Genomic DNA, 144,179 nt, shown 5'->3' on the forward strand with positions numbered 1-144,179 from the left:
GTTCCAGAAAAGCACCTTCTTTAACTCCAGTACTTTTTGTGACCATTTAGTTCACCTTTGTTCTCTTCCTCTATTTCATGAAGATGACGTGAGTAATGATTATTATATTAGCTCTGGTACCATGAATGCTACAGCAGACTTACAGCATAATTCTCTTCCTCCTTAGGGAATTGATATTTTTATTCACAGCACAAGAAAACCTAGTCTGTGGCCAGAATATTTTTTTCCCTATTTCTGTTTCTTTATTTGGTGTTTTAATGCAATAAATTGATTAGATAGACTAGCCAGTAGTTTCATAATCCTGTTCTGAGCCTACCAGAATTAATTACTGTTCACATAATACTATTCAGGAAGTATGTTTTAAAAAGCAGAGTACTCATTATGATATAATTTTCAAGGATGCCATCCACATGGTATAATTGCCAGCAGTTATGGGCATGGGTACTTGCATATTCCAAACGGGAAGCACAGATTGCAGGTGAGATGTCCAGAAATGCCACTTGGTGCAATGTGTGGCCCTGTGTGATGTTCTTCTCCCTCATCAGATCCAATTTCACCTGCCCTGGCTGCAAATATCAGCGTTATGTCAGTGTTAAACAGCTACAGAAAGGGTCTGGGTCCAGTGAAATGGGTAACAGCATTAACTGGCTTCACAACACCATGTGTCAGGTGTGCTCAGTGTCTGGTCCCAACATAGTCTGGTCTTCAACACAGTCCATTGCAAAAGACTTGAGACAGTTTTGATCCAATAATCCAAAGTTAATAAAAAAGGCACATGAAAGTGTATCTATCTGGAGACCACTTTAGCAGCCTGTGCAGTTTGGTAAACATTTCTCAGCATCCACAACAGAAGTAATTTGATAGTTGCACTTATAGACTGCAAAACTGGGCTTTATGTCCATCTTGTCCAGCTTATTTTTGATACTGCACTTTTACCTGGTTTGTCCCTCCACAAAAGAAGAGAAAAACCTCAGATTTTGTTAGTGCACAAACACAAGCAGCTTTCATCAAGAACTTACTAGCACACCCAAAACGTCTCTAGGAAGGCTTAATTTACTGCCAAGGTCAGTTGTGAAGGGCTTTCTCTCACGCTAATCTGTCTAAGCCCTAAAAGTCAGTCAGTAATGACTCAAGTCCTTTCTATTATGACAGCCTCACTGAGCTGCTCAAGTTTATCAGTGAATCCAAGGGGCATCTGAGGTACTTAAACACTACAAAATTCTGGACATAGCATCCATGGCATTCCTATGGATGATTCCTTACTGTCCTGGCTGCAGAGACTGGGCAGATCTTAGTGCTATGTGGGCAAAGCCGAGTGGAAAGGAGAAGGCTTTGGGGTGACCTAATTATGGCCTTCCAGTACCTGAAGGGAGCCCACAGGAAAGATGGAGAGAGACTATTTACAAGGGCCTGAAGGACAGGACAAGGGGGAATAGATTCAAACTGACAGAGAGTAGGTTTAGATTAGAGAGTGAGAAGAAATTCTTTACTGTGAGGATGATGAGGCCCTGGCACAGGTTGCCCAGAGAAGCTGTGGCTGCCCCATCCCTGGAAGTGTTCAAGGCCAGGCTGGATGGGACTCTGAGCAACCTGGTCTAGTGGAAGGTGTCCCTGCCCAATGCCAGTGGGGTTGGAACAAGGTGTTATTTAAGGTCCCTTCCAACTATTCCATGATTCAATGGGGATTCTATGACATCAAGGTGACATTTAGAGAAGGATATTCTTTATCAAAATATGAAGTCCTGAAGTAAACCAACATTTATATTCCTTTGCCACTTTTGTTTTACACCTTGCATCTGCAGTGATACACATGAATACTTCACACCTGCAGAGCTCTATAGCTCGGAATGACTGAAACACATTAACAGCATTGCAAGGGCTAAGGCATACAAATCATTGTTAAAGGAGAAGTGGTTGCCACAGCACTGGGATAGAGCTAAATGTGATCTTCAGAGGCTATTAAGTTAATGCTGTATCATATCGAACAAAGTAAAGTTAGCCACTGATGATTCATGTCCTTTCCACCACAGCTTAATAAATGGATACAGAAGTTATATTGATTTTCATGGATGAGCAAGTAGATCTGAAATCTGAAAACTTGATGAAATATAAATTATGGAATGTGGACCACGTGTGATGATCTCATAACTGAGTGAGAAGTCTATCACTTGAAGAAAGTATGCTAAACTGCAAAGGGTTATTTTGACACATTATCACAATATGTTTGTTTTTCCTTTCTTTTTGTTTCTTTTAATAGAGTTTGTCAGACTTCTCTTTGTGCCCATTAGGATTCTCTGAAGCCTTGACTCTAGCTGCACTCTAATGTGGAATACCTAGTTTGTCATAAAGTGGAAAGTATTAATGGGAAAGTAGCAATGTGAAAAGGGCAGGTTCAATCAGTAGCACAGACTGAAGAAATATGAATAAAAACTAAGTTTTGTTGCTTTTTAAATGAGAACTTGACAATCAGCTTCTGGATTAATTGTAATTAGAATCATGAGGTAAAAATTCATTTTACCAGAGATTTTCTACATATTGGTTTCCTCTGGATTTACTTTGTTTAGGATTTCAATCATTGTGGTTCCACAGATTAATGCTTCCTACAAAGATTTATTCCTTTAAAATCTATTTTCTTTTTCATAATGCAGAAGAGAAACCTCTTGAACTTGTAACTCAAATAGATTTTAACCAAAATTAAGAATTTTTCTAAAGTAACTTTTGCCGGCTTGTACTGGAACTGTGAAAATATTTGGTTTAGTAAAGGCTGAAGATGGAAGCAGGCCCTCTTGGTTATTTTTCTGTGCTCTACGCAGATCAAAAGCATTAAACAGAGGAATACTGAATCATCAGAAATGTTACTGTACAGGTTATTCAGAGCTCAAGAAGGTGCAGAAGGGAGTTTTGAGTCCTTGTGTTTCCTGACCTCTGCAAATTAGTTTGAAAAGTCAATGAAGAGCTTTTCGAGCCTTTTAAAATAGAGGCTGTTCTCCTAAAGCTCATTGCTCATGCTTCACTGTTTTAGTTCTTTTCCCTTCATACCTTGGAGGATGGCAGTGTAGGGACTCTCTAGGAAGCAGTAGTGGGGCAACAATTTTTGCCCAGTTTTTATCAGCAATGCTTTTTAACTATTAGTATTATTTTTTAAATAAAATTTTGTCCATGACCTTCTTCACATTAACTACAAAGGAATCCACCCCTCTCCAGAAGGACATATCATGTGGCTCAAAACCATGCCAGATGTAGCTCCATGAGGTCATGGCAGCCTGGGAACGTATGTTAGATGTTTGGGAATAGTTCTGTGACATCATGTGCATCAAGATCAATAAAGCTCCTAAAAAGATAGTGAGTTTGTATTATTTGTGGAAAGAGGATTCCAAAGTCTTGGGTCATTCAAGTCAGCAGCAAGCACCTGCTGCATGGACCTCAAGGCAAGAAGGGCAAGGTCTGTGACACACATGAGATGAGAAGAGGATGCTTTGAGATTTTTCAGTTTTTGTTTATAACATCTGGATTAGAAAAACTAGATTTAAGGTGTTCAGATACTCAAAACTTCCAAATTGCAGCTCCGATAACAGACAGCAGAACCTCTCATTCCTAGCCTTGTGTTTCAAGACGGTAAACAATTTTCATGTGAGTGGAAAACTAAGGAAGAACATTTAAGCAGAGACAAGAAAACCAAAATTTAAAGTAAAAAATCATTTCCACTGAGATATTCCAATAGCAAAGCTGTTGCAAGTTCTCAAAGATACCTTGTAGTTATTTTAATTTCCTTAACATGCTTAGGATAATGTTAGAAATAAAGTGCCTTCCAGCATATGTAATTTATCTCATGCCTTTTTCTGATGTTTTTAACAACCAGACAAGAACAATTACTTCCTGAGTTAATTCAACACCAGTAAATACCTGTAGCCAACTAAGACCACTAATTCTATCACAGTCCCCATGCATCTACTTGGCTGCAATTCCATAGTCCATCTTACTAAAAACACTCAGGTTTTGCATTTTAGGCAGCTGGAACAGCCACAAACACTAAGATGTTTTGCATTTAATGATTTAATTGATTTTGCTCCCTGGTCTCTCTCTACAGAGAGGAATTGCGTGCAACAAACATTGGTGGAGTAGAAGTTGAGGCAATAAAGAGGAATAAAAGGGAGGCAAAGCAGCATCCAAAGGAAAAGATTCATGTAGTGAGAGATCATGATGTACTGGAGTTATCTCCATGAGTGGGCAATTTACTTCTAACTTGAAGAATAACAAATATTTAAACATGAAAGCAAGAAAAATTGAGGATAAAACTGGATGGTTCTGTTGGGAGCTGGATCAATCAGTTTGAGTGCAAGACAGGAGACTGGCCTCATGCAAAAATCTAGGAAGAAGGGAAAGGAGATCTACAAAGGAAGAAGAGAAAAATAGCCTGATATTCATATTTTTTTGGAAAATAATTATAAGGAGGAATAAAAAGTAGTAGTTGTACATTTACAGGTGCAAAGACACTTTCCTACCACTCTCCTGACCCCAGCAGGCACACTCAATCTTTTAATTACTTGTTAGCTTCATTTCCCCACCAAAAATCCCAACTCAATGCAACCAAACAACCCAAACACTTTAAAAAGGCAGAAGTACCTACCCCATATCATTTGGCTAAAGTTAAGCTAGGAAGATATGGCAATCTAACATTCCTGATTGTATCAGATATGCCTCTAGAACTCTTCAAATTCCAGCAAAAAGATGGACAGATGCACCAAATGACATGATCAATGTTCTTTTCAGTTTTATGCCTGAAGTAGCTTGTACAGAACATAGTAATTAGTAGGTTTTTGCATTACTTTGTGACAGATAAACTCATGCTTACAGCACTTGATTATTTTATAGATATCGTCACTCTACTTCAGTTGTGAGGAATATTATACTCTAATATATACACACATGTAGAATATGCACTAACATATAACTTACTATATAACTACATATATATGTCTATATAATATATATTCTCTGATACTTGACACATTTTCATCTCCCTTAAACTAAATATTTAAAAAAATAGTTTCCAAGCTTTTTCTGCTGTTGGAGTAACCCTAATCAATCAGCAAGTTAAAAAGAACGGATATTTTGTCCGAAATATGAGCTTTCAAAGATGAATGAAAAGGTTTTCTGTTGCTACTTATAGGTATAGTTTAAATTCTCATGAGCAGTTCTACTACTTTGATGCTTCCAAAGCTATGCTAATAGACACCAAAAGCTGACTCTATAGTAACTTTTAGCCTTTATTCTTCTATTTTACTGTTATTACATATTTATTTTTATTTTGCTGATCTATGAAAAGTAACTAGCTTTTATTGTTAGTTAAGTGGTATATTTACCTCACCAAAGTCCTTGTTAGCAAGATTTTGATAAAACAGAAAATCCAAACACATTCAGAGACGCTGAACTTCGCTTGGGAAGATGATCCAAAAAGGTTAAATGTAATCCTTAATTTTCTCACCTGTGGAACTGTCCATATGGTAGAAGCTTTGTTGGCAACACTAAATCTGCAGTTTCACTGCATCCACTCCCTAATATCTGAGTTGTTCTACAGATCATTTGCAAAACTGAAGGCAAGGGTTTACATCACATACAGAAGAATGGCCTGGTGACTCCAAAAGAAATAACAAGCATTGAAATCAGTTTTCTGCAGCAAATTTCCTCCAAGAGGACACGAGGAAATTTCCATCCTGTCTCATAGATACTACCTGTCATTTGATGTTCAACTCTGGACAGCTGAAGGCATTCCAAGTTTGGAATCTCATAAAGCCATGGGTCAGTTTGTGCAATATAATGTTTGACAAGAATCATTTTAATGAGCAGATATCCTTAAGGTATGCTACTTATTTAAAGTCAGAAGATGTATTGCACAAGCTTATTACATAGAGCTTTTGTTGTACCAAGTGCAGACAGCACTCTTGAAGTTCCAATGTTTGTTCTTACTTAGGTTTACTTAAGACAAAGTCCCTCAGATGTTTGTTTTTGAAGTAGTATCCTGGGTAGTGTATCCTCTTGCAAGAAAAATAACCTTTGTCAAATGTTCTAAAGGAACGTAATCTTCTCTTCTTCTATGAAGCTATATATTCTTTTCCAGGCTTTTACTAATCCAACTTTTCATACAGGAATTTTTATATCTTTAATTTCTAGATTTCTTTTTGTGATACAGACTCCATCAATTCTCCTTCCTTGAACAAAATATTCCATCTTTGAAAGAATTGAAGAAATTGAATTTCATCTTTGAAGAAATTGAAATTTTACGTGGATTAACTTCCCCCCTCCTCAAGTGCACTTCAAGAAGTTGAAGGGATAAGGGGATGGAAAGGAGGAAAACTGAACAATTTAAGAGCAGTAGCATGTTCAGATGGTGTCAGTTGCCAAAGCTCAGTTTTGGACAGAAGCATGAAAGCTAATTCTTCAGAGTTCCTGGCATCCCTAACATTGATCAAACCTCATTGGGAATGCGAGAACAGTAGTTATAACTGGCACTCCTGCTTCTGCAAGGTAGGGAAGATCACAAATAGCTTAGCTCATGAAATGAGATACCAGTATGTGTCTAGCAGAAAATTAATTCTCTTTCCCAGTGAATCAGTCACCTTATTGCTGCAGAGCTGAATTAGCAACAATTGACATCTGCAACTGAATTAAGCCCAGCTCTCCAGGAATTAGAATCCTGAAACAGAGAGGAGTTGCAGCCACTCTGTTACCACTATCTGAAATACTCAGTTATGAGGCCATGGTAGTTCTCCCTATTGAGGGCAGCTCTATGATGGAGCAATCCCCTGAGGTGTACGTAGTGTTGCACCTGGAAACCCCACCATTAGTTCAAGACAACAAATCCACGGAGGTTACTGGTTTAGTGTTCCATGTTAGATTAGAACGGCAATATGACATTTGGGACAGTTTCTTCCAGAGCTTCAGCATCACAGCTCATTTTCTTCCAGTCAGAGAACTAGATCATGTTAATAATGAGTCACACTGTCTAGTCTTTCAAATGAAATGCTAAAAGGCCAGTAAACAAGGCAATGTAGGGTATGAATGAAAGACAATGGTCTTGCTATGCTGAGCATTTTCCATAATTTGAATTTTAAAGTTTACATGTGCTTGATCTAACAAGTCTACACTTGTAGGTTTTGCCTAATTTGCATCTAGGTAGCAGCTGGACTCTAGTTTTTCTCCACACCATCCTCTTCCTCATTCTCAAGTTATATTCATATAGGCTACCCATCTTCATTACAAAAACCTTTCACTTTTAAACTCTTCCAATACACAAAATATCCCAAATGTACACAAGTCTGAGACACAGACTGCTCAGACAGAAAGGCTAAGATCCAGCTGCCTTGGGACCCAGTCATCAGCAGCTGAACCAGAAAGAGTAGGGCAGCAATCTGCTCATCACCTCCTATGCTTCCAGCAAGGGGAAGCTTTGGGGAGCCTGTGGTTTGCAGGACTTGTGGTTTGAACAAAGCCAGAGCTGTGAAGGACTGTTTTGTTCAAGAAATGTGCTTGTGTGTGGGAATGAAGAAGACAAAGGTAGCAAAGGCAGCAGCACCTCACCATTACTCTTCAGCACTGAAGCATAAGAATTAGGATGATTCCTTCTTGTAGAGAGGAATTAAAGTGCTAAGCCACTGGGTGTGAAGTTCATAGTTATCCTTCAGTGTTCTGAGGCTTTAGCCTGCTCTTACACTACAGACATCTGGGTCTCTGATCTTGGCCTCTTTCCCATCTAATTTGGGTTGAAGAAGTTACACACCAGAGCATCATCCGGATTGTCCTCTCCCAGGCCTAAATGGCGCTCCTTAGTGGAAATCTGGACTTAAGTGACAGAAGTTGATCAGATCTGGTGTCTGCACATGATGATGTCCTGGGATGGGAGGCAATATTAAAATTTCAAGCTATGAGCCTTTGCAAGGCCAGCAAGGAAATCTCTCCCCAGAGATCCAGGGATTTCTTCTGTTTCAGTCCCAGACAGATAGGCCTTGCCAGCCTGGAAGTTCACACAAGGTTGGGAAGCACTGACTGCATAGTGCTAGTGTAAGCTGACTTTCTTGTGTCAGGCCTCTTGCATGGAATTTTGGTGTGTCTCTTCAAGAAAGATAATGATTTTTTTCCAGGAACCATATTTCTCCTTGAGGATTTTTAAGTGATATTGTTATGGCTGACAAGAGTGGATCAAAAGGGAAGCAGGAAAAACTTGAGTCATCAACTGTTGACATCCACATAGAACAGCCTCTGGAGCCACACAAGATAATCTTGCTCCTGTGGATTTCTGGTGTCTCTTTCGCTTTGCTCTTGTGTTTCTGCCTCTGTTGGTCCTGACTCCTTTAACTCACAGTCCACGCAACTCAGGCAGCAGAGGTGTCAGAAGTCACCTCTGCACACCTGTTCATTGCACTGTGACTGTATCCAGCTTGACATTGAGCATAGTTTGCTCTGCTTTGACACAACACACAAGATACTCTCTTTCACTCCCTCTGCATCACAGGCAAGCCCATCAGGCAGGCTGGCTAAGAGGTGTGAGCTGACCTGTCCTGGCTGGGAGGAGCAGATCAAGCAGCTCCTTCTGTGAAGAAGACTTTGGGTAATGTTGCTGGCATCAACATTGCCCCTTCTCCTGCTTGGAAGAGAGAGGAGCACATGCACCCAAGCTCATAACACAAAGCTTGGTGAGAGTTCTTGCAGACAAATTGCAAAATTTGATCTGAATACATTAAAAAACATGACAAGATTGTGAAACAAAGGTGTTTTGGTTTTTTTATTTTCTCTGCTACTCGAATGCTGATTTTAGCTTAGGTTGTTAAAGAGTTGAGACATTGACAAAAGCAAAGACAAAGTGACAAGCAGGACTCCTTGTTCTACTTAAGAAATCCTGAGATTTTTCTAGAGAAGAGAAAGAAGACATCCCTTCCACTCCACAGCTGCCCAAGTGCTCTCACTTCTTCACCTGATGGTAGATCCCATGTCTCAGCATCAGGACTTAAGAGAACCTTGCTGCTTAGGAGATCAGGACTAAACAACAGTGCAGAGTTGCTTTCACAGCATTATGGGCTTTGCAGGACATGGTTCAGACTCATCAGGAGGAGCAAGAATGAGCTGCAGTTGTATCAGCATCAGCAGAATTCTGGAGACCGACTGCTGAAGGAAGAGGGTTGAGACAGGGCAACATTGCAGGATGCTTGCAGAAACACACACAGAATTATCAAATTAAGATAACAGGGGGAAGAGTAGAAGAACAGAATAAGCATTGGTAGAGCCAAGGAAAAGAGAAGCTTTGCAATTAAGTGCTTAAGAGGAAATATCACTACAACCCCCCCAAAATACATGACACTCCTTTTGTCTCTACAGCCTCGTTGAACCCTTTCTATTGGTAGGTATGAATGCCTCCAGGGGAAAGAAGAAACAGCAAAACACAACCCACAGCTCAGTGCCACATAGAAAGGAAAGATCCTGAGACTGTCAGGTAGTCTCTACTGCTGAGCAGATCTGATTCATCTTTATTGGCCACCACTTCTCCTTTAAATCACATTTTCTTTTCAAATGCCTGAAAGCAGTTGAGAAAGAAAGAATGGAGTGTGTAGGCCTGGTAGTCATGCTGTAAGAAACAAAAAGTTTTGAGGAGAAAATGAGCTCAAAATCAGATTAAACAATCACAAGGGTCACAGCAAGAGGGAAATATGCATCTTTCATGCAGGATACAGTGGCAAGACTTATGTCAATACTGTTAGTAGCTGTAATACAGAGAGACCCCAACAGCCAAACAAGGTCCCGTCATCATCTCTGGTATGCAGGCAAAACAGGATAACACCATGAAAGAGGAATACTAATCTTAATACTTCTACTCTCACAGATTTGCTGTGTGGTATTTGACAAACACCAATAACCAGGACTGAAGTTCTCCTTCAAATCAAGTAAAGGCAAACCAAGTAAAGATAAACATGTGCTTGTTCTCTTTCAAAGATAGAATTTAACCTCCTCGAGTAGAGACCACCTGGACTTTGAAGCTGGGCATACGTCTACAGAGAATATTGCTACACACTTGTTGCTTCCACCGAGAAGACAAAGAAAGGGCTAGAAATTTGGCTCAGCTGTGAATTCCAGTGAACCAGTAGTTTTACCCAGAAAGATACATTTTTGATCAACAGTTGTTTTAATTTACCACCTTGCCTTGAATATGTTTTCATAATAAAGTTTTAAAGTTGTCAAAATGCTCTTTGAATCTTGGCAGTTCAAAACTCAGCTTACTATCTCGGCTTGGGACAGAACTGCTGCTCACTTAGAGGTAGTAGTTGGCATCTGGTTTGAGAATCAGGCTTAATTAACATGCAGAGTTTGATTACTGATGAGTCTGATCCAAGCCCAAGAAATGTTAATAAGTTCGGTCTCTAGCCATGAAGATTTTGCTGAGGAACTAGATTTAATGGGACTTTAAGGGGGGGTGGGGAAAGCACATTATTTTAGCAGATGCAAGATATTACCGTTTAGAATGCTAAAAAATAAATTGTGAACTTAAAATTTTCACTTAAATTGTGAACTTAAAATGTGCTGATATGTAAAAAAAGTCCTGTGGCCTTTAAGAAATCCTGTTTTATCTGAACCGTTTTGTTATTTATTTTTTTTTAAAGCTACTTCTGCTATATGTTACATCTAAATGGATTATAATAGAAGGAAATTCAATTACTTTGGTCCTCCTTGGCAGAACTTGGTGAAGCTGTCAGTCCTGCTGCATTGCTCATACAGCCACAGTGGCATTTTGTGCTGTGCAATGCAGCACTCTGTAGAAACACCCACGGTAGTGCTGAATTAGCTGGCTTGGGAGCTGGACAGGCTGAGGTGGGAAGACTGCCATGGGAACTGGGGGGGCACTGGCCCCAGCTATGCCAAACCTCTAATTCACAGGTAGTTTGGGAATTTCTGAGCCACACCATATTGTGCAGGCTGGACATAAATATTTAAGACACTTGAATAGCAAATAATGGTTCACTTCCTTTCTTCTCTCCTGTTTCTCTTTTTTTCTTTTGATCTGCATTAAATTTCTGGGTGGATGGTACCTAGGTTAATGCTAAAAGGGGTGAAGGAAGCTCAAAATTTCTGCCATCCTCTTCCCTCCTCTAGTACATCTTATATTTTCTCAAATGTTTTTAACATTGGTACTGAATTCTTTTCCATAACTACAGAATAAAAAAACCATTAAAATATAATGCTGTTATAGCCCCAAGAAAGTTGGCAGGAGAAGCTAAGTAGCTTAAACCATTTTTGTAAGCCAATGAGATATCAAATTGATGCAGTTCTAGCAAAATTATATAATAAATTACCCATGTGCTAGCCACTGCTTTCTCTACCAACTTTCAGTTGTGTACCAGGGCAGCTCCAAAGGCTAAGCTCATGGGCAAATGACAGAAGAATTTTACATATGAGTGAGAAAACTAAAAAGAAAATATTCATTTCTGAGAAATGAACGCAGAAAACAGCTGTAACTCAGATTTTAAACAGCATTTCATGAAAGCAAAGTATAGAGCACTACCACTTCAGGGAATCACAAAGTAGAGAAGCTCTTAAGTTGCTGCAAAGAGCAACTATTCCAACTTAATTTACGTTTTTTCTGTTCTAGGTTGATTTGAAAACTGATGAGTGATACTGAATAGTAGTCATCTTTTAAAATTGCCCAAAACTGGTCTTTCAAGAGTTCATAAAGCAATGAGAAGCAACACATCAGCGTTTAATGATCATGTTTATTAAAAAAATTTTTACTTACCTTATGGAACAGCACTGCTCAAGTTTACCTATTTTCTTCTTTGATTTTTTAAAATAATTTCACTTAGACGAAAAGTTACCTTAGAAAAGTACCTAGCGCTGATTTGAAGATAGCAACATTTTGAAATCTTTGTGTTTGGCTAAACTGTTCTCTTTCCAATTTCTTATTCTCCAGATGAGGAAATAAAACTTTGCTACACGGCAAATTAATGATGCCAGAGGAAACACCATCCTCCTTCAAAGAGTCATCTCATGGACATACAAGTTGCTAAGGTTTAGCCAAAATATTTATAAACTTTGAATGCACTGGATGCTATTCATATTCTGAGTACCACAACCTTGAAATACGTATTGTTAGGCTTTAGAGTTTGAATGCAATTACTGTATTTGCTAAAATTCTAGGTTGCCCAGTCACTTCACAATGCTGTTACTCTGTATACAACTTTGGCTAATAAACCAGCACAAAGCATGTCAGAAAGGTGAGGCATAATTGACTAAAGACAGAATTTGTTATGTTTCCCATTCATCCTGCTAATTTCATTGGAAAAGAGGTGGTGTGGATGCCTGGAGACTTTCTTTAGCTGTGCAAATATACAACTACTGCATTTCAAAATGGCTTTAGGCAAGCTAAGAAAGTTTTCAAAGGTATAAGAAAAACATAGAAGACCTTTTCAGTATCTGTGGGTGGTATTCAACATAAGATTCCCACCAATTTGAAGAGGTTTGTCCCTTACTACCCATACATCATTTCTGAGACAGTAGGAGACTATACACTCTGGAAAACTAGTAACATCTTTCTAACTTTTCCCACCTCCTTTGGCTGGACATCACTTGAGATCCAAGATTATTTGAAGAAATTAGAACTCCCTCGTATTAGCAACACAGGAGTAGGTTAAAAACATATGGATTACCAAAAATGTTTTAAAATTCTCATTGTATTCATCCTAGGTCTGGATCATGCTCTTCTCTTTCTGCATACCGTCAGCAGAAGTTGAATCTCAGATGCCATGGAGATTCAAGGTAACTTCTCCATTTCAGAATGTATTGTTCAGGAGGATCACAGCTCAACTTACCTATAGATGAGAGAAAAATTAGTTATTGCCTGGAAGCATAAATCCACTTGGAAAAAATCTGTATCAGTCAAACAAACAAATAACTCTGCTATTAAATCAAAAAAGTTGGTAGCAAAACACAGCAGTGCTTCAAATAATTTTCCAATGCTACTTAGGAACCTCAAGGGTTTTGGGTTTTTTATTTTAGTAAAAAACTGATCCCAGGTAGTTTTAAGGCAGCTAGGAATCCATCAAGTGTTTTAAAATCCATAATAATCTGAGACGTATTGACTTCTAAACCTGGCTATAAACATCCAAAGGGAAAATAACTTAACAATATGCCATGTATGATCTTTGAGTTCTGAGAAAGATGAAATGAACTGGCAAACCCTCTAGTAATTTGCATACAAGATGTCCCTTAAGCACATCTGCGGTGATCTATCCCATTTAAAAGCGAAGTACACAAGTAACCACTTCTTAATCTTACACAATCTATAAACTATATTTGTAGATAAAACTTCAGCATGGCTCTGAAGAACAAACAAGTTTTGAAAGTGGTCCTTTAAACCTAAAACCTAAGGCGTCATTCGAAGAGATCCAGAGAATTACCAGTGCATTTTCAGAGTGACAGCAATGTGGATTTAACTACAGTATCTTCGGGGGCAGTGAGAAAAGGGGACTTTCCAGTATATATACTTATAGTCTAGTGTGTATATATGTGCTTTCCAGGTGTATACCTGTATATATGTATAGGTATATATGTGTATATATATATATATATAGCGCCACATTTTCAAGCTGGCAACAGGACATTTCTATTCTTAGGGAAAACACAGACCAAGGAAGGTCTACAAAGCCCTTAACAGATAGGAAACCCTGACAGACCTGGGTTTGGATCACACTCACAAGCCACCGGGACTATCCCCAAATGACCCGGCAGCGGGGCTGGGAGGGACCCGCCGCCCTGCAGCCTCCACCCAGGAGCGAGAAGAGACCTCACACCGGGTACCCGTGCCTGTACCTCTCTGGAGAAGGGGCTGCGACAGGAAAGGCTGGGGCTGGGACAGGGGCTGGAGTAGGCGCTGGGATGGGGAAGGGGATGGGGAAGAGGCTGGGGCTGGGGGCGGTGCGGGGGCGGTCCCTCGGCGGGGGAAGCAGATAAAGGCAGGGCGGCGGGCAGTGGGGAGGTGGTGGAGGGCAGCGGTGGTGCTGCGTGTGTGGCTCTTGCTCGCCGGCCGGCATCGTCCCGCCCTGAGCGCTTTTCGGAGCCAGCCGGCAGCGGGGCAGCGCCATGGGGGCCGGAGGCGGGCTGGGGCTGGCGGCTGTGCTGGCGGCCGCGGTGCTGTGCAGTCCTGGGGTGCTCGCCGGGCGCGTCCTCAGCGGTGAGTGCGCGGTGCGGGGCGGTGCGGGAGCGCAGCGCTCCGGGAGGGCCGACCCGGGACCGACCCCGCTCCCCGAAGCAGCCGCGCTTTGGCGGCCGGCGCTGGGAGCGCCTCCCGGGCGCACCTGCCCCGCTGCGGGGCGAGCACGGGGGGTGCTGCGGGGCCGGCGGCGGCTCCAGCCGTGGGGCTGCGGGCTCCTGCAGCAGCCTGAACTCCTGTCCTGCCCCGTCTTGTTAGAGCTCGTTCATTGCCGGCGCGCTCCGGCTCCGTTCGAATTGTTTAAAAAGGTCGAGCGTCTTCCCGAGGAACGTCTGGGTGCGCTGGGTTTTGTTGGCAGCTGTACGGGGATATTTCTTCTTTGTCTGCGATATTGTTAGGAGGAGATGGCAAACTTTTAAGAGCGTGTAGCATAAATAGTTTTGTTGTGTGTGGGTGCATCCACAACTCTCTAAACCGAAAGGAAGACAGTACTTCAGAAATCTGTATCTAACATTAGAGCTTAGGTTTAATTTAAGAGCTGTAGACTCGCACTGTGTATTTGCAGTATACAGGTGTGTATGCTCAGAAGCTGCTAAATTTAATGAAAAGGTCCCTTTTAAGCTTAGTTTGGTTCAGACCCTCCAAACGAAAGGTGACAGGCTCTCAGAGGTGTGTTGCATGTGCCTATACATCCATGCATTTTCCTGAAAACAAAGGTTTACGCACTCGACTCTGCTTGTTAACAAGTTATGTGTGGGTAAGAACGTGTTTCTTTACAAACTGTTTCCAGAGCAATGCACATTACTTGTATTCTATTGTTTCAGAGGCTGTAACAGTAGCATGTCAACAAAACTTTTTTGTAGGTTTTTTTTTGTTGTTGTTGTTGCAACCATTTGATTGCTGAATTCAGATAACTTTCTTGGTTGCTGAGGGAGGGCAGTCACTGGGACCATTTTGATCATGCTTAATTTGAAGCATGTTCTAATGCTACAGCTAAGATGGGCTGGTGGGCTTTTGGTGAAACAGTATCTTCAGGAAACAATAGCTAAGTAGCAGTACTTCCAGCACTTTGAAAAAGCTTGCTTGCCTCAACAGTAACCTAAGATATTTCATCTACCTCTGTCATACTGTGAATTATGCTAGCTATATGATGCATCAAAGCTCTAAGTATTACAATTTATATGACCGCTATGTAACACTGTTATTTTTAAGGAGTAGAGAAGAATAATCATCTACGAGATGGGTTTGGCATTAGCAGTCTCGGTGCAGGAGTCCATGTGTGGCTGAGGAAACCCAGTCCATTAATCTTCCAGCTGCAGCTTCTGTGTTTGAGATGCAGCAAACTGAGGTCCAGCTTTTAAAGCCGTGTGATATGTGTATACTGCCTTGTCAAACCCTTCCTAGATGCACATAAGGCTTTGGGGGCTTTGAAAGGACACAGACTCCCCATATTTCCCTGAAGCATTTCAAGGTATATAATGAGCCTCATGTCATTGTATTATGCTGTTAATACTTGGCTGGGAGAATACAGGAGAGGGTTTGAAGCCACTTACAGAAAGAACCATTTATATACCATTAGTTAATTTGTTGAAGTTGTATTCATTAAATAAAGATTTCCTAGACAATAACAAGGGAAGATATTGTTTATTTATGCTTATTCCCGGTATTTGTATGTACTGGAAGAACATTTTTTTTCCCCCTTTCTTGCTCTCGAGGACCACACTGCTGTTCTGGCACATGCACGTGGGTAGGTGTAGTACTAATAGTAGTTGACATTATTTCAGGCAAGAAATAGTACCATTGAATAATTGGGCAGTGTGTGCTGTCACCTGACTCCCATCTAGCTTACCTCTCTCTTATATAAGAACCAGCAGTTTGGACTTAAGCAACCTTATGTTTGAAATCATAAATCTATATCTTAAACAGACCTATTCCTGAAAAAAAAATATTTTTTTTTTCTTCAGTCATGATTAATAATCTGGCATAGTAGGAAATTTCACTGCTCTCATTCCAAATAAATAGATAGTTCTTATCACTCACATAAGCTGTTTATGAAACTGCTTGAGTGCTGGCTGGACCTTGTGGAAAGACTTCCATTGACTGCAGTAAGTTTGCAGTAGACCTAGCAATAATTGGAAATTTGCTACCATTTTGACCACAAAAGTGTCAAGTGGACAGAGAAGGAAGGGCCTGCCTTTTTGAAATGCCATTTTCTTAATTAAAGGGTTTCTGTTACTTTTTCCAAGTATGTTAATTTTCCTAGGATATAATTAAAACTATTGTTGGCATCAATTTTCATTTAAGTGTTATTTTTTTGTCATCTTTAATTTGGGAAGTTTTGAACAGTGATGTAAAATGCTTTGTAATTTTTTGTATAGCTAAACAGATGTTTTGTGAGCAGTGCTCACAGCCTCCATATCAGACTATCTAGTGTTGCCAGAGAATTGATTCTTATAGGAAAAAAACCAAAGCAGGCTCAGGAGAAAGTGCTGAGTCTGCCTTGCTCTCCCATGACATCATAAAGAACATGAAGTGATGATAATGCAGTTTGCAAAGATGCAATTACTTTAAGTATCTATTGGGCAGGAGACATGCAAGCTAATCTTATTACTAATCATTTAACAGCCTATGTATTAATCATAGATATTATAGCTTAATGACTGCTGTTTGTCTAGTTGTATTTCTATGGCTTTTTAAGTTTTGCTCTTCGCTACTCCTGTGCATCAATAGCAGATTAAATAGTGATGTAGTATTTTGAAGCAGTATGTATCTATTTTGGTGCAGAAGTACTTGGATATATAAAACACTAAATGAGGAAAAACACTTGGTGGGTCAGGAAACTACCAGAGTTTCCCCTGAGGTATAGACTTCATTGCTTCAGTTGCCTTTAAGGAAGTGGATATGTTCATTCACATGGCTTATGATCAGATTTGAGTTCTACAGAAAGTACTGCAAAGTAAGAGAATTAAAGCAGTGTCTTCATGGGCACCAGATAGGGTTTGTTATCTCTAGTCCATCTCAAAAGGTGCATAATTTAATTTAATTGGCTTGGCCTGCTTATTACACCTGAATTTTGTCTGTCAAACTGTGTTTTCTCTAATTGAAGCCTTCTACTGTAAAGTTGTGGGGCTTTCTTTTTTCCACCTGAACTGTAAATTTCAAGATACATTTGTAGTTCAGAATTTGAAAAGGTATAACCTGAAAAAAGCACTGCCCATCTCACCTACAGGATACGTGTGCAACAGGTGTGTGTTGAACACATTTTGTTGGAAATATCCAGCATTTAGCTCCATACTAGACCAGCTTTTCTTGGATAGGCATGTCCAGATAGTACAAGATCCTTTTGCTCAGTTGTAGCTTTCAGTAATCACTAAAGCTGAGACTTGGAGAACTGCAGGAGAAGCTGGGCATTTAATTCCCATGGACTCCTTTATTTGTTCCTCTCCTTATCCAGCTGTACTGAGCACTGTCTTCTTGGGGGAAAATCAATGATCTAGGCTCCTAAAGTGAAATGAGGTGATGACTTTTGGATATAATACATGTTTCTACTAAACACACCTTGCCCCTTACCAAAAAATTCCACAATACCCTGTGGAATGAGAACCCAGTTTTGATGAGACCTGTGGTGGTGAAGGAGTCCTTCTGTAGCAGGGTAGAAATACCCAAGTATTTAAATCAGTTTCAGGAGTCAGATTTCTGTATTAGAGGAGATCCCCCTTTGTCAACCCTGTAAAGCTTACCTTTCCTGTGGGGGAGAGCTGTACAGATTGGCCAGGCTGCAGCTCTGTTCAGGGATAAGGAAACAGACATGGAAAATCCTAGGGCTGTGTCTCAGGCCAGCATGCTGCTTTCCCAGGAATACAACTTTTCGCTGACAGCATTTTGTTCAAAAATGGAGAAGGGCATTGCAAATCTCAAACTCGTGATTGTCAAGTCCCAGTATTCCACTTGGCTGAAGAGCCCAAGAGGAAACACCTACCATGGATAGAGCTATGGTAAAAACCATGTGGAATGGTATGGACAGTCTGCTTGCTTTCACATGGCTTTTCTTGTTCCCAGAGAGAGAAAGCTCATCTCTTCCCTGCTTAAGCTCATGTTCTGTACCTTGATTTTAACTCTGTCTAGTTCAGGTCTGATCCTGTGTACATCAAACTTCTCAGTTATACGATGTTTGCAGGGGGACATGCTTTGGTTCATAAAGGGTTCTATACAGCATTATTTTTCTGAAACTAATTCCCATAATGGCTTTCTCTTCGCAAATCTCTGGTGGATCAGAAAAGACTGTAGATGCTAATGTAAAATAGGTAAAATGAAACAATCCTTTGACAGTAATTGCTACACTCTAATCCCATACTCTTACCTGTCACTCACTGTTTGGAAGTTGAGTCTCTTGCTGAAGCAGTCCCTACTCCCACCACTGACGAACAGTGGGACCTTCAGTTCCAAGCAGTCTTAAGAAATAATGAGTCTTAATGAAACAGTTGGCATGGCTCTAACTAAATCTGAATGTAGCTGTGTTATACAGCTAATGATTCTAGGCTCACTTTGTAAGAAGTGAAGGAAAAAGTTGGTATTTGTAGAGTGGAATTAATTGCATTTAAATTTAGGTTTTGAAAACGCTTCAGATCTGCACTAACAATGCTTATTTCATTCAGTTGTCTACACAGCAAGGTCAGTGAGCCAGTTTAGATATGGACAGGTTTATTGGGAAGAACTGAAGTTTGGTGAGATGAATCCCGCACTGTATCTCAAGTACTGCATACATGTACTGTGAATTAACCAGTGATGCTCTACCTCTAAATTTTCTTAGTGTAAATTATCCTTCATAATATTCCAACATATTTATCCTCCCCTCAAGCTTCCACTCTATTTTTGCCTTAAGAGAAATGTTGACAATTTTAAGATTCCTTGTGGATTGGCTTTTCACACGTTCTTAGGAAAAGTTGAATGAGAAAGGATTTGCCTGTTGGTTTCTCTTTTAATTGTGGAACTGCTGCAAAAAGAAGGCACTCCTGTACTGAAATGCATAAAGGGTGTTACACCCTAGGAAGCTCTTAAAGTCCTTAAACCAAGGAAGTTAATATAATTTGTGTCCATATATTACCTAAATCTATTGCAAATACAGACACTTTGGCAACAAATCCATGGAAATACACCTACTTGGAAAAAAGACATTCAAATTTCACTGAAAAATACTGAGAATGGATGATGCTTGCTATGAAAAATAATTGATAAAGAGTATGTTTTCTCCCTTCTCCTTTTTTCCTTCATTTAATTGACATAAGGTGCATCTGTTGATTTGGGAGATTCAGATTGAATATCAGGAAAAGGTTCCTCACCCAGAGCATGGTTGGGCACTGGAACAGGCTCTCCAGGGAGGTGGTAAGAGCACCAAGGCTGTCAGAGCTAAAGAAGCGTTTGGCCAACAGTCTCAGGCACATGGTGGTGTTCTTGAGGATGGTCCTGTTCAGGGCCAGGAGTTGGACTTGATGACCCTTGGGGGTCTCTTCCAACTGAGTGATACTCTGTGATTCTGTGGCTGGGGATTTATGAACTATTCCCTTCTAGAGGCAAAAAAAAGAAAGAAACCATCAGCAGAAACTGTCAGAAGTGCCTAAATTTATGCCTAGGAGAAAACCTGTTGAGGGAACCTACTGATGGGTATAAAACTGGGTATTTGTGAAAATGTCTGCTGGTTTGGGGTAGAAGAATAAAAGTATTCCCCACTCCCCTAGGCTGGCACACATACTTAAGGCATTCAGACTACAATTTTTGTCTATTATATCTATTCCACAGCAAGTTAACAACAACTTCTTAGTGCCATAGTATGTCTGTCTTTAAAGCCACTGTGAATTCTGTTCTGGGCTTCATAGCTACACAGAAAACTATTCATGAATGGACTTAATTTGAACCATAGAATTGTTTGGGTTTTTTTGTTTGTGTGTTTGTGGGGGTTTTTTTGTTTGTTTTGGGGTTTAAAAGTTCTGGGTAAAATAATCCACGTCCTAGAGCAGACTTGTAGATGTGTAGGTCTGTCCAGTGCATTGTATTTCCCCTTATTTTGAGTAGGTTCAAGCAGATGCCATTGATGCTTGGATGTTATCATTTGCCTGTTTGTGTCCAAGTTTTTCCTTAAAAAAGGGAAGGCAACTGGAACTTTAGGATGTTGTTATAGCAGCTATGTTGGCACTTTTTTTTGTGAATCCCCAGGACAGTGCAGCTGTGACCTGGCCCCTTAGAGAAGTAAGTGGCTGACTGCCATGGCCAGCCCTGTGATATACACCTGTAAAGTTCACATGATCAGAAGAAAGGAAAATAGTTATTACAGGAAAAGCTAAACGGATCTCATGCTTTAAATTTATGAGTGTTAGATAGCTGAAGCCAGAGCTAATGCCAAAATGAAGGTATGTTTCACTTAGAAGAAAGAAAACTGTCAGGGCTTTAATGATTTGACCTGGGGGAAAAAAAGTAGTACTTTTTGGGAAATACTTTATAGATTTTTTTTTTTGGTCACTGAATTATGACCTGAATCAGTGACTAAAACTTTTTCATAAATAATAATTTTGTATTTTCCAGTTGAAGACACTTAGCCCGTATTGATTTACATAATTGTAATTGTATGTTTGCCTGAAATGGTAATTATGGAGGGTGAAGTGTTGAATAGCTTCTAATGAGATTTAGATATCAAGCTGCTTCTTTACAGCTCTGTTATCAATGGCCTGAGCTCCCTCCTTTGTGTGCCAGGGTTGAGAAGCTAACCATAAGAAATACACGTGTGTTGTTTTCTTCGGGAAATGAGTGAATAAGCCTATCACTGCCATGTGAAGATGGCATCTTTCATGCAGGCTGGTATTCCAGTTCCCAGGACATCAAGAACAAGCCTGATGCACCACATCAGGGATTTTGAAAATCCAGACAAACTTAATCTGCTCTGGAAAAGACAAATTCTCCCAGCAATTTATTCAACACAATGAAGAACATTTTGCAGGACAAGGAATCCTCTTGCATCTTCCCAAGACCTAGAACAATGCAGGTTCTGAGCACACAGAGGCTTTGACAAACCTTCCCAAAAATAACCTGCTTAGATCAATACTTGTCATAAGTGGCCATATGTGCATTCTCAACTACCCATTTTAGTGACCAGCCATCTTGCTGCATTGTGCAGGGGAGCTCTCAGATCCAATTTTAATTGCATTTGTATTCACCTGGATGGCAAAATCCAGGTGTTAGGGATAAGTAATATTTAATATGTAAATCAGCACTGCCAGGTGTTCCTTTGCACTGTCTGCTTTTTGACTGCTTGATTTTTAAAAAGGTAGCTTTTTATGGGTCTATTGAGGACAATTGTCATTCAAAAATAAATCCACTCCCTGTCCCCAAAAGTGCTTAGAAACACAGTAGCTGAACTAGTAAAGTCTAACATAGAGGTGAAAACCTATTTTCAGCAATAAATTAATTGAAAATCACTTTCCATGGCAAAAGAGAAGATAAAGAAGACAGGGACTGGACAGGAACAAATGAGTCTTGTGTAGCTTCATATTCTGCATAACTGTACTAAATCTCTCTATGAATGGTGTAATACAGTAACTTTATTTCACTTAAACTTCATCATCCCTGTTTTTTTTCTCTTTGCAAAAGTTGCATTAATCCTAGAGACAGCTGTTTGCCTGCATCATCTTTGCTAATTCACAAGGTATGGGATGATTAGTAGCTAAAGTTACATTATGTGGCCTGTGCTTGAGAGAGAATAGAAAAAAATTCCTATTTATCATTTTAGGGTTGCTATCTATGTGTGCATCTATAACTTTTACTTGCCCAAGAATTTAGCAAGAAAGAGACTCCATTACAAGAAGTATTTTGAGGATGGCTGATAGATGAGTTTTGCACGAGAGGTTGGGGGCAGCCTCCATTAAGGCACCTTAGACACTGTCTGCATGCTCGTGACTCTGATACGACGCACACAAACTGCCTGCTGTGAACACCTACCTGAAGCACAGCTACTGGATAGGCAAATGTGGCCCTCAGGCTTTTTTATATAAGCCATTAAAAGTGACTTGGAACCTTTGAAAGCTTTTAACCCGGGGAAATCACTTATGAAAAATGGTATGATGACAATTTAGGCATAATCCCCAATCCAGAGCAAATCAGTAAGAAATGTCTCTTCTCTTGGAAGGCTTGGTTATTAGGAGGATTGGAAGAAAAAGTACCTGCTAAGAGAGAGCTATGAAGATATCAGTACAGATACAGGCTAGCATGTGACCTGTACAGCAGTTTTTATATGAATGTCAAATTTGTAAGCACATGGAATTCCCTAAGCTGCTCAGGACTGTGAGCTGAGAAACATCAGTGGTTTGAACACTGACTCAGCTAGAGAATGTGTCTTCAGTGTTACAAACTTTGGGAGAGAAGATGGCAACTTGCTTTTATCATAATTGAAGACAGAATGTAATTATGAAATGTTATCACAGGTTGTTTTTTAAAGTAATATGAATCATTAAAAAATTATATTTGATGGATGGACGCAAATATGGTGCAGTAGAACATCAACAGCAGTAATGTAATACAGCAAAACATGACCAGCATCTGAACCCAGTCAAAATATGACTGGATGATACAAAGACCATCTGACAAGATGCATCAGCTTTGAACTAAAATGTGATTAGGAAAATTTAATACCACTTAGTCTTACTGGCACATTCTGAAGTGCATCACTGGGACTTGGTGTGAAGTGTCCTGTGACGTGGGGACAGGTGAAAACAAACTGTGCCCAGTGTCCTGCATGCTGGTTAGCCATCCCTGAGGTCACTGCTCATGCAAGTTCAAGGCCAAGACCAGTCTTCATAACACAGGCAGAGAATATTTTGGTTAATTATTGTAGCTTTCTGTTTTGCTGTTTCATTATCACTTTTACTTATGTCCTTGTGTTTTATTTGTCACTTTCTTTTCAGAGGTCTCCATCAGGCTCACATGGCTCTCGTTAATGTTAAATATTTCACATTGCTTTTTACCAAGTGTTCTTCTGTGTTTTCTGCTGAATCCATTATCTTGGGAAGAAAAAAAAAGTCAAAATGCAAAAACAGAATGGACTTTAGTACATCAGTCTTTGTGCATTCATTTTTGTCTCTCTTCATTTACACTGTGCACATGCAGTGTCTGACCTAATCTAGGTGGATGCTAATGGTGTCAAACCCGGGATTGCAGGTTAGTTTGTAAGGTTCAAGAGGAAGCGGAATGGGATTTATCAGCAGGAAGCTTATCTTCTACCTGACATCTTCAAAGACTCCAGCTAAGAGGGGTGTGTCACTCAAAATGACCTTCGTGCCCCTCATGGCCTGTGAGGGTTTAGTTTAGTGCGAAGCCTGATGCTCTTAGGGAGACAGGAGTCCTTGACCTGGGTATTTTATCAGCAATTTTGCTTCTAAATGACACTTTGTTGTAACTTCTGTCATGACGGAAATCAAGGAACCTATTATTTGTTTAATGAAGCATGATTATTAAAACATAATGGAGATATAACTGATTGAAATAACAGCTGGAAATTTGCTTGTTTCTTTTTTTCTTGAATGAGATTATTTTCCCCCGTACGATTATCTGCAGAAATATTTTAATGAGTAGTTTAGTTTAAAAATATCTTTGTTCTGAGGCCCATATCTAAACATTCTACTATGGAGCTGCTGTGCGACACCCAAAGATGGAAATGGTAGCTAGCACTTTCTAGAGCAAGTACTGTTCACTTGCTTTTGTCAGCTAATGGGATGATGAGACAAAAAGATTATTCACGTTGCAGAGTATCTTAGCGTGATTCATTCCAATAGGCTTGCTTACGAATCTAGTTTCTAGTCAATTGTGACAGAAAAATTGGAACTCAATTTATATACTGAAATAGCAAAATGTTGCTTTAGAACTAACTGTGGAGTCTACTGAAAGATGTTAGAATAAGGTAAAATAGTACATAGTTAATATTTCCATACTTATCTTGTCTCCTGTACAATGTGGTCCATTCTGTCATTTTTCAGTGGTAAGTAATTTCTGCTTTGTAGTTCAGAAATTAGTAGTGAGAGAAAAAATGAAGCTTTAAAACCTGACATCTCAGCGTGTTCCGAGAAGAGCACTAAAATGTCAACTGATTTGCCAGCTATTAAGGCACAGCTGCAGATTTCCATTAACACATTTATCTGCTGTAGTGGAGCTGGTTCAAAGTCCGCTTCAAAAGAAGAAAGAAAAGTTTCAGAGTAGGTCACAGCCGAAACACAGGGATTAAATTAACTAGAACAAGAGAAATTCACAGCTTCTTCCAGACAGCTTACTGCTCTGGCTCACATACTTCATTCACACTGTTTGGGTCTATGGATCTTAAAGCCAATTATTTCTTGGTTTCTTGTGGTTTTCTCTGTTGGTTTCTGGAGGTATATTCTTGCAGAAATGATCAGCCTCTAAGGAGAAAATTATTTCTTTTGCCACAGGTGGAGAGACCAACAAATGTGAGAGCAGTAATTTAGGAGCTGGATTTCATGCAAATTTTCATTTGTTCAATTCTTTCACTTTATAAAACTTGCTGTTAGAGTTACTTAACCCTGCCCAAACATCGGCAGTAACAATGGTATCATTAAAAATTATTCAGGTCAGTTTAAGGGAAGAAAGAAAATGTCTTCCACAAAGCCTTTCAAGATTTTAGCTTGCAAACCCTTTCAGATAAAGCCTTGGGTACAGACTGTGCCTTCACATCTGTATTCTGGTTGCTCCAAGAGGGCTCTCTGATTTGAGTGCACAACGGTGGCAAGCTGGGCACATCTTAGGGGCTGCAGTAGCTCTTTCCCACTGTGCATCACAAATGCTTGTCATCCTCCTTGCTGCTCCATACAGTCCCACCTGGTTTCCTTGGTGTGGGTGATGGAGCTGAGCATTGATACAACCTCTGTACTGGTCCAGAATACAGCACAGCTTATGGATACAAGCCTCGGAGCAGATCAGAAACAGCACTTGCCATGACTCGATGGTCTTCAAGGTCTAAAGCCTAAAAGATTCTGTGATCCTACTTGAGTCTCCATGCAGCAGCTGACTGGCAGATGAGCACTCTGAGCAGGCTCAGTCCGGTAGCCAGCAAGGATCCATTGCTCCTGCTAGAAGGTTTGATTCAGATTTTGAGAGAGTCACAGAAAAGCAGAGACTGTGCATGAGAACAGAGTGAGGGGAGCACTTCAGCCACCTGAGAAGCATGCAGGGATGGGGAGTGGATTGTGGGTTATAAAGGCAAAGTCAGCTGGTTTCCTGTGAGAGGGAGGAACAGCATAGGAATTATGATCCATAGAGGTCAGCCTGCTCACCTTGGTTGAATATTCCCTCATGACTGAAATTGTGACCAGGATACTTTGATACCTGAATTTGCTCATAACTTACTATTTGATGTCAAGGAGGAGTATGTGCACAGAATGAAAGAATCATGGAAGAGTTTATTTCAAAGATTGTCTGGAAAAATAAAAAGAACAAGACAAAGGACAAAGCACTCTTCCTAAATTTTCATAGGCATCTTGAATTAGTGCTTTGAATCCAATCTTCAGCTACAGGGGAAGGTGTGGTCACTTTTCCTTGGAAGTGATTAGAGTCCTGCATAATTCATAATTCAAAGCTGCTAGGCTTTGGACGTTTGTGCTGTTATATACACATGTGTACTCTGGCAATAAGCCACTGTCACTTACCCAGCAGTGAGGGTCAAAATGTTGATCAGTTCCTCCTTCCCTGTGCACTCTGTCTTGTCAGTGACACAGAGCTCCTGGGGAAAATCGATTATGTTAAAAAAATTAGAATTTCAGCATTGTAGATGAAGGGAATGTACTGGGGTTTCACGTGCAGCTTTCATTCTTGCATTTCTGCTTCACAGTGTTTAGACTTACCACTTTGTTACTTTGATAAGACTAGTTCTTTTGTTCAAAGAAGTCCTAGGAAGAAGCCCATTATTTCATATGCATCTCTGTCAAAGGGGCCATCCCTTGGTTCTTCAGCACCATTGTCCAGCTAGGACTATGGCTCTTGCTACGTTTGTTGGGTGCAAGGCTCTTAACCTATATGAATAGAGGGAAATACCAGAAGAGAAATTGGGGCATACATTGTGATGTCAGGACAATATCAGAGAAAGCCCAAATTGGCGCTCTCTGCCTGATCTTGGAGCCTGGCTTTTTCCTTGAATATCTGTGACACAAGCTTGTCCTTTTTTTAGACTATCCTTGTTCCTCTGTTATTTTGGTAGATTAATTACTGATAAAAAACTGAATTTTCAGAAGTCTATCTGCCAAGTAAGAATGAGATTACAAAGATGCTTCTCTTCCTGATGGTCCTTTTCCAGATGAACTGTAATAGGGTATTATAAAGTGAAGGTTTCAGAGTTTTTGTTTGGGTTTTGTTTGTTTGGGGTTTTTTTAGAAAAATTACAAGAATTGTACGAAACACTAGAAAGCTAAGCATAGTATATCCCTACTGCCCCTATAATTTAGCATTCTACAACATAAATGATCCCAAAAAATAAGAATTACTTTCAGATTTAGCTAAAAGTCAAGAGCTGATCCTGTTTTTCCATTCCTATATCAATGCATTTTTGATAAAGTCTGTTTATTCTCTGCAAATACTTAAAACTATGCTCTGTGCAAATATAGAGATGTCTTCATCTCAGCCCTTGTGCTGTCTGCTATTGGAAGTATCCTACTTATTAAAGACAAAAATAAAGCACCACTAATGCAAATAGACTGCACTTTATTGTAGCTTTTAAGCTTTTTTGTTTACTTCGATGTTTACTCTTTGTGTATAGAAAAACATTGGGAAAACTTAAATATAGCTGAAGTTATGGGAGGTTGTTGCTGTTTCCCAGTGACAAATTACAATTCTTTTTTTGTAAGATGAAACAGGATAAATCTTGTTCAAAGTTTATCTATGTGAGTCATATATCTGGGTTTGCTTAAAAGTGAGACTAAATACAAGATTTTCAAATACAAATCTGATATGGTACAATAAACTACTGTATTTTGTGTTGGTGTGGTTTTACCTCAGTTGCTGTGAGCAGTTTTGGGTGCCTCAATATAAGAAGGGTATAAAGCTCTTAGAGTGTCCAAAGGAGAGCTATGAAGATGGTGAAAGGCCTTGAGGGGAAGCCATATGAGGAGAGGCTGAGGGCACTTGGTCTATTCAGCCTGGAGGAGACTGAGGGGAGACCTCATTGTGGCCTTCAGCATCCTCACAAGGGGAAGTGGAGAGGCAGACACTGATCACTGTGGTGACGAGTGACAGGGCTCAAGGGAATGGCCTGAAGTTGTGTCAGGGGAGGTTTAGGCTGGATATCAGGAAAAGTGTTTTCATCCAGAGGGAGGTTGGGCACTGGAAGAGGCTCCCCAGGGAAGTGGTCACAGCACCAAGGCTGACAGAGCTCAAGAAGTGTTTGGACAAAGCTCTCATATACATGGTGTGACTCTCGGGTTGTTCTGCACAGGGCCAGGAGTTGGACTCCATGACCTTCAATGAGCCCGTCTGGCTCAGCATGTTGTGTGATTGTCAAATTTTCCAGTAAAATGATGACTTTTGTTGATTTCTATACAATCTTGATAATGCCTGGTAGTTTTTGTTACTTTGGTATCCTTCAGTCATTCTTACTTAACAAAATGAATTTTCCTATTTTTTTCCTCCAGTGATAAATTTCGATACTGGAAAAACTTGATTTTGGTTTTTTTTAAAGAGACTATTTGATTTAGAAGCCTTCTAGTGTCCCTAAATAAACATACTGGACTTCAGTTGCAGCTGACAAGTGGGTGTGTTAATCCCTCATCTTGAATAAACTCTAGAGAGTCTTAATAGTTGAAAACCATAATTATTTTTCCTTTTTAGGAAAAAGATGTATCTTTCTCAGACAAAGAACTGGAAGAAGCAGGCTCTCTCCTTCCATAGGTTGCACTTAGGCACATTGTAGTGAAGAGTGGCTATGAGTTCCTCTCCTACACGCCCTCTCAAGATTAACTCAGAGGATCAAAAAATTTCCAGCTGCTTCTTGCCACTAAAAATGGGAATTTGAAATTTTTTTAAAATTGAATAACTCTAGTTACAAAATAAAAATGAAATTGTTCCATTAGTATGAAATAGTTAAGAAAATACCCTCCAAACAGATCCTGGCTTTAACAGAGAGGCCTGATGGTACAGTCATTAAAGTAGAGAATATTCTTCTAGAACCTATTGGGAATATTCAGTGTTTTGGAGAGTTTCACAGGCCATGGGAAGATGGCACAGATTCCTATGAACTGTGTTCTATTTGTAAGTTAAATTAGGGCAAAGGATCTCAGTGGTGCCAGTGTTATCACCATGAATGCTCTCAGACAAAAATCTCCAGTCCTCCATCAGCATGTGCATGATGTTCTGTGTTCTTTTCTTGCAGGTTTGATGTTCATTACTGTACTCTGAACAGTCCCATGATTTTATTTTCCAGGCCAGAAGGTGTGCTATGGTGCCTTCAAGCGTTCGTGTTACAAATTAGCCTATTTCCAGGACTTGTCTAGACGTGTGGGCTTCCAGGAGGCCCGCCAGGCTTGTGAAATCGATGGTGGGGCTTTACTGAGCTTGGAAAATGAAGCTGAGCAGCAGCTAATAGAAAACATGCTGCAAAACCTCACTAAATCGGGCTCTGGGATTTCTGATGGTGATTTCTGGATTGGGCTGTGGAGAAGTGGCGACGGACTGGCCACGTCGAGTGCTTGCCCCGACCTCTATCAGTGGGCTGATGGAAGTAGTTCACCATTCAGGTAAGTGTGTGAAACTGCTTATTGAGAAGGTTTCATGGAAAGAAATGGAGCCTGAAATGCTAAGTCTTGCTTGAAGGCATGACTTCTCCCTCTTGACTTCTCCAGATAAAGGATAGCTGGCAATTGGGATTTTGAATTTGAAGCTGTGACAGGATGGCATTTTGTGGCTTCAGCCTACAAATTTCTTTGCTCCCACCCACAGAATTTGCCCCTGCATGACATCTGGAGGTTGTTCTGCCACACACAGAGTCTTTAGGGTGTGGTCTGAAAGCAGACAGGTAAATTCTGCAAGGCTCTGGCCACCTCAAAACAGGGAGTCAGCCACCAAATAAATTATTGTGAGATGCTTAGTGTAAATTCTGTTTCTACCCTTTTTGAAAAGCCTTTAGCTTCCTGATGAAGTCAAAGGCCAGAGTAGCAGCAACGCACAGAACTCAGGACAAGGGGACAGATAAGAGTCTAATAGGGAAGAAAGCAGAGCAGTAGGGTGTTATTTCTGCTGAGGTGCTTTGATCAGAATTTGTTTAAGATTCAGAGATGTGGAGCTTGGGCCTTTAACTCCTTTCACAGAAGGGTTGTGGGAAATGCAGGATGTGTTTGAAGAGGATGGGACTGTTGGAGTTGATATTTCTTCATTGATGCAAACTCTTTTCTTTGGCAAACTCTTCTTTGGCATCCTGATGAACCTTATCCTCAAAAACTAGAAATTGGTACACAGATGAGCCTTCCTGTGGAAGTGAAGCCTGTGTGGTGATGTATCATCAGCCAACTGCAAACCCTGGTCTGGGAGGGCCATACCTTTATCAGTGGAATGATGATAGGTGCAACATGAAGCACAATTTTATCTGCAAATACGCCCCAGGTAGGTGAAACTACAGTTATATTTCACAGGTGGGACATTGTCTTAGGAAAACAATTGCCTCTTGGTTTGTGAGGGAATCTCCAAGTGTCTTTTGGCCTGTGGTTCTGGTTCCTTTGGTGTGTGCCTGGGCTGACATTAACAGGGGATGTAATATGTCAGTAACAACAATAACAAATAAATTGTAATACATTTAAATAAACCATTTTATATCTAATAAGAATATTTTCAAAGTTAGCTTCACTATAATGCATTCCCAAGTTTGTTTTGATTTAATTAATTCCCTAGCTATTTTTTCTTCATAAAATGTTTTAAATGGACATTTTCTACTTTCCAGGTAGGATGACCAAGACATCTCTTGGTCTTCCTGTAAAAAATTTTGCACTGTACTTGTAGTTGCAGCCAGTTATACCAAATTATGTGTGGTGGTTATTTCAAAAAGTCATGGCTTGAAGAATGAAGTCCAGAACAGCAGGAAAAAAAATCTGCATTTATGCATGTAGACTTAGAGATATGAAAAGCAGATGCCTGCTAGTTGAGATGGTGACAGAAAAAACAGATCTTAGGCAATTTGGCTGTACTTCTAGACATGACATAAGTTCTGTATATGTCAATAGAGGAAAAGTGAACTATAAACTAGATCATGGTGCAAAACCAGAAAGGACATGAAAAGTAAACGTTCCAGTTTGAGCCTGCAGCATTTTCTATTCTTGGTGGTACTTACAGTAAATGAAAACGTGTTTTCAGCAGGATCATGCAAATGTTTTCAAATAATTTTTGCTGTGTCTTTTGAAAAACTAAGCTGAAAGTCAGAATACATATGAAATTATGGATTAATTTAATTTATTAATTAATAAAAACTCAGGAAGTAGGCCCATGGGAATATTATCATGTTTGACAAGACCAAATGCTGGTGCTGCAGCTGGGTCAGGGCAGCCCCTGTTACCAGTCCAGGCTGAGGATGAACAGATCCAGAGCAGCCCTGGGAGAAGGACTTGGGGGTGCTGGTGGGTGAGAGGCTGGACATGCCCCTGCCGTGTGCTCTGGGAGCCCAGAAACCCCCCGTGTGCTGGGCTGCATCCAAAGCCCCGTGGGCAGCAGGGCAGGGAGGGGATTCTGCCCCTCTGCCCCACTCTGCTGAGACCCCACCTGCAGTGCTGCATCCAGCTCTGGGGTCCCAGCACAGGAAGGACAGGGACCTGCTGGAGCCAGGCCAGAGGAGGCACCAAGGTGATCAGAGGGCTGGAGCAGCTCTGCCATGAGGAAAGGGTGGGAGAATTGGGATTGTTCAGCCTGGAAAAGAGAAGGCTCTGGGGTGACCTAACTGTGGCCTTCCAGTACCTGAAGGGAGCCCACAGGAAAGATGGAGAGAGACAATTTACAAGGGCCTGGAGAGACAGGACAAGGGGGAATGGCTTCAAACTGACAGAGAGTAGGCTTAGGTTAGATATTAGGACAAAATTATTTCCTGTAAGGGTGGTGAGGCCCTGGCACAGGCTTCCCAGAGAAGCTGTGGCTGCCCCATCCCTGGCAATGTTCAAAGCAAGGTAGGATGGGACTCTGAGCAACCAGTGGAAGGTGTCCCTGCCCATGGCAGGGGGTTGGAAAGAAGATACTATTTAAGGTCCCTTCCAACCTAAACCATTCTATGATTCTATGAAGTCCTACTCTTAGCAGCTATTTGACCTATACAATTCTGCAGTTTCCTCTCTGCTTTCTCTATGCTGATGATCAAACAATAATCACACTCTTTGCAGAGATCTGGCTATCGTAGAGATCCAGGATATTTCATTCCTCTGGTTTTGGTGGATACATAACTTTTTCACTTTCTGGTCTCTTAATGAGGATATTAATGACAATTAATATTACAAGCAAGTATTAAATATTTGGAACATATTTTACTGCCACCCTCTAAATCTGTTCCTGCTTTTAAAATTGTTAGTGGCTATCACTACTTTATGATGATCAATAATCATCATAGGCCCTTTAAGGAAATATATGCATATGCAATTTTATCACTTTTAGAACTCTTTGAATTATTTTGAAATAATGCAACAAAATAAAAATATTTTATATTATTAAAACCCCAACATTTTGATGTCAGAAATTGTATGCTTTATTTAAAAAGTTTGGTTTCAGGTATGTTTCACAGCTTTAAAAGCAAACAAATTTAAATTAGATAATTTTTCTGTAATAGTGAACTACTTACCATTCTTGTTGAGATGTGATAAGGAATTGTTTTTTCTATTGCTTTTACCAAAAGCAATAATGAAAATGAAATTAAATGAAAAAATGCTGGGTATTTTAGATTGGCAGAAAACGAAGTGAAAACAGTAACAATGAAAATACATTATATTTCTTTCCGTAGGTAGAAATGGGTTATTAGCTTATAATGAGGCATATAAGGCAAACAATGTATAGGTAGATTACTGTTAGTATTGACATTGTTATGCAGTATATGTAAATACAGTACTACTGAATTGTAGCTATTTACTCTCAAACTGTTGGAATTGTGCTCTTTAGCAAAACAGACTATTCTCCAGAAATGTATTTTTCTATCACATGGAGGAAAGGAGTAGATGCATAAATGTATATAAATAGGTATATGACATTTCTTTCACTGCCTGAAGAAAGTACCACAATGTTTGTAAGAAAATTACATTTGTTATCTCAAACCAAGGGAGACCTAAAAATGACCTTTCCCCCCCCCCCGAAATCACTGTACTGGCTTCAATGTCAGCTCTTAGCAATACAAAATACATCCATTTCACCAGGAGTATTAAAGTGCTACATGCATATTGAATTTCAGTTTGTTTTCTGAATATGTTGTTTTCACAACTCTCCTGTCTGTATTCAATATATGGAGTGTGATACCAGCCACAGGCCAAAACAGGTTGTAGGTGACTGTGATGAAGTTGCATCTAATTGTATCAGCAGCAACTCCAGGGCAGTGCTCATTAGGCAGCCTTGCTCAAGCAGCAACTACATTTCTGGTAGACACTTTTATTTTTCCAAGCCCTCTTTATAGTGCCTCCCTTGACAGAATTTGCTGTTGCAATGTTCAGTCTGGCTTTGGATCATATTGATCATTCAGCAATCTTAAATTTAATTATAGGTTGGTAATTGCAACCACATTTAGTTCCTGTCCAGCTCGTGTAGGTTTGATTATGCCATCAAATTAAAAACTCATCTCCTCTTCTGCTGTCAAGAGACAGCAACTCAGTTCTTTGGGGTGTCTTGGCATCTTTCTTTATATATGGCCAAATGTAGCTATTTTTTACCAGAGTAGGTGAAATAATTGCCTTTTTCTGCTAGGCTTTATCACTGTTTTGATTTCTCCCAGCAGTTTGGATTTATCAAGACACTAAGAATTGTAGTCTCATAGCACTATTAAGTTAGTATAACCTTAAGATAGAGACAAATTCTTACATTGTTTTAGAATTGTCTGCACAAATGAAGCTCTGAATATGTTAGGAGTTTTATTCAGCATAAGAAGTTTGGGTGTTCAGTGGTTAAGCCATTAACCATTAGCCATTAAATCAGAGGCCACCAAGAATTGGAGCTAGAGTAAACTATTGCCCTCTTCTAAGGAGCAAAAAGTATGAACTAGAGGTGATTTGACACTAGTGTTTGCAAATAGTCTTTGGAAAGAAGATGAAATGATGAAGAATTAAGCAATTATTGTTTGGGGGAATGTATCTGTGTCTGTGATACTGCATGAAAAATAATGGAAACATCTGTTTTTTTGCACACATTTTTCATTCTTCAACAATCAATTTCAAATATTGATTTAACAGATAATGTCTTAGAAAAAGAATTGGGAGACAGAGCGGAGCCAGAGTACGGTAAGAAATTTTGACACGTTAAATTCAGTTGCATTGGTGAAGACATAATTGTAAGGATAGCTTACAAGAGCCTCCAAAATTACTCAAGTTTAACAGGGACAATTAAGTACTGGAACACAGGAAAAATTAATCCTTCAGACAGCAAAAGCTGCAAGTATATGGCTGTTGTTCAGAATGGCACTGCTTGTAATTCTTGTTCTGGATATTATTCCAATTTTGTAATAAAATCCTGTTTACATGTATATTTAATAAATCATTAAAATGTTCATTTTTGCAATATAAATTAAAATGTAATGAATATTAATTTATTTAACAACATAATGGCCCTTTTTTTTTTACTCTTTTCCTAAATTGTCTGATCTCCTTTTCAGATATTTTTCCAACAGTGCCAGCAGGAAATCCTTATGACACAAGCAAACCAGAAGATCAGTATCATATTATTGCTACTGAAACAGGTAATGTGTTCATATGAATTTAGTGTTCTGCTAAAAATATTAATAGTGGAATTAAATTAATATTTCAGTTTCCATTTTTGTCAATAGGAAGAAACAGTCTGTTTCCCTGGGAAGTGCCTTGAAAATACATATATTTGAATAACATTTCAAGTTACATAACATTCTTAGTTGCTGTGGAAACAAATTATCTCATTGTCTCACCAAACAGTGTCCAAGCTCCCCCAAGTATCCTGTGCTTTAAGGAAAACCACATGCTAAGAGGAGTTCAGTGCCTTGCTGATATTCCCAGCAGAGATGACACTTGATATTTGGGAAGTGGGTACCTACTGCCCAGGTTCTGCAATGCCCCTGGCTGCTTCATTCATCAATTTATCTTGTGGATGGAGTCCCAAGGCTCATGAAGAGTTGTAGCATGGCTTTAGTTCAAGGAACTGAACATGTCTAAGGAGCAACTCTGGATTTTACAGGATTGCACCATGGGATTAGGGAAAGTGAGTGCTCTGTTCCCCTACTGGTTGTCTGGATTTGAGCCAGCTTCCTAACTGGTGTTTCCATTATTTGTAACCCCAGAGGAATTGATATATTGATGAACAGTGGTTTGAAATCAGTAATGCCATTTAATACAAACTATGCAAATACTCTCTCTCTAAAACTCGGACACAACCTGAATATTCACATTTATTTTTACTAGTGAAAAATATTTTCAAAATAGGGCAATGGGTAAGAAATTCTCCACAATTTGTACATTAAATGTGTGCTAGTATGAAACACAGGCATACAGTTCCTGCGAAACAGTACCCTTCTGGAAGCTGCCGGCCCCATCCTCTATTGTAGACAGATAATAGAGTCTCAGCTTATACCATTTCCCACCCCTTTTGTCCAGGGACCTGCAGAGGAGCACCTTTAGCTCTCCTCATTAATCAAGGAGAGGTTAGATGTGTCTTTTAAGGGAAAAGGGAAGACGAGAGCCGGGCTCATTCCTCCTGTGGCCCCGCATGGGCAGGGAATCCAACATACAAAGACAACCGAGTTTACAGTTAAAATGGACTGTAAAAATAGGCTGTGAACTGAACTGTGTTAAAATACTTGAATTTTGAATTATGAAATTGTAAAATATCAGATTAAGATATGTTTTGCACATAACTCAAGTGCTGTTTTATTCTTGATACTGCTGAGTTCTCTTTGGAGCTCTTCCTATAGAAGGAATATATGTGTTCTTTTGTGTAAGTTAATGTATTTCTATTATTTTACTCCAGATTTTTACTCACATGGTTAAAAGCATTTCAACATGGGAGACATTAATGAAAACTTTTGTCTTGTAGGTATAATTCCGAATCTAATTTATGTTGTAATACCCACTATACCACTACTGCTGTTGATACTGGTGGCTTTTGGGACTTGCTGTTTCCAGATGCTTCATAAAAGGTAAAATACACTCATCCATAGTGGCTTTATAATGCAGAATTCATATTTCCATTGGCATGCTATTCCTACTGAAAGACTGCTTACATCTATCCCCAGATATGCAAATAAGCATCTTTTCATCTATTATAATCCAAGTAGTTTACAGCTGTTACACCTGAACATTCACCTTCAGGCTTTTCCACAATATGCTGAAATAATTTCAGGTCTCAAAGTATGTTGCTGTTGGGACTCCACCTGTTTCTAAAGAAAGTCTCTTTGCAGATCACTTGATAGGCAGGGCTGTTGTCAGCACTTTTACTTCACCTCTTTCATTGTGATTACCACCCATAAAGTATCTGGGCTGTGGCAAATAATAGCAGGGTCCCTCACAGATACAGGGTGAACTCAAGGACTCACTTTCTAACCTAAAGTGCAGTTTGTTCCAGGATAAATCTAAGGGCCAGCAGCTGCTTAATGTTGCTGCTTAATGCTGTTCCACTGCACGTACCATACAAACAACAGATGGACCACTAAGCAGAGAAACAGAAAAGCAAAAACATTCCTTGAGCCACACACCATTGACACATCCTTTGTACGTCGTGTAGGTGCTAAAGAGGATGCATAAAGTAAATAGGTGTGTGTCCATAGCTGTGGTATCAAGCAGACGTATTGTTATGCAAAGAGAAAACACTTCAGTCTTTGAAATACAATGTACTTTGCTTCATGCTTTAAAATTCTTTGGACTTTGCATTTTTCTCAAAATATGATATAGATACGTCAAGATATGACAGCATAAAAGTTTTTTTTTTCTGAACTAGTCTTCCTGAAACTTTCAAATATCATTTTCATCCTTTAATTCAGGAAGTGGTTTCAAGTTACTGTAATTCAGAAGAGTTTAAACTGGAATATGATTTGTAGATAAATGCTATTTTGGTAAAATATCAAGAGTAATAAACAGATTCATAAGCTGTTGTCCCTCCTGAAGAGCAGGAATACTTAAAAGGAATATGATATCTCTGTTTTAAGAAATTAGAAAACAAATTCCTCCTTGTTTTTAGCCTTTATTTTTTTTCTTATGGTTTTTACTTAATATTTCCTGCCAATAGCTACCGTACTTTATTTCAGGTGAGAAAACACTTCACATATGAAGACTCTTTCTGTCCGTATGAGTGAGTGTACAGTGATATTTGCAGTACTCCTTGGTACCATGTCTCATGGAAACAAGTAGCCATAAAAAAAAAATATGATGACGTCTGCATAATAAACTAGATTGTGTTTTTATTTTATGCATTTTCTATAAAGAAAAGGAAAATGTGCATTTTCCAACCTGTCTTTGACAGGCAAATACAGGCCTGTGAAAGGCTATGTACAAACCTCAGCAGTGGGGCTGCAGAAGGTTGGAAGCTCAAAGCAAAAAAAGAGTAATAAAATAATAATATGTATAATAATAGCAATCATATAGTGATTGAATTCTGGAACCTTTATTACAATGGCCATGGATTTCTTGGTAAGTATGGTACATGTTTGTACCTTTTCTGGCAGGTCTTTCTCATCTGAGAAAAGCTTCAGCCCTTGAATACCCCTGGGAAAACAATGAGAGATTCACCGCCCACTGAAATAAATAGAAACAGTAGTGTTGACTTCAGTGGGCTTTGATCAGGCCTTTGATGCTATAGCAGTTCATCCAGAAGTAATTCATCTGAACTTCCTAGACTTCAAAATTGCATAACACAGATACTGGAAATTCACCTTGGAAGATTGCCCTTTTTTTCTGTTAGCTGATTAGCTTGATAGATGAAATCATACAAAAATTAAGGACAAAATGGTTTTGATGCAAAACAGGGTTCTCTTTTTTATTGTTTGTTTGGTTTGGGTTTTTTTGTTCCCAGAATGTCCATTTTGAGTTGCAACAAAACTTTTAATTAAAGAACTTAAGCCATTTCTAAAAATCATTTAGCTAAAAAAACTATCACCAAAAATGAAGTATTTTGTTTATCTGTTGAAACAAAACTTTGTTTTTTAAAAAATATTTTCCTATCTATTTTCAATCTCCACTTATGACTGCCTTGCAAATCATTTTATTTCATCACAAATATGCAGTTCTTGGAAAAAAAGCAAGTCAAAAAAGAGACAATCACTTGAACTGATCATCTGGATAATGTAGAGCTTTAGGAAAGGGATTCTGTCCTGGTGGGGAAGGAGGGATCCCCAACTTTCCACATGACCCTGACTTCTCATTCTTTTTTAGGCTTCCACAGCATGGTGACCTTTCCTCTGAAAGCCACAACCCATGGCCAACCAGGACATGCCTAGCTTGAAAGGTCATGACTAATTTTGCCTGGCATTGGGCTCTTGAAGGGTAGTAATAAGGCAAAGCAACACCTCGTCCCTGTAGCTAGCCGAAATGATCAGCTCATTCATGCTTAGATGCTCTCCCTTTCATTTCTTCCAGGGAAGCAAGGAGAAACTGCTTCAAAGACCCATCTCCATTATCATCTGAATGCCTTGCAGAAAGTTTAAATTCCAACCTGGTATATTTCTCAGTTTCTATGATTGCATTTGATGGTCAAAACACCAATATGCTCAAGCTATTTATTGCATCTTACCTTTGTCACTAAAATCTGTTTCCTGAACCAGCTGTGAAAATCAGCGTAGGTTTGCTGAAGATAAGCTCATTTGATACAGCTCAAGTTCTGATCCAAGTTATTTAGAAATTGTTCCTGCTGTGTGGCAAGGACTCTCCATTCAAAGCCTTTCATCATTAATTTATGAAATATGCCTGCTTTTTCTGGATTAATCCAGAAGGAAGTAGTGACCTCGTTTCTTTAAGAAGGAAGCGCTGGAACTACTTTATTCATAGCAATTGCTTTGTTTATAGCATTGTGGCCTGATCTAAAGTCCACTGAAGCCAAAGGGAGTCTTTTCAATTACTCCAATGGGCTCAGGTGCATAATGCATTACTTTGTAGGACTTCAGAGGTAAGTCTGCAGGGATTGAAAACTACTGTAGCATTCAGCACCCTCGAAGTACATTTTAAATCAACTCAGACTTGCTTGCATTTACACACCAGGAAAGGAGTAAAACTGAATGTATAGGACTGTTGAGAGTCTTAGGTTTCCACCTCACAGAGTTATGTAGGGCTACTTCTCCTCCTCTGGTTTTTACTTAACTGGGAAAAAAACCCATCAGTGTGAAATATTCTACCCAGAGACTGAAGCATTTTCATTGAAATGCAGCTGCAATGGCTCCTGAAGTGACTCCTGTTTCAGTAGACTGCAGTGCACTGTCATCTGCCAGCCTAAGTGAGGGAAGATAGTGTGTTGTGGCAGTTGTAGCCATGTGGAAAGACTGCCATAAACTTTTAGGGTGCCTCAGGGCTCCCTGAAAAAATTAGAGTGAACACTTTGGCAGTATTGCAGAGCAAGTATTTTTGGAACCAGTTTTATCTTTTTTTTTAATTGAAAAAACACCAAACACAAAACCTACTATTGACAGTTTTGACTGAAAACTAGCCCCAAGGAAGCTTTCTACCAGTCATTCATTGCTAGGTGTCTGATTCATGTGCCATCGCTTCATTAGATGTCAGGTCAAGCCCTGAAGGGAAGAGGCTTGCTGGCGCATGGGGGGGTGCGCAGTGACCTCGTTGGTGTACGCAGGGTGGGCAGGGCTGTGGTACCCCCTGGGGTGGGTGGGCTGTGCCTTGGGCGTGGATTTAGCGGGGTGTGTGTGCTCTGGTTCCCCCCACACAAGGGAAGTACTCAGCTCCCACCAGCCCTGGTCAGACTGAGTCCACACCCTTCTCTGAAAAGACCATGCTGTACAAGAGGTGTGGTTGGATGGGAACTGGAAAACAATAAAATAAAATCCATACAGGCCAATTCCGTACAGTTCCTGGGAGTAGCACTGCTAAGCTGGGTGGTCTGGTATCTTTGGTAACAGTGCCACTGTGGATGGGGAACCCACACTATGAAAGCACCAGTGGCCTTGAGATCTGGGGATGAAATGCTCAGGTCTGATCACAAAGCTGAATCAGGACTGGAAAGGCACACATGCACTGAAAATAGTTTATATTTTTATTTTTCAGTAAAGGAAGAACAAAAACCAGTCCAAACCAGTCCACACTATGGATTTCAAAGACGCCTAGAAAGGACAGTAGCATGGAGGTATAATGGTTTACTGACTGAAAACAAAGCAAAAATAACATTTTGCAGTGAGGCTGTATTATAATGTCGTCAAAGAACATTAGCTTGGAATGGCTTGAAAAATGCAAAGGATCTACAAGAATGAACTGTAAGCTCCCCCTTGAGGCAAATGTTCAGATCATTTTTATATAATGTTTGTTTATTAATTCAGTAACAAAATATGCCTTGCTAAATAAAGGGTATGTGTTTATTTTGCTAAGAGATGTAAGTTAGCTAGTTGTGAACAATGAAATGAACAGAGCATTTGAAGTTTTTATGGGGAAATATCCACAATGTATGTAGTTTTAAGACTGTAGTTAAACAAACCTCCTCTGTTTCTTTCAGTCTCTCATGCATTGTATCTTAGTCAATGTACAGTAAATGGAACTGACAATTTTACAGTGTAACAATTATTTATCTTTGCATAAAAGTTTGATACAAAATATTTGTTTAGTATTTATTTGCACACTTAACACAGTTTTTGAACCTCGGGAACAAATATTATTTTATTAAATATTAACATGGCTGCTGACAGAAACAACCGCCATGTTGTGACATCAACTTGATGTGGAAAATTTCAAGGCTTCTTCAAAGTCCTTTGCTGTCATAGAATGAATTAATTTTGCCGGGGAATGACTATAGCTTTTTTGTCATATTGGCCTAAGGTCAACATAAATAACTTGGAAAGTGATACCTCATTAACAGTGTATCCTTTAAAGGCAGCTATTAGTTGTTACTTAAGTAAAATACTTTTTGATGGGAAAAAAAAAAACCAGAGTGGGCAAGAGTTTAAGATTAAAATTACTGTTTCAGTCAGTCTATGTGAAAAGGCATTAAAGGTTATTTAAATATAGCTGATAGTTTGTTAGGAATAATGTAGTATTGGAACAAAGAGAAGACAAAGGTTTTTTTCTTGGAAGTGGCACTAATAGATTGATTCCAGTATTACTCAGACTATTACCTAGAAAAGCATTAATTATATTAATTGATGGATAGATTTAGAGGTAACTGTGGTGCATTTAAAGGTGTCTTTTAGAGTTATGATTAACATCATTAATGTCCATTCTCTTTGATTCCTTAAGAGCTTTCTGTGCCTTAAGAATGGTTGTGCTAGTCATTAGGAGCAGCCTGGGGTGATGGCAGTAGCACTCTGGTTGATTTGTTGGTGACAATCTGGTGTCAGAGCAAAAACTTAAGGGATTTTATTGCCGTTGCAGCAAGAGTTCAAGAGCCTGAGTTCAACCTTGCTGTCTTTAACAGAGATTCAGAACTACCACTGAGTGGATGTTGGGGAGAGACTGACCGGAGCAGAACTGATGGGTTGCCTGCACTGTGCTGGCTGATGTTCACCACATCACTTCGGACACAAACGTGCCTCAATTTTTCTGAGTACAGAAAAAATATTTGAAAGTTCAATACCATTAATACTAATTGTGCAATTAGTTGCTGAAGCACTTCTGGAAGCATCTTAAAGCTGCTGTTAAGCTGTGGTTTTGCTTCCTTTTCGAAGAAACCTCCTCCTGTAGTTCAGGTTAAATATTGTTTGCTATTCCTACTTAAAATATTCTATGGTTCTTCCAGTCAGTGGCAACTTCTTTCTTTGTTCAATTCCCTACTTCAGTTTCCTTTGCATTGAGAAAATACTATGATCCTACACGATCACCAAGACAAGAATTGTTTAGTACTGACATAAATATTGCTCAATTCAGCTGAGGGGAAGAAATACCTCTTTCTTGGGAAGAGTTGTAGTAAAAAGAACTTAGTTAATTTTTATGGTCTTGAAGGATTTGCTCCCTTTAACTTAAAGATTAACTATTTCTTCATACTGTATACTTCCAAAGGACATGTAAAGTCACTATCAATATCATGGTTAATGGCAGCAGAAGTGATTTTGAAGCAGCAATTAGGAGAATGCAAATACCTTCAGCAGTTTTTTTTTACAGAGTGAAAGTGATGGCTGGGCAAGCATCAGCACAGACCTGTCTCAAACTCTGTGTGAAGGCAGGAGGGGAAGTGGCATCCAGTGCTTCTGTTGTAGTGCACTCAGATTTTATGTAGAAATAAGAAATATTGGTTATTGGGACAAAATATTTCCATATGTATCACCATATCCATCTCTTTCCAAGCATCTTGGAACTGACTCAGTTGCAAATAATCTGTTTTGCTCAAGTGTTTTAAGATAGTATTGACTGGTTTCTCCACAGGTTAATTTGCAGGCAACTGAAGCCAATGGATGTTGACCAAAGGCTAGAATGTGATTGCCTAAGGTTATGTTAGTTTTACCTAGATAATAATTAGTTGGAATAAAATGGCTTCTTAAATTAAGATAGTTTATATGATAGACCTTTTTATGCCGGGGTTTATAATAGAGCTTTTTTCAGTCTGATGAGGTGATTTATCAATGTGTATCTCAAAATACATTTATGCTTTGCATTTTGGGAAGCAAGAAAATGCAGACAAATAAAAATAACGTACTGTATTCCTGGGAAGCACATTTTCTAGTGATGGATCTGCTTTCAGCTGGTTTTTGTATTTCATTAACAGACTGAAACACAATGTACAATAGTGATGTATGGTAAATAATGCAAAAATCAGGTAATATTTTACTTTACATTTTAATTGAATTGCTTCATCCAAATCAATTTATACTCATAGCAAAATGCTCTACTTTTCAGAGTAATAGGAGAAACAGTGGTCCACTATGAAAGATAGAATTTGCAAATTTAATATTTTAATGCTAAAAAACTGTGTGTTTCATATGAGAGACTGTTTCTAAAACACCTTCTTACCTTCTCTCTGTCATAACTATGTATATCTGTGTTCTTTGTGATCACAGATGTCTTGAAAAAGCTACAGATTTTGGTCTGGACCTAGTTGTCTAATGCTTACGAAGACATGAAAACAGTTTGGGGTTTGTTTTTTATCAGTGATGGCCAACCTGTGTTTGCAAGCATTTCATACCTGTGTTTAGGGTTGCAAGAACCAAATCCAGGAGCTTCATACAGCAATCATACACCTGTATGTATATGTGTAGATACACTCACACAATAAGTAAGAATGCATTTTGTATTTTTGGTACTGTGGAATGATATATAGATTACATTCCTACACTAGTCTGAAAAGAGCAATAAAGAAGTGCATCATATTATACTAAAGACACCACAGAATTTAAGGCATTTGAACAAGTAGGTAATTATATTTTAATTAGAAACTTATTTATAAAAGACCTCGAGAAGATAAACCCTTTATTTTGGTTTTCATATTCTTTCCCCTTTAGAATGCTGTAATGGGATACCCTGCTAGTTTTTATACAAAGCACAAAATCTGTATTAAAAATCCCCAGTAAGCCTGTAATATAGGAACACTATAATTCACGAGGAAGAGCTGGTACTCATTATTGTCAAATGTTTTTAAAAACATAACTTTTTATGAGAGGAAGTTGCGGTATTGTGCGTCTGTGGTTGGGTGTGGACAGGCACATCTCTATAATTGTTTGAATAACTGCCAAATGCTTGCCTAGAAAGAAAACGGAAAAGCTCTATTCAATCCTTTTTTAACTCTATTAATTCCAAACACATTACACCAGAGAGAACTTTTGGCTGACATTCAGTTCATTCATTAGAAAGCAGTGTGATCCATGGTCAGCCTTTTTGCACAATCCATAAACCTCATTCCAGAGCTTTTTGTAATAGGCGAGGCAGAGGAACTCTCGTGAGCCCAGTTTAACATACATCTTCAGTCTGATATGCAGAGAGATTGCTGGAAAGAGTTGACTATGCATTAATATGAAATTGCACATTGAAAATCACAATTTAAAAACATAAACCAGATAATATTTCACCTGATATTAATAATTTTCATTCTTTTCCACTAAAGCATTTACAGTTTGCAAACCCTTTTTACTGCCCATGCTTTGTAAAGTCTTCCATTGTGCAGTTAATGCACTGATGTTCAAAGAATCTGTTTTCCTAAGATCTTATATAAAACAAAAAGTAAAATGACAAAACTATTTATTAGCAAAACCACAGCATCTCTTTTGAAATATCGTGCTCAGTTGGAAATGGGTGTTATTAATGAACAGAAGTTACCAATGTTTTCCTTACCAAGATTAACATTTTTATTCGGTTTCTCTCTGGACTAAAATGGCAGCCTAGTTTACATCATTATGCAATATCTTACTTTCAACATCTCAACATCAACATTTCATTTGAATTCCATTTCTATATTTGAAAAATATCAAGCTAATAGATGATTTTTTTGATCCAGTCCACAAACATGGTGACTCGAACATACACTCCTGGTCGTTGGGGAAGTGCACACCCTTCGCCAAATGATACTACACCAACCAAAAACCACTTGTCCCCATCTTCGAATGTCAGAGGGCCACCTGAATCCCCCTGCAATAAGAAATTCAAAAGTTAAAAGTAAATAGTGTCAACTCTGAAGCAGAGCTTGTTTATGATGTTTGTTTATTTTGTTCCTTATCATGGATGCTGTACTCCTGTATGTCCTAGGCACCAAGAAGTGAACGCAATAGAAATATTTCCATGTGAAAAAAAAATCTTGAAATGATCCATTTTTTTTTCTTTACTTTTTAAATGATGTGACCTTAGGCTCTCATCAGTTTTGCAATACAGGGCTGAGCTTCAAGTGATTTTTTTAAAAATCTTATTCCTTCTATGTTCAGCCCTTCATATTTCACAAAGCCTGGGTAAATGTGGAAGATTTTTTTCAGTTGAATGTATTCAGCCAAAACACAGTTCTATTTTCAGTCACCCCAGAGCTTCTGCAGTTTCAAATTTAGAGAACAAAATAATGAGATTGCCAGAAGAGAAGGTGTCCTTTCCTCTCACCTCCTTTTCAATAGTTTAGCAGATGTAGCATTGCAATAGAGACTGAATTTGATTTAGCTTGAGTGGGGATGAGTCAGCCATGGGTATCTTATTTTGACGAGAAAGAGAACAACAACTATTTTGCTTTGTCTGTCGAGTTAGTTGAACCAGTATTAATTGTGTCTTCTCCAGGCCCTGTGAATGGATCTTTACTAGAGAATTCTGCAAGGACTCAGCCATTAAAATACTTCTGCCCATAACTCTAGGGCAGCCCAGAGCGTTAAAGGCTGTGACAGCAGCCTAAAGGGGGATGTGCTATCAGGACTCACTTGCTCATCTTTGCTCATGGCTGACTGGTCATTGATCACAGTGCTGGTCACTTGTACTCTGAATCAGCCTGTGGTGCTACACTGTTTGTTTGGGGTTTTTTTTCAGTATAAGGTTCAGAAGGAAAAAGGGTAAGAGGAAAGCCATCAGGGGAAAGGACATTAGGCTTGAACACAGTCCTTGTTCTGGACTAAACTAGGCAAAATCAAGGCACCTGGTGAAGGCTTAGGTTGGGAGGACAAGGCAATAGGAATTATGTGAGGCTGCTCCTCATCAAGCTTGAGGAAAGCCAGCCAGTCTCCATGCCACAGACTCCATATTGCTGGAAGAAAAATCATGTGGCAGCCAACTCTGAGTACATCCTCAAAGAGAAGCAGTGTGTTATAAGGAGAGCTGGAATGGATAAAAACTAAACCCACAAGAAGGTATATCAGTGCAGAAAGGCAGCCTCTCTGAAATACTGTGGTGTCTGCTTAGGAAAGACCTCCAGAGTCTACAGGGGAAAAGCAGCTTTGCTCTCTCTCCCTTAATGAAGCATTTCTGAGACTTCAGTCTATTTGGTATTTATTTCTCTGTTCTCTGCATTTCCTCAAGCATGTGCTTCTCTCCTTCATGGAATTACTCAGCAGGAATTATTCAAAGCTTAGTGCAGAAAATTTCCAGTCGTTATATTTATCTCCCTCCAAGGTTGTTTATGCCAAGTTGACACACACACACACAAAAGTTAAACTTGTATCTTGATAAATTATTAAATGGGCAAAATATTGTGTGTAGAAATGACATTCATGGACAGGGATTGTTCTGATTTTCCTAAGTGGAGGATCAGGGAGCATTTTATTCAGTAACTAGATGTGGTTTATGCCAGCAGTGGAAATGATTCTACTTACCTGGCAGGAATCTACTCCTCCCATGTCATATCCTGCACAGAGCATATTCTCAGTAATATTATATTTTGGCAACCATTGTTGGCATTTTTCATTGGAAATGAGAGGGACTTCTGCTTCTTGCAATATATTTGAAGGGGGACCTGATGAAAATACAAAGTACATTTACCTGCGGCATTAAATACCTACATCCCACTGGGAACACTGATAGTTTTGTTCCTGTTCCAGCATGCTCAGCATGCTCCTGAGCTGTAGGAATCCCTGCCTTACTGCTGTACTATTCAGGCTTATGCCCCTGTAACACAGTCACTGGGAAACAGGGCTCATTAACTGAATCCTGTCTTTCATTTGTGTAATGGGACTGGATTTTGTCATAATTAAATCAAGATTACTAAAATCAATGAATATGATCTCACTGTGGGGAGATCTAAGGGATGATTAAAGGCTTAAGAACGTGAGTTGTCCTGTGTTTCCTCACGATTCATTGTGTAACTTTGGTTATTTGAAGTTTTTATAAAAATTTCTTTTATTAATTCCTACCCAAAATTTTAAATGCAATTTAATGTAGAAGTCAATGTATTCCACTGTGGAAGTGAAATGGCATGTTTATTATTTCAGAGAGACTCCAAATCTGGAGCATATGGCATACAAACAGAACATACATTTCACACTGCAGTCAGTTTTCTTGACTTCTAGGGAAAATCATTTGCACATTGTCAGAAAGACTAATCATCTTCTTCCCCCACCCAATATCTGGAACCAAGATGTACATATTTCATGTTGAGAAAAGTAGTCATTATAACTTCTAAGTGGATGTAATAAGCTTTATTCATAGCCTAATGAGCTTAGATATGCATGTTTTCTTCTAATAAATATGTTTTAACTATAATTTTGCTTCAGAGAAGGAATAGTAGAATGGAATAATTCCTACATTTTCATATGGAAGAATAGCTTTCTGAACTATTTGACCTTAGCAACTCCTGTGGAATAGGAACAAGCTTTGCTTCACAGCTCCATGCCTGTCAGAGTTTTCCAAGCAGATGACCCACCTTCGTTCCTAATATCTCCCCAGCCAGCAATGGAGCAGTTAACTCCTGGCAAAAACTGTTGATTTCTTTCTGGTAGGCAGATAGGTTGTATGTAATCTGTGAATGAGAAAAAAGCAATCAATTTCAACCTCTTCCCTGTATTCAGATTTTTATGAAGTCAGAACAGAAAAAGTTCATTAATTCAAACCCACTTTTTGGCCAAGATATCCAGGAAGTACTGAGTGGACTCCCCACCACCCCCATATGCTTAGCACGGTTTTGCATAATAGAATAAATGGGTTTTTTTGGAAAATAAAAACTCACCTGTGTATTGCACTTTGTGTTGAAGGTGCAGCAGAGCAATATCACTGTCTTTTGTTTGCTTCATGTAATGAGGATTCATAATTATTCTGTCGATGTTTCGCACCACTGTTGAAGGCTGTGCCAGATCTGATTGAACGTACAAGCCAAGAACCGCTTGCCAGCGGGATGGCTTTAATTGTCTCCTATAAGTTTCAAGGAGTATTCACAATTAGGAGTAATTAATGAGAGTTTTGAAAAACGTGTATTAGATAAAATGCTGATATTTAGCCTCGCAGTAATCCATAGCATTTGCATGTTTTGTCAAATAAACAGAACAGAGTAGATGTGCATAGAATTCCATGAGACCATCACCATCTTAAACATCTACGCTGCAGATATAAGTTGCTGATTTCTTTATGGTGAACTTGTAATGCATTATTTATAATGAATTAATCAGACGGTGGTGCAGAGGAGAAAACACATTAACTAAATTACCACGGCTTTTAAAGCACTATGAAGAATACTGCTGACTGCCCAGCAGGCAATTAATATTGGTCCCAGTTAGAAAATGGTAATGGAATGTCTAAAGAATAATAGGACTGAGATGTTGTTGGAAATGCTGCAGCTCATAGAAAACTGGTCTCTTAGTTGTTCAATCTAAATCAAAAAAGATATGCTAAGAAAAAATATGGAATAATCTGCATCTTTTTTTTCCTGCTCTACACATGCTGATTTGAGGCTGTATTTGTCTGAGAAGTTAAATATTCGTTATTTTTTAATCAATCACTTTATGGTTCAACAAGTACATTCTCAGCCTGGTTGTTGGACTGAACTGGTTTCTGCTTCTCTTTTGGTTTGACATCAAGATGTTCTTTTGTTCTAAACTAGGAGTGTTTAATGTTCAGAAGGTATGAAGCGGCAAGCTTCAATTTAGGAAAATTCTAGCAAAGGCAAGATGACAAAATTAGATTTAGGTGAAAATAGAAAGGCAATTCAAGTGAAAAGGAAGTATCAAGACAATTGTGGATTTATTGTGTGGAAATTAAGAGGGCTTGATCCTTTTCATTTCAGTGACTTTGTGTGGAATGTAGCTCCTGTCATGCCATGAGGCAGCATTAATATTTTGGCACAGTCTCCACTGCCTTACTATTTAGCTATTTGTAATGAAAGCTCTACTGTAATTTTGAATATTAATTTTCTTTTTGCCATTCCAGTTTCTGTATGTCTTTTACAACACTTCGTTTTATTGTAGCTATTATGAAAGCAAATCCTAGAAAATATTAAATATGCATCACTTCTTTGAATGGTAAAAATAGCACCATCAAGAGGATATCCAATATTGCCTAATCAATGCACATAAATCAAGATTCATTCCAATGATGCACAGTAAATCTTGATCAATCCATGATAATATACAGCAGGAATTCTGGGTTTACTTTATGGGATATGATGTCACCCTTTATACCACTGGTGGGGATTCACCTAATTTATGGAGGCTCACAATAATTATGGATTAAGTACCAATGCTCAGTATTAAAATTTAAAATGCAATTCCTTATTGTTCAGGAAAGGCTGCTTAGTTTCCATGATTCTCTGCATTAAAGTAAGGACTGAGGATTTACCAGAAAGTAAAGCCCACAAGTGATTCAAAATGTGGTAATTAAACCGTTAGTTGTTAATTTTTCATATCAGTGTCACAATTTGTTCATAATCTGATGCCTCCTTAGTGAGCTTGCACATAAAAGAACATTACCCATATACACAGTGTGCTGCTGTCACCAGCCACTCATCACTGACAAGGGAAGCTCCACAAACAGGTTGGAAATTAAAATGGAGTGAAACTATCCAAGGCCAAGCCTCTCTTCTGGCATCACTTCCACCTACAATTCTTGTTTGATTATTCTGAGTTACCAGGTGTTTTCCACAAGCTAAGATTAAAGCAAAATAAAATTAAATAAAATAAAAAATAAAGGGGATGTAACATATTTCATTAGACTAGTCAATTTCTTGGAAAAAATAGGCTTCCTAGAATCTGCACTGCTATTCAAAAATACTGTGGAATGTTTTCTTTCCTCAGACCTTCTGGAATTTTTATACATTTATTTTATATATGTTTTTGCTACAGGTCCATCTCTGGTGTACACTTAACACTGACATCAAGTGAAGACTAAATTTTCCTGTGTTTATATCATCATGAGTATAGTGTTTATAGTCCATTCCCTAACCTTTCTATTCAAGCTATAGACATTAGGCTTTATGGTCTGAACAATTTGATGGCTCTGTGAAATATTCCTGTATTCTGTGTACTTACATTGAATGTTACATTGCAGATGAACCACCAGGTTGTCCAAACACTGTTCTCTAGAATGAAAGTGCAATTAAATCATAAGTATCTGCACACCAAATAACTCTGACTGTCAAATAGATACACATACACACAGAGAGAGAAATTTATATAATCATATATATAAAAGTACATTCCTTTAGCAATATCAACCTGTGAAGTATAATAACTAATGCTACCTGTTTAAATTATATTTTAAATATGCAACATTATATGCTATACAACATTAAATGTACATATTCCTCTTCAATGAGCACTTAATTGGTTTATATTATGGAAATAAAAGTAGACTCGTGTTTTAGGGAAATCAGTCATCTGTCCGTGACAGATTTGCAATGAAGTTATAGCTGCCTACGGTATTTTTTCCTACCTTTTGAGATGTTTTCAATGCCTTACCACTAGAGATCAGTGTGGCCAAAGAATTTAAGAGGTTAGTTTTATATCGCTGAATAATGTTGCTGTAAAATACATAGCTGCACATGCTAGGTTAGAAATTATTTAGCAGAGATATAAAGCCAGAGTCTGAGGAGCACAAGATCACAGATGAAAGCTGCTCAAGCATTTCTGATACTCAGAGGTTTCAATATTATGTTCATAGCCTGTAATGAATCTGAAACACTTGGGACAGTGTATGTGCTAGCAATTCAAATCTGATACAAACAGAACCACGAATTAGAGGAAAAAAGGAAACCAAACTCTTCTAACAGTTTGTTTCCAGTGGGCATTTCCACATTCTATTTTTAAATGGAAAAGGTGAAGGATACTTTAAACATGATGGGGAATGATGCACTTCACTGTGTTTGCTCTAAAATTTGGTCTCTGCTGTGAGATGTGACCCAGTAATTTCCCAATGGCATAGTGCTAAAAGAAGTACAGTGGGAACTGTAACTACCCACCACCTCCCCAATTAAACCTTCACTATAGGGAGGTGCAAATGAGATATTCCTCCAGCCCTGAATAGTCCCACATTGCCATTTTCCACTTCAAGGTAGGTACCTATTTTTAAAGGTGTAATTTAAAAAGTGGAAACCAATTTCTGTGACTTGTATTCAGATCTGTATTGACTTCAGAAGGGTGTCCCTTCATAACCAGACAAACATCAAGGACAACCAGAAATGCATAAATCCCCAGGAAACCAATGTCATCTTCTGCATAAACTTTGTAGCAACTAAATACCTTTCCCACAATGCCTTCATAGGGTTTCAAAGGGTGGTCAGTGGTGCTGCATATTAGGTCTTTTATCTTTTTATCTGGTCCTATGCTTTCCCATAGGTAGATGCATAAACTACCCAAACTAACCACAAAAATGTCAGATTTGTCCCTATAATTTTTCTTTTTCAGTGTAAAGGGAGTTGCTGGTCCCTACTGGTTACTTTTGTAGAAATTACTTCATTGGCCTCTGCTTTTTCTTTTTTGTGAAGCTAGCTCCCAGTAGGAAAAGCACTTCCTTGCCTGCACTTCAGCCCAACAGTTTTCAGCTGCCTCTTGGTCAGCACAGGAGAGGCCAAAAGGCACCAGAGGCTTGTGCTGAACACCCTCCTCTTGTGCCTCTCTGAGTGTCAGCTGTCAAGCAGCACGCCAGGCAGCAATCTGGAGTACTTAGGATATCTGTGAGCATGATCTTCACTTAGAACTGGCAAAAACAATTGTCCCTGTGGAATCTGCTCACATGTATCTAAAAGGCAGGATTTGGGGCTGTCACAAAACTATCCTGCCAAAAATCACATTACCTAAGGGCACCAGAGAATTCTTTTGCTGTCTCTGTCACTGCAGCTTTCAAACCCTATTATATGTGTCCTCCTTTGTTTCAATGGTGGATGCACTTGAATAAAAACCAAAGACAATGTGAGAAGTACATTTTATAATTAGATTACGGGTTAATGAATTCAGTTGCTTAAATTATCAAATCTGTGTGATCTTTCTATAATTTGTTATATGTACAAAATCCATGTGTGAATCTGTAATCGTTCCACCCTGCAAAATTATTCCTGTCAGCTGTCCAGATGAAACATGGGAGAAGACACCTATTTCTGCAACAGAAATAGAACTAAGATAAATGAATTTATTCCATTTTCTCCTGCTTTAATCACTTTTAGTGTTAAATAGGTATTAACAGAAGACATCTTTAAATCATTACTGCTCTTCAAGATGTCTTGTGGCAATGCTGGTTTAGACGTTCACTCAAGAAAAAAAGCAAAATAGCCTCCAATGATATTCCATTAGTTTAAGATACTTTCACCACCAGTGACAATGATAAATATTTGGGGTTAACAGAGTATAATTAGAACATAAAATGTAACACTTTTTTTTTTCTGTAGACAAAATAATAGACCATAGAAAATTAAGAAGTCTCTCCTGATTTATTGCTATGTGGTATGTTTATAAAGGGAAAGAACCTGGGCTCTTGCTGTCCTCAACATGGTTCCAGCATTTTAGCAATTAGACAGTAATTTTCTGGCTCAGTGTTTCTGGTAGAAATCCAGAAAAATTTGTACAGTAAACCCTCTTATAAGCAGAAAAAAGTAATTTAAGTCATTAAAATTCTTCAAATTGATGATGGCAAGCCTTTCTCCTTGGGAGTTGTACTGTAAATTCCACAATTTCCTGAGGACTTAATCCTGGGCTAACATCACGTTTTCATTTAATTTACAAGAAACCACCAGTTCCTAGCACCCTTCAGAATCACTTCAGCTGTTATTTGGGCTGAGAAAGGTTAGAATAGAATCAAATGTATTCTGAGGGTCATGTAATCAAATAATTCACTTGTAAACGTGGAGACAAATCCAGAAGCCATTTTTTGAGTGGGCTCGTTTGTTTAAATATTGATACCTGTCTGTGGATGGCTTATTTTAGCATTCCTCACAGTATCCAAAGTCTGTATCAATAAAGCCAGAGGATTATAGAGTGTGACTCATTGTATTTTAAGAGATGCCTTGATGGATCACATTTTGGAGTGCTTATTTTTCTCTGCTGATTACAGAGAGAACCTACTGTGACAACTACTCTGTAACTGTGGGTGAATGTCACTCCATCTTAATTCTTCTATATTATTATGTATAGGTAGTCTTAATTCTACTGTATTATGTAGTCATATGTTTCTAGATAAGAAATATTTTGTTAAAAGAGCATATAATTTCCACAGTAAACAGATGAAGACTTCAATTAATTTGAGCTATATATTAATGCATAAATAATCACCACCATACTTAAAGCCATCATTTGTATGAGGAAGAAACCTCACTCTACCCACCTTTTTGTGAAAATTAGGCTGTGGTTACCTCCTTTGGCAATAGTGACAAATGGGCCATCTCCAGTGATTAATACAGCTGATGACATATTTGCATCCCTGGGACAAAAAGACACATGCATATTTTTAGGTATTTACCCTGTTCCACCAGTGGAGCAATAGTTGGGAAGTTGTTATACTGGTAGAGTAAACATCAGGTTGTTTGTTTTTTTTTTTCCCCCTGAAATAATGACCCTTTAGCAGGAGATTTTTGAGGCTTGAAACTCATTTGGATTAAAATGTGACTTACTTACTTCCAGTCTTGCATCTTATTCTAAGTTCTCTAATGCTACAATAATATTGAAAGAGACATTAATTAATTCTTTTGACAGGAGTAAATATTAATTTTGGCTTTTCTGTGCCACAATGAAGGGTTTGCAATACCAGTTGTTAAATGTATGGAGCTAAAACTTAGTACACCAAACAGCCGTAACAGCTGAACCTTGGGGTATCACAGTCTTGCTTTTTTTGAGGGGTGCAGTTAAATTTATACCATACTGTCTAGAAAGGACATGAAATTACATTTTGTATCATGAAGAATGTAAGTAAAAAAAAAAAAAAAGTTAAGTTTCACCTCACAGATCTGTTGAAATCAAGATTGTTGTGGAATAAGTCAATAGTGTCATGTTTGCTAGTGAGCGGGAGTGGGATGTAGTCATAGAGTCACAGAATCACAGAACAGTTTGGGTTGGATGGGACCTTTAAAGGTCATCCAGTTAATTTTTTTTTTTTTTTTGGTAGCTTTTTGAACTAAGAATTCTGTGTACTGTTGGTGAGATAAATAGTTTTGACATTTAGAACCCATATCCAGATTTTCTTTATAGCCCATTCTGCATCATACACTTTGTGATACTTCATATGACCAGTTTGGAACACATATCCATGAAACATACTTGCTTTCCCTTGAGGAAACATGGGGAAAAAAGATTCTTGTGGTCAGACTGCATAATTTTTTGGGGGGTGACAGCCTCCCATCTGGCCCTTTAGCCTTACACATCTCAGGAGCAAGAAGAGAATCATTTATGCAGGTGTAATACACAGGGAGCACCTGTACCATTCCTTCTGTTCAAATGCAGTAAATCTCACTCTCCTGGGAAGGCTGAAGTCTGGAATCTGCCTGCAAATCAGCTGAGTCTGGAGTAAAGAGGTGTTCAACAACCCAGCTCTGCCACCAGGAGAGTTGTATGATCCACCTGCTGGGAAAGTCACTACTGCTGCATTTCTCAGCCTGGAAGTGCCTTTTAGGCACTCTGAGAGCAGTAAAGTGCCAAGCTGGGTAGGCAGAGTCAAATTCTATGATGAAAAACTTTGCTGAGACCAGGAAATTATTCCCAGGAACTCACTTCCTTCTGAAGAAAGTTGCATGTTCATGAAGAAAATAGAATTAAGGGTTTTAGAGTAAAGGCTAAACTCTCAGTCTTGTTGGACTTTTGGGTGTGACAGAATTGCCAGGTCTACCCGTATTCCTGGGTACAGTTCAGCAAAGACCCAGCTGGCTCTGGTCCCAGGGAAACAGGATTGTTTTGGATCTGACCAATGGAATGGTGAAAAGCTCAGTGTGTGATTTTCTTGGTTCCAGGAAATAAGATATTGATAAGACTCAAATTTTAGCAGTGCTGCCAGATGCACACAGATACAAGTGCAAGCTGAGAAAAGGATTATTTTCAGACTTCTCCAGAGCATCAATTTGTTCATCTTGCACCCCAAACTCATTAAAAAGATTTGTAAATTATTTGCCTAAGGTGTATTTTGTAGATGCACAGATAAGCATGTCCCCAGACTGGCCTCCTGTTTGGTGTAAATCACAAACGCAACAGTCACATATCTGAAAAATGGAGGCAAAAGGATTCACATGTGCGATTTATTAGAACCTGTGAGGAACACTGCACTTTCTAGCCCAGCTACATAAATAATCAGGATATGATACAGGACTCCTGTCAGCTCAGTCCTTTTCATAAATTAAACAGCAAGTGAGACTAGCAAATGTATAAGCAATTAACAGCAAAAGTAAATTGTCCTAGATGAGCCTTAGCCTGTCTCTCTAATAAAGCATGATTCTAGGCTGTAATTCAGTGTAGGAGCATGAGCTATGGCCTGCTCAGGACCTGTTATTGCAAACATCCATTTAGTAACAAATATGGTGACACTTGTTAACAAATCTGCTGCAACAGGGGGGTTCAAGGAAAGCAGAATTGTGTGATGCTCACAGGAGTTACATATATATATATATATGTATATATACACACCTATTTGTATACCAATATATACATACCTATACATACACACACATATGAGAATTTTATCCTGTGCTGCAGGATCAGTAACTGCAGTAGCACCCAGGTTACAAAAATGTGATACAAGTTAGGTTTAAAAATACTTTTTCTTGACCATGGGAATATGTCATGAACTGAGAAATGGAATTAGTAAGAAATAACTAGGAAGCTTAATAGGAACATTTTTAGCAAGTGCATCTGAGTAGTTTATAGAGACAACCTGAAAGGTATTGCCACACAATGTTATGGAGACAAAAGCAGGAGGTAATTTTTAAAAGGTATAGTACCATGGAAGACAAAGTTTGTTGAAGCTTATCAAATATGTCATTTAAATCAATAGACCACAAAATTACTCCTGTCCAGAAGAGAAATGAGGCAGGGCAGGGGGGGAAAGAATCAGAGGAAAAAGGCCTCTGCCACTCTAAAGAGCAAAGTATTTGACCACAAGCACATTTAAACATGCTTTGTATGTTCTTACATGCATGCATACATAAATTACAGTCAGGATTTGTGCATGTAGCTATCTGACATTTATGTAAACTCAGTACCTATCTAAAGCAAAAAAGTAAAAATAAAACAACAAACCAGCACTTATTCATCCAATTAGAAGTATTTTTGAAATAACACTGATATTTTCCTAAGTCATTCTAACTCTTTAATTGCTACAATTAATTTATCAGAAGAGCCCAGAGTCTCCTTCTGAAACCTGTTTGTGAGCAAAGGTGGATGAGACAAAAGTAAAAGGAACGAATGAGGAAAGCATTCATGAAAACAGGATTAAGCTACTTCAGAATCAGTTATACAATAAAAGCAGATGAGGGAGAGAGTAAATATTAAGTTATATTTCTTTCTATGGATTTGTAGGTATCTTTCTTTGGTCAGAGACCAAAATAACGAATTGCAAGCTTAGAATTTAATTTGATTTTTAGTTGTGTGAGTGACATTCTGTAAAAACCTCAGCACTGCAGGAAAGCTAATTACTATTCAGTGGGTGACAGCGGAGTGGCACATGATGTAAGTAAGGCCAGAATGCAGGCCATAAATTTTACCATGGATTGAAAAATGCAAAACCCCTCACTCAACAATCCCCATGTTTCCCCCAAAAATTCTTCTAAGCAGTGACTGAAGCCAAATCTATTTTTCAGTCATATACTTCCCTCCTCCCTCCCTGCTCTAAGTGTTCCTCAAGAGAAATTCCATTTCCTCTCCCAATGGCTCAGATCTAGTGATAGGTATGAAATTTATTGGGAGCCCAGTAGCAGAATATCCAAGGGATTATCTTTACTTGGAATGAACAGCTGCAGTACGAAAGCAGAGCAGCCAAGACTGCTGTCTGCTCCAGCTTTACTCTTGAGCCACTCTTATGAAAGTGAAGATGTAAATGATGACATAAAGTGATAAAAGACTGATGCACTCACATCACTCTCCCAATGTTCTCCAGTATGTATCCTCATGCCCAACCTGCCATGTTCAGAGTCTTCAATCCTGCACTGAATGCCATCAAAACAGGGTTTGCCAAACTTTCAAATTTGTTGGCACACCAAGCACTCCACTTGACAGAGACAGATACATTTGCCACTTTTTTGGAGAATACAACAGCAAAATGAGGGGGGAAATGCCAATATACACTCAACAAATCAGCAAACAAGTTGCAAAGGACAATGAATATTTATTACTCACCCCAACCCCAACAGCTGGCAAACACTGTCTGAAATCTCTCCATTCCAATCATCTGCACATGCCAGATGCCACATCCTCCCAATCCTGGCTTGTACCAGCCCTTCGGTGCTCAGAGAGCCATTGAGTAATCTCACTGGAGAACAAAATGGGCAGAAGCATTTTGGATAGGTGGCAAACCACACCAAGTAAACAGATATGTAATGTAAAGAGATTTATTATTGCAAATGAAGAACACAAAATAAGTTAAAATGCATTATAGAGGCAATAAACCCAGCATCTCCAGAATGTTGTGTTCCCACAGGAAGGAAATGCTATTGTTATCTCCTATATTTCTGCCACACGAGAGTTTCATACCTTGCATTTTGCAAACATCTCAGAAATAGACAATAAACAGTACATTTTCCATCAACTCTAAATAATGCATTTTTTTCTTAGTCAGCATTATATAATTTCCAAAAAGCTCTAGCTCTATGATGCTCAGTAACACTGACTGGAAATAAGGTTAAAATGAGTGTTGACAGAAAAAAAATAGATGCCCAGTTCCAAATGCTATGAGTTTTCACTGTTTTCATTGCAGCTTTAGTTAAAACACTCACACTAATAATAAAAGCTCACTGAAAACCAGTCCTTCTATAAAAACTTTTCCCAAAAGAAGATATTCAGAACAAAAATTCAGAAACTGATTAAGTTATTGGTAAAAAGTCTTATGCTATTGGAAGTTGGATCACAAGGCCAACAGAATCTCACATATACACATATATATAAAATAAGAATTTTATTATGTAATATTAAAAATATATATAATAAGAAGGTCAATAGAGTGTCATATATGTCTTAGCAGCTACAGCTGCATTTCAGGCAGATGACAGGTATTGCCATTGTGAAGTAGAGAAAAGCATGCAATGCACTGACATTTATTGGCTATCAAAATATTTTTGTTTTAAAAAAACTTACTTGTGCAGAAAACCTTTTTCCACCAAAGTTTTTTCACAAAGAGTACCCACAATAGTAAATAAAAAATTTAGATTTTCAGAAATGCCTCGGTGACACCTGGAGTGCATTTATGAAAGTGATATACAGTGATTAATTAATGATAAATCTCAGATTAAATTAAATTAAATTTTTGAGCTTCTTAAACATCTCAGAATTGTATGCACTGCAAGATTTCTCCAAACTACTTTAGACACCTCTCTTCTTGAGAGAACTTGAACTATAACTCCTTTTCCTTTCTCCTCATCAAATATATGTTCACCAAATACATTATTGGTAAGGAATAATAAAGTCATTGAGCATCCAACAACTGCTTAATTCAGATATCATGTATTTTATAATTATGCCATTTCTTTGCAGTCCCTGGAAGTTTCAGAAGCTGGGGAATTTGAAAAGACAGTTTGTCTAGTTCAAATTGCCACTTCTGGTAAGAAATTGGTTTCAGGAAAATGAACAAGGCTTTTGGACACTGGAAAGACTCAATGTGAGAGTCTCTAATTGAATTTTCATTTTGTTTTAAGACATAGATTGATCTAGCCAAAGTTTGGATTAAATGGGTTTTTGGAAACAAATCTCCCAGGCTTTTCATGTGAGGTAATTTGTTATGAAGTAATAGACAATCAGTGGCAAAATAAATCTTTGGGAAAATGTACATCGTGTTAATGTAGGTGATGGTTACTTTGTTCAGGTCTTTAGCAATGACTGGAAAAAAAAATTCAAGTTCCCTTTGCTTAAGAAGAAACTGAAGGGAATTTTATTCTATACATTTTAAAGGAAGAATATGTTTGCAACAAAATAGCCAATGGCACTAATTTGAGGAGTGAATCTGTGTCTTCATCCATCTATTTATCTATCTATCTATCTGCATGTATTTACATATACCATGTATATTTCTATACATGCATGTAAAAAATGTTGAAATCAATGATGACTGTCATCACACACCTAAAAACATATCTGATTCCTAGTAGACATCTTTAAAACAAAGGAATTGTGCTAAGCTCAAAGACCACTTTTAAATCTTCCATTAGTTCTCCAAAGCAGATTGTCAGAAAGAGCAGTTTAACTGCTGTGCTAGGCCAAACATGATTTAAGCATTAGTTTTACATTTAAATTATTGGTTTAGAGAATCTTATTTCCCTGCTATGTGAAATGAATTAATACACTGTACACAATCATTTTGGAAATAACCGCTTTACTGGAGAACTAAGGAATAGCAGTGAGCAATGGATGCTGCTTTTGAAGCTGTGCCATCCATTCACTCTACAGAGTCCAGGTGGGCTGGAGGGTGCCATGTGTTACAGTTTGGCTTCACACTCACAAATCTGTTGGAGAATTTCCACCAAGGACATGTTTATTCTCTACCCTGCACTGCAGAGTTTATTCTACTGTGGAACTCAAATTAATTACAGCGACAATTGGTAGAACTTGGAAATATAAAATGGATACAGCAGAAAAGCATGTGTTGAGTTTCCATTTAATTTTGAGGCCATTATGAGCAACTACAGTTTTCAGCACAGAGGAGCTTCCTACCTTTTCCAGAGTTCTTCATCAGATTCCATATACTATCTCAGAAAAGTGACTGTTCTCCTGGCCCTGACAAACTCAATGAGATATTGATGTGTAAATTGGCATGGTCTGCATGCATCTGCAGCATTCTACATTAGCTGAGGTTCTGTGCTGTTTTCCTAGGCAATTCCTGCCAAATATGCATGGCTTAGGTTGGACACTAGGAAAACTTTCTCCACCAAAAGGGCTGTCAAGCATTGGGACAGGCTGCCCTGGAAGGCTGAAGAGGCAGAGTCACCAGCCCTGGAGGAGTTTAAAAGACATGTAGACATAGCACTGAGGGACATGGTTTGGTGGTGAACTTGGCAGTGCTGGGTTAACGGTTGGACTTGATCTAGGATCTTTCCCAACCTAAATGATTCTATGATTTCTTTGTATGAAGGAAAGCTTACTGCACTTTGCTTCATCAGAGCCATCTTCACACTGAGGTACATTGTCACACAGGTTATGCAACGGGATGCATTTCCCACTGCCACACTGATGCTCATCAACTGTGCAAGCCCCTGAAGGGAAACAAGAAAGGAAAATTAATCCATAATTATGAGGAAGGTTGATGTTCACAGGAGATCTTACAGTTCACCTCAAGAAAATTGTGTAGATAGTATCCAGAACCTTTGATTTCTTTCCATTTCCATCCATGTTTCTTTCAAAATAAAGATAATTTTCAGATAAATAGAAGCTAATTAAGAATAAGTTCTATAGCACTCTGCCTTGTAGCTTCTGCTCTAGTTAGTGTTGCTCAGTTAGTAGTTTTCTTCTTTTGCAAGGGATAAACATTGGAGTGAAAGTCAAATCCTGTCAAAAGTGACTAATGATTTCAATTTTCAAATGTTCAGCACTTTCACAAATTTTAAAGAACTTAAAGTGTGTCAAGTCAAGCAATTGAGCAAAGAGGCAATGAGAGCCCAGTCTCCTTCTGAAACCTGTTTGTGAGCAAAGGTGGAAGAGACAAAAGTAAAAGGAACGAATGAGGAAAGCATTCATGAAAATAGGATTAAGCTACTTCAGAATCAGTTATACAATAAAAGCAGATGAGGGAGAGAGTAAATATTAAGTTATATTTCTTTCCTTGGCCAAAGTGTATTTTTAATGGCTTCATTCATTTACAGGAAATATACAGTCATAAACTTAAATTCCATCAAAAAATGGTTTCTTTTACTTTCCTGGACTTTCTGACAGAAATATTTAATTATCTAGAAGTCTTATTTGAAGCATGATAATTACTTTACTTCTGAATTTTTAATATTCTTATAAAATGATTCATTCATCAATCATCATGGCCTGTACCAAATGGAAGAGGAAGAGTATGGTTTATAAAAGGCTTGAACCAGATTTTCACACATTCAATGTCTATAACTAATGACAGTTATTCACAGAATTTGGTGAATAATGACAGTGTTTTTATTATATTGCATACTGACAAAAATTACTTCTGTTCAAATAGTTCTTACTTTTCAAAAAAACCAATATTTCATAGAAAAAAAAATAAAATGCAAAGAAAAGTCTGCTTTTCTTCTAAAGTTAATTTTTTCTTCTAAAGTTAATTAAAGTTAATTTATTTACTGACAATCCTTTTATCCTTAGGCCAGCATGCTAATGATATTAGTCTGTCCTTTGGCTGCAAAGATCATGAATAAGCATAATCCTTTTGCAAATGGAAATTTTTTAATACATTTAACCAGAACTGGCAATGGCCACTCTGAGAATTCTGCCTTGCTAAGCTTAATTTTCATTTTACGAAATACGGGCAAGGCTGGCCCAGCAAAGATGCTGAACCAGCTGATAAAAAAGGCAGAGTTGTTGGACTGAACAAATATGATAGAGAAGGCAGAACAAGAAGCAGCAAAATTGTCATATGTACATCTAAACCAACCTCTCAGTCTTGCACAATGGGAATAAACAGAGTTAATTTTACAAATGTAGACCAATGGTGAAGGTTTTTTAAAATATTAAGAAAAGTAAAATTATTATTACTACTGTGAATCCATAAAAAATCTACCACTGGCTAAACAAGCCAGGAGAAACTTGCCATTTCTGATAGTTAAAATAAGAAAATGAGCCTAGATCCTTGTTGAATTTCTGTTCATGTAAGTGCATGGTACTTCACAGATCTCTCAACAGTCTCTCTGCTTTTTTTTCCTTCTGTTTTTCTCCAGTCAGACTCCCACAGAAGTAATACAAAGTCTCTAATTAATTCAGTAAAGATTTGGCCAAGAGTTAGTATAATTATTTGTCCTGCCACGCACATTACTGTTCCATGTAATTTGCATTACGCTTCATTTTGCATCTTTTTGGAGGGTTGATTGCTGTATTATGAGTGACAAGTCTAATTGCAATCCCCAAGAATATCAAGAGTCTTTCAGAAGGGATCTGGCTGGAACCAGAAACACTGTTGTCCAAATATTTAAGAGACTAGTTCTTTCAGATTATTCACACACTGAAGACCAAATTTTAAAAGATGCAAGAAGGACCATATTGCAAATTTGATCAGAGTTACCACACACAGTTTTCTCTTCTACTGCATGTTATCAATAATAAATATTTTACAAATGCATTTAAACACACATTATTGACACCCTGGAATGATTTACGAAGTGATGTTTTTTCCTTGGGCTTTTATAGGGAATAGTTAGCATTTGCCCTCTTAATATCTGAAAAGATTTTGGTCAAAATACTGGCTCAAATTTTCCACACAATATCACAGAGTTTCACATGATCTAGACATTGTTCCAATTACACTAAGAAACAAACTCATCATGTTTCATGCCAGGAAATAAAAAGTACAGATGAGTAACCAGCCTTTTTCTCTTTAACATTTGCATATTTCTACTGAGCAAGTGCTGAAAGTCACTTTGCACTCTCCACGTTTTCTGAAATATATTTGGCCAGTGGTATAACCCCTTAAAGACAAAGGTTCAGATGCTTACTTAGATGGTAGCCAGTAGTAAAGTTTGCAAGAAATCCCTTCCCTGTTGTAGAGCTGTCCGTCCGGAGGATCACTGTCATCTGGTTTGTTGTAGAGAAGACATCTGGCAGCGGGCCTTTCTCTGTGTAGACAGCTATTCACCAGGAAACCATGAGTACATTCAGCCTATTTTGTTCATATATATTTGAAAATGTTTCGGGTTCAAAAGCAAATACTACCACCACAGGGATGTAGTTGCTTCCCCAAACCTAACTGCTCTCAGACTGCAGTGGTCAGAGCCCAGCACCAGATTTGACTAATCAGCACAGAACAATTAGGCTCAACTAAAAGATTATCCTTCTGTTTGTCCACGCACATAAACAGTCTGATTTATTGAGAAGTCAGTTTCACATGGATTGCACGGAAAGCTGAGTGTGTGCAAATGTTTTGGAAACATGATGTCACATAGAGTATGCTTTCTCAATTTTTCCTCCAAATTTCTGAGGCCCAAAAAGTGTGAATGAAATGAGAGGAATTTAATTTCCTTTATATTATATCCCTCAGTTTGCTCTAGCTGTCTGATTACATTCATTTTAGTACCCACTGCTGCTACTTGCCCAAAAGTAAGGAATCTGGTCCTCTGCCATCTCTGACTTCAACCACGTCATTAATAGTTTCCAGATCAAAAACCTGAAAATGAAGTTGGATGTTTTTTCCATTTTCAGCATTCAAGTACCACACACCTGGAAAATAGTAACACACACACACAAATCACCTTTTCAGTAGTTAAATTTACTGTGCCATTTTTGTGTTGAAGGGTTTTGGGGGGAAAAAGTCTCTCCTAAATTATTAATAATCACCCAAGAGATTAAGAAGTTTAAATCTTGTATTTAAAAGCTGTGAGTTTCCCTAAAGTAGTAAAGCTCGTTCGTTTCTGACTGTGACAATGTGACAAATAGTCATGACACTTAAGTCTCATTTGATCATAAGATAATTTTTATAATCAGTCACAGAGCCTGTCTTTCAGGTTAAAGTAGCTCTTTGCTTCTGTTTAGCCTATACTTTCTCATATTTAATCTAAGTGTGGATACTATGGAAATCTTGCAAAGAAAGTGAAAAAAAACCCCAACCAATTTGAAATATTTTCATGGAGTGAAAAGTATTTTTTCACTTGTACGAGTCTCATTTGGGAACTTGTGAAATGAATACTGGAAAAGTGAGCCATATCTCAAGCAGAACAGAAACACAAAATGACAGCTCTTATGATTACCATCCCAACACTATTCCCCAGGACCGAAGAAATAAATAATTAAAATTTCATTAAGAAGCAATGACAAAGCTCTCTTCCTCACTTTATCCATCAACAGCACATAATGTATTACCTTGAAGCATTCACTTTTGCCAGCTCTAGCATAATCTAAATCAAGTAACATCTTTAGAATAACAATGTCTTCTCACGAATATGTTAAGAATCATTCAATAAGGACAGGATTCCTTACAAAATGCATGCGTGTATTCTTTGCCTCCAGAAAACTTGAGCTATTTAACAGCAGAAGTGATGATATTAACCTGGCAAATACACCGGGTTACGGTAAAATGGGAATTTTCATCATCTTATGTGTCTCTGCATTGACATAAAGGCATTTGACATAATAGGCAGGATGGAATTGGCCTGTCTGGACTCATACCATTGGAATATGCTTGTCTTCATGCCTTTTTAATCAACTGGCACATGTTCCCTTAGCTGCTGCTCAGTACCATATAGAATGCAGTTAGAAGATTCCACTGTATATACCTTAGATCTTTTTTTTTGTTTGACAGCATCTGAGTTGGAAAAGCAGATTTAGTATCTCTATTTTTATATGGTTAAACTTCTCCTAAAGGTTTGGAAAAGAATGACTTACAAGAAGCTAAATTAGGGTAATTGTTTGGAAAGTTTGCAGAGCTGAATGTACTGTTTGGCTCCCAGAGTTCAACTGGCCCTCCACAGTCAGCTGAAAAACAAAACATTTAAGAATGTAATTAACTTACTGTCTTACTTTTTCAATCTGAGGTAACAATGATAATTTTTAAAAGTAATTTTCATGATTATTGGTCTGCAAGCTGTGCACATGACAGAAATATGAAGACAAGAATGTGATACAGTTATCTGTCTCATTTACTAGTACAGTATTAAAAAAGCTAGAAAATGTCAAGAGAGGCTCCTGAATTTAAGCAATTTATGCACTTTACTTGTATGGTTTTCTTGTTACCTGATCAATCTTAGAATTAAAGAATCATTAAGGTTGGAAAAGACCTCTGAGAACATTGAGTCCAGCCTTTGACTGATCAACAAGACCTTGTCAACCTTGTCAACTAGACCATACACTGAGTGGCACATCCAGCTGTTTCCTGAACTCCTCCAGGGACATTGACTCCACCACCTCCCTGGGTAGCCCCTTCCAATGCCTGACCACCCTTTTGGTTGAGAAATTATTCTTACAGCATCAGCAGAGCTAATCAAATCTAAAGCTCTTTTTGTCATCTAGCAAGTAAACTTACGGCAAAAGCCCCCAACTCCCTCATACCATTATTTTGTTTTCATCAGGACCCCAAAAACTTTTACAGCTAAACGCTGTCGGTTGTTAAGTCATTTGCTTTTTCCTTAAAACAACTATTCTAGTAGGAAATACCTTTGTCATAAAGATGTATATGTACTTATAGGCAAAAATTGATAAAATTTCTGTAAAAGCAAATATTGTGGATATGTCTACACACATATACATGCACTCACACACATGGACACAGCTAACTGCACTTTATATATTCAATATTCTATTTCAATATATAATTTTGATGGTGGTTTACATCGAAATATGTCAGTTTCATGTTCAAAACCTTTACTTGATATTGAGAAATACTATTTATTTTTTATTTTAGCCATCAGAATGGTTGAATGAACCATCAGAATGAACTTTGGTGTTTTCCCACTTTTGTTGCTCACAATTATTTTATTGAAAAATTAACAATGCTCCTCCACTTGCTTCAGGAAATAGTAGTTAAAGCAAAACAGATTTACCTGCCTTTTTTTGTTTTGGTTTTATTCTTTGAATTAAAATTGATATTTTTCTTAACTAGCAGACTTTGGCTAACATTTAAATCTCTCCTCCCCACCCCTTTTGGCTCAAATTTTGCATGCCATGACGTCTAACAGTATCTCACACTCTGAGCCCCTTGGTTGGGGACTGCATAATCTACAAGTCCTACCAAGTCTGACCATTGAATCCCACTGGGAGAAAGCTCAAAAAAAAAAAAAAAAACCAAGAAAAACCTGAACTTCCTCACAACAGCCATCTTCTAGAATTTTCAATTTTACCAATCCCTCCTGGAAAGAAAAGCCAAACTCTCAGAAAGAAAGAGGAACTGTTAACATTCCCACCCCGACTAATAAGTATGTTATGTTACGGCCATGTGGCTCACAAGGAGGATTGTTTTCTCTATAAATACCATGAACAACAGATAAAGATGATGTTGCCTTTTTTTAATGGAACATCATGGCATATGAAATCTGATCTAGTGTTGACTACATGTAAGGCACATTAGTAGTGATCTTTGTCTTGCATGGAGAAATGAGAGAAGAAATTGAATTCACTCATGTCTTGAAAAAATGTAAAAATTTCCAGTGATCTTGAAACACAAATTCATATGGAGTTATTGATACACCTGTTACTCATTAGAGAACCAAATATTAATCTCTACCAACAATCTTGGTTGAGCACAACAGATGATTTTCTTAACGCTTTAGAAATTACATGTGACCTATGCATAAATAAATTTCTCTGTGCTTTGGCCAAAACTTCAGTTTATATTGACATACACATCTTAAGTGTGGAATCTACACTGTCATTTACACACCATTGTTTGTGTTAAAAGACAGGTTATTAACACAAAGATGAAAGCAATCTTTGTTTTAGATGAAAGTGTAATCTGACAGTCTTGTGCAAAGGACAAAAGCAAATCATGCTTCCCTATGCCACCATCAAAAATATTCTTTTTTACGTTTCAAGGAACTCTTGTGGCACTGTGAATGATGCCAGTGACTTGTACTGAAGCTCTAATTCTAGTAAAAGAAATTGACTCAGTTCAAATTCTTTTATGTCTTCTTTGTGGACATGACATTTGTAGTGAAACCATTAGTGTTAGTAAGCTTGTACACATTCATCAAAGTAATTTCATACTTCTTTGAAGATGATTGAAAGCATTCACTTTTTTTTCATCAGGTTACAGATAGCATGTAGTAGCATGTCCCAACAAAGTTATGAAAACAAACTATTTTTTTGCCAGCAACAGCTTGGATTGTCCTTTTGTATCATGGATCTCTTTAAACTCATTCATAAAGAGTTATTAGCCATATTACCATCTCCTTTTTTTGAATATTAAAATTTTATCAGCATATTTTGGGTAGAGATCTATAATTTGATATTCCTTTGGTGTTTTTCAGAATCACTCAGGTACTATTTACCACAGGGCTGTTTTAGCCCTGATCATTAGACTGGTGCTTTGTGAGGTGTGTTTACCCACAGCACCTGAAGGATTGATGGAGGGGGCAGACATCAGCATCTCTCCACAAAATTACTTTAATAAAAACTGCAAATAAATTCCAAAACTCATTTTGGGAAATTATGACTGAAGTTACTACTGCTATTAAAATTTAATTTTGCTGACAGACACACCTTGTTGAACTTTACCTCTCTGTGTCTCATGATGGAGCTCTAAAACTGCATTTTGCTCTTATATTTAGAAGGTTTTGTTTTCTTACCTGTCCTGTTGCAGTAGATTTGGAGGTGACAGATTTGAGAGAACGACAATATTATTATACAGTGTTTCAATGTGAATACAACGCAAACAGTCTTACTATTATTTTAATTTTAGACCATTTTTATTTACTAAATGCTGTCAAGAGAGCAACCAGCTGTGCTTCAAAAGGCACAGTAAATATAATAAGAGGCAGTCCTAGAACATGCTCAGTGTTTGTTTTAATGATTTGAAGCCATGTGTGGATAGGTCTTTTGTAAAAATTCATTTTCCCAAAATTTCATCCTCTTTCCGAATGAATTACAAAGCAAGCCCCATTAGATATTTTAATGATTTTTCCACAAGCTTTATTTATATTTATATATAAATATATATATTTATATTGGTTTTTGCTTTGAATGTGCTTGGACTTGTTTAACATCGTATACAATCTTTCTTCTCTCTTATAAAAGTCATCCAGATTTGTAAGGATGGTTACAGATATTTTCTCTATTTTTCTCTGTGAGATTTTCCTGTCTAGCTCTCTGAAACTGGAATGTTTTGAGGAAGCTTAAACCTATGTACTTTCCTCTAAAATGCTCTGCAGCTGGAAGGGTCTGGATCAAGCTGTACAATGTGTCTGGAGAGGCATGGAACTGGATCTTAGTATGTTACTCTGAAGATAACTCTATAATTCTGAAGAGAGGTTTTTATAAAATTGAGGTTGGAAATTCTGATCCACTGATACACAAATACAGTAATAGGAAATCAACAGTGATTTAGTGTTCACTTACTAGGAACTAAAGGCGTGGTAGCAACAGTTGGCCTCACAGTTGGCTCTACGTAATTATTTTCATTACACTTTCCCTTTGTCAGGCCAATGTCATCCATGGCGATATCACTGGGACCACGCCTTTTAAAGGCATCGAAAATAACCTGAATTCAGGAAAAAAAAATAGAATTTTATGATTTTATGAACGTTTTCCAGTTTCCTGCACTGTGTCATTCTGTCTTTTCTTGAATGCTCTTATTTACACTGTAAGCTACACTGGTGCTACACTCGGGAAAGCATCAGGGATGAGACAGAATTCTTCACAAAACAAAGCAGCACTATGCAAACTGAGTGGATCATTCTAAGGAATGTAGTACCTTCTTCATTTAAATGATGAACATGATTTAAAAATAGTCAATACCTTTCCTTTTTATATATAAATCCATGTAATTTTCAAAACAATTCTGCATTGCTCATCAGGCCAAACTTCTCCCGAATTAATGTCATGAAAAACTGAAATTAATCTCGTTTGTTCTGTACTGTTCTTTAATATCCACGTATTTAAAGCAATCCTGCAAACAGGGAATTTGTGCTGGTGAGATACATATAGCAATCTTCTTGAGATCATACGTGGTTACATATTTTGGGGAGGTTATGACCACATATTTTCTGGAAATCTGATGCAGCCAGGTCACAGATGCATTTATTTCCTGAGATGTTAAATGCATCTTTCTGGCAGTGCTTGCCAGAAATCAATCAAAACTACTGTAGCAGGACAAACCATCCCAAATACCTATAAAATGAAATTGTTTTCAAAAGAGAGATGTTGAAAGAATTGTCTGGAATAAATCTCCTCCTGTTGTTTACAGATAAGTCAGGTCAGTTGTTAACCATGTGGTGTCAAAATCACTTCCATCTGCAACACACTTTCAGTGGATTAATCTGTAAGTAATTAGTGAAAACACTGATTCACAATCTGAAGGAATTTAAGTCTTCTAATGGCTCAGTGCTTCACATCAGTATTGAGATTTTATATTCCACAGCAGATTTTGATAGGCTTTGAAAACTCTTGTTTTGTGGAAAGCTCTCATTATAACATTCATTGTTCCTTGACAATGATCAGGTTTTCTGTTTTCTGCAATACAAAAATCTTTAAATCCCAGAGTAAGGAAAAGGGGATGTGAGAATTCAAATGGGGATTCCAGTATTCTGCATGCTAATACTTATTTGATGGCACACATTGTTAAATGATATTAAGTATCTTTGAAGCTGTGGAACTTTGGGTTGATTACACAGAAAACTCTGATATCAATTTAGCTAAAATAAATGAAAAAAAAAAAAAGGCAGTTCAACAAACCTTAAAATCAGATGTTTCATTTAAAGTTACTTGTCCATAATTCCAGTTGTTTCCATAGTTTCCTTCTTTCTCAAAAATGATGTTTTCCTGACCATGCTCATCACCTATGCTAACTCTTAAACGGTAAACATTATCACCATACATGAAATACCTAGAGGGGGAAAAGCATTTGGGTATTATTAAAACGAAGTCAAATTCCATTAAAAAATTACAATGGTTTATGAAATCAGGATTAATTTGACACAAGCATGAAAATAAAATTAATTGCATGTTTGGATTATACCTGGAATTGTAGAGGTCTAGTTAAGCTTCATGACAAAAAACATTTCAGGGATTCTTAATATTATTTTTGTACAGAAATGAATATTGGATGAAGGGTGAAAAAGAAAATACATTAAAGTTAACTGTAAGAGTCAAAGTTATTAAGGAGTTGAACTTCACGCTCGGAGTTGAGAATAATCATGGAAATCCAAACAGAACCAGGCTGGTGTTGCTGGCACGCTGAGTGGGATTAATATTTTATCTGAAAGAAAGCTCTTTAGGTAATTTCTTAAAAAAAGTATAGGTTTAGGAACGATGTAACAGTACCAAAAGCTTAGACAATACATATCTGAAGGGACCAAAGGCAAACTCAGAATCCGGACTCGCTCTTCTATGAATCCAAGTCCGATGGGTGTTGAAATATAAAATCCTACAAGATAATGAGCACACTTTAGCCAGGACAGAAGAACTTTCTTTTTTCTTTTTTACTTATTGAATTAGAGTGTTTACATTAAAAATAACATCAAGCACGGATAGTGTTGCATGATTTGGAAGATTCCTGACACAGTAAATGTGAATGATTATCCCAAGATGTATTCATCACTCAATGACATATTAAATTGAGCTTTTAAGCTTCTTGGATACTCCTCAGAACTAGATAAGCAATGGGAAACCAGTCCTGTTCAAGTCAGTGGGAAACCTGCCTTAAATGTAGTGAAGGCAGCAATTCTACTGGGTTTATAAAAATGTCTTCCTGCTTGATATTGCTTGTGATTTTGCAGGAGAATTTCCTGACAGTTTTATAACTTGTATCCGTATGACAATAGGAAATATGGATTGCGTGTTGAGAGGGTGACAGAATGACTATGTGAATATTTTATAGCAAGGTGAAGCATTATAAAAAATCAAAAACTCCCTTTATTTGTGAAAATGAGTTTGTAGCTCTTTGTGAGATAATTTGTTGCAGCTGGGAATTTGGACCTCTTGTTGCCATATGAGGCCAGGCCACAGAAGCACTGGATTTGTCATATTTAAAATAAAAATCTTGCTTTATTCAAATCATGTGTGTAATCTCATATTTTCTTCTATCTAATGCATTTATATGCAAATATTATATTAATAGAATTTTCAAATGAATATAAATATAATTATGTAATTTAAATTATATATACTGTATTCTGTTATTTACACTTCCAGATTATCTAGGTTTTTTTAATGTGGGAGGCTAAAATACCTGAAAATTAGTCTGAAATCTGAACCAGGACTTTAATTTCATCTGTTGACTTAGAGAGCATGCATTAAAATATAAATGGTGTCTAACTTAAAGGAAAAAGTTCTTCATATAATCAAAGGGACAGTTCTTGATCTTTGTTTCATCAATTCTCTGAGCATTCAGAATCAATTTTTGAATGTGTATTAAATTCTTTACTTTTCAAGAGAAGAAAAACAAAAATAAGAGTTTCACTGAATGTAATAGCCTGATATTAATGATGTGATTCACATTCTTACACAAAACACAGGTCACAGAAATTTAAATATGCAACACAATAGTAACATTACATATAGGAACATTACATATGTCAGCTTAGACTTGGCACAGGGAAACAGAGAACACCCAAAATAGATTAATATTTTCAAGAGAAAAAAATCATTGTCAAGTGTTTTATTAAACAAATTTTACATTCTTTCATCCGATTTGCATTCTGGGAGCCAAGTGGGAAGACAAAACAGTGTTCTGGAGATTGTTTAGAAAATGTGCATTTACTCAGAGAGGGGTGAATAATTTCTATCTGATAAAGTGCAGAATACTATTTTTCGTTTCCCAGGAGTAACTTCTTTCAGAATAATTTGCAATTTTCCCAGTTATTTTTCACTGAATAAGCTTTATGTAAGTCTTGCATAGAATACATATAAGCATTGCAAAATTCAATTTATGTTTTACTCGGTTTTAGATGGACTGATAAATCAACTGAGAAAGTGATTGTTTGGTTTTATTGTTGAAAAGGTAAAAAATGTATGGAGTCTTATTCTGGGATAAGGATTCATGATACACTCAAAATCCAATTCCTATCAGTCTTTAAATAAATTTGTCTTTTGATATGACCACTCTTCCAATTAAGTTATTTAACTGTAACAGTTACTGGAGTGTTTGTGTGTTTGGCACAGTTGGTGTGTTTGCCGTGCAGTAATTGGGGACACAGATGCACCCTGTAAACTGCAGGTCAACTTTTTAAAATCAAAATTATTTTGTGACAACCATGAGGATGTCAGCAGTAGAGACGGATGAAATAGAAGTGATTTGCCTAATATGCAATTATATCTTTTTCCCTCAACATGCAGGTTTTTGACCTATAACATTTTTGCATAATAGGAATTCCTTTCTCACATAAGGCATTTTAGTGTAATGATAGCATTGAAAATTTTCAGAACCTGACACTTTTATCATTTTACTTATTTCTTTATTTCTTCTTTTAGTTTTGGTATACTTCCACAAGACGGCAATCAGTAACATAAAACATTTTTTTGTCAGGTAGTCCTGACTCATTTTTATGGCAGAATAAAATGACATCCTGGTAATACCACTGTGAAGAACTCATTATGCTGTGATATAAGCTAAATCAAGTTTTTCCTTTAATCTTCAAGTCACTTTTTTTTGGTCTTACCTGACAAGTTGCCAAATGTATGATCAAATTCAGGACCACTCATCAAGGGAAAAGTAGGACCCTGAACTCTGTCCCAGTCTGAATCATCATCTAAATCTTGTATCCAGAAACAAAAGCCGTCTTCAAAAGTGCAATTGATTTTCTCATAATCTGTGAATAAGAACTTCTAGTAAATAAAAGATGACAGAGATGGTATTTTTTTTCAGAATTATAGAAGAATGAATGATGAATGATGTAAATTTTTAAATATGTTTGTAAACCAGCCCACAGTGACTCAGTTTCATCTTTATGCAATGTGGCAGAATTACTCAAATAAATGTGTTGTTCGTACTTGTTAACAAAACACTATTTTTGAAGGGTGGCCCTACATATTCTCTCACTCTTTCACCAACCTTCTTTTCTGATCCCTCTTTTCCTCTTTTCTTTGCCAAGGCCTGGATTGCTCCAGAAGAAAGAGCTCACCATTAGAGCCGAGTGCTGTGCTCCACGCCCCTGGGTTGCCCCTTTCCTTCTTCTCATTTGCTCCTTGTTTGCTCACATGTCTTTTCTGCAGCATCCTCATCACTTTTGTTCTCATATTTCAGTATCCATGGTGCCTTGAAATGCACATCTGTCAGAGCTTCCACATGACAAGAGCTTGCTGGCCCTCTGGATGCTTTCTGCAGCATACTCCATCCCAGCCACATTCCCTGTTCACCTCCTGCTCCAAATTTAGCGGCTCAAGAAGCCTTCATTTATCCAATTGACAAAGCATGAGTCATATTGATGGATTTTGTTGTCACTGTAGATTTACTGCATCCAGACTTTTCCTAATGCCATTTTACTGAAGCAGGTGTTTTCCTGAATGGTATTTGTAACTGTTGTTCTGAATGTTTATTTATAAAGATATTGTGGTCAATGATTTCAAAGTGTCGATTAGTGAACAGACTGGCTGAGAGGAATCTGATGGAGGTATGGACACAGTCTTATTTACACAGATGAGCTTTGTTAGACATCACCCTACTGCTAGACACAGGCCTGTAAACCTGTGAATGGCCTTATTGAAATAATGTATTTGATCTTTAAAACAGTATGAAATTTTTCAGAGTGAAACTAGTTAGTAGACTGAGGCCAGAAAATGCTGCTTCCCTTTCCACTTCCATTTTCTCAAACTGAAAATACAGATTCACCAAACTTTTGGAATAAAAAACAAACACACACACACACAGAGAACACTTACTTTCTAGTTCACTTGCATTAAATGCAGTGTATGTTGCATTAAAGCCATTATAATTCTCTGAATAATCGGACATAAACTGTGCTGTAGCCTCATGGGAAAAAATGTAAATTGTTTCAAGACTGGTCCCTGACAGAGAAGCTGAAAACAAATAAGAAAACATATAGTCAGAGAGAAAATAATCCCATGCAGATTAAAATCTCCAGTGTTGTCACAAAAGCACAGTGGACTAATTTATTGAGTCTTATGGATGTTTTCCCTGTTGTACTGTGATCCTACTACAATAGCTTCAAACCCCTGAAGCATTTAGCTGTTTGGCTGACATATAAATATTCTGCATATTCCATCTCTCATATCCATCAATATGGATATCAGCTAGTCTTTTAAAGTTTCCCATTCCCATTCTCTACCTGCTTCCAAAAACAAGGATAAAAAATAATATATCTTTCTGACTTTTCTCTCTATGTTCTATCGTCAGTAGATGTTTTCCACCTCTGATGGAATTCAGCTGAATTGACTGAGTCTTGTGAAAAATGGGTACAATCCCCGTTTTCAGAGTAGAATATAGAGACAGAGATAAGGTATCATCAGTATGTTAAGATCTAAGGAAAGCAATGCCATACTTGTAATGATTTTCAGTGAGTTTGGTAGCACTTCTCACAGTTCAGTTTAGATGCTTTAGTTTTATGTTACTGTGTGTGATATTACAGGAACTTCTGACAATATATTTCCAATGAAACATGGACACCACAAGATGATGAGGCTGATGAAGTTATCAAGATCATTCAAATAAGATCTTAAAAAACAAGTTGAATTTCTTAATGTATAAGAGATGCATTTATCTCATCAAATTTAAGGGCAGACAGGTATATTGAGATTGTCTAACAGGGCAACTTTACACAGATCCAGTCTTCCTCTTAAATGTATATGTACAACTTTTTATACCTCAAAATACTTATTTTACCACTTAGATTCTATTAATGGAAAAGTATTATTAGTTGAAAAATAAACTTACCTCTTAAAACCTTGTTTTCTCCTAATCCTTCAAAAATGCTCAATGTGTCTGTATAGGGTTGTGTTTCAAAAGAAGTGAAGTTCAGTTTAATGGACAACCCTTGAGGCACTCTAAGGCAACAAGACAAAAATAAACTCAAAACTGAAAATCTATTCTTTGACTGTAGTTAACTCATTGAAGTCAATGAGTGCTTGAATGATGTTAAGTTCAGAAGCAACATGAAATTATATTAATCAAGGTTACTAATCAAGATGACCTATTTGTCTAAATTTTAGCTTGTAAAATTGCCAAAGGAATTGGGCATAAACCTTTTGTAACAGTGCATGTACACCTTTACTCACCAGAGTTAATTATATTCTAGAAACTGAATGTTCTGAACTCTAGAATGTGATTATCAGCTCTACAATGGGTTTTTCAGATGGTTTTGGTTGGTTTTTTTTGTCCTCTGCATCTCATTGAATTGCAATCACTTTTTCATACATGTTACTCTTAGGTATCATCTCACTGCTCAGGTAGACTTCCCAAGGCCAGAGGAAGAGTATCAAGATATCAATATGAAGAGCAAGATACCAAAATCTCTCTCCTGTAAGTCCAAAACACTGTCTCTCATGACAAAACCAGGATTTGCATGCAGATTTGATGATCTCAAACCCACACATTGAGAAATTGTTATAAATCCCAAATACAGAAAGTTTAATGACAAAACTCACTTGAAGTAAAATGTAAAAAAATCTTGGCTTTATTTTGCTACAGTTATGCTCTTTGAGTAATCTATATTTAATTTGTTCTCCCATTTGCTTTCCACTAGACATATATGGTAGTCTAAATTCTAAAACACTTTTATGACTATCATCTTAGCTACCACTATTTGCTTTTTTCTGAAATTGAGAGACTCAATGAAAACAGGCTTTCAACAGCAATCTGCTGCTGCTTATCAGTAATGATTAGTAGAGAAGTGTGAAGTAAATAATTAAAAATTTTTGCCTATTTAAATTGTTGTTGTGGTTTCTGTTGTTTTATATTTCACCAGAGGGAAGAAACAGCCTTGTTTAGAAAAGAGTAGAACATAGAGTTGAAAGTTTCAGGAAGCTAAACTTTCAGGGAAATATTGAGCATACTGCTGTTTTAAAAGGACAGGAGACTGGATCTTCATTTGGAGTTAAATGGGGTGAAAATGTAAAAGCTCTTCCTAAAGGTAACGGGGAAATATATTTATACAAAGGCAGACACAAGAAAAATCCAGTCTTGGATGTATTATAGGTTGCCTTTTAACACATTTTTATAGGGATAATAAAGACCATGGGTTACTGGAAAACCTAAAATGTTCCCTCATAGAAACAACTCTATTTGAAAGAAAGACAAAATTTGAGTGCCACTTAGAATTTCTTAGGCCTTTATTCTCACCATTGCCAGATTTTTTTTAAAGCAGATTAAGTGGAAAATAAATTCAAATGGTTGTTTTCGTCATTGTTCAGTCTGCAATTACACATATCTGCATAACCTCTACTGTATTATTTGCAATTGCTCATGATTCTTTCCAAAATGAAGCTTTTATTAGCTACGTACCTGGTATAGATATCTACCTAATGCAATGCTGCTTGCAGCTATAGCAGCACTTGGAGCAATGTTAACAGTTTAGAAGGAAGGAAGGCCCTTGGGCCATGTTTATTTACTGTGCTCAAATTCTGCAACACCGTGAAGTGAGAAACAACGCAGACATATTCTGAAGGACAAAATCTTGTTCTTTTCCTGGGACACACCCGTATTTTAAAGCCAGGTGTTGCCAGTAATTATTGGTGAACAGTACTGCTGAAGATGAGGAGGAAAAAATGTACTAAACAGAAGGAAAATCAGGACTTCAAGGTAAAGATGAAAGTTCTGAACAAAATCAAAGCCTAGCATTTTCAAAGGAGCCTTTGGAATGACAAGTCCAAACCTTTTCCAATTTTAAAGGCAATTTCTTAATCTCCTTTGAAATCTCCCGCCAAATTAATACTTCTAAGAATCTAAGAACAGCCATTATTACAAAACCATAATAAGAATTACTGCCTTTCTAAGCAGTAACTTCTGAATTGGCAGTCATAGGAAGGATTTTTGGGACTAACTTGTGATCAAATAATTTTTTTTTAGATATATACTTTAGGATGCAATTTTTTTCATATAGTGTGGCTATCATTTTTCTCCCTGGCCTATGAAGTGGACCTAGAGTGTCAAAATCAAACAGCTTTCCCTATCTGTAGGTATATATTTGCAATAAAAAAATTCCACTTCTTGTGCCTAAGGCTTAAAAGGCATTTGGTGCTATTATATCAAATGCTAACTATGCAATTCCTTACCATATTCATAAATTACATAAAACATGGGTATTCTTAACTCCCAGATGAAACCTGTATCCCCAAATGACAAAGGAATTCTTGAAAATCCCTTCTGTTAAGTAAGAGTTACGTCATATAAAACCATTACCTGAAGACTACTATTTAATGCAATACTTTGAAAAAAAATCTTGCAATTACTTTATGTGATTGATTTTGAGTTTACACATCTGTTCCTCTGGATGCATATAACACAGAAGATTTCTCAAAATCATACCTAAGGACTTCTGTAAGTGGGGAAATTATTGATATAATTATGGAGCCTATGCATGAAGGTTTTTAAAGAGAAGTTACATAACTATGAAGGAGAAAATGGTATTACATATTTTCTATGCTGGAATGTTTGGGAATAAAAGCAAATGGCATAAGACTATTGTGGAGGAAACAAGATCACTACATAATCAAAAAAATGTTAGGTACAAAATTATTGGAAAATGGCTTACACTATTATCCATTGGCAAGAAATATTTTCATTATATGGCTTTGGATAATTCATAGAGTGAAAAAATCCAGAGGAACCAGTCAACATGAATTTTCCATCACAAACTGCAGCTGTAAAGACATAATGAAGAACATTTGTCAGAATGACATTTGAAAAACAGAGCCGGAGCCAAAATGAGGGTGACCCTGGATATTGGTTTACATGGATTACCTTGGAATTGCTTTGTAAGCAACAGTAGGAAGACTGAGTAAAATACACTATCAACTTATTCCCATTTCTAATTCTTATCAATATTTGATCTCAAAATATTGTATGAGAAGAAAAACAGTACAGAAATTTCACTTTTAAATTAGATACAATGCAACTAATCCAAACTAGTCTAAACCAATTCAAATAATTCAAATCCCACAACTGGTTTTAGTTAATCCAATTATTTCTTTCATTTTATTCTATACTTTTATAAGGAGACAGGATCTTACCTTACCAGTTCTTATCTATAGCTACTTTAAATCAGAAAACTGTGTTTGTACTACCAGAGACAATTTGATATCATGTGAATAAAAGCAAAAAGGGATATGGTTGACTACAGTTATCTCTACTTTTATGAGCTTCCTTGTTCGTCGCCTTATATATTACTGGGTACTCAAAGAGATAAGTGGATCTCCCAAGTTTCCTGCCAGCTATTGAATTCATTCAGCTGAGGTAAATGTCATCCATCATCATCATCTATTTTTTCAAAGGCCTTTTATTATTTTTATTTCCTTGGTGTTGCTATTCCATTCTATGAAAGTTCTTCACTTTAAAAACCAGTTACTTAGGAAAAAAAAGGTATTTTTAAGCCTTAGTAAGATTGGAAATGATAATTCATGTAGAGTTATTTTATTTCAGCAGTCACTGAAGAACTGCTGAAGCTTTTGCTGTGTCTCTTGAACATTATGTTAGGAATCTGTCTAATGATGTTTTTTCTTCAGTTTTTCAAAAAGTATCATAGACTTTCACGTAAGTATAAAATCAGTAACACACATGATTATCAGGAGAGGTAAGGACAAGTTCATCAATTTGAGGTAGATGATCAGAAATTAGATAGAGCTTTTCATTAATTTCAGAAATGAAATCATACCTATAATGACTGTCCCAATTACAAATAACCAATCATATTGAAAATTAAATGGGAATTTTATTGAGCACAGCCCTCCTCTGGGAAATGACATATATAAAAGAATAATTTGGGGCTCTTTGCGTGTTCATTTTATAAGTGTAAAATTCTTTCTGCCTACCACTGTAGCAAACACAAAATAAAAATAAAGCTTTGTTTCAGTCAGCCATACACCATTAGTAAAGACTGTGCAGGATGAACATTGCCAACACGCCTAATGCTTGAGCTGAAATACAAACATATTCCTTTTTGCAATCTTTGAGAGGAAAACAGAACAGGTAAGTTTTTAAATACATAGAGAAAAAAGGTCCATAAATGATAGTTTTTATTCTGTATTAGCATTAGAGCTGGATATTGATATAGAAGTACTTTTTCTCACCACTTTAATTCATATATTTCCTGTCCTTGCCAATGAGAAGAAGAAAATTGGTGTGAGAAGAAGGAAAGTGCCCAGCTTGCTATCAATGAAGATTACAAAAAAGTGGTGCTGTTTACAAGTAAGACATAATCTGATCTAAAAGGAATCTTATAGGATGGACAAAAATACAAAAGATAAGCATACTGTTCTAATAAAATCAATGGCAAGTGTTGGCTATTCATTTCTGTTAGAATCCCATAATGGGTTGGGTTGGAAGGAACCACAGTGGATCATCTGGTCCCACCTCCAGGGTCATCCCAGAGCACATTGTGTCCAGAAACTTCTGGAATATCTCCAGTGAGGGACTCCACACAGTCTCTAGGCAATCTCTTCCAGTGCTCGCTCACTGCACAGTGAAGAAGTTCTTCCTCATGTTCAGGTGGAACTTCCTGGGTATCAGTTTCTCCCATTGTCTCTTGTCCCATTGTTGGGCACCACTGAGCAGAGCCTGGTCCATGCTCTGACCCCTCCCTGCAGACACTGACAGACATGGATGAGGTCCCCTCTCACTCATCTCCTCTCCAGGCTGAACAGGCCCAGCTCCCTCAGCCTTTCCTCATAAGAGAGATGTTCCAGTCCCCTATTATTATGATTGTTCTTATCTTCTTATTGTTTCCTTTTACTTGTTCCTTATCTCTTAAGAGACAGTGAGTAAATTGAAACAGGACAGAAAGACTCTGGAAAAGGTCCTTAGGCAGGTCATCCACAGCCTAGCAATAGTCAGTGCTTAGTGCATCAGGAATGAGCAGGAAGAGAGCAGGAACTGGTCCTATTTCCCTAGAGAACCTCCCACTGCTTCCTCCTTGCAGGGAGAAGGCAGCTGTGGTCAAAGATGGGCAGGGTCACGGAATTCATTACATTTGGCCTCTTCCTGGAGCCCAAAGAAAAGCTGCAGTTGTTCTAAGGAGACAGGAGATATCCTTTGTAGGAACCACTTCCACTGCTTCCCCAATATGCCTCTTGCTGTCCACTTCTATTTACTAATGTTCCACACATGGGACATTATGAGGGCTTCATCCTGTTAGCCTTGAATTTGAGGGAGAAGCTCCCCAAACTGGTCAAATCAAGCCCACATATTTCACTTGATAGGGCCTTTCTCTGCCAAGTGCAGTTCATTACTTTGTGATTAATCTCTCTCAGTGCTGTAGTGATGCTGTGAGGTGGTTAATCACAAAATGATAGTCTAGACATATAATAACTGCAAAGAGTCTGCAGAAACCCCTCCTGGGATCAGCCTCCAGTCTCCCTTTCCATACCCCTACGTGCTACACGGCTGCTTTACAGCAATGCCAGTCATTATTAGTTGCTGCTGTTCAGACTTCACATTTCTCTAGAGACCCTTTCACTGAAATTGCTAGCTGTACTTTTGTGAAGCCTTTTGTTACTGCACTGCATTGCAGAGCCAGAAAGAAACATTTCAAGTTAATTTTAATCAGTAAAACAAGAAAATAAAAGGTCTTCGATTTCCTGAATCTCTTCTGAGAATCTGAGATTTTACTGAATTCTCTCTAATGCAGGAAAGAGATTACTAAAATTCACTTTTTAATCCTATGTTTTTAAACCATTGACATATTATGAAATCAGAAATACTAGAGGGAATAACAATCAAGATGAAAAACAAACCAAGTGTTTTAAAGGACAGCAACTCTTTGGTATGCAAGAGCACTTGTAGCATGAATTATGAATTGGTCATAAATCTCAATGTGAAGCTCTGAAAAACTTCTGAAAATCTATACAATTTTAGCTTTCATATGACCATATTAAGTTTCTCTAGGAATGGGACAAAAGTGAAGAATTAGAGGTGGAAAAATTGGCAGGTATCCCAAATGTGCATCCAGGTTCTTACCCCTCATTCCACTGGTTTTGTAAAATCTGCTAAGATACTCAAATACATAAAATTAGAGAACGTCCGAGGTTTTGGATAGAAAAGACTGAAAATGTAACATAAGAGACATGGATCAACAATTTGTCCTTCAGCCAGAACTGTACTTCTGGAAGGTTATGAGCCAAAATTGCTGCACTAATGGTAACTGACCAAACTGCTTGGAAATACCAGGCATCAGTGAAGATGAACAGGGCTAAATCATCCAGCTCTCTGAAGTGGACTGTAACTACAGCTGGTTTCTCTACAACACTGTTTTTTTCCTCTTGTCCTGTCACTGGTTGCCTGGGAGAAGAGCCCAACCCTACCTGGCTCCACCCTCCTGTCAGGGAGTTGTAAAGATTGATAAGATTCCCCTTGAGCCTCCTTTTCTCCAGGCCGAGCCCTCCCAGCTCCCACAGCCTATCCTCACATGACTTGTTCTCCAGCTCCATTGCCCTTCTCTGGACCCTCTCCAGCCCCTCAATGTCCTTCTTGTAGAGGGGGGGGCTCTGTAATGGACACAGTACTCAAAGATAAGAGAGAGGCAAATAACTCATTGCACTGCAGGTTAAAAACTCTTTGTGTTAAACACCACTGGGGTTTCAGATCTATAATTTCACAGAATCACAGGAGGGCTGAGATTGAATGGGACCTGTGGAGGTCATCTGGTCTGAACATTGTTTGATGTCACTGATGCACAACTTCATAGTAAATTTCTATATAATTTTGTAATTTACATAGTATTTATTTTATTAATATTTCTATAGTAAGAAACAAATTCTGGAATTTTATATTTAAATAGATTCTAATATTTCATTATTTATTAAATATATTCTTAATTAGTGAGAATTTGAAAGGAAATTGTTTCCTCTTGCAAGATAAAGATTATAAAAATCACTCTCATTATTTTTAGTAGAATTGATTTGGACTTCACTGTGCACTTTATTGCCCATAAACTATTTACAAACTACTGACAGTTTTAAGCATGTTTTAAAAAGACTGATTTACAGGGGTTTACATTCTTACCACATCGTTTTTCAGATTCATCTGAACCATCTGGGCAGTTCAAGACTCCATCACAAAAGAAATCTTCACTAATGCAGGTTACACCATCAGCACAGAGTTCAGCAGGTGGCAAACACTCAGCTGGAATAATAAAGATGAGAGCAGTAAGAGCACAGCAGTAATGCAGTCTCACTACAAAGGAAAATTGACTTACCTCTGGTTGCTTTACCACAAATCAAATCAACCACTCTTTTGTGTTTTACAAAACTGCATTTTTAGAAGCCTGGAATGAAATATCACATACTAAAAAGATAAATTTGCCACAGAATGGAGAAATTTCTCAGAAGTGAAATATTTTTTGAAACTAAGCTTGAAGTAGGGCTGGAAGAAAATGTCTATGAATTCCTTTTTTTTTTTCCTTTACACTAATAAACTACTTTATGCAATATAATAAATGACATTTTCCAATTTCTTATGTTCGAATAATGTGAGAAAACTGTACTTTGATTTAAATAACAGTGAAAAATCTCTGGGTTTAGGTAAATACAATTCAATTTTATTTCTTCAATTTTAACACATCAAGCTGTTGCACCTCGTCATGCTAAGGAATCTGATTTTTTGACCAGCATATCTTAAAAAACAAGAGCCTTTTAGACTAGATTTTGAAACACCAGAATTATTAGAAGCCATACTCTTGTTAGATTTACAAATTAAATGTATAAGTTAAGAGCAAATTTCTGCAAGAAGAAATGTTCATCTATTGCAAACAAACTCTTTTAGTCTTTAGAGGGTTTTGGTCTTAGACATCTGCAGAATTCAAGTAGGTCCTATTAAAGTGAATAGAAACCTGCAGCTAAAGTAAGCTTTGGATAGCTAATAATTTCAAAATTCTTAAAGTTGCATTAAATTCTATAGAACTATTCACAGAGTTCCTTGTCTCTACTTCAACAAATTCTTACAGGAAAAGGTCAAAATTTCTGATGCAAGAAGGAAAAATAGTAACCTGTAAAATTTCATTTTCTTTCTTTTTTTTTTCCATAGGGATATTATTCTGTAATCAGATTAAGTACGCTATCATATTGTGTATCCCAGACTGACATAGGTGGGGACATATAGCAGCATTTCAAAGTGCTTTGCAAAACACTCTCGGTGTTGGCAATGCAAACGTTACAAAGCCAAAAGATTTGCCATGTTGCATCCAGCTGGAAATTAAAATGAACCAAACATACTCCAGTCAAGTGTTGGAGGTGACACAGTGCCAGTGAATGAATTTCCACTGATGAGCAGAGACAAAACTGTGCGTTTGAGACCCAGAGCAAAACTTCCGACCAATAGCCCAGGAATAGGTTTTGCAGCAGCCCAACAGGCAAGGAAACATTGTTTACATACGACATGATCAGTTTTGGGTTTTTTCAACTCGGAAAACTAAACAGCACTGCCACCTCCTGGATTGATAGAAATCAACTTTTCCTACTAAAACGTTCTGACTTCTCATTTAAATGGCAAATTACCGTAAATTGTGCTGTAAGTGCTATATTCAATTAAACGAAGGCGGTACACACATAAGAACTGATCACTTTAGACTGCTTGTAGATGTCATATATATTTCACCATGTAAGATGGTGGGAGGATGTTTTTCAAAGATTCAAACACCTTCAGCTTTCTGTCTATTTGAAGTCGTACTTTGCTATCAGTTTGTTTATTTTGTTTTCCTCATAAATGCCAAGAAATAATATGAAAAAAAAGAGCAGCCAGCATTAGTGTCGATGTGTGCATCAACACATGTAACACATGCAGCATTTTTGTAACTTGTACAGTTTTAGAAGTCCTTTCTCTTTGAACAGGTCTCCTTGGTCTAAGGTAAACCTGCATATCCTGCATTTGCAGGAACAGAATATGAGGACTGAATGCTGTGAGGAGAGGCTGTACATGAGCAGTGCAATTCTGTGATCTCAGATTGTTCTGTGTAACCTCCCTGCTCTGCCACACGCACAGTTACTTACCCACAGTTGTTGAGGACTCGCTTGTGGTGAGTAGTCCTGAATCTGGACAAACACAACCCGAGGTTAGAACTCTACTGCTTGCTCTCTGGGAACACCTCTGTAGTTGCTTGGGCAGAATTAAGCAGCAGTTAATCTGCTTTTATATCTGCACTGTTTGCTCCCCACACTCCCGGTAATGATATGGTAATGCCAGCCTGAGTGGCTTGGTCCTGAAGCTCAAGTGACACAATAAATATAAGAAAAAATTACATGAAACCCAAGTGTTTCTATAACTTTAAAAGATTTCTGTCCTCCTTCTACCTTCCCCCCACTAAAATAAGAGCAATTCTTTCTTGGCTTCCCTTGTAAAAGTTCTGACCTGAAGTTGGTGTCAGGGAACTTGTAATTAAACTCGTGGGATCTGTTGAAACAAGACATGTTATGACAAATTTAACATTAGTACTAAAAGGTAAGTGTACATTATCTGACAAATAATGTTGCTCTACAAATCAATTAGGAGCCTCAAACCAATCTAGTATTTGTCTATTTAAATACAGGTGTATATATACATTCCTGTGCATGTACATATTTACACATGAACAAATGCCTAAGGTAAATAAGCAGATTTGTATTAGTGATAGTAAACTGCAAAACAGGAAAAATGGAATGTGTATTTGTGATTGCTGCAACAGAAGTTCCACTTTATTAAGGATGCACCTGGTGTTTCCAGCTCCCAAATTATCTTTTTTCTTTTTCTCTTTGAATTTGCATTAGCATCCCTGTTTACTATTTTTACTTCCTAAATTAAGACTCAAATATGTGAGTAGGATGATGATGTCTTCAGCTGAAAACAATCCCCATGTCACTACAGGTAATGGATCCTGAACCTCAGTTTATAAGATGAAGGGCAAGAAGGAATAAAGAGTGAGATGCAGTAAGGCTTTCTCTATGGCTTGTCATCCGTCAGTTTTGTGGGCAGAAGTTGCTGACCACTGGCCATGAGCAGCTTACTTTTGTTAAATGTTCGTGCTCTCCCAGACCTACTAGTGCACAAACTTGCAGGAGGAATTCCTACCAATTTTCTATCAAAACATGCTTATTAAACAAATACTATTAAGTTAAATTAGGTCATTCTGGTTACCATGCATTCTGTGTCAGCAAATTTAAGGATACAGTTTCTTTGGAAGAGAGAGAGGAGAACAGGGAATGGATGGACTGTTCTGACAGCTACTGTAGACAAAGAAGCTTAATTCATGCCTTCACATATTTTTAAAGAGTTATACACATATGTATATCAACATATCTGTTGATAGATTTACTACAGGATAACCAATTTCGAAGGTATTACATGTTCCAAGACCTAAAACATAGATGCATGCAGGAGCAAACAGTTCTAGTAAAACAATTATCAGGGAGCTACATCTTGAAGACTGTTGAAAAATTGTGGTTGTTACAGACGTTCTCAAAAGTGCATGCACAAGTTGAAAGCAAAATCCCTACAGGATAACGCAGGGCAGTGGCAGAGGCAGCAGTGATATAAGCATAATTACTAGAAAATCTTGCTAAAGTAACATGTTGAGATGGCAAAGGATGTTTTCAGGGTCAGCAGAGCCATAACCCTGCATCCAGCAGATGTAAATGTACTGTATGGAAAAACTTGGGTATATAAGGACATTTGGACTGAAACAGAAAGAACAAGGAAGCAAACAATATTAAAAAACATACAAAAATTACCTCAAGCAGACACAAGGCCAAGGGAGAAGAAATTCACACCAGGAATATTGCTGCCATCTCAACCTGGCATGCTGACAATTCCCAGCTCCCTTCCCCTTTCCTCTGAAACATGCCCCTATCTCCAAATTTTTGCTTAAGGATGATTAGCAACATTGAATTTAGGACCCAGGGGAGCACTAAGATAGCATACCACAGGAAGTGATAAATAGGAGAAAAAATTGTATGTTAGCAGTTTAAACTGTATCTTTGGGAATAAACTACAGTACCTGCACACTTTGTACTATACACATTACTACATTACTACATCAGTAGGCCTGTAACCAGACTAATAATAACTCTTTCATAACTATGGCTGTAATTAGAATGTCAATAAATATTTGCCTCCCATATTCATAGGGGCAATTGCTTAGCTTCAGGTTTGGTAGCCTGCCCTGGAGAGTGTATGTGATAATTTGCATGCAGTTTGCATGTGACTACCTGCACCTAGTGCTACAAAGTGCTTATTGTATTATTTTTCTCTCTGGCTGACCATTGGCAGATTTGTGAGACCAAGGTAGTTTTGTCTGCTTCATATCTTATCATCATAAAACTTCCAGGGATAGTGGAAGGAAAGTCTGTCTGTCAACATTGCTCAGTAAATCAGTAACCACACTATGAGAGTAGGACTCCCCAGTGTAATCTACTTCCCTAAATCCACAAAAACTTCAGCTTGCAGCTCAGCTGGTTAATGGAGACTCAGGTTTTGGTTTGATGCCCTAATAAGCTCTTACAGTTTTTTTTACAGACTGCAGATCACTCACTGCTTTCTCAAATAGTCAGAAATGGTGAAAGCAGCTAATTATCACTGAATGGACCCTGGCAGTCAAGCCCCAGCTGCAGCCAGGGCAGCTTTACTAAGCTATAAGAGCTGAAACAGCAAGTTTTATTTTCCTTCATCTTGTATTGGTAACAAAAATTAGTGCCTGTTTTGTGAAAGATACTGACCTGATGAGGTTAAAGGCATCACTGTAGTGGGATTTTCAGCAGCTACTGGAAGAAAGCAAGTTCAGTATAAACTTCTTTTATAGAACAGTGTCTGGTTTTAGATGACAGAAATAAAGATTAAAAAGAAACTGCCTGTGACTATTTCTCATTGAATCACTGTCAGTGTCCTGCTTCCCTCCTTTTGCCTATCTCCCCCTGTTCCCAATCTTTTCTCAAACTCCATGATCTTCCCAAGGAGGAAAGGTCCCAAAAACGATTGAAGTTACAAGGTTTCATAGCCACTGCAATCCCTTTCAATCCTCAATCCCTATTCATTGTATTGCATATAGAATGTCTTCACCTGGGAAATCTCTCTCTTGAGGCTTTTTATTCTATAGAGATTTTCAGAGCACCTGTGTCTTATAGAACAGTATTTAGAAGAGACGAATGAGTGAAAATTAACTTGGGATAGTTTACAAGAAAGAAAGATACTTTTAATTGCAGTGAAAACTGATTTCAAGCAAGTCACACCTGTGTTACACCTCTCTCCCTCTCTGAAATAAGAATGTCTCTGGCAGAACGTATTGATATACACAATGCAAAAGTGCCACATATTATTGTGATTGTTAATTAGTTACAATTGGTTTATTGAAGCACTCCTGGTGGAAGGGACAGGTGATATCTCATGTGAAAAGAGGCATTTTGATGATCCAAAGCAGTAAAAGTTTGACTACTTCAAAGTTCATAAATGGATATAGAACCTTTTAAGAAGCTCTTCATTATTTTTATGGCATTTTTGACATATAATGAGCAATCAATTTCCACAGTGTTTTGCAGTAATTTGGAATAAACAAGTAGTAAAGAGAATTAAATATGCCAAGACTCTGAATTTAGCCTTTGAATACCTGAAGTACTTAGCAAAAAATGCACCTCTGTGTATAGAGTAAGAGACATGGCATGCCAGATTCCCACTCCTCAGTTTCTACTTAATAGTAACTCCAGCAGGTCTTCAAATGTCAGCTAATCAACTTCTGCTACAAAGAATTCAGATTGGTTTTTAACCTCATCCTCAGTGAAGGGCTGTTTTGAAGCTTTATTCAGGTAAAAATAAAAAGGATGCCCATTGATCTTGAAGGGCTTCCATTTAGGTTTTGATAAATTTTTTACTACTTACATAAAATAACTATATCTGTCTATTTGCAGGATTTAAAGCTACTTAGTCCTTAAAGCCTTATTCCTTTCTCCGCCCACTTACATTTACCTAAGCTCTACAGGAATATGGAGCCAGTTCCCTGGGTGCACTTCTCCAAAATCAGTTTGTTTTTCTTCCTGACATATTTTCAATAAATCAATTTACTTTACTCTTTGCGAGTCTGAGTCCTTTCCTTATTTTTTAGCAGAACAACATTATAACTGTATTTACTTATGAAACAACACAGTTGGGGCTTAATTGCTTTAATTAGAGGGCTAAAAAGATTACAAATATTATGTTTCATAAAAGAGGTGAGATTGTGTGGTTTTCACTGGGAAATCACTACCTTGCCCTTTACTCCCTCCTTAGTGAACGTACACAGTGCTGGCTCCTATTTTCTAGTAGAAAAGGTTGTAAATAGTTCTCCCAGCTGCTACTGAAAGGTCTGTAACGGAGGAGGAGGGCACCCAAGAGAAAAAGTAACAACCTGATTGCTGTTTGGGAGCCAAAGCTTTCATTCCTGCTACCTGTAGTTCTTAAGGATTTGTAGAATCAACAAACAAACAAACAAACAAAACCAACCAAAAAAACCCCACCAAACAAAAAAGCTTACTAACATTACCTGTGATTTGTATGCTGTTCACATCAATTTTCAAAGTCTGAGTAGGATTAGGGTTATTTGCAATGACACCCACAACCAGCTCATTTTTTACTTTCTCAACTGTTACCATCTGGGTAAAATAAAGGGTGATGATCACAACAACACTAGAAATACAAAACAGAGAAGTTAATTAGTTATTCAAGCTGATGAAATAAATCTGCTATATGACCTATCATCTAGACAGTATTCATTCTAACAGTGGCTCCATTTGCAAAGGCAGATTGTTTTTTAAGTATTGGCTGGCAAAGTTGACTCATAAAGAAGCACCTCTTAATTATCAGGTAGGTTTGAACCTTGGAGAAACTTTGTTCTTTCTTTATCTACCGTTACTTGCACTGTTGGAAAAAACCAAGACAACATTCATTTCAATTGCTGCAATGGAGCTGAACTTAAGGGAAACTAAAGTAGCTTTACTGTCATTCAACAGGTCTATTAATTTTAGCCCTAACATATTAAAGGTGAACCTTGAAGTATTATGAAAATTGCATAATACCTTCATGTGGCAAAATATAATACAAAGTGACCACTTCTACAAAGTAAATACCATCTCTAGATTCTTTATTTTTTGCAGATCTGCTGTGTGATTGCTTGGATTCTCACAAAGAAACAGTGATGGCTGAAAACAGAGTTGTTTAGAAATTGTGGTTAAACTGCATTTAACTTCTATGGGGTCTGAATTTTATCCAGAGTGTTTTCTGTTTGTTCTCTCCCATCCTTTCTAGACACTATTATGAAGTTTTATATTTATAGCTAGAGTAAGGTAATGCTGAAGTATGAGACTTGCCAAACATAAAGGTTTTCTTCTTTTACTGAAATTTAGGTGTAAACTTTTTTATCCTTAAACTACCCTTTTGCAACTGACTCAGTAGTGCTCTTTGTAAGGAGTGATTAATCCTGTCGTTTTGCTGAGCATAGTTTGTAGTTTGCAATATGTAGAAAAACTCTCCTTCTTGCATATTTCTGATAACCTCTAGGCCATGCTGAGCAAACAAAACCTTTTATTGCTGTCCTTGTGACTCAGCAACAGCGTTTCAAGGGTGAAATGCCAAGCAGATTGCCTGAAGGGGTAAACACTTTTTAAATTAAAAGAAAGTAACGTCTGAGACAAAGTTATTCAAAGCAGAAGTGAAGATAGATCCTTACTGATGTATTAAAAGCCAGATCCAACATTCACAAACATCAGATTTTCTGTGATTTCTGTGATTGCTGTGTCAAGATACAGGGGTAGAAAGAGTTTTGCCCAACACAGTTATTTACAGTGTAGATACCTAGATTCCCATTGTGGTTCATAGAAAGAAGTAAGCTGTTCTTTGGCATAATTGGTCTACTTCTAAAAAAAAGCATTTAAATTGACCAGGCAAGAAAACTAAAAATCCAGCACTTACAAAGACAGTCTTGAGGAAATTGCTCAGAGATGTTTCCATCTTTGATGCCCAAATTTTGACAAGAATAGTCCCTTTCTTTGTGCAGAAACTGAATTTCCTGACTGGATCTACCTTCACAATGACAACATTTTGGAAGTGGCCTACTCCTGCTGCTGTGTAGTCCATTCCCTTAACATTATATAATCCTTCATAAAGTGATCATACTCCACTTTCTAACTAATTAGGGTTATGTCCTCACTATTCCAATCAAAAGACTGCTCCAATTCAAATCTGCTTCCCATTACTTACTGATATTCCTGGTCAGCTAATATACCAATATCTTGTTCTGGGTTTTTTTGCAAGGACGATCATTCAAATAAACTAATCTCCTTTGCATATTTATCAACTTTATGTATTTACAGCCACAAGAACATGTGATACCACAGAACTATTGATCTGTTGTCATGTAATGTGTACTTTAATTTTCTGGGTTCAACTATGAGACAGCCAGTTATGCCATTCCTTTCTCAAGGTTCTTCAGTTCTGCTGGAATCTTAGTCTTTTGTGCTCTGTTTTGTTCTTGCCTATTACAGTGGTCCTCATACTTTTCTTAATTTGAAACTTGAGTTACTGGTAATGACATGAGATCTGACTCTAGTTTAAGCAGTTTTACACAAGCAAACTCAGCACAAACCAATATCCTTTCCTTTCTAGATAGTTTCTTACCTTTCTCACTCCTTTCCATCTTTCTTTCTAAATTGACAGTCCCAGGGACTATCACTTTTTTTTATCTAATCCTAAAGGAAGTTTTTAGAGGAAAGATATGTCTTGAAGCTTCATCCTCTTTAGAGGGACTTATCCAAATTCTAAAAATGTTTGTTTTGTTTCTTTTTTTTTTTAATTGTTGTTTTTGTTTTTTTTAATCGATACGCTGTCCACAGAAGAACTGTCTAAATTAGTAGCATCATTGTCTCTTGCCCATATTTTAACTAAACTTTGTTATATACATATACCTGGTCTCTGACATCAATCTGCCATGGTCACCTTCAGATTTCCTGTAAAAAAAAAAAAAAAAGGAACAATAAAAAAAAAAGAAAGGGAAAATCACAACCAACACCAAAGGGTTCCCACTGAGACTATAATATTTTTGGACAGGATGGAAGCATGTCCTGGAACTGTTTAGTAATGGGAGATAGTGTTATACATGTTTTGCTGAATCAGGACCTTATTAAGAATAGCACAGATGCAATTAACACTACAGACCTCGCTGTGTAACCTGGACATTTTTGTCAGCTGGCCTTCAGTAGGACACCCAACACACCAGGATATTGAAAATGAGGTCAAACAAGCTTTACTAAATGAAGCAGATCTTAGTGAACCAATTTTATAGAATCTTGTGGACACACAGGCTCCATCTTTTCCTGGTGTCAAATGACAGTCTCAGCTGCTAACGCCCTAAGGAATATGACTTAAGTGGATCCATATCCATAGGGACATATGAGTGCCTGAGCCTCGAGGCTTATGCCAGGAGATTTCTAACCTGAAATTTCTTCTAGATAGCAAGGATCAGCAACCCTGCAAACAGCACCTTGGCAAAAAAATAATTTAGCAGTTCTTTAAAATACAGAGTTTTGTGAGTGGGTCTTGGCTTAGCCTTACTGGTTTGGCCAAGGCATAGACACACATCAGCTTGAGAAGGAAGTTTGCCCAAGGAAACACATTGGTGTCAAACTTAGCACAGTAGCACTTGGAAGATGGAAGATGTGAAAGGGATAATACAGGATGTTACCAAGGATGACTTGAAAATCAGGGTAAGTACTTCTGAGAGAAATATATAAGTGAGGATTTTTGACACTTATTTTCAAAGTTAAATTAAGCTGTACCTACTTGAACTGGGAAATTTCACATCTCTCAAATTTGTATTTCAGATCACTTTCTTGAAAGATATTTTGTATCTATATGAAAAAGAGAAATCTTGAACAATACAGGAATTAAAACCACACAAATTCTCACACTACAATCATGGTTTTAGTACAAAATAACTTTTTGTAGAGTACACAAGCAAGGCATTTCTTTGATGATTCACTGATTTTGACAAACAAGGAATATATTGAGTTCTGACCAGGCTTAGGACCTGAAATATCTCTTTTTTTGGAAAGAAAAAGCCATAAACAGCAGTTAATGTTAGGGAATTAATGTACCTATAAATACTCTTGAATTAACCACAGGTTCATAGGTTCTTACCAATTTTTCAACATCAAAGGCAAGGACTTTGAAATCAGCTGATGAACTGTTTTGCAAAGCAGGAGTGAAAGATGTGCCAGAGACTATTTTAAATATTCCCATATAGTCATGAGTATTCACATCTGCTTCAGCTAGATAATTAAAAATAAAGGTGTTTTAATCATATAGAAAGAAATGAAAAATACTGCATTAGATTTCATTCCATACAGATCATCAATACAATAACTTCTAGATTTTTGTTTTGCTTTGCAATCGGAGTCATTCTGCCTAGTCCTGAGTTTAAAGAAAAAAATAGACTTTTTTGATGTTTACAATAGTTACAACTGTAATAATACTTTTATGAATACTATTTGCCCTTTGTTCTCACTACTTTCAATTTTGTTTTAGGTGCTGTTTTCCAGGAACACTGTGAGTAGATAAAGGATACAATATGGGCATACAAAGGATATGCCCAATTATGTCTAACACGAGGGACAGAGATACATGGGAAGGCAAATAGTGAATTATGAGTTTTTCATATGTTCCGGATTAAAAATATTGTGAATTATTGCCTCACACTTTCTGTATTTGTGCTATGCCCTTTTTCTTATCTGTAAGCTGGTTTTGATGACGGCACTGGAAACATCCAGAATAGTTAAACTATTTTTGACCTGACCTTTTTCACCAATACATGAATGAAATTCTGGGAGAATTTATAAAGAAATTAGATAATTGGTCATTGCTGCAAATTTAATCTTGATTTAATATGCTACAGGACATGAGGTATACATAAAATAATTCATTATGCAATCAAAACTTATTTCTTCACTGTGTAACACACTGGAAATTCTCAGAAAATAGCTGAATTAAAGTTGAATGATAGGAAAGGCCTTTTGCTTACCAGTTGCAGTACCAGTGGTATTTTAGGCTGTGTTTGAAGGCATTAACACAAAAACAAGTTTTAAGACAAAAGCAGATGTCAGGAACTGAAATATTATGGTTCATGGCTTAAACATTGTTATGAGGGAGTTTTGCCCATTATGGCAGAACTGCCTAAAGAAGCTGTGACCACAGGAGCCCACCCCTCCTTGAAGATGCCAGACTGGAACTTTGGACTGTGAGTTAAACCATCTAAGGAAACCTGAGATAAATGTGACACTATTTTTCAATCATCTCAAGCCTAGGAAAAAGGTCTAGGAAAAGGCTGAGGGAGAAGAACTCATCCACCAGAAAGCCAAACCCAGCAGCTGTGCTGAGAATCGTCACTGGCGGGGTTTGGGGTGGGGGAGACCACAGCCCAGAGAGGCCAGGTTTGCACAGACTCCCCCACAACCAAGGTGGGGAGAAGAGGAGGTTTCGGATGTGTGATGTTACCTCTGGTCAGAGGCACTGAACACCCATCCTCCCTTACACAAACTGGCCCAGCTGTGGAACCCCCAACCCCACAGGTCACAGCCACGGGACATTCTTGTGAGAGGCAGCTGAGGGGGTGTCATAATCCATCAAAGACTCCCCCAAAGCACTCCCCAAACCCATTCCTGAGGCCTTGCACCAGAGTACTGCGTGCGATGCCAAGTGACGCAATGGATCCAGAGTCTTGCAAGAGACTATGTCAAACTTGTCCCCCTCCTGGGGGAGGTACCTGGGCATTCCCACCTGGCCCAAATGTATATTAATCCATTGGATTCTGTGTTTTTCAGGAAACCCTCACCACCAAGAAGAAGAAGAGAATCAACAGGATGCCACTGGGATCCACAGAGTCGTGATATTTTCTACTTAATTTGTCTCCGCCTTACTCTTCCTGCCCCAATGCTCTCTTTCTTATTTCTTCCTTTTTCTCTCTCTCTCTCACTCTCCTGCTGTTAAATAAAATCCATACTATTGACTTTGGCATATGGTCTCATTTGCACCTTAATTTGGGCAGAGGCATTTCTAATACTTTTAATAATTGAATCATAACAGCAGATACGCAATAAATACTACAATGAACAGCTTATGATGGAAGGCACCGCATAGTGACACCAATTTAATATCAACTGGTAATAGCAGACTGCTTTGAGCTTCTTTGAAGGCCATTTGTCTTTAAAACAATTGCAAATCTGTTTAAAAAATATTTCTAAATATCAAAGGCCTTTTTAAAGTATATATCAACTATAATTTAAAAAATGGTTTTTAATTATATTTGTACATGGACAATATCTTGCCTATATATCTTCTAAAAACAAAGTCATTAAGTTAAAGCCTTTCTCTAGATTCAATAACACACCCTTTTATTTTACTGGAGTGTGATAGCATTCTGGTAAGAAGGTAAGAAATCAGTAGGTGGTGCAGTTTTTAAAATCTGGAAGTAAAAACCATGGCAACTGAAGGAACAAACATGATATTCTGACAAAACGGTTTTGGTTGGTTGGGTTTTTTTTACATAAGTCTAGTGTAGTCTTCATGAGGTTCAGAATGAAATAGTATGGAGTTTTCATTAATGAAAGCAGCAAAATCATCAATGTAGCAGAACAATTTTTCTGCTAAAATAATCAACTTGAGATGCTCCAATAGCTCCATATCCTTTACGTGTTTTGGAGCCCTTAACTGGAGGCAGTCCTCCAGGTGTGGCCTTTCCATTTAACTTATATCCACAAGATTTCTTAACCAAAATTTCAATCTCATTTGAAAATCATGCAACATTGATATTTTAATTTAGTTTGCTTTGAGTATCAGTGACTTCTTCCATCACGTTCTGAGCACTGGACAAGGACTAAGAATGGTTTACCTGAGCTTTACATGGGGCTGGCAGCTGACTGGGGCTGGATCTGTCTCACACCAATAAATTACTTTAAAATATTTTTTAAATAAAAAAAATAATGGATTCCAAGAGATGGGCCCCACAAATTCCAGTGGGTTATCAGCCTTTCAGTGGATTTGTCTTCTGAGTCAAACCTCATACAAGGAGAAAAAGGCAAAATTTCTCAGTTTTCCATATTACCTTCTCTAGTTGATGAATATGGTGGAATAACCAAAGCTTTATAGCTTGGATTGCATCTCAAGGACCTTTCCCAAAGCCTAAACCATGAAAATTATTTTATATGGCTTCAGAGCATGATTCCAATGCTTTGTTTTTCCCCTATTTTTTTCACATCAATTTTCAGGGGAGGAAAAAACTCACATATAACAAACCCTAAAACACCACTTCCCCTGCCTCCAGCGTTAAAAGCATAGCATAAAATAAGAAATACAACTAACAATTATAGCAGCACTGGCTTCAAAGTCTGAAGAACTCCTAAAGGTCTGTAGCTAAAGGTTGGCTACTCACCTCGTTCCAGCTCCTGGATTGATAACCAAGAAAGTACAATCAGTCCAACACAAACACACACAAAAATTGCAAGCAGAGAAGCAAACAAAATCTCATAGATACTAAGAGGAACATATTTCTTATCAGATGATCTTTTCTGCTTCATTTCTGTCTCAAAAACTTGTGTGAATGAAGGACCGACAAAAGACACAACCTGAAAAGAAGGGTAATAATCCACATGGAGATACATATATATAGGAGATGCTTGTAAATTAATTACACCATAAAACTTCACTGACATAGGTTTTTACAACATTCTTGACCAGTCATATTCATGAACAGGATATGCAAATAAGAAGAAAAGAAATTCCCTCAGAAGGGAAACACTGAAGGTTATGTCTCAGATAAAGAACAAGCAAACCCACAGAAATGTAAGGTTAGTCACTGGATTTGCACTATTTCTTGTAATTTGATATTTTAAAGTGACGATATAGAATACTGCTGCCAAATTTATTGCTTAGAGAGTTTTCTTTTGCTAATTCCTCACAAAGGCAATTATGAAGACAACAGTGAAAGCTGTATCTTTCCTCATTCTACTTAAAAATTCCTTTAAAAATAATTTTATTTGTAAAGGAAGTGCTGGGAAATGAATTGTTTAGTAATGTGCCATAGCTCAGCAACATGTTCAGCACTGAACAGTAATTCAGCACCACTAATTTAATCTGTGTAAGGCATGGTTCTTTGACCACAGAACTGGAGAACTAATCAGAAAAGACATTATGAAATGCATGCTTGTTTTGTATTTTCTTGCCAGGCATAAATGTGCCATGGGATGCAAGTCCTTGATAAAGTTAAAGCCCTGTGGATGGCCAGAGCTGCAGCCTTAGTAGAGCAAGAGTAAATTAAACAGGCAGTTAGCAACCAGTATAAACATTTGGTTATAAATTTAATGTCAAAACTTTTGAGCTTCAGAAAAGTAAAGTCATACTGATTCTATGTTTTGTGCCCTGTGAGTTACTGTTTTTGACTCTCAGAGTCCTAAACCCAGATTTGTGGTATGACACTCTTCCTTGTGGAGAATCTGAGCACACCAGCCATATTCCTGCCTGTGAAAGGAAAGGGAAACTTCTGAGTCAATCTTTGGAAGAGAGAAGCTCTACCTATCTGTTAATTGACAGAAATGGAGATAATATAAATCAGGAAGAAATGAGAAAGTCTTGAAATAAGACTCTTGGATGACACAGCAGTTCTCTGCCCAGTCTTTGAGAACTGCAGTATTTGAAAGGATTGCAACACAAATGATTGGATATAAAGCACTAAATCACAACCAAAATCTTGGCCTGACAGTAGGATCCTAGATTTAGTGTAATATCATACCATAATGAAAGCAATATAGTAATATTTCACCCTACTAAAAAGAGATAACTATTTACTTAAACCCAAAGCTTTTAAAACAAAATTCAGTGCAGCTTAATCATATTGCCCTTACAGAGCAAGAGCAAACTCTGTATCTTGCAAATGGATGAGATCTCTGGGTCATCATGCTAGATAAGAGTAGGAATTGCTTTTGTGTATATTGTGTACCACAGACACACATATATGAATACAAATGTGTGCAGATACATATGTATACTTACAACCGGATTATATTTGTAGTGCTGAGAACTGCTGAACTGTGGCACAGTAGTGTCTTTGTAACTTTTCGTGCTCATTCAGCAATAATTTTAACACCCTTCATTTCAAGGGGTTCAAGTTTCTACATTTTTCTGAATGCTGATTTTATCAGACAAGTTGAGGATGCCTCTAAATAATTCACTTTGCTCAGCTACACATATTAGGTTATCCCACACCTAGCAGAGTTGTGCCATTACAGCACCCACACTGGAGCAGGGGAAGAACGTGAAGAGGAGGGAGAAACAGAGAGCTGTTGTGAACTGACCACAACCCCTCAGTCCCCATCTCCCTGCACCATTTGGGGATGGCTATAAACTACTTTTGCCAAAGACAAGTGTGTTTTAGCTGTGATGGTAATTGGTGAGTGACCTCCCCATCTTCATCTTGACCCAGGAATTTTCCTTCCTGCCCTGCTCTGTTGAGGAGGGCATTAAGGAATCTTCTGGGTGGGCATCTGGCAGCCAGGCAAGGTTAAGTAACTGCAATTGTCCATGCTGCCTGAAAGAGTTTAGTCCTGTCTTATTCCTAATCAAACATTTTTTATCACAAATCTGAGGAGTTTTGTGCAGATGGACTTTGGATTCCTCTTTCATTCTTTGCATAATTTCACTGTTTGTACCATTGACACTATATATCACTAATAAAAGAAAAACACTATTACCCAAAGATGCCTCTGCATTTTAAATTCTGGATTTATGCTCTAATGGGAAAGAGATTAGCCCAGAGGGACAAAAACTGTGGCCACTTACAGCTCACACACACTGATTACAGTTTGGCCGAGGACATAACTTAGCACAGGTAGCCTCAAGTTGGAGTTGTGACTCCAACAAATGAACTCATTTGCTAAACAATTTTAGCTGGCAATAAGGTCATGGTAGCAATAATTAACAGGCAAGCCCTGGACACTGAACCTGTAGTAATTAAAAGTGAGTTCTTGCATTAATTTGTTTGCAAAATATTATAGTCTGTACTAATATGAGCTGGTTATAAAACAATATAAGGACCCATGTTTCCACATTTTCATTTGTAAACCTTCAAAATGAGGGGAGAAGACTTCAACAATGTGCCAATGCTTGCTTGCCATCAGTCAGGGATTACAGAAGCAGAGTGGTTTATGCTGGAAGGGACCTATGACAAGCATCTGGTCCCACCTCCTGCTCGAGTAGGGTTAACTGAAATTAGACCAGGCTGTTCAGGGCCATGTCAAGGCAAGGTCTGAATACCTCCAAGGTGGAAGACCCCATAAATACTATGCACTGACTCCCTGCATAGTGATTTTCTTCCCCCCTCTGTGTCCTATTGGAATATCAGCTGCTGCAATTTGTGTTCATTGCCTCTTGGGCTTTCCCTTTGCAATTCTGTGAAGAGTCCATCTGCCTTCTCGGCAATCATCCCTCAGATATCTGAGGGCAGCAATTAGACACCCCTATCAGCTTGTCAGTCCTGTCAGTACTGGGACATTGGGTTATTCCACATCAGATGCTGGACTTTGCACTTGCTGAACTTTGTTGAACATTGTGAAGTTTATTCCAGTCCACTTCTATGTCTCTTAATGATGAGCACACCGTGTGACTGCAAACTTCCCTCTGGACATTGACTTCACTTGCTTCTACTCTTATTCCTCATTTAATTACTTGTCTTGTTCATCCTTCTTCAGTCTTAGTTGCATTTTTTAATTTTTTTTTTATTTTTGGCATAATTCTAAAATATTCTTTTGACTTTAATTTCCACTGTGGATTGATAGGACTCTTGAAAGTTGGATTTGGTTGGTTTGCTACATGACTAAACTGATGAAATGGTATGATCCATCCAGGAAAAGAGTGAGCATTAACCACTGTTACTAACAGATTACTATCATCGACTGCAAGTTGTGAATATTTACAGGTCATGGACACCCTGCAGCAAAGAAATTATTCACCTAAGGAAATAATGTAAAATCAAAAATAACAAATCAGATTACTCAGTTGAAACAACTGAGTTTGTTATGTTCTAAACTCTACTTTTATGACACTACTTGTGAACTATATGATAAAATAATACAACATTATTTTAAAATACTTTAAATTATATAAAAGCAAATACTCTATTAATGTGATAAAACCCAGAGAAAGATGACAACTTATTTAATATTGATAATTGGTTTTTTTTGAATTATTACTGTAGCCATACTAGTGAAACATCAGGTTAGGTAATTTTTAAAGAAATAGGCCATTGACAGGGTAGAAATCTAACAGATTCACAATTTAGGTCATTTATACTGCATCCACATCTGCAGCTTCACAGGTTTTATAGCCTTATTGGGCTGTTTTTATTTCCTTGTTTGATCAGTCTCCAGCACAAGGTGAAAAAACTGCTGATATAGAAGGAGAGGGGATGGTGTTCTCAGATAATTCCTCTAGCACCCAGACTATCACAAGCATACTTAAAGCCTGACATTGCATCAATAACTAGCTCTCTGGGGGAAAATGTTTTGTCACCCCCACAGGACTTGTCCTCTCCTATCAAAATGGAATGAAAATCAGCTTTCTTAGGGCAGCTCTTTTCAGATGTTTAAAGTTCTTTGTCCTTTTCCCTATGCAGACTTCCAGAGAGGGAGATAGAAAACCAAAGCAAAAGATCTGCTGGGAAAGTGCAGAATCGGACTATGAGCTATTTTCATCACTGCATCAAAAGAAGTTTAAAAGGGAGGTCATATGGAAGGACAAGTTCTCAGTAATCATAGCATCATAGAACGGCTTGGATTGAGAGGGAGCTTAAAGATCCTCTCTTTCCAACCTTCCTGCCATGGGCAGGGACACCTTCCACTAGACCAGGTTGCTCAGAGCCCCATCCAACCTATGCCTGTGCCTCACCACTCCCAAAATAAAGAATTTCTTCCTAATATCTAATCTAAACCTACTCTCTTTCAGTGTGAAGCTATTCTCCCTTGTCCTGTCTCTCCAGGCCCTTGTAAATAGTCTCCCTCCATCTTGTTGGCTCCCTTCAGGTACTGGAAGGCTGCAATTAGATAACCCCAAAGACTGCTCTTTTCCAGGATGAACAATCGCAATTCTCTCAGTCTTTCCTCATAGGACAGGTGCTCCATCCCTCCAATCAACTTGGTGGCCCTTCTTTGGATGTGCTCCAACATGTCCCTGTCCTTCCTGTGCTGGGACCCCAGAGCTGGATTGCAGTAACACCATATTCAAAAAAACCCCTCAAGGATTAAAATTATCCGTGGTAGTGGTTATTCAACTGTAAAACTTAATATGAAAGGAAGAACATGGACCTCATTTACTAAACAAGTTATCAGAATTTTTCGTAGCTAGAAATATTTAATTCTTTGTGTAATTCATTTTAAAATGTTTCCTGACTAAAAGTCACATAATATACATCACTAATGTGCTATTCTGTCTTCAAAGATCTTCTCATGCACATTTGACCCAGCAAGACATAACTCGGCAGAGGAGTCATGGCTGCAGAGGAGTACACAGTCTTTGGATTCACCCTCTTTTCACCTGTTTCCAGAATAACCCAACTTGGAGGACTTCCTGAATTTCAGTTTTCTGAAATTTCAGTTTTCTTATCCTGAGGTTCTCAGACAAGACCAAAAACTTTTAAAAGCGTATGCATTATTAAAGAAATAAGAAAGATTGTTCTCTTTAAATTGGAGTAGAGGTGGTGAGAAAACTGTGCTGTAGAACACAAAAGTGTTGAACAAATTTGTGAATACATGTATTTTACGCAAGTGAAAGGCATGAAGGAACAGTGTCTCCATCTCCCCCCTGAAGTCATAGAGTTTATGATAATTAAAAATCCCACCAACTGACCATCCCAAGCCTTCTAAAACCAAACTGAAAAAACCCCAACCTGCTTTCAAAGCTATAGAACAAGTATTAGTGCCCCAAGGTCTAGGTTACGTAGATCTCCATTTGGCTATGGTATGTCAAAGGTGGGAAGATAGAGAAGGAAATTGGACCTGATGCTTCAGTCCCTAAGCATTCCCCAAACCCTGTGTCTAAGTATATATATTGAGCTAGCAATTATTGAAACCTCTGAGTTGATATCTTGTGACCTCATCATTGGAAGATTAATGTAGTGGGAAGATCGTTTCATGGAGTCATCTGAGTGTTTGCTCTAAGACACTGCCCAAGAACTTTCACATGCACACCTAACAAGTTTCCTGGGGGTGATCACTAAACAGAGGGGATATGTAATGTGCAAAATAATATAGTAATGGATCATATAGCAATGGATTAAGTAACCAATACATATACACACATATACTTTGTGTGGAAGACCATACTGAAACCAACACAGGGTTCAGAGGAGTTTTAGATTCCTATCACATGAGAAAATATCTATGTTGTTTTGTGCATTTATAGTTTAAATTCTGACTTCCAGTAAGACCATAAAAAGGAAGAAAAAACTATGAATCCCTTACAGATTTTATATATCCCTTGAGGAATGTTCAGAAATATGGATTAAGCAGAACTGTTCAAAGAAATGATCCAAATAAATTGCTGGGGAGTAATCTGTCTTCATGTTAACCAGTCTATATCAGGAAAGTAATTAAAAAGACACTGCTGCCATTAGCAACAGTTCTTCAGACTGCCTTGGAAAAAAAAATTGCACAGAAAGCAACACTGGAATATATCACCTTTCCCTCGATTTGGAGGAAGGCCTTTTTAAAGAAAACAAAAACTCTCCTTGTTTAAGCACATCGAGGAAGATCTCACAGGACAGCACTGAGGTTCTTTTCTGGGTCAATCCCTATCTTGTCTGACTGCTTAGCTGCAGCTCGACATTCACTTCCTTTTCCCAGCATTTTCCAACACAGAATCAAAGAGTCTTTTTTTAAGTCAGAATCAGAGAAATGTGTTTCTAAATATATTATAATAAAAAGTGGGGCAAATTAAGAGTCTCCAGAAATGAAATCTGTGATTACTCCAGTTGACTTCAACAGAAGTGATCACAGACCCAGCAGCATGCATTCAGAATAAAGGAAGACTTTCATCTAACTTTAGAGACCCAATGGTGAGGGTAAGAATTTGCTTCTAGAGGCAAACAATCCTTCTACATTAACTAAATATCATAAATAAATATGTTATCATAAATTTCTAATATTTAGTAAATTAAGATTAGATAAACTAAGAATAACATGATGCCTTGCATTAAAAAAATCTAGGCCACATTGAATTAATAAGCTGAGTTTAAACCACTACATGCACATACTTCCTTATATTCCCCCTTATTGTTAGGCTAAAAAAGGTGTGGATCATGGGAACAAAGTGAAGTGGGTAGCAATCAAAAAGAAAACAGAAAATAGCATGAACCATCTGGGCTATGAAAAGAACATGTCAATGCAAAGTTCTCTGTGACAAGTAAATGGGATGAGTCAGGAACAGATATGGCATACAAGGGAAAGAATCAGAGTCTCAACCCAGCCAATAACACTTGCAGGGCAAAATAGGCAGGTAAAAGACAAAGGTCAAGGGGAAGGTAGCAATACTATTGCTTCTCTGAATTCTCTGATTAATTGATGTAAAAGCCAGTGTGGAGCAGTCACTGAAACCAGCAGTAAATTTGCCACAATGTAATAGTTCCTATGAATAAAACCAATTACAGGAACATTGCTGTGTACAGATATTTGTTCCTTGTAGGCTAATATGGAAGCATTGAAAAGAAAATTCAAGTGGCAGGGGAATGGTTCACCTCTTTCACCCTTACCTTTTATTCAGAATGATAGAATAAATGCAAACTAAGTTTTCTATACTACACATCACAGGGCTTTGTTGGTATATATCTGTTTCCAAAGAAGCTTTGAAATCTTCATATCTGTTTGCAGGTTAAAGGGCCACAAAACACAGAAGAGGAAAAGGTCTGAAACAAAGACTTAGATAGGGGGTAGTCTAGCCTCTTTATGTAAACCATTTCAAGATGTCTAAAACCTCTGCAAAATACGGGGAAAAATTTGCTGTCATTAAAATGCATCTTCATCTTTCGTGCAGTTTCCAGCAGTCTTTCCCAACTTTGTCCACACTACTTAGAAAACTGTTATTCTTGATGAATATTCAGAGTTTTTTGTCTCAAAAATAGGAAAAATGTGAAATTTCACGTTCAAATATTAATTAAAACATTAAGATCTGTATTTCATGAATGTTATTTCAACTGTTCAATAAACACTCTTGACTGCAGATCTTGATAATCATTGCTATGCCCTGTTCTACAGGTACTTAAAAGGTTGTTAAATTTTAACTATTAATAATGTGAATAGCACCTGTTTCTCCGAAATTTTAGTACTCTAAAATTCCCAGGACCTCTGGCTAAATATCTGTCTCTTTTAGGCCAACTCATATTTTACTGATCTCTTTTCTTATGACCCTGAAAAACCTTAACCACAGGTATCTCCATAACAGAAGTAGTAAGAAATGCCTAAGGAACAATAATTATTGCTATTGCTAACTTACACAATCAATAATACAAAGGTAGCTTGTCCATAACCCTTCAGAATGATTTTGGAAATCTGTATGGGAAATTTGATCTGGTTTTATGAAACATTTGTACTCCTGTGCAGCTGTGTTATGGATGTAACATTCTTAATGTGAGATTCTGAAGGGCAGACCGTAAGAAACAAACCTTCAAATTTCTCCATTATTATACCTTTTGTTGCCACCTCATGAAGTAACTTTTTTGTTGTCCACATCAGGCTGAGCAAAGGAAAATCAGATAAATGTGTCAGAAATGAGATTACTCAAATAAAAGGAGAAGATAGGAAGAAATAAATCTGAAATCCTTGCAGTTCACTCCCAAATAGCACACAAAATGAGGTGAAAGCTGAGGCCAGAGAAGCTGTAAAAGAGAGCTGATAAGCATTTACCTAGAGCTCAGCATGTCAAGTGTAAGCATAAGCTCACTCTCTAAATACACATATTCCAGAGCACTTTGACAGCATGACACTTTTTTTGATGTTAAAAATTATCAATACATCCTTCCAAAAACATTCAGCCTCAGGCTTGTTCCTTTCCTTTTGAATTTTGTACTGCAGCTTTCAGTAGAAGCTGAGGCTGACTTGAAAAAGATTTATATCAGTGCAGAACCCTTTGAAAAATCCCACTTTACACCTAACATAACAGCCAGGCAACAATTATGTGTTGGTTTTGGAGGAAAGATATGACAAGTAAACTATTGTACTCCATCTTTCAAGATTCCCCAAACCAGGTAACACAGATCTCAAGTTAGAGCACTAAATGATTTGGTCACTCTTATTTTCTTGTCCTCTGTACATGACCCTCACAAAAACTACTGAACGAAAGGTAATTTATATTCTTTTAGACACATGTGGAGAGATACTCAGGTTAGACCTTTATGAAAAACCATTTAGCTTCTTGCACCAAATTAACTTTTTACATTAGACTTTTGACAAGATGATAACTAAACAAAATTATATACAATTGGTTTCTTGTTTTTATTTTTATCATGATAATTATTTTAGCAGTAGCTGACAGGTAACACAGAAGGATGAGGAAAATGCTGTTGGATTTTGAAAACGAGGTCAACTAAGCATGTAATTACTTTCTCAAAGATTCACATAACTGGGCTCATCTATTTGAACAGGAGTTCAAATTTTGGTCATTGTGTTCAAATCTTTCCTCATTACCCATTGTAGGTGCTACAAAGAGAACACTTCTTATTTCAAAACTCTTTAAGTGCTCCCAAGATACTGAATGGTAAAATGTTTTACAACTCTCTGTTGCTAAAACTATCAATTACTTCTTTATTTTAATGCCTGCCTAAATTGGGAAAAAATACCTGATATCAAACATAGCAGCATGCATGAAATACTAACAATGATATTTGAAATTGTATAGCTTTTTTCTATTACTAGCTTTCAGCCTCAATTTTTCTTCATTTAGAAATTGGAATTGCCACTGAAAAACAATGAGAACTTGGACTACTGAGACAAAGGAATAGTCTGTGTGGAAGGATTTACATCCCAGTGTAAATCAGCTCTGACAGATTTCATATGCTTTGGAGGAAAAGAAACAAACTAAAACAAGGAGAGAAAAACTTTCTCTTTTAAGTCAGTCTGAAACATGGAAAAAGCATAAAAATTATTAGAAACAGATCAAATGCAATGGTGCCAAAAATCAGGCCTTACAAAACCCTTGTAGAAGTGACCAATATTTCAGATTTCATATACTTTGTTCTCTTGTAGGAACGAAGGGACAGACAATGGGAAGGGGATGATTCAGTGCAATTCTACAAAAGTATTTTAAAGCTTGCAAATATATCTGCATTTTAGCTTGCATTCATCTATCACTACACAATTATACAAGTTTTAGCATTTCCAGCTAACACATATATCAATTATTTCAATAGAAAAGTCAAAATCCTGCAATCATTATATTGACCATGAATCCCCTGATTTTCTCCCAACTTTTCAGAAGCAACACATTTCAAATCAATTTACCATTAAAAATTTGTCTTGCTAAGTACAAGCCCAGCAGATGGATTTGAGATCTCTGTTCTTTTTCATTTACACATACAAGTGATGAAAGATTACAGAAGTGGAGCCAACTTGGAAATTCTATTGCTAAAAAAGGATAAAGTTCCCTCTCTCATACCTCTGTCAATTCTTCAAATTATAAATGGAAAATTAAAATGTTTCAGTCACAAAAGAGTAAACTTGAATTTAAAATTATAAGATTAGATTGAGCTGAAAATATAATTTAAGTAATCATTGTTAGTGTGCAACTTTATTGCAAGATTTTCCTGTTACGACCAACTGAAATAAATTGATAGATATTTAACAGTTATTAGACTTATTGTCTTGGGGACAAAAGCTTTTAGCACAGTCTGCTGACTCTTAAGTCTAACAAGTTTTTAGAGATTTAAGTTGACAGAGCAACACAGATGTAACCTTCAGCATCCATAAATGCTGAATTAGTAGAGTCCCACATATTTTATAACAAATATTAAGCTTCTATTTCTTTTCCAGAAGTAAGAAAGAATAATCACGATAGATGACGGCTTCTAAAAGAACAGGCATGACAAATTAAGCTGGTTTACTTAAATTTGTTTGGTTTTTTCTTATTTCTTAAGTAAAATCTTTTTCCACACTGTAGCACATGCCTGAATTTCTTCCATGAGCTTAGAGTTTCAACTGGGGGCACTAATATCCTGCATTTTCCTTTTGTCCCCCAGTAATATTTATTCTTGCTGGTTATCTTTGAGATTTTATCTTTGAGATCAAGTTTATCCAAGAGAAAAAGGAGGTCATTAGATAATAAAGTCAAATTGTGTTGCCACACGTATTTTTGTAGCATTTTCAAAAGAAAGAGTATGTAGAGGCTGAAAACAGCATAATCTCCCACAAAGATGATTTTCACTGCAGTCACATGTGACCACATGAACAGTCAAGTATAAAGAAAAAGGTAACCTTTCAGGGGGAAGCAGGCTAGTAAAATGCCTATTAAGTGGTGTAATAGTACAACAGTATAAATCATAATATTTATACAAATTCTAAACACTTGAGAAGTAAAAGGATAATGGAATTATAAATATAAATTCTTACTACTGTATAATTTCAAATGATCTCTACTGGCTAGGAACTATGTGAAACAAATAAAAATATTTAGAAATATTTTTGTTTAACAATGTTTTTAACCCATCTTCTATAAATACATGAAAAACATGACACTTGAAGCAGACGAGATAGTTAATAGCATTTACACCACCCTAGGGAAAGTCAACAAAATATACTTGCTCATTCAAAAATCACAGAAATGGAGACAAATCATTTGTTAAATAAAGCACAATTTTCACCTAATTTCTCATAACTAAAACAATCATCAGTGAAAAAATAAAAATACAGAGAATTAGGAGACATTCTGTCCAAAGTGAGGTTTAGATTTGCTAAGATGAATGTTAAAGAGGGAACAGGTTGGAAGGCTGTGACAAAAAACTAGAAAAAAATAAAATCCAGGTAAAAATATACCAGAAATACTAGAAAAAGTAAAATTAAAAAAAAAATACAAAAAGTAATGAATTTTGAAAACATCACAATGCATAGACTGAACTATGACATAATGTGCAAAAAAAATTACTGTCAACTATGAGTAATTCAGGCATTAACTATTAAAATTTTTCTTTCTTAGAGGAGCTCATTGTTTTCTCTACAGTAATGTGAAATTTTGCATGTAACAGTGAAGAAAGTATTTGGTAAACGCTATTCAAGCTGTTGAAACTGTGAGTATTTACAGGGAAGCTGAGGAGGGACTTTTCATCAGGAACTGTAGTGATAGGATAGAGTAATGGGTGCAAATTAAAAGAGGGGAAATTCAGCTTAGATATTAGGAAGAAATCTTGGCTGTGAGGGTGGTGAGGCCCTGGCACAGGTTCCCCAGAGAAGCTGTGGCTGCTCCATCCCTGGAAGTGTTTAAGGCCAGGTTGGATTGGGGTCTGAGCAACCTGGTCTAGTGGAAGGTGTCTCTGCCCATGGAAGGGGGTTGGAACAAGATGGTCTTTAAAGTTCTTTCCAACCCTTTATCATTCTATGATTATATTCTGAGTTGCTGAAGAATGAGGAACATGTTCACCTTTTGAATAGAAATCTGTCTACTGAATGTGTCAGAGCACTGCATTTGCCTGCAATGCTGGAGCCTGGTTGCAGTGATCTGGGAAAGAGTGCTCTAAATTTCCCTTCCTGAACGTGAGTTTGTTGATATTAAAGCTGTATCTGCAGCACAGCTGGATAGGGACAAACACACACCCAGGGATCCCTACAGAGGTGCCATCAGTCTTGTGTTGACACCCCCACTACCAAACCGTAGCAAGGAACTCCAAAGGTTTAATGAAATATCCCTGACAAGATTAGCTACAAGTGTTTACAATGTTTTTCATTGCTGTGCATGATGTTATATGGCATGGAATATCCCTCTGACCTGACTTTGTCCCAGCCTAGCATCTTGCCAAGCCACACTCTGCTCACTACGGGAGTCAGAACCGGAAATAGAGAAAACCTTGGCACTGCTCAGCCACAGCCAAAATATGACAGAGTTAGGAACATTGTTTCAGACACAAATACAAAACACGGTGTTATACAGGCTGCTATGAAGAAAATTAACTCCACTCCAGCTGGAGCCAGTACAACAGATAAAAAGAATATTACTTAATTTAAGGATGTAATTTAGTGAGTAAATAAATATTAATTAAGTAGATATGATAACCATTTCATCTATTTCAATGATATGAAGATTTCACATGGGTGACAGCTGGTGACAATAAATGACAAGGTAAAAAGAGAAAAAAAAGAAAAGGTAGAGATGATTTTTGCAATACTTACCACTATTTAGGTAATAGGGAATTTTCACCTCCAGCAGAGGAAACTCTTAACAGCTTAATTCTGAGAAGCTTCAGGAAGTTATGAGTGCCTGCATTAACAAATCTCACAGTCAGACCACTACTGTTAGAAATCACACTCCCTGCTTGATCTGCCACCATTTTGGAAACAATATATTCAATTTCAGGAGGCAGACACTGTGTTTATTGTTGAATCTTATTATCTGCACATTATTCCTATCTGCACAAATAAAACATCATTTTCTCTTTCCATGTTAGAAAACAAGATTTTTTGGTTCTCATTGATCAGGTTTTATACTACTGCCTGATCTACTGGGATTTCTGTTTTGTGCTACAGGATTTACACTGACCATCTCTTTTGTTTAACTTTCACAGTGAAGTTCCACTGTGCACTGAAGTCAATACTACAAATTTTAACCAGACATTTGACTGTAGCATATCCATTGGGCTCACTGAACAATGTACCAGTAGCAATGACTTTGGGATCTGCTGGACAGCAGTCTATTTTCAGACACCTTAAGATGTATCTTTCTAAAAGCCCTCTTTCATAAGGTTTGGTTAATGTACAAAGATTTTAGGCTTCTGGTACATTAAAGGAACTTTTTCAAGAACTTCTGAAAGTTTCTGAATGTGTGGAAGGTGTCCCTGTCCACAGCAGGGGGGTTGGAACTAGATGATCCGTAAGGGCCCTTCCAACCCAGGCCATTCTGATTCTGTGATAATGTGTAACAGATTAGACTATGTCACTGTAAGTGGGAAATAGCTTGTTTTCAGTTGTATGACATCCTTCTGTTGGTTAAGTGCACATTTAGGCAAAGCCTGTATAATCTGTACCCCCAACAGATTTCTCTGAGTGGTACAACATTTTATGCTTTCTAAGGACTTTCTGGGTTCTCTGAAGGAGAATATTTTTTGCCACTGGGCTATATAAGATTAAAATTGTGCTCCTTGAGCTGGCTCAGCTAAACCAAACATGACTGAAGAGGGGTCAGAGAGCATTAACCCCTCACTCCATACCACCAAACTGCTCACAGGACACAGCATGTGGCCTGCTCATGCTGCCTAACCACATCAAAGAAAATCCAGGCAGGTGATCCAGGGCATTGTGGTGCTGATGAAGAGATACATAGGTTAAGTAGCATGGATAAGGGAGACAAGTTCAGGACCTACATTCAGGTTCAATTCAGTGGGCTACACATGGAACCAGAGTCTGGCAGTCCTGCAAACACCCTGAGTAACTTGCTGCTTCCTTGACCTTAGACATCAGGGTAGGCAAAGTGACTAAACTTATTACAGATTTTGTCTATAATTTTAAAGACGGCTTTTAAGCTAAGAACTGAAGCTTTCAGTTCTTAAAAAAGGGGGTTTTGGAGAGAGTCAGTGTTTCCTGCTTTGGAGTCAATACAAAATTCTAGCTAAACGAAAAGTTGAGGAAAAAAACCCTTTTTTTGGGGGGGGGAGGGGGGGCGGGGTTTGTTTGTTTTTGGTTTTGTCTCTGTATTGATCTCATCCAGACTTGGCTTTTTGCCTGGTCATTCCTGGTCATTTCCTAGTGCCCAATGGGAAACATAAAGGAGGCCGATGCATCAACTTTCACTGCCTGCAAACTAAGAAGCAAAAAGAGAAAAAGGACCAATTTCATGGCACAAAGAATCTAAGGTGATAGTTTAGGGAAAAGGTTCCAAATGCCATTACCTGCTGTCAGAAATGGGTCTTTAATGGCAGATAAAAGCTGAACATGTCCCTAAAGTAAAATAAACCAGAGGATGACAGCAGAAGATATTCATAGGGAGTGAAAGGAAAGTGCTTTGCTTTGGAATCAGGCCATAAGGAAAAGAGCAGCTAAGGATAATTCATTTTACAATCTTCCCTAGGCTGTATTAGTCCTCTTGCAATTTTAGAGAATAATAGAACTAAAATGTTCTTTCCTGGAGCTGTGAGTTCAGCTTCATTAGGTCTTTTTTTCTGTATATTGGCATTTGGATAGCAGGGAGATACGTCCCTTTCATCACCCACAATGGACAGATACAGAACATTAAGTTGCCTGTTCTAATATCTGGAAGGATCAGCTAAGCTTAGGGATGTAGTACATATTTCTCCAGAAACAGCCCACCACTTTTCTAGGAATTAGGTCAACTAACTCCTATAAATCCAGCTGGTCATAGTTGGAGGTTGTTAGCAGGCCTGATCCAAAGCCCACCTGGATTGGGAGATTCTCACTGACATCACCATTGCAGCCATCACTGGTTGTAGAGCAAGCCCCAGGACATCACAGAATAGTGATTACATTTTTAAAAAGTGTTTTAAAAATATTTCTAAAAATCATACATACATTGTAATCTTACTGCACTACATATTTATAGTGGTTGAGTTAAATTGAAATTCAATGTGAATATCTCAGATTTCAGTAGTATTTTAAATCTATATTCAAACACAGCTTTTAAAACATATATTTAATTAAGAAACAATGTTTAAAATTCATTTTCTAACAGACTGTAATGCATACCATTCAGTTATTGCACTTATAAAAGTGTCAGCTTAAACTCATCTCAACATATAAAAAGAAGCCAAGCCACATTAAAAGCCTCCAAATTATTTCAACTAATAACTCTACTTGAAAACCAGTGAAGTTCAGCCCCACATTTTGACAAATGTTTAGGTGAGATGAGATGGTGATCACCTTGAGAATGGTTTTGCAATAACTTGCATGTTCATGAATACTAAACAAATTAATTGTTGGGGGAAACATATTGCTGAAGCAGTTGTTTAATCAACAAGAGAAAATTAAACCTGACTCATAATTTTAACTTTGATTCAGTAAAGCATGGAAACATATGCTTAAAGCTAACACAGAGCTGGTAAGTCAAGACAGCCTCGAACTGAAGTAAAAGGTCCTCCTCTGAGGAATGTCTGTTGAGCCAGCAAGATTATCTAAGGGTAGAAAATGAGTTGGAGCATGAAAAATACACTTTTAAGGCAAGATGTGCCAATGAAACCAGCAAAGGAGCAAATTTTATTTCTTTATTAGAAATTTCAGCCATGCTCATATGGCTAGAGAAGTGAATATTGCAAGAGCAGGTCAAGGCCTCAGCTCAAACTACAGGTGAAAAAGTCCTGGTTAGAGAGCACTTAGTCTTAAACACATGTTTTCAGCTAACTGGACCTGAGGAAAATTTTTTAAGGTACTTAAAAGGCCCCAAACCTCTCTCTAAATTAATCTCAAAATACTAGTGTTAAAATACATTAGAAGGACTTTCACCATGTAACATGTTTAGAAAAAAAAAAAAAAAAGGAAGAGGTGGCCGAAAACCCCAAATGCACCAGTGTAGGTTCAATTCCCAGGCCAAATGTCTGAAAAACAACAGAAAAAAATACTCCAATTCATTATAAGCATCCCAAATGACACAGAGATGATACAAAACCAGAGAAGTTAGAACATGAACCTTTTAAAAACAATTCACTCAGAACAATGTCTTTCAAATCTTTTCCCTAGGAAAGGAAGAGAGTAGGTTTAGACTAGATACTAGAAAAAAAAAAATCTTCTCTGTGAGGGTGGTGAGCCACTGCAACAGATTCCCTAGAGAAGCTGTGACTGCCCCATCCCTGGAAGTGTTCAAGGCCAGGCTGGATGGGGCTCTGAGCAACTTGGTCTAGTGAAAAGTGTCCCTGCCCATGGCAGGGGGGTTGGAACTATATGATATTTAAGGTTCGTTCCAACCCAAAGCATTCCAGAACTCTAAGACAGCAAAGATTTTATATTGACTCAGTCAGATGTTTTGACTTAAGTAGACTTCTGATTCTGTTTTATATGCAAATTTATCATAATGAAGCTTTGCAAGGTGAATGCAAAGCTTTTGAAAACCTGTTCTCAGAAAGCTGCCATCAGTGGTTTGGTACCTGGAAGGAAGCCTGTGAAAGGGCTTCATAAAAATTATATTTAAGCAGAAACAACTGCTTGACAACATTATTTTTATGTAAACATAGTTGTAAATATGCAAATGTAAAGCACATACATTTTATTCCTTTGCTGTTTCTGATTAGCTTCAAATAGAAATATTTTTGCTATTGATTTGAGTTAGTCTTTATTATGCTTTGTCCAATAACAAAAAGATTAAGATCCCAAAAACCAGAATATTTTGTTTTAATCAGATTAATGGTAAGTGTTTATTTGGAGTTGAAAACATGTGACACAGTGAATGAGATATGAAGGAAGTGAACTCACCTTTACTGACACTACAGTGACTTTAGGTTATCAAAGAAAAATATACTCCTATTTTTCAGTGATTTCTCATCTTGCATAGAAGCATTTCACAGATTTCTGGAGAAGAAAAAAGAACCGCAAAACCAACAAAACCCAAACCACAATGCATACACCCCCACACCCTCCAAAAATAAAAGGGTTTTCATTATCCATATTTGAACCTTACCCTGAAGGTTTCAATCCAAGCACATATGTTTTGCTGGGAGTACAGTTCTATGCACTGCTTTTTAAGTATTCCAAAAGCTGAAGGAAAACCAAGGCTTCCCTTTGTGAAGGATCAAGCTGCCCACCGGAGGGCAGTGCTGCTCTTTCCAAATCCCATATTTTTCCTCCTTTATTTGGAAGGGGAAAAAAAACAAGCATTAGAAGCCTGGGTTTCAGGGTGCATCTCTGCGAAGTGCAGCTGTACTGCTGCTCTTAGTGTTGCGCTGACAGCTTAGGATAGGGAAAACACACAGAAACCTTCCCAAAGTTATGTTCTGGATGGAGTTAACTAACCAGTGAAACCATGTACACATAAAAGCTTTGTGTTGATGCTTCCACAATTTACAGTTTCACCCTGATTTGACAACATTCAGCCTATGCAACTTTGATAGAAATAACAGATCTCAGTTTGAATTACATAAAAAAGAAAGAATTTAACAATAAGCTCTATTTCTGAAAATGACAGGCTTGATTTCCTGCTCCTGAGAGATGGTTTTGCTGTTTTTTTATTATGGTTACAGCTACGAAATTTTAGAAAACCACTGCAAACAAGCATTGTTTCTGAGAAAAACTGCAGTTATCAGAAATTTTTCCACTTATTCTTCGAGCATTAAATTTTGATCTCTGAGTAATTACCAAAATAATTTTTTCTTTCATTCACTTGGAGAGTGATGATCACACAGACTATGCTAGAACAATTCGGCTTCTTGATAAAAGGATTGCCTCTTCCTAAAAAGATCAGGGAAAGCAATGCATTCCAGATGGCTCCTCAGGCATGAATCTTTCAGCAACACACACGTTTATGTATCTGCAAGAGTAATTTTTTATTCAAATCCTTGAAAACAAAGTAGTATACAAACAAAAATAGATTCAGATTATTTTTGTTGAAAATTTTAAGAAAGATAAAAAAAGAAGTAAAATCTGTTGTGGTTTTTATTCAGAAAAATAGAGATGCTTTTTATGAGCATTTGTTCTCACCCTCAGTACTGCCTGCACTCATTAAGACCAGACAAGCATTTCTTAGGTCCAGCTTTACCTATTTAAATACTGCTATTTTACCAACTTCAAATGTGTGAAGGGGGTACAATGGACTATAATCACTCAGGATTTCAGCACTGAAAAATAAAGCTTAAAAATTTTTTCTTCATGGAAACCTTGTTTAGAAAACCCAGAAATATCCTGCAAGGATTTCTAAGATGGTGCATCTCCAGCATGGTGGTGATTTTATGCACAATTTAGTGTAGTCTTTTCTACAGGATTTTTGACAAAGTCCATCCAAGCTTAACAGCAGCTGCAGATGGGAAATAAGATTGAATATGTCAAAGGAGATTTATACGTGGATCATTATTTCTAGGCAGAAGAGAATGATAGCTGTCCTGGAGAAAGAATTATAGTCCTGAAACTCTCATCCAGTCACATGGGTTTCAAAAAAGATATTAATTACAAGAATGAGGATGCCCTGTTTGTGAAATGATACTCCTATTTAGTTTCTTTAGTTTAATTGCCAAATTAGATTGCTTCTTGAAAAATAGTTTCTAGGGAGTATTTTCTCAAGGATCAGGAAATCCAGTCTGATTGCATTTTCCTGTTTCTTGTTTTCCTCTCACTCTTGCTCATATCACCATTTTTTAAAGGATTTGGATACTGAACCTGCACTTCCCTGTTGGATAACTGAAGATCCCTCTAGATTTATTGAATCTGTATTGGCACCACTTGCAGCTCTCACAACTGCAGAGGCAGATCTGATATTAAATTAGGACAAGTTTTGCATGGTAATGGCTAGGCTCAAAATGCAACTTGGTGCATGTCCCAGAAGTTTTACATTGTCACCTTCCATCCTCCTCTCCACATCCTCAGCTCACTTCTAGTAAGATCACCGTGTCTTCAAATTCACTGATTTTTAGCTCCACAACAAATTCCATTTGGATGTTTTCATAATGCTGGAGCATAGTCAGAAGCTGTGAGGAGAAAGAAAGACAGTTCATAAAGAATCATTCTATTTCATTTTCTTCCTGCTAAAGGGTTTTAAGCTGACAAGACTGCAAATAATAAGTAAATAAGGAAACTCAGCTCACTTCTCTTAACCTTTGAACAAGGAGCATAGAGAGCTAAATAGTCACAAATTACCTTCAAATGACCTTGGTATCTCAGATGCTGTTGACATGGTCAACAAGAGCATTTGAAGAAAAATAAGAGAAAAATAGCCATCAGCTTATAAAGAGCATCTCTGTAACTAAGGTATATACTTGCACCTTTTTCTAACTCTTCATTTAAATTAGGGTTTAATTTTTCTTGCAATGGAGGCTGGTGTAATCTGCTGTTATAGCTGTAGGTTCTGCATGTAAACTCTTCTACGCTTTCATATGTACTCAACTTCCCATCTTCATCACTTCTTGTGTTTGTTGTGCTCGGCCTTGATTTTGCTTCAGAGTTCGCTGTGACTTAAAAATAGATGTGTAAATCATTTTTGCTTATTGCCTTGCACAGAGCTTCAGTATGAATAGCACTGAACACCATTAAAAATAAGGTGATGGGTGGAGGGGGCTACACATTAAACATAGAGCCAAGAATTTCTTGTTAGCCTAATAAAAATCTTAACATAAATGCAAATGAAGCAGTAGTTATTACCGCTACAAAACATTAACACATAGTTCAAACTGGTAAATAAAAAATACTGACTATAAAAAATTAAGAGTTGTACAGGAAGACTTACAAGTTATCTGTGCCTCTATGTGTTATGCTCACCTTTTTTTTCTGGCTGCTACAGTCAATTGGGACAATTTTATTTAAGCAGAGAGGTAGAGTGGCATCAGCATCCCAAAGACTTTTCAGGAGAAGGAAACTGATGGTGGATTTTCTTTTGCCTCACCTGCTGCCTTTCCCCTGCTCCCAGAGAAAGGATGAAAGCTTCCCTACAGGCCCCCAGTATCGCCCAGAATCTGCCTGGGGCTGCATCCCCTTCCCTGGTGGCACTTCCAGAGCTGGAGCTCAGACCGAGCCCTCAGGCCAAGGGCACTCCATGGACAGAGCAGTGCAAATAACACCCAGTAGAAAAACATATCACTGATAGTTCTAAGCAGGTTAGCTGATGCCGCAGTGCCGTTGCTGGCTAGCACACTGCCCTGAGCACTGCACGATCTTCTGCCTGCCCCCAGGGGGAGGACGGGGGCCGATCCCAGCGCAGGAGGGCAGGCGAAGCTCCTGGTGGGGTTCGCCTTGCCCACCGATGGCGAAGGTGCACGAAGGAGGCAGGAAAGAAGTGGAGGGACTTCTTCGTGGGGGAGAATACTTATTGAAGAACACAGGAAAACCACAGAGAAGCCGATGAAAATGGGGCTGACATGGGGTTTTATACCCTTACAGAATGGGCGTGGAAAACACGCGGTAACCAATACTACATCAGTTAGGGGGCGTTACAGAGCAGGGAGAAGGAATTGTGGCAAATGGAAGAAGGAGTAGGCAGGGGGGAGTAACAAGGGGCCAATCAACTACCGAAGAACATAGAACTCTCTGGAAAGACAACCAAATATGAGAAATAAGGGCAGAGGAGAAGCTGAGACCCTGATGGATGCTCTGGTCAAAGCCAGAACAACATGCTGTTGGGATGCAATGCATGGGAAGGAGTAGAGGCCACTCTGCAGCCATTATCACCCTCAGCTTACCCTCTCCTGAGGATATCACCTCCTGCCCTCTTGCATACCAATTGTCTAGATGTTTCTTTAGAATCCAGTAAATAATGGATGTGGTACAGACCAAACTTCCAAAATGGAAGGTATAAATACATTGGCTTACCTCAAGCTTAGCCTTAGGCTGTGCCAGAAGAGATTCAGGTTGGACATAAGGAGGAATTTCTTCACTGAAAGGGTTGTTAAACATGGGAATGGGCTGCTCAGGGTAGTGGAGTCACCATTTCCTGAAGGTTTTCAAGAAATGACTGAACACGGCACTTGGTGCCATGGTCTGGTTGACAACGTGGTGATCAGTCAAAGGCTGGACTCGATGATCTCAGAGGTCTTTTTCAACCATAATTATTGCTTGATTCTTTGAAAAAAGCTTTTGAAGCAGATCCAGCAGCAGCTGGACTGCCCAGGCTGTTGTGCTTCCTAGAGAGATGCAGGGGAGGAATATGAAGAATGAGCGCTCTAACCATTGTCTAGGGAACCATTTTGCTCATAGACATGTGAGTTTATAGAAAGGGAATTGAGGCAATATTTGTCTTGTTTGGTTTTATTTTTGCTAATGAGTTCATAAAATAAAGCTTAATTTACAGAGACCATTGTTCTCTAAATTTAAGATATTCAAATGGACTGTGACAATAATGTTCACTGAAAGAGGACCTCACATTCCTCTGGTGCACACATGGCATTGTGATTAGGACAAATAATGTTACTATGAATGTTCATATTAACTTAATGATTAGTTAGCATTGCTAGCCATGGGGTCAGTAAAGTTGTTAATGATTGCTGAATTCATAGACCAGGTGGAAAAGCAAGATAAGAAGCCCTTGGAACAGCTGCATCCAGGCTGGTATTGCACAAATTTGAGCAAAGGTTGTCATATCATGTTATAAAAGTCTGAGATGGCTCCCAAGCAACCTGTTAAACATGCTTATAATGCACCATGTTCTGTACTGCCTGTAGAGTAAATAAATCTGTCCTTGGCCTAGAGGGCTTCCTTTTTTTTTTTTTTTTTTTTTTTTTTTTCTTTTTCTGTAGTCCCTGCCTTTACTTTAGAAAATTCAATGGGCTGATCTCCCATGTCAGGTTTGGGAAAGCCACTTTTGAAGATTAATTCTCGAATGAGACCTTCCAAAAGTGATCAGCACTTCTGTTCCATAATGCTGTGAGCCGTCCTGAAAAAGAGGTCTGAGTAAATCATACCTCATACACCCTTTGTAATCTGTTTCCAGTAAAGACCAGCAGGTCAGAGTGAATTTGATATTTTTAGGGCAGGCCTGAGATTTGTATTATTTATAGATATCTTAGGCAAGAATTTCTAAAGCGGCCAAATTTAAAAATAATGTTGGAGCTCTCCCCCACTACACAGGTTACTAATGGGATTTCAGAAAGGACCATCATATCAATATTTGATCAGGCAATAAATGTGACTCACTTAGAAACTCAGAGGTGGCAGAATTCTCAGTGTTTATATTCTGTATGTTAAAATGATAGCAAATTTTTTTAGTGTGTACTGGTGACACAGTAGAAGCTATGCTGTTCTCTTAGCCCCTATACAAACTTCATAGAGTGACCTGGGTTGGAAGGGACCTTATAGACCACTCAGTTCCAACCCTCTCTCCACTAGATCAGTGTTCTGGCCTTGAACAATTCCAGGGATGGAGCAGCCACAGCAGCCCAACTTCTCTGGGTATCTCACAGCACCTTTGATTTGGGTCTTGCATCTGTGAACAGTTACATTTTTCTTTTTCTAGCCTCCCACTATGATCCTGGAAGAGGTACCTGTTTCTGGGAATGGCTGTTTTATCTGTGTTAACCATGACTTAAATTACTGGAGTTTTTGTATCTGTAATGATTGGCCAAAATTCCACTGTAGGAATGCTGTGATAATACAGAAAGAGCTTTAGAGCTCTAAAAAAGCTTCAGGCCAAGTGTGATACTGTCAATAATGACAAACACAGGAAAATACAGAGAAAATGGGACATTTTGGTTTGCTTAATATATGTTGATGGCAAGACACAGATCTTGATACTTCTAAACAGAGTTTCTTGCAGACTTGGGTATGGAAGAGTAAGGCTGCAGAGGGTGTAAATAGAAACAATTAGACGTGGAGTCACTAGTCTAGTGAGAAAACATTATAAAGATTCTTTCAAGGCAAAATAAAAAGCTAAAAAATGTCTGAAGCCCAGAAAAAAATACTTGAAATTGTTGAGATATCTTTTTGACCACACTTCAGGATTGTTCTCCATTTTCAGCTGTGAAATTTATAGAGATTAATGGCATAAGCAAAGAATTCCCATGATACAAGAACATGTAGAAATGAACAGGGGAAAATAACCCTTTTTGGTTACGTGATACATTATTTAAGCACTGACCTGTGCAATAGTAACCAGCAGTCTGGCAAATAAAAACAGCATAAATTTCCAGTTCACGCTTTTCAGGGAGGATATTCTGAAATACTGCTCTGTACAATAAGATTAAAAGTCCAGCAGGGATTTCTTCTCCATTCTTGCCTGATAAACCAATATGAAAACACCATTCCTGCAGTTTCAGCTGGGAATCAGACTGTCTGGACTATATATTACTGTATTAGTCCTAATAACTCTATTTCTATGTGTATGTAGAGTTGCACTTAAGTAATCCCATCCCATTCAGTGTTACTTTCAGCTGAGAGCACAGAAGGTTAATGTGCTGGTTTAACAAAAACCTGGTTTGTGGTGGCAGAGAGAAAAAAAGAAAAGAGCTGCTCGAAACTTCTCTGTCTGGCACAGAGCCAATCACTGAAAGCCCTGACGATGGGCAGGTTACTAGCCCAATTAGACAAGTTGGCAACACCTCTGTGATGACCTATTTAAGAAAGGAGAAAGCACAAGAAGTTCTCTTTTTCTTGTTCCCCTCCGAGGGGTGATGGGGGGGGGCCCCTGAGCCCCTTCCCAGAGAAGGCTGCTGGGCCTTTCCCGCCGCAGCGGCCAGGGCCATGCCAGCAGGGAGGGAAGGGCCACCTCGGTGTCGTGAGCAGCCCTGCAACCAGAACGCTCCTGAGGCCGGGACTGCGTGGCTGGGACCCTTCTGGGGTTGGCGCGGCCTGAGCAGAGCCAGGAGGAAGCTCCTTGTGGTCAGCAGCGAGAGACGTGGCTAGTATTTCCCTGATGCGGAGCCCAGACAAAATCAGCCTCTCAGCTGCAACTTTCAGATGCCAATTATCTTCCAAGTCAGAGAAAAAGTAAAAGTGAGGTCATATGAGGAAGGCCAACATGGCGGCACCAAGGTTGGTGGGAGAAGGGAGAAGCAGGAGGTGCTCCAAACGCTGGAGCTGAGGTTCTCCTGCAAGCCTTGGTGAGGACTATAATACAACAAACAGTTTCCCTATAATTCATGAGGTGCATGGCAGGGGGGTGCAGAGATACAAGTGCAGCCCATGAAGAGGAGTGCTCATGCTAGAGCACGTAGATGTTGAGAGGCTGAGATCTAATAAAGAATTTGAACAGAGAGAGATGACCCTTGCTTTTAGAGATAGGAGAGTCTTCGCTTCCAAACTAGAACAGTTCATCCTTGAAAGACTAAACCCCATGAACTACTACGACCCACGCTAGGCAGTTGTGGGAAGACTGCATGACCCATGGGAGGGATTTCACCTTGCAGCAGGTTCGGGTGGGTTGTTGCTTGTGAAGGTTGAAACCACTCTAGAAAAGTTCGCAGAGGGCTCTCTCCTATGGGAAGGATCCCACGGCACAGCAGAAGAAGCTCTTTTCCTTAAACATAAAGAAAGACTCTTAAGAAGTAAAATACTGACCAAACACCCACATTTGTTTCCTTGTGCGGTTGGTAGAAAGAGGGAGGGACTGGAAGATAAAGGTGTTCTGAAAGTTTGCTTTGGTGTTCATTATCCTTTTTACTTTTAATTCTGTCAATAGTAAATCTTCTTTATACTGTTTAAGTTTTGAACCTGTTTTGCCTTGAAATGTTTTTTCCCTAATCCTTAACTCATGAAAATTCCCCCTCCTCTGCTCAGCTATAGCAGAGGAAAATAAGTGAATAGTTATTCATGGTGCCTGGTGCTTAAGCAGTGTCAAACCGTGACAGTTAATTAATCATGGAAGGTTAATTTTGCAAGGTATACTGCCCATATGAACTGCTTATTGGTCTTTAGCTTCCCCAGCATAGCTTTCCCAAAAATATCAAATCAAACCCAATCTCTTCTTAAAGCAAAATGATAGCTGGATCATAATCACTTTTGTTTTGGAACCTTTTGGAATGTGTTTTGTGGACTGGAAAGAAAATGTGTTTGACCTAGCTACACAAAAAGCATAGAATATGTGAAAAATCTGGACAGTGGGGAGATAGTTACACTTACTGTGTTAACAATTCTACCAGATAAAGTACATTCAAGGTCAAAGAAATTAACAGATTCAGTAGGTTTTGACTTGAGGTCATTCATAATTTTTTTCATACATACTTCAGAGCAGCACAACCTTGTGCTTAGCAGGGACAGGAAAGACAGTAAAACAGACAAATGGCATGGAGGGGAGGAGAGAAAATGTGTTGGAGTGAGTTGGCAAACCATAACAGGAATAGAAAACAGTACTGCCAGATACAGAATAGGGAAAGGAAAAGACAAGGAAAACTTTTCCTGACAATAAGGAGACCTTGAACAGCTGTCCATCTTTTACTTCATTGTGACTAATGGCAGAAGGCTCACAAAAATTTCAGGCCAGACATTCCAGAACTATGGTACCAATACCACTGATGGCAGAGGACCACTAAAAATAATTTGTGACTCCCTACTAAAGCCTGATTTTGTCACTGTGGATACTAACACTGGCCAAAGATATCATGAAGCTGCACTTCAATGGTTTCTTATGTTGAAAACATTATAGTTTTAAGTAATTTCTGTATCCAGATTCACAGTATGAAAGTATTCAATGAAATAGTAACTCACAGGTATTTTGAAAGATGTAACAGAGGATTTACAATTTTATACTTTCTGTACAGTTATCTGTTAATAAGCATACTCCTTTCCAGTTGCAGATTCCCCTCTATTTGAGAGTGGATTTTTTTCCACCTACATATCATGAAATTGCCATAATTTCTTTATTCTCATTATAGTTTCTCAAGGCAGTGTTAGACTCAATAACAGAATATACACACAGAAATTTTTTCTATTTAAGAAGTAATTTCTGAGAATATCAACTTAGTTTGGGAAATTGGCTTTATATGCTATCATCTTAGCTAGAAAATCCAGACCTGCACAACTTCCTGGTTTTATTATCTAATGAGCTCCTTTTTTTGGTCAAAAGAATATTTTCCCTAGTGATTTCAAAGAATATGGAAGAAATATGTTCTGTGTCAATATCACAGGACAGTCTTAAAAAAACCCCAAACCATAGGTAAGCTATATTTGTATCATTAAATTTTTACAAACTCTCAGAAGTCAATTATCAACCATCTAAAGATCTAAATAATATCTTTTCCTGTCAATCAATTCCAACAGAAAAAGAGAAAGGTTTTCCTATTTGGTTACAGTGTAAATTTTAAGTGGCATCAAAAGTAAATTGCTGATTTTTCTTCTTTTTTTTAAAACTATTTTTTTTCCAACTAAAGTACTAAAAAACATACTGGCATAAAATATGAATTTCATCCTGTGGATGGCACTCCTGGTCTGTCAAAAAACTAGTGACTTTTGAGAACTATGCCTTTGATGAAATTTTAAAGGGAAATTCAGATTTGTTTGTTCCATATCCACAATATTCAGAAGGCATGACTTAAATAGCCTAGATACTTGTAAAATGACTGCAAATGCTATTTATTAAGTGCAGGTAAGCAGTTTTTATACCTCAGCACCCAGTCAAACAGTCACAGGTAAGTTCAACAAATACAGTATTTCATCAAATGAATGAGAAACTAAATCTGCTGGGTAAGCAGCAACAAGATATTATTACAATCCCCAAATGGTTTAGGTTGTACATGATTAAAGCAAGAGTCCGAGAGCCAGCTCCAGGTCCAGAAGAAAAAAGTGAGTGAATTGTCCTTTTAGAGGGTGATAGTTTGACCATGACTTTTACTTTCTCTCCCTGGACATCCTGAGACAATTCTCTCAGTTTCTCGTGTAGGAAGGATGAAGATGAAAAAAAGCTTAGGGGTTAATGTGCAGTGATGCATCTTTTATCATGATGAAGGGTGACACAAGGAATACAAGAAAGAATACGTATGAGTGGCCCTATATTTGCTCTTTTGTCCAGCCTAGAAAAATATTCTTGCTTCCTTGGGGCTGACCAAGGTCCCTAGCCTCTTGTTGCTGAAGAACTAGCACTTAAGGCCAAGCAAAATGTAAAGAAGAAAGAGACTTTCCACAAATGAAAATTAGCAATGAATTTGTGAAAGAGTAATTATAAAGGTTACAGAGAGAAAAACATTGAACAGAACCATTTGATTTTGACCAGAAGATGAGCAGTAGTGACTTCATCCCTGCCTGTATTGCTCAGGGGGGCTCTCAGAGTTAGGAGTGCAGGAAACACTGGCCACCAAGCAAAACTCAACATATATCTCATGCAGTTGTGTTTGTCAAGAGTCCTGTGCTTGTAAACTTGCAAAACACAGCTAGAGTTAAAAGAAACCCATTTGAAGATTTTTTTTTGCATCTACCCAAAATTCCTCTTCCTTTTCCCTTTTTTCTAACGCAAACAACATCATATTAAGCAGCTCCTGGATATTACTGCTGTTGCTGCACCCATTCAGGGCAGGCAAAAGCAGGTAGTTGTGTTCTGTTAACAGGTTTCCCCACGGAAAGCATGTGACATCCAGGGATTACATCCCCCTGGCTCAATCTAGCTGCTGGGGAAAATGGGATCATTTACAGGACAGTAAACAGCCACACACTGGCAGCTATTTGATGCACCTAAGTGATAAATTTTAATGCCCTAAACAGAGACAGTCTGTGATCTATATAAGCAACCTGTAAATCAAGATAATAAGTAGCCGAATAAAATTATTTGTCCTTCAGTAAAAAACATCTTGCGAAGAGGGAGTGCAGAGAAATTAACAAGTTAAGTGTCATCTCTGCAAGGAATAGTGTAAAACAAATTAATAATTAAGAATTCAAGGTCATGCTGGCAAGAGTTGATCAAGAGTTACATTTTTGTGAGAACACCACGAGTGAGTGTGTTAAACTTCCTTGCTGCCCAAATCAAACAAATATCTTTCTAGAAGACATCAAACGCGAAGTGGTGTGCATCCTAGATTTTACTCCAGGGAAATCCATGTTCAGATTCATGGTTAGTACTAGCCAAATGTACACACCAGTGATTATTTGCTTTAGATAAGTATCAGTTTGTAAGAGTGATCAGACTCACTGTAGGTATTAACAGTATTTCCTCCAAATTAGGAGATGCAGTTCATACTTGACTCCATGTTCATACTTGAAATATAACTTCGCTTCAAATGGGTATTAAGTCTCACATCTTCAACAAAACTTATTTATTGCTCTTAGAAATTCAATTAAGTCAAGTGTGCTGAAGAAAAGATCTCAAAAGGCAAGATTTTGTGCAGAATGGAAAACATCTTTAAGGAGATATTTTTTCTTCACAACTAACTTAGCAACCAATTTAAATATATATAGCTCGGCCAGAATTGCTTTACTTAAACACCAAACTCCATTTCACAAGCCATTAATGACATCATATGAGACAGTTTCTCTCTATACCTCTGACAAATTTTCAGTATGCTTCCTTCCCTATTGCTGCCTGCTTCAAACAGATCTTTACTAAAGCATTCAAGGCGCCCACATGGGTATACCAGAAAAATTATTTCCACGCAAGGAATGTTTACCAAACCCCTACTCACTTCAGTGCCTCAGTCTACCATCACTCATTTCAGACCACAAGATTCAACACTTGTCCTTTGAAGAAATGATACCAAGTATCTTGAATGTCAGACTCTCATTCTGAACATAGCACTCACTAGTGCAAGGGCCAACAGGAAACTGGCTTAAATAATTTGTTCTGGGGCGGATCTTCAGAGAATGTGGCTGTCACTCTGCAGAAGCTACAAGGCGCCCCTGGAAAAATGGTAGCTGCACCCATTTGTGAATGTTCTGTTCAACAGTATCTGCTCTATAAATACTGTATTCAAGTGCATTTCAGTACACTGCTTGCAAAATACCACATTCGGAGCAAGACTCAGCTGCTTCAGCATAATAAAGCAGCTAGAAAGATGATACAAAAGTATTGTGAAATTTTTTTCTTGACCAGGTCTATCCATTGTTAAACATCAGCACCCTCAAAGGTAATGAAACTCTCTTGTCACTATTTTTTCCATAGTACAAAACCGGCACACAGCAGTCCACACAATATATTTTTTTTAATCTAAAAGGTCTTCCTTCACACTGAGCTCATGCCCTGAGGTGCTCCCTCCATCAGGGCTGGAGTGGGGACAGTCCAGGGCTTTTGTGCTTCCTCAAAACAGACAGAAGCAGCTGCCATTGTCACAGTTATTGTCCATAGCCCATGGCTATTACAGATAACTGACACCAAGAAAAAGGTGAATCCAGTCAATGCCTTTATATAATGCATGTGCATGATAAGGAGATTTCTCAGGAAAAGAGGAGTGTTTGAGGTAGAGGACATCACTGACCATTACTGTGAATATGGAGCTCGTATTTGCCAACCTTTGCTCAGAAAAACCCTGCTCTCACTTCGAAAGTGTGTTTTTTACCACATGTGCAGTCCAGAGCCCATATAAAGAAAATAGATCCACAGGAACTGGAGATTATCTCTTACTGAGAAAAAAAGGAATGAAATAGTGCGTGCAGCTAACAGCACAAGGAAGGTAGCATTTGAAAACAGCCAGGTGTGTGATAACCTGCAGTAAGATCTGAGTTTGAAGAGAGAGAGGGAATTTATTTCTGTGTGATAAACTGTAAATATCTTAATCCATTAAAGGTTTGAGACTCTTTGAGAGGGAGCACCAAATAGGTCTGTGATACATCACAGCAGTAAATGGAAACACTGAGACCCTTATGGAATTTTATGAGAAGTACTTACTCTTTTTCCAGGAAGGCAAAGACAATTTCCCCAGAACATCCCAGGCCACACAAATTTGGAGAAGTCTAATGACTTCCAAAAATGAATGTGTCTCCTCAGTGAACAATGTCACCACTTCTAATCAGATCAAGCTGTGCTGACTGTCAGTGGGATGGCAAACCAGCACTTTGTGATACCACATGCCTGGGGCAATTTTTCCTGATGCTACCTTAGGACACTGAGCTGTTAAAGGAAAGTGGTGGTTAAATGCTGTTAACGCCATTTCTCTTAAACCGACTAACTTTGCTGGTTGTCCACAGCTTGCTATACAAGTCAGATGCAGCTGTGAATTACCGTGCTAAATCTTCCTAAAATCAAGATTTTTCCTCCTTCCTTGTTTCATCCATTTGAAGTGGATTTCCTTCCTTGCTCACTTTTCTATATTTTGAGCAACAATTTCTACTTCTATTCTTACTGTAGGTATTCCCCCTATTAATTAAAATTGAGATTAATGACAAAGTCAGAGAGTGTGGCCTGGATCTCGTGGCTTTGTACTTTATCCTGATGCTGCTTTTCTAGCTACCACTGGATGGAAACCTACTTTTGTGTCAGATACCTTCTGAATTTTGAGTGGCACAAATAATTCTAAGAGAAAGGCAGAATGCCACACTTAAAATTAATCCTGGGATTAGAGAATGGGGTTCATCCTATTCCATACCCTACTATAGTCCTACACTTGCAGAGCAGAAATTCTGCATTCTCAATTAAGCCTGATGGTTGGATCCTAAAAGAAAATCACAGGTTTCAGAGACCATAGACAGCTCTGTGGATTTTTGATGGAGAGAATAGAAGACAAATGAAAGCAACTGATGAAACGTGACCTTTTTTAACATGTCCTATTTTATTGTGTTTGGTAGCTACTGAAAAGGAGCTCTACAGCTAACCAGAGAAAAGTCTGGAGCTGTAAGGATACAGGAAAATACAGGTCAGCTCACAAGTCTAATTCTGAGGTAAATGCTCACCTTAAGCAGTAGTTCTGTAGGGCTGTGGAAAAAAGAAAAGTGGGATATTTTACTTCAGAATTTCCAGGAAAGCAGTGGAAGTTGGAAAAGTGATGCTGTATAGGCTGTGTCAGCCCCCAGCAGTGTATGTATTAAAAGAGATGAATTAACAGAAATTATTGGTAAAACTGCATTAGACAGAACAGACCACTGAGTAAGCAACGATTAGGGAAAGGGCAGCAAGGAACAACTGCTGGAGTAGGGAATAGCTAACCAAACATGACAGAAATGCAAGAAGTAAAGAATAGGTATCAGAGGAGAAACAGCTCAAACATATGATAAGTTGCTGCTTAGATAAGGACTTGGTACCTGGCAGCACCTTGTGAAGATCAAGCTATGAAGGAGTTGAATGCTCCATGACAGAAAGAAGGCAATCAGCTGATGTAGCAGCTGCCTCATAATCTCATTGGTGAAGTGAACTGTGAAATAGTTACAACTACAGAGTGTAAAATAGTTATCTTACCTTATCTCTCTACTTTGGGGTGTTCTTTTCTTTTTCTATGTTTGATAAAATAAAGTCAACTAGTTGACATTAGCAAGCAGATAAAATCAGTTCAGTGAACCCAAAAAGTGTAATTAAATTTTCCTGAAGTTTCAAGTTGACACCTGAGCTGCCATTAACTATGACTTAACACAGCATCCTTGTCCCTTTTCCTGCGTAGCTGTCCTGACAGGATCAGTGTACTTACAACTGAGTGAGTGATTGGGATGGGAGTTAAAAATGTGATATATTTTAGGGAAAGTTTAAACTGCAGCAAATATTTTCCAGCATTCTAGGAACAGGAACTATTTATGAACTAGAACAAAAGAAAGCAGTTGCACCCAGTCTTTCTAATCACATGGAGTACAAAGTCTCTAGGATTTTAAGTACTTCTATTCTGGGCAACAATTTTTTCAGCCTACTCCTGGTCACCTTTCTTTCCTTTAAACATTTCAGGAGATGATGAGGAGAGGAATGGATGAACTCTTTTAGTGAGAACAGCTGGTGCTTAGTTGTCATCCTTCCAAAGGCCCCAGTAGCCTCTCAGTTATAGGACCAGGTGTTTGTTCTCAGCATGACAGAAGAGGGGCTGCCAAGCATCCACAAAGGATAGGGATAGCAGCTGTGAGCAACTATCATCTTTGAGGGAAAAATAGCTATTAGCAGAGCATAAGGTATCTTGGAAAAGGCAGGAAACAAGATCAAAATGTCCTGGTAACAGTCATCCTATGGAGAACATGGGCTAGGCACCCAAAAATGAAGGCAGACTGAAAGTAAACTTTTCCCACTGCACTGTTCATTGATTTTACAGTAATTTACAATGCTTTTTTGAAAAAGGGGGTGAATCTAGACCCTTCTAGAAAATTCTTCTTTGTTGCACAGAAATGAAGGCAGAAATATATCTTCAAGTTTTCTTCTTACTTGGTTAATGCTTTCCTAAGTAGCCCAGTCCAAGTTTCAGGAGACAGCATGAGTACTACTGATAATTTGATCTATAACTCCAAAACTAAGAAACACTTCCCTCCTCTGCAATGCAGTTTTCCATTTTTCTGTGATCTTTGGCCTTCCACATGGAGAAACAATTGACATTTCATCCTTTACTATGTTGTTCTTGTTCTGCTTGAATTAGGATGGGTTTAAATCACTTGCTGTGAAAGTGTAATGCTGTTTAGTCAGGAGTGAACACTGCTTAGCTTTGCATTTGTGATTTTTATAAAGAAAGACTGCAGTCTGAAGACATATTTGTGCCTGAAATGTGAAATTTTAAGTTCATCCACGAGCATATCATAACAATTCCATCTTTACTGTTCCTGTCATCCTAGTGATCTCTTCTGTTTGTGCCTCTGTTGCCATCATGGGTGTCATTTCATGGGTCATTGTCACACACACAGACATGACGGAGATATTCCCACAACTGCATTACTGATTGATGGTGGAAGAGAAATATAAATTAAAGCTCACACTTTAAAATATGGAAGATCTACTGCTCTGACTGCTCTTAAAATTGCTGGAGATCTGGAGGTCCCTCACGGCAGTGAATGTTGTGCAGTTATATAGGCAAAGACAAACAAAAAAAGTGAAACACACACCCAGAGCATTCAAACATTTAATTGCCATTAGTTCATTGCCATCTGAATGATTATGAACTTACTATAATATCTATTTTATTGAAATACCTTTAGACTTCCTTTTTTAACCAGCAGAAATAATTTTGAAGTTGTATAGCCTTTACTCTCATTCACAAAGTCTTGTCCTTTTTTTTATTGTGTGAAAACTTGTTAATAACCAAACCCAGTCTCAGAAGAAGAGAAAGAAACTCCATGACTGCACTGCTTTGGAACCACAGTGAGAAGCTTCTGTCCATGCTTTGGTCTCCTGAATTTCTAGGAACACCCAGAAATGCCCATTACACAGATTGACTATAAGCAGCACAATGTCTGTTCAGCTGTTTGGCCAAGTAGGATAACACTCTCAGGAGGAAACCACTGAGCCATCAAAATTGTTTTTACATTTAGTTTAATTGCTTGACTAGTCTCAAATTCTCATCAAATGAAAATAACTGAGTGTGGACATCTAAAGCAATGGCATTTCAGCCATGACCTTGCATGCCCACCAACAGCCACTGCTCTATAATACAGGGTGAAATAGAAAAAGAGTCCAGAGTCTCATCTGAAGCATTTAAACCTAGAAAATAACTGCCAACAATGACTGTTAGTAGTTCAAAGTAATTTATGGCCATAGGAAAAGATTTAAAGGTCAAGCCATAAAAATAGGTCATTCTATTGTTTGTATTATCCGTACAGATAAGATAGGCAGTACTGGTACTGGTTTCCAAACACACCACAGTTCGTCAGGCTCTCCTTTATCTACCTCTTGGACTTAGTTTACTTCAAATCCTTTTATGCTTTTCTATTCATTGAAGGAACACAAGATAAAAGGGAAATCTCCTTTCACAAAAAAAAAAAAAAAACCACAACAACAAAAAAAGCATAATATTTTCTACTCTTGTTCTTTGTTACTTTAAATCTCAACAGTGCTATAAGGAGAAAAGTCATCTGGAAATGCTTTGAAAAATATTGTCACTGTAGCCTTAAAACAAGATAGAAAGAAATCAGTTACCAAACCACGGGATTATCATGAAATCTGGAAACACTCCTTGATGTATATTCATTATGAGAAATGGTATCAAACAAACCCTGGAAGCCTTACATTCAGATGGGAACCAGGAAAATAAATCAGCTGCTAATTTCTTCTTCCTTTTCTAATTTGAGGAAGGGAATGGATTTTTCTCTCAGGAGTACTCCATACACAGTTGGAGGCACTAACACTGACACAAAGTAGGCATAGAACTCAGGTCTGAACATAAGATATCACTTCTTCCAGGGTTTTTGGCTTTTGTTGTTGTAATTCTATTTGTTTTGGTTTTAGGAGAAAGTGGAAATTTGCCCTGTTTTCTGAGCAAACCCAACTTTATTCAGTTAAGACTGGAACAACATTTTAATGAAAAATCAATGTAAGTGTCAATAATCCAGTCAAAGGAAAATTCCTATTTTATACCATTTTACTGAGCATGCAATTATCCAAGGACTGTGCCTATTACAATGGTCAAAGCATGGGGAAGAGAACTGGAGGGTAGAAAAGAACTGAACAACAAAGGAAAAAGTTGCTATTCTTCAATTACAAGAGAATAACGTACTGAAAACTCATGAACTTTAGAGTCACAGATAATTTTGCAGAGCTCAGCCTGTAATTTAAAAATACCTTGGTAATTTCAGTCTAAAACTATGTCAGGACTAATGTCTGTCCAAAGTATCTCCTGAAGACACTGTGCAATGCAAAAGATGTATTGAAGTTTTTCGGGTTCTTCTAAAAACTTGGAAGTCTGATTTATTCCCACTATGGAAACAAAAATGAAAACGCAGGACTTGCAAATAAACAAATATTTTAAATTAAGGCAGATATTCCTACAGTAATACAAGCTAAATTAATAAATAAACACAAATTCTCCCTCTACAAATACCTTCGTTTCATCTCTCTGTCTATAAAGACAGGCTCTATTTATTTCCATGGATACTCAACACTACTTGGAAGTCATCATTTAATTACCACTACAAATCTTCAGCAAAATAAACACTGAGGTGGTAGTGACAAACAATTCATAATCCACCTTGTTTTCACCTAAATTGAAAACTGCATTCTTCTGAATTTAAACCTCGTCTCTCTTGGGATTCACTTCTGTTTGAGCTCTTAAGATATTTGCTCTTCTAATAGGTACATGATTGCAGTGTCTAGCTAGACATGTCTTCTCTCTATTAATCTATATTTAAACATTCAAAAGTAATGGCAGGGGCCTGACAAGTTAAGGAGATTAAGATTTAAGGCTAATAATCAGACAGAGCTTTTATTCCAAGCTTTTTGCTGATTAAGGGAAATGTCTGGGAAAAGTACATTACCTTTTGTTTGGCATATGGGAAACAGTGAGAGGGGGTGTTACGATCCCATTTAAACCTAGAAAAGCAAAGCAAGCTAAGTCTCTGGGCATAAACCGGAAAGAATTTAGAAGGTTCAAAATATTCCCAGAAACGAGATTAAAACCAAACGAGGTTAGATGTTGATGCCAAAAAATGGATGTATTTTATTTAATAGTAGAGAGGCAAAGAGAAGGAAAGAGAAAAGAAAGAAAGAAATGGAAAAAAGAAGTGTGTGGGGGGGGTGGGGGAACAGGGAGAGGTGACAGGGGTTAGGTGGAAGCAAATCACCCATCCAAGGGTCCCAACGACGTCTCGTTGCTCCTCTCCATCTGATCTGCTGGTGGTGAGGGTCCCCATCGCTGCCCTGGCCACGCCGCCACACGCCACTACACAACAGACTACAGAATCTTGTACAGAATACATGCTTTGGACCAGGTGGGAATGCCCATGTATCTCCCCTTGCAGGGGCCAGCTTGACACACTGTCCCTTGCAACACTGAGGGTCTGTTGCATCATGTCTGGTTCAGGGTCTGGGGAGCCCTTTGAGGGGGGCCCCTGTGATGGGCCATGTCACCCCCTCCTGCTGTGGATAAGCTTCCCCCTCCCGGTGAGGACCCCTCAGCTGGGCTCCTCTGCACAGTTGGAGGATGGGCAGTTACTGCAGAGGCTTTTTCAAGATACCCAAAGCCTCTCCTCCCTCCACCTCTTGGTTCAAGGGTCTCTTCGAGCCTGGCAGCTGATAGCCCTGGGGCTGTGGTCTCCACCTTGGAGGTGTTAAGCTTGTGCTTTGTGAATGTCCCCAGCCCTGAGATGTTAGTTTATCTTATCTTCATCAGCGAGCAGTGTCAGGCCTCACTCAGGACCCCATTCAGGGTGCAGTAGTCTTCTCTGCAGCTTTTGTAATACAGTTTTAAAAGTCCTTTAAGAAAATGTTTAAGTCATAAACTATAATATTTCAGTCTCTGACAGTGGGACAGAACAGCTTTTATTGCATCTGAGAGAAGTAATTTTTTGAGTAATTTGAGAGAAGTAATTTTTTTCTTTTTATATTTTAAAATTTTGCTAGAGCATAGTCTGATTTATATGTAACAGAACAAAAGATAATATAAAAGTTTTTCTCACTAGAAACTCTTTTATCCAAAGCTGTTCTAGCCTGTAAGGTAAAAAGATGCCATGTCTTTGTATCCATTTCCCTGTGAGTACTTTGGCTCATGCATTTTAAGAATTCCTGTGATGCCCTGCATGGTGTAAAATAGATGTGTGTGAACAAAAGCTGAGGGGAAGTTTAAATAAGCTCATTCAAGTCCCTTCTGCACTTTCAAAATATCTCATGAAGCTTGGAAGACAGGAAAGATCCCTCCCCATCACCTAACAATTTCTCCAACAGCAGAAGCCTCTTTCTCCTATTAACTTCACTCTCCCTGTTCTGGAGCAGCTCTCCCCTACAACTTCATGGAGTAGCTGTTCCGCAGTGGGTAAGATCAGCTAGAGCAGGTTTCCTAGAAACACAGAATGGCCTGGGCTGGGAGGGACCTTAAAAATTCTCTCATTTCAACCTGCTGCCATGGGCAGGGACCAGGCTGCTCAGAGCCCCATCCAGTCTGGCCTGAAACACTTTCAAGGATGTGGCATCCACAACTTCCCAAGGAAACCTGTTCCAGTGCTTCATCATCTTCACAGGGAAGAATTTCTTCCTAATATCTGATCTAAACCTACTCTCTTTAATTTTGAAGCCATTCCACCTTGTCCTGTCACTCCAGGCCTTTGTAAATAGTCTCTTCTCCATCTTTCCTGTGGGCTACCTTCAGGTACTGGAAGGCTACAATTAAGTCACCCCAGAGACTTCTCTTTTCAAAGTTGAACAATCCCAAATCTCTCAGCCTTTCTTCCTCTGCTTTCAACAAAAATATGACAGGCAAAGATTTTTTTTCTGAAATAAGAATAATCTGTTCTGTAAGAAGTTGCCTATAAAAATACATGGCCACAGAAATCTTAAAAAAGTAAACATTTCTTACATAATCTGCTCTAGTGGACACCAAGGTTTTCTTATGGTTTCAGCCTCTGAGTAGTTGAGCTGGTACACTGTCATGGTCTAAAGCCTGAAAGTCTTTAATCCGCTCGGTTGTTGCAGGGTGAGGTCCTTTACACAGTGTGCAATGTGTGCCAAGAGCACTCCCTGATTTCTTCTTGCAGGCAGATCTCTGTGAATATGCTTAGTGCTGGACATTTTGTACATATCTTGTGTGGCTCCAACAGAAAAAAGGAAAGAAAAGTTGAATTTTTTTGGTTCAATTTGTGGATAATCCAGTTTTCACTTTCACTTCCATAACTTCCCTTACCAAGCAGAGGCATGTTGGGGCCCTCCCCTCGCCATGTAGCCCTGGGAGAGGGGCCCTGAGGGGACAGGCACGGGGTTTCCTAGCCCCTGGTCAGCCTCGTTCCCCGTTGGTTGTTTTGTGTTTCCCTGCGCGGGCAAGGACCCTCGGGTGCCGTGACTGTAAGAGTTCCTCGGCAGAGCTCCGGCCACGCGGCTGGGGAAATAACCATCTCTGAAACATCTACCAAGAAGCTGTCCATATATATTTCTTTTCCACGGGACTCCTGGTTTGATATGTCGTGTTACAGTATCCCCGCTGTAACAGAGCAACATCTCCTGTCAGATTGCCCCCAGTTGCTCCAGCTGCTCCTGCCAACAGCCCCCTGCAGGAAGGAGCACAGACCCCAATGCGCGTTGGCTTTGGCTGCCCATGGGCAGAGAAGCCCCCCGGGGCACAGGTCTCTGGGGCAGGAGACGGGCGCCAGTGCTGCCAGGGCTCAGGGGGTGGCAGGTCTGCTTCGGCAGGGACTCTGCCACACCTGCCGATTGCAGCGCTCCCCGGGCCCCAGGGCTCAGAGCAGCATTCGTGCCCTGGCCCACACGTTCCTCGTCTGCGTCACAGCCCCGGGCTTAGGTTGGCCACCGGCCGGGACGTGTCCCAAGGAGGCCGCGCCAGCTTCTGTGGAAGGCCCCGTGACCTTCCCGCCGCGGCTGCGTCGGCAGCCGTGGGGGCTCCTGGTGCTGCCCCGAGCCTGCAGAGCAGGGGAGCGTTTGCTTATGGTTGGAGCCGTTGCTTAAGTTCCTGTCGGGCTGTCTTAGACACTCGGGGCAAGGGATTCCTTCCAAGCTGGGCCACTTGGGGCGGGCTGGGGGCGGCCCAGGGCAGGTGGCATTGTGTGCAAGGGCCCTTTGTGACACGGTGCAGCACGGTCACCGTGGGTATCCCAGGGCCCTTTGTGACACGTGCTGCTGACATAGGTGCTGGCGGCGAGGCGGCCACGCCACAGTGCTCGGAGCACGCGACGGGACAGGACGGGACAGAGCGGTGCCGCACAGCCCACTCGTTCCTTGCCGACCCGGAGCTTTTCCGAGGCGTTACTCCTGCAGTGCCCTCGAGGCCAGACTGCAGGACTTGGTGACTCGGAGCTTTTCTGAAGTGTCTCCCTTTCCTGCGGCCGCTGCCCTCGAGGACAGACCGTGGGATTTGGTGACCTGAATCATTTACGAGGAGTCTCCTGTCATTGTGGCGGAGCCCTCTGAGACCAGAGTGCAGGACTTGCTCTCCTGTAGCCTCCCTGAGGCTTCTCTGTCGCAGGTGCCTTCAAGGCACAACTGCACGACCTGCTGACCCGGAACCTTCCCAGGCATCTCTCCTGCAAGTAGCCATACATCTACTCAGTGTCATGGAGCAGAGGCCTCTGACCGTGCCCAAGCAGGCCTTGGGGGAGGAAGAAGGCCCTGGAGCTGCCCCAGCACAGCAGCCTGCAGAGCTGGAGCAGTTCCAGCAGCCGCAGGAGGGTGAGTGGCAGAGCTGGGCCCCAGGGCTGGTGCCTGCAGCCAGCTAGGCCCCATCCCATGCCATCCCATGCCATCCCATCCCATCCCAACCCCCAGGAACATGCCCATGGACAGGAGGGAAGAGGGGCCGGGGCAGACCCCCCCGCAGCGGCCGTGCCCCATGCCCCGGCCCAGGCCCGGGCTGTGTTCTCCGGCCTCTCCCGCAGCCCCTCAGCTCTGGCTGCGCTCGCTCTTTGCCAGATGCAGCCGTGGACCGGACACAAGAGCAGGGCCCCGCCCGTGGCCGCTTCCGCAGAACAGCGCAGGTACCTGCAGCCATCCCCACCCGGGCTGGGCCTGCTGTCGCTGCTCAGCCCAGCACCGCCCTGGCAGCACCCCGTGGAACATCCCTCCCTTCTTTGCCCTTCTCCTGCAGATGATTTGCAAATTCATCAGGGGAATTCGGGAGGAAGAGAGCAGCGTCACGGGCACTGGGCTCAGAGCATACCCTCACATCTTCAAAACCAACACCAGTGCCGCCCTGCTGGATATGCTTGTGGAGGAGGGCGTTTCCAGCCCAAAGCAAGTAAGCAGCCTGTGGCCAGGGCTGGAGCCCCCCAGGAATCGCTTGGCCACCCAAGCCACGCCCGCTGGTCACTTTAAGCCTTTGAGGCCATCACAGTGTGCTGGGAAGGGAAGCGCTTCTCTGCAGAAGCTGGGGACATTAGTCCCTCTGGCAGCTTTCCAACTCTCCCTGTGCCTTCTCCAGGTGCCCGCCGTGGTGAGGTACATCCACCAGTGGCTCCTGTCCAATGAGTATCCTGAGTACAGACTGTCCAGGATCCTTCTGGATCTGACTGAGGCCTACCCCACTGATGTGGTGATGACTATCCTGCGTGTGGCCCCATCATGTGACAGGTATGGGGCCCACGTGCCCAGAGGGCCCAGGGCTCACCAGCCCATCGCCCTGTGGAGCCCGTCCCAGGTGTCTGACAAACGCAGAGTGCCAGGGCCCTCTGGCTCCTCCATTTCCCAGCCCTGGCATGTCAGCCCCCAAGCCTGCTGCCATGCTCCCTCCCTGCCCCTCAGGGGCCCGTCCCCACAGCGGTGGGCTGCCTGGGTGCTGCCTGTGAGGGGCACTGGGCAGAGGCAGGGCTGGCAGCCAGCTCAGGTCCCCGCTGCTGCCCAGGCCACGGTGCTGTGGCCGAGATCCCCCCTGAGACGGAGCTCTGACCCCACAGAGCTGCCACGGCCATGTGGAAGACGCTCATGTGCTCAGTCAGGACTTCAAAGACAGTCATGCCGCTACTCCTCGATGTGCTGGAGAGCTGGCCAGAGCACGGCACGCGCACCTCCGACGGGGACGACACAGACGTCTTTGCCCTGGCTGTGAGTTTCTGGAACCGGCCCTTGCTCGCCCCCGGGTCGCCGCTCCAGCAGTTCTCCATCCTCCTTCCCCCACTGCATCTGCCTGCCTCAGGCGCTGGGCTGAAACTGGGGCTAGGGGCAGGTTCAGGGGCACCAGGCCCGGTGCTCCCCCCTGCGTCTCCCCTGGCCTCTCCCTCCCACGCTCGGGCCCTGCCACATGGACACCTCGGCAGTGAGCGCTGTCTCGGGGTGGTCTGTCCTCTGCAGGCAACTCTGGTGATGTGGAAGATCCTCCAGGTGCCCTGTGTGCCACACGTCGTGACCGTCTATTTGCCCCGCCTCTTTGTGCATCTGCTCTTCCAAGTGTTCTTCAGCACAGTGGAGATGCCAGAGAAGGTCGAGAACTTGTGGAGAGCATGCCAGGAGCAACATGGCCTTGCCACCGACCCCAACAGGTGCTCCATGCCAGTCCTCCTGTCCCTCCCATGTCCCCAGCGCAGGAGCCAGTGCCCCCAGCGTGACCTGGGCTTTGCTCTGCACACAGGTTTGCAGTGCAGACCCTGAAGGCCCTGCTCGGCCGACTCTACTATGAGGACGTGGTGGTGGCCGTGGAACACAAGCGTGGCTGGGACACGCTGCTCAGTGCTGACACCCACCACCACGCAGTGGGTCTGCTGGCCAGGTGAGGCCCCCTCCTCCCCAGCTGCCCTCGGCATCTGTGCCCTGTGTCCCGGGTGCCCCACACAGTCCCCGTGGTCATGGGCCAGAGGGCCTTGTCACCGAGGGCCGGCCGGCCGGCCAAGGACACTGGAAAAGGCTGGGAGAGGAGGGTCCCCAAGAGCAGCCGCCTCCCAAAAGACCCAGGTCCCCTTGCAGGGTGGCGGGGAAAGACCAGAGCTGTGTGAGTCTGTCCTGGCAGAGGTTTGCCCCGCCGGCTCACGGTCTTGCTTCCTTTCTCCTCCTGCCAGGGAGATGTCCCGGGCCTCCAAACTCGTGCGTTTCCGGATCGTTTGCCACCTGTTCAGGCTGCTCAGCGGGGAGGAGCCACGCCGGGATCTGCCTGCCCTGGCGTTCCTTGTGGAGGTGAGCCCGATGGCCAGCGCAGCCTCGCGCAGCTGCCTGCCAGCTCTCTGCCCTCTCGTAGCCGCAGCTGCCCGGGACGGTGCCCGCGCCCTGTGCTGCTGCCTGGGCCCAGCGCTGCACGCTCGCGGGCTCGTGCCGGCCGGCTCCCCCGTCACTCCCCTGTGCCTTTCAGGTCCTCTCAGATCCCCCTTTCCAGCGCTGGCTGGACTGGAGTAGATGCGGTGACAGCGTCCTGGAGATCATGTCCAAGAACCTGCGGAGCGAGTGCAGGGAGAGGCGTCGCCTGGCGCTCAGAGGCCTTGTGGTGCTCAGCAAGCATCCCTCGATGGTGAGAAGGGGGCAGCGGCTGAAGCTGCGCTGGCAGCGTGGGGCTGGGGAACGCAGTCGCTTGGGCTTGGCTGGGCTTCGGGCACTGAGGCAGCTGCTCCCAGCTCTCCTGCCTCCCGGTTCAGCTGCCCGAGTGCTTCGGGACAGGCCTTTGGCCTCTGGGCCCTGCAGCAGCAGGGTGGGGTTGCACAGCCTTGCGTTCCACACAGACCAAAGGAATGTGGAGCCTGACCGAAAGCCTCGTGGAGCTCCTGCAGGAAGATGACAGCGACGTGGTTGGGATGACCGTCGCCGTCCTCAGCTACTTGTTCCTGTACAGCGGTGCCCCGATACCCAGCCCCATCGCCCTGCAGCTGGCTGAGGCGCTCCTGCCACTCTTTGACAACGTAAGGCTCTGTGCTCCCAGCCACGGCCACTGGCTGCTGCCCGGACACTTTGTGCCCTGTGCATTTTCAGGCCCGTGCCCAGGTGGGCCTGGAGCGGCCGATGCGGAGGTCTGTCTTTCTTCCTTTCGTACAGGATGATAGCCAGGTGCGGCTGCGCTCCATGTTCGTCTTCCAAGAGATGACGGCTTTATTAACGGCCAAGGGAAAAAAGGCCCTGAAGTCACACGTGCGCCAGAGCCTGCTCCCACTCTCCTTCCACTGCCATGACGAGGACTGGCACGTGGCCAATGTGAGGACTCATGGGCTGCCGGGCTTCCCCTGGGAGGGGGCTCGGCCGCCTCCTGCCCTGGCGCCGCATGGGCTGCAGCATCCTCCTGGCCTCGGCACAAGGACACGGGTGCTGTGCCCTGGGCTGTGGTGCCATCTCCCGCTCTCTGCTGCTCTCCAGGCCTCCCGGGAAACGCTGCGTTGTGCGGCCAGCTTCCTGAAAAGGAGAGATCTCGAACGCATGCTGGACGTGGATCAGACATGGAGGTTCGGCGAGGGCCTGGTAAGGACGGCCTGGAAGCCCAAGTCGCAGCCTGGAGAAGCCCCCTGACTGCGGTCCTCCGTGTGTGGGGCTGGCAGCTGTGCCCCCCGCCCAGTGCTGCAGCCAGGGGCTCCAGCCTGCGCCCCACACGCTGCTCCCATCCCTGGGCCGCGCGGGCTCTTCTCCAGGCTCCTGTGGCCCCGAGCCGGGTGCCCACGGAGCCCCGGCCCCGCTGGGCTGTGGGGCGGGGGGGCACCGCGGCTCCCCGGGCAGCGCCCGGCCCTCGGCCCCTCCAGAGCCCGGCGCCAGCGGCGCTGGCCGGGCCTCAGGGCTGTGCGCGCAGGGGAGGCCAGGGCGGGCCGCAGGCAGCGCCCGGCCAAGGGGCTGAGCCCGCGCCAACCCTTCCCTCCTGGCGCTCTCTCCAGCTGGCAGAGGACAGGAGCCGAGCGCCCGAGCACTTGCGGCGGGCCCTGCCGTACCTGCGGAGCCCACAGGAGTCCCTGCGACAGGCGGCCATCAGGTTCATTGGTGAGCCACGAGCCCGGGGCCCCTCCCCTCCCCAGCCCCGGCTGCTGCCCCGGCAGCGGGATCCGGGCCAGGGGCCGTGGAGCCCCGCCTGCCCTCGGGGCTGCCACCGCCCTCTGGCAGCCGTGCCCTCGGGCGTCGGGATGCGGCGAGGGCCCGGGCTGAGCCCTGCCGGGGCGAGGAGAGCGTACGGCCGCAGGGCTGGCAGCGCCGCTGAGAGGGAGCTGTGCCGCTGGGGGCCGTGACAGGCTCTGTGTTCCCAGGCATCGGCGGGCGGCACCTGAGGGGCCAGCAGGAAGAGCTCCAGCTCATCTGCGAGGGTGAGTGAGTGCAGCCGGCTGTCAGCGGGGGCTGGCGGGGGGAGCTGCAATCCCTGCCCCGGCTGCGGAGCGCTCTGCTCCCTGCGCGGACGAGCGGCGGCGTGGGCAGAGCACAGAGAGGTTTCAGGGGCGCGTGGGGGATTTGTGGCCAGCACCTTCGGATGTCCAGGGACCTTCGATCCCGTTGGTCCCTGCTCCCTCTTGGCCATGGCCAGAGCAGGCTGGGATGGCCCTGGCGGGGGGGGGGGGTCTCCTCGGGTCCCCGCAGATCCGGAGTCTGACCGTGCCTCTGTTCCTCTCTCTTGCAGCCCTTGAAGACGCGTCACACGACATCAGCCCTGCCGTTTCCAGCCTGGCGCGTCAGACAGCCTACGTCCTGCGGGCACTGGAGAGAGCTCCGCGCTCCATCTTCCAGGTGCTGCGAGATGGACTCCGCAGGGCATGCAGGACACGGCCTCGTCTGTCGGGCCGTGGCTAGCTGCAGTGCTGGAGCTCTGCAGCGACCGGATCTGGGAGGCTCTCTCTGCTGGGGCCACCTGAGCCAGCGGGCATTTTTCTTTTAGATGGTTCTTTTCTTCTTTTGGTTTTTTCCCTTACATGTAAATATAGAATGTGTTTGTCTGAGATTAAAAATAGTTCATGCCTCAACCATCGATATAAAGTTTTTTCTCATTATGAAGAAGCTACAACCAAAGATGCCTCCCTGAATGGTGGGACTTTGAACTGAAAGTCAAACTGCTGATTAGATAAATTGAGTTTGGGGTGGGAGGAGAGCGCAGCTCACAGAAGCCAGGTTTACACAGACCACCCCAACCAATCGAGGCGGGGGGAGGGGGAGGGAGGAGGTTTCAGGTTCACGGAGTAACCTCTGGTCAGAGGCACTGAACACCCACCCTCCATTACATAAACCGGCCCGGCTGTGGAACTGCCAACGCCACAGGCCACAGGCACGGCACTTTCACGTGAGAGGCTTTGCAGCACAGGACTGCGCGTGATGCAACAGATCCAGAGTCGGCGGTGAGAGACTGCCCCCCTCCCCCAGGGGGACATGCCTGGACATTGCTACCTGGCTCGAGGGTATATAAACCCATCCGATTCTGTGCTTTCTGGGGGGACCTTCACCACCAAGAACACCAGCTGGAGAGGATCAGCGGAACATGGTGGGGATCCACGGAGTGGTGATATTTTCCTTATCCTGTCCCTGTCACTCTTTCTGCCCCCTGCCAACTATTTTCTACTTCTTTCTTTCTCTAATATTTACCATCAAATAAAACCCATACTATTGTCACTGGCATATGGTCTCGTTTGCACCTTAATTTGGGCAGAGGCATTTCTAAGAACCTTAAAAAGGAATTGTAACAGTGTTCTAATACACAGACTCCCAGGAGCTTTCTTCTGGTGCCCAGTGTCCGCAGGGCAGAGGGGAAGAGGGGAAAAAGGGTGCTTGTGCTCAGCAAGTCGCCCGGGCGTGCAGTGTGGAAGGGGAAATGGCCAGAAGCCCCCTGGCCTTTGGTGGTTCTGCTGAAGCCTTAACGCTGCCGACAGAGCGGCTGGGCAGGGGCCGGAGCTGCGGGGACGCCTGCGAGACCGGTGCCTGGAGATGGCCGCAACTCCTGTCCCAGGCAGGAACCGCCGTCTGTCTCCTCCTGCCCGTGCGTTGCTGGCTGGACTGCTGAGGGCTCCGAGGTGCCTCTTGATCCGGCCCCTCTGGAGCTCCGTCGGGGCTGCGGCGCTGCCAGGCCGGGCTGGGGGAGAGCCTGAGGGGCCGGGGTGGTGGGAAGGCCTGAGGAACCGGGTGTCAAAGGCCATAAGCAGCCCCCAGGCAGCCGCCTCGTTCCTGCCACCCGGCTGTTCCGGCACTTCCCCGATGCGTCTGTCTCCCAGGCCTGCGGCAGAAGCCCTCGAGGCCGGGCCTCAGCAGGAGGTGGGGAACACCCCAAGGTGCCCAGGCTGGGCCGGCTGGGGACAAGGAGGGCAGGGGGGCCATGCCGGGGCACGGCCACTGGCCGCTGCCAATAAGGGGCAGCGGGCAGAGGCAGGGCTGGCGGCCAGCCCGGGCCCCCGCGGCTGCCCAGGCCACGGTGCTGTGACCGAGGCCCCCCTGACACAGAGCTCGGGGCCCGCACAGCTGCTGCCTCCACGGGGAGGCCGGCGATGTCGCCTCGAGCAGGGCTGCCGAGTCGCTGCTGCCAAAGCGGCTCTGGACGCCGCAGGAACAGCACCAGAGCGTGCGCAGGAACAGCAGCAGCCCGAACGCCTGCTCAACAAAGCATCCGCACCAGCCGGGATGCCAAACGGGGGGATACTGTGGGCACAACTGCACGTGGCTGGGCAAAAGGCTCCAGCAGAATTGGCCACAATGGCTTTCTCTTGCCTTGCCAGCCTCACAGCGATGCTCACGGCAGCTTCGGCTGCAGCCCGTGCCCTTGACTGACGTCAGTGGCCGTGCCTGAGGGTGTTGTAAACGAGGCTGAGACTTTTTGGAAAGAAAAGCCAACTCCTTTGTTTATTAACAACTGAGAGCGGGAACCCAGGATAAGCCCAGGCTCCGTGAGACAAGTCAGAGTAAACCAACACTCAAAAAAGGACAGTGCGACCCACTGGGTGCTCCCTCGGACCCCAAGTTCCGCAGGAGGACCCCCGGATAAAGTCCCAGGTCCGTTCTTATACCCTCTGTCACTTCACAACTGGTATATTTGGGATCCTTCTTCTGACTGGCTCACTTCCAGGGCTTCTATTGGTCTTTATCAACATGCACTTTTGTCCAATCATTTCCCGAGGGCGTTGAATGATTGGATAATCCTTTATCCACTAGCGGTCCAAGATGTTGACATCACCTGCGTGAGGTGATTTTCTAGTCCATCACGTCATCACGTCCCCAATTGCGTCTCCACCCGGTGCTCACACTCTGATATTACACCTGGGCAGTCTTGCAATATCCTCAGTTAACATGCCCCTTTGTTCAACTATCAACTCCCCTCTTTTATATCTCATCCAAACAGTAACAATCAACAGCCCAAAACCGATTCATTTATTCCAAAGGCAGACTCGCCTTCCACAGACAGGCGTCCCAAGGCAGCCGCATCGGTGCCATCGTGAGGGAGAGACTCTGATGGGACACAAGCCCTGCGCTGCAGCTGCTGTCCCTCTCCTCTCCATGCAGGCCCCTTAAAGACACATGCATGAGCTTCCAAAGCAAGCTTGGACTTGCTTGGAGCAATGGAAGAAGCAGCCGGCACTGAAGAAAAGCAGGGAGCGGTGGCAGACGTCCGGGGGGGGGCGGGAAGCGCTTTGGTGTCTGCTGAGGAGACGGCCCAGTTCCCAAGCTCAGGCTTTGCTGCTAGAGGATCCTGCTTTGCTCTTGCTGGAGCTGGAGGCCATTCCCTACCAATGCATGGCCACTTGATCCATTGTTCCTGGATCAAGTCTGCTGGACCTGTGGCAACAAGTGTGTCCTGTGTCCCTGTGACAGCGGAAAAGGGCAGGACATGTCTGCTTCCAGCGCCTGTCTTGGCTGCTCCTTCAGGGTGCTGGCACCATCATCAGAGACACCCAACAGCGTCTCCTCCCCGAGCTATCCCTATCCTCTGCGCTTCCCCAGGTGTCTCCCTTGACGTTCCCTGGGGAACCTCCCTGCTTGTGGCCGTCCATTGCCGTGCTCAACAAGGACGCAGTTGTGTTTGGACGTGAGCTGCCACAGCCAGACACGCAGCAAGTGGAGTGTAGACTATCAGAGGCTGGGCCGATTCTTTTTTTTCCAGAATGCAAGAAAGACAGAAAGGCACAAGGAAACGTCACAGTGTCTCTCTAGAATCTCTTTGTCCTGTGAAACTCAGCAGCTGAAGCTGTTCTGGTGCTCCTGCTAATCTCCTCCATGAAAACATTCATTCCAGGAAGGAGCAATGTCGGGGTCTCCTCCCCCCGCCATGTAGCCCTGGGAGAGGGGCCCTGAGGGGACAGGCACGGGGTTTCCTAGCCCCTGGTCAGCCTCGTTCCCCGTTGGTTGTTTTGTGTTTCCCTGCGCGGGCAAGGACCCTCGGGTGCCGTGACTGTAAGAGTTCCTCGGCAGAGCTCCGGCCACGCGGCTGGAGAAATAACCATCTCTGAAACATCTACCAAGAAGCTGTCCATATATATTTCTTTTCCACGGGCCTCATTGACTGATACACATGTTGCAGTATCCCCACTGTAACAGGGGCTTTCCTTCATGTTCCACATTTCAGATACTCAGGCTACTTACAGTCTTTTACAAAGCTGAGTTTCAATTTAAAAAGTTTCATTTTGATGGCTGAAAGGACTTAGTCTGCTTGATGTTCAAGTTGCTGTCTATTTAAAAAGAGGGGTAAATCACTGTCGTGATCAATACTGCTTTCCTTGCTCAGGCTGAGGCCCAGGGGAATGAACTAAGAGGTATTTGAGCCATAAATCTCACATTCTCTAACAAGCTGGTAATTTTTGGGGTAGGAGACAGGCAAAGGCTTCCCTCTAGTCATAAGGGAATTAAGGTGTTACTGGTTGTAGTGTTGTACAAGGTATTGCTAAGAAATTATTTGGAAGTTTCTTTATGCTCCCTTTAAGGCTTATGCTATGTGTGTGGGGAAGAAAGAAAAATGTCTTCCCTTTTGTCAGCAGAGTTCTTGATGGACTGGGAGGAAGCAAAACCAACTAGAAACAGAAAAGCATAATCTTGATATTTAGCTAGGAAAAAAAAGGCATCTAATGGGGCAGCACAGCTCATTCTTTATTTTTATTGGCCTTGGAGTTGCTTAGATTTTTTCCTTTATTTATTTTCATAGAAATAACTCCACACACCTTTCAGAGTACTAGCTGCTGATGTACTTCCACCCCCTTCAGCCTTGAGATAAAATACCCGAGAACAAAACTAACATTCATAGCAGCAAGACAAAGGCTGCACAGCTCCTCAAATCTGCAGCATTTGACTCAGACTGTGAAGCTAAAAGTGGAGGAATTTACCAGCCCTAGAGGACAAACAGTCATATTTCTTGGGAGGACATATAACTTACTCGCCTGTGGCATTTCTCTAGACTCTGTTCCTGACTAAGGGTTTTCCTGCTGAAAGCATAGTCCATTTTCATTTCTTTTCCCCACGAGATCTTATGACTGCTTTACTACTTTCATTTACAGCAGTAGTGCTGTCATTGTAGTGCTGCACCTCAGTATATTTGATCACAGGAGGGATTTATACGCAAGCTTTTATAACACATCGCTCAAGGCTCTTCTCTTTCAAGATTGTTTCCTCAGTTCTTGAGCTTTTATGAAGTGCTGATACCATTT

At 39.7% G+C, this 144,179-nt stretch overlaps 2 protein-coding genes across 3 annotated transcripts; one reads left to right on the forward strand and one right to left on the reverse strand.

Annotated features, from left to right (window-relative positions):
* Positions 1–14,118: 14,118 nt before the first annotated feature.
* CHODL (chondrolectin) lies at positions 14,119–39,691 on the forward strand (the record flags this gene model as incomplete). Of its 2 annotated transcripts, none has more annotated exons than XM_082278134.1 (7): positions 14,119–14,209; positions 28,647–28,959; positions 29,664–29,821; positions 33,601–33,663; positions 34,035–34,118; positions 35,441–35,543; positions 39,607–39,691. In XM_082278134.1, 7 exons carry the CDS (start codon positions 14,119–14,121, stop codon positions 39,689–39,691), a joined length of 897 nt encoding a protein of 298 aa, XP_082134260.1. The 2 variants fall into 2 exon arrangements, with proteins under 2 accessions (XP_082134260.1, XP_082134261.1); XM_082278135.1 differs by having other exon boundaries at positions 33,616–33,663.
* A 4,253-nt stretch (positions 39,692–43,944) lies between these two features.
* TMPRSS15 (transmembrane serine protease 15) lies at positions 43,945–95,009 on the reverse strand (the record flags this gene model as incomplete). Its single annotated transcript, XM_082279023.1, has 28 exons — positions 43,945–44,100; positions 45,750–45,889; positions 46,796–46,891; positions 47,099–47,280; positions 48,831–49,005; positions 49,389–49,438; positions 52,672–52,767; positions 56,661–56,793; positions 59,612–59,722; positions 62,147–62,278; positions 62,742–62,867; positions 64,029–64,118; positions 67,692–67,833; positions 69,027–69,177; positions 69,615–69,717; positions 71,951–72,100; positions 73,170–73,307; positions 74,182–74,291; positions 76,997–77,105; positions 81,460–81,579; positions 83,442–83,483; positions 83,800–83,841; positions 86,139–86,183; positions 87,932–88,074; positions 90,348–90,389; positions 91,222–91,289; positions 91,579–91,709; positions 94,865–95,009. 28 exons carry the CDS (start codon positions 95,007–95,009, stop codon positions 43,945–43,947), a joined length of 3,168 nt encoding a protein of 1,055 aa, XP_082135149.1.
* Positions 95,010–144,179: the final 49,170 nt, after the last annotated feature.

This window comes from Coloeus monedula (genome assembly GCF_965178545.1).
Source record: "Coloeus monedula genome assembly, chromosome: 3".
NCBI classification, from domain to species: Eukaryota; Metazoa; Chordata; class Aves; order Passeriformes; family Corvidae; genus Coloeus; species Coloeus monedula.